Below are 140,241 nucleotides of genomic sequence, written 5' to 3' on the forward strand. Positions count from 1 at the left end.
CTATTTTTAAAATTATCCTGTGCATCAGATCCTTGTATGAGTTTGTGGTTTCTTAAGTGCAATGTATTATATTTTAAAAAGAATGATCCAATTCTGCACTATATATACTTTGATAATAATTTCTGTTGCTTGATTTCTTTGGATTTTTTTCAACATTGGTTTGCCATCCTTCTTAAGAGACAAGATCCTTCTGACGGCTGGTTGTCCAGAGGATGGGGACTAACAGTAAGGCTGGATATCACCGCAGTGTCTTGCTAACAAATGTTCCTGTTTGGCTAAGCATCCAGCAGAAGTGCAGGACCTCATGGTGGTCACCAGATTCTACCCCACTACCCCCGAGAGATCCCCTCTTACCATGCTCCTAGGCCTCTCGGTCCTTGTGCTATCCTCATAGCACAGACGATGTCATCCTTGATGTCACTGGTCAGCAGATCTGTGGGGACAGAGGAAAAGAAGGTATGAGGGGCTGAGGCAACACCCTAGACTGTTGCAGAGGTGACCCATGAGTTACAACATCCCCCCTGAGCCTCTCTCCATCCAGCTCCTTAGCCTGCATCTTGTGCCTTCCTATTGGAAAGATAATATCTCTCTCTGTAGACCAGCACATCCCCCTAGTACAGAAACCCCCCAAAATGTCTGCCAGGGGACATAAACATGCCATGAGATAGACAGCCCTCCATAATTTGCTGGGTTACAACTCCCAACATCCCTGGCATGTTGTACTCCAACAACATCCAAAGGTCCATGGGTTCCCCATTGCTTCTATAAGAGGACGGCAGGGAATCAAAGTCTTGTTTGCCTGTTGCTTCTCTGCATGATACCCAGGTCTGGCTTGGCCAGCTTCTGATGAAGCAGGCTTGGGGCACAGGTAATTCTACCTTGTTGCCACATTGTCTGGGGCTGGATCTTTCAATCGCAGCACCTTGGAGGAGGCTGCTAGTGTCTCTCTCCCTAGGTCCCTGTGCTTACCCTCTTTCAATCAGAAACTGTGTGTCCAAGATCAGTGGCTCATGCAGAAATGCAGGATGCAAGCTCCCCTGAGTGGACTTTAGGTAAAGGTAAAGAGACCCCTGACCGTCCAGTCGCAGACAACTCTGGGGTTGCGGCGCTCATCTCGCGTTATTGGCCGAGGGAGCCAGCGTACAGCTTCCGGGTCATGTGGCCAGCATGACTAAGCCTCTTCTGGCGAACCAGAGCAGTGAACAGAAACGCCGTTTACCTTCCCGCCGGAGTGGTACCTATTTATCTACTTGCACTTTGACGTGATTTCGAACTGCTAGGTTGGCAGGAGCTGGGACCAAGCAATGGGAGCTCACCCCGTTGGGAACCGCCGACCTTCTGATCGGCAAGCCCTAGGCTCAGTGGTTTAGACCACAGCGCCACCCGGATCCCATTAAAAGCAAAGGCAGCAGCAGATGCTGTAGTGTAGTCCCTGCAGGAAACACTGCTGCAACCTGGTCCCATATGGCTGCTGAGCAGCGCCCTCTAATGCCAGGATGTAGAACTGAAGCCAACCCACTTCAGAGCTCACCGCTGCAGTGCATTTTACAGAAGTTCGGCTGAAACTGTTTGTAGTCTTCACACCAAAGGTGGCTGTTGATCTGGAAGATGCCATTGCTGGTGCTGCCGTCAGCTTCGTGGTCCACAATTGCCGTGTCAAAGTGGCTCTCATAGAAGGCCAAGCAGACCCCTATAAGGTGGAGAGGGAGAAGGATCCAGGAATTCTGCGCCAAGATTAACACAAATTCTGCTCCAGGAAATGCTGGGGTTTGGGCCACCTGTATAAATTATGCAAATTAAGCATATTTACATATAGGTCCTTGTTTTGCATAATTTATTTGCTTCTGTCAGTCATGGGGGAGGGACAAGGAGCTAGGCGGGGCACACATGCTTCATAGTGATTCATGCAGCAAGGTGGCTCGGTTATTGCAATGTGCTCCATGCAAAGGCTACGCTTGGGCCTGGCCTGCAGGCTGCCTCTGGTGCAAAAGGCTGCAGCTGCTAGACCAGGCATCCCCAAACTGCAGCCCTCCAGATGTTTTGGACTACAACTCCCATGATCCCTAGCTAACAGGACCAGTGGTCGGGGAAGATGGGAATTGTAGTCCAAAACATCTGGAGGGCCAAAGTTTGGGAATGCCTGTGCTAGACTGTTGACGGGAACAGAGCACATAACTCAAGTGCTTGAAAGCTTCCACTGTCTGCCCACACCTGGGCCAGGCTCAAGGTGTTTGTCTTAATTTACAAGGCTCTTAACAACATGGGCCCAGGTTACCTCAGAAACAGCTTGAATCTTTATATCCTGCCCAAGCCTTGAGGTTTCCAGGGGAGACGCTGGTAACATAGCTGTAGTTTTCCCTTTTCTCGCGAGGAAACCTATTCAGCGTAAGGGAATTTCCCTTTAAAAAAAAAGGGAGAACTTGACAGCTATGCACTGGTAGCGGTCTCCCCACCCCATCCCCCGGCTAAGATGCACAGCTTAAATTTCCCAGGCAGAGTCCACTCAGCAATTTGGGCCCAATTTTATGGAACCGCTTTCCAGATGAGGTCAGACAGTGCCCTCCCTTTTGAACTTCCAGATCCTGTTGAAAATTGCTACGCCACCAGTCATTTTAACTGAATTCTGATTTTATAATTTAAACCAATGTTCATTTTCACTGTCTTCAGTTTCCCGTACACCACCTAGGGACAGATGACTGCAATTAAGCAGTGGATAAATTGTCATAATATATAAATAACTAATTGTACATTTCCAAGTCGTTCTCTTCACTGTCATGAGGTCTAGAAGTACGCCATTTTCTTTTTGGGATTAAAGCTCACACATTCTCAAGACTAAATTTCATGTGACTTTTTTTTTTACTGCACTTGCACATGCTTGTAGATAGAACAGAGCTTTCCAAACTGTGTGTCACGACACATTAGTGTGTTGTCTGCAGTGTGTAGGTCTGTTGCGTGAACGCTCCCTGCACTCCTCCTGGGACTGGAAAGGGGTTAGTTTAACCCAGGCATCCGCAAACTGCGGCCCTTCAGATGTTTTGGCATACAACTCCCATGATCCCTAGCTAACAGAACCAGTGGTCGGGGAAGATGGGAATTGTAGTCCAAAACATCTGGAGGACTGAAGTTTGGGGATGCCTGGTAACCACCGGTTCGCTAGTAAAACTGAATTACTGTGTCGCGAAATGACGCATGTCTAAAGAGTGTGCCACCAACAGGAAGAGTTTGGAAAGCTCTGCTGTAGAATATGCAGCCCTGATTATTACCACCACCCCACCCCAATACCCAGGTCCTGAACAGGAGGGCCAGGGGATCCTGCTCCCCATACATGAGGGCTGACCTCAGTTCAGGTGAGAGGGACAGAGGGAAGAGATGGAGAGGAGCACTCACAGTCAGCTAGACTGTATCCACGGTAACCTTCCAAGCCAGACACCTTCAATAAGTGGGCCAGCTCACAGCGTCCGAAGATCTTTCCCCCAACTCTGGATGTAAAGCACATGAGGAGAGGCAGCAGCAAAAGAAGCTTCTTCCCTAAAAAAAGTGTTGGGAAGGACATGATCCCTGGGGAACGACAGGTGGGGCATGGGACTCCAAGGCAGCCTGTGGAGAAAGAGAAAAACACCATGAGGCCTCTCTTGTGGTGAAAGGGTTCAGTTAGCAAGCAACAGGGGCACTGTGATTTGTCCATACATTTGAGGAATGGGGAGAAAAGCTCACCACTTATTCCTGGTGTGTGAACTATTGGGAAATAATATATATGATAAGAATAATATTGGAGAAAACTGGGTATTGAAACTTGCTGAACCTAAATCATATATCCCAGTTTTACAGTGGCCCTTTAAAGTACGCTTCACGCAGAGTATACGCAGTCAGAAGTTGACCTGGCTAGGAAAACACCACCAAGAGCGTAGGGAATTATCTCCCTTATATGAAACCCCTTACTAGCTGCACCCTTGTAAAAGTATGCAGATGAAAATACAAACGGTTGGGTTTCTTTAACTGAAAAACAAACTGAATCTAAAGAGACTTTAAACTAAAGATAAATGCTTTCTCTCTTAGCAATGTTATCTACCCACTTTCCAAACCTCCCACAAAACTACCCGAGAATTAACAGCAAACTAGCATTATAACTAAGCAACTCTCATACTAAGATTCAACTGGGAATCTCTTAAACTGAGAACAACTGAGAGTGTGATCTACTTAGAGATGAATCAAACTGAAAGATCTAACTAAGAGATGCAGAAGGCTTTCTGGCAGAGCCTTATATACAAAAGGCACCTGTTTCTCTTAAACAGACAGTATTTACATTAGACCGGCTCTAAAGTAACTTGACTATTCAAAAAATCCAACATGAACATCACCGGACCTCATTCAGACCGTCCAATACTTGAGCCCTCAGACAAAATAATTCATCAGCTCACACTTCTGGAAGTGAATATTTAAAACTTTTTGGATGCCGAAGACTACATGTATGATTATGTTTATATCTGATCCTTCCTCTTTGCATGGGGAACTGTGGTCCTCCAGATACAACTGGACTCCAACTCCCATCAGCTCTAGCCAGTATCGAGGACAATGGGAGCTGTAGTCCAGCAACATCTGTAGGACCATCCCAGAAGAGTGAGCTTGTAGGCTTTGTCTTAGCCACACTCCATGTCTTGGCCATAGTGTTGACTAACTTTGTGAAAGGCAACAAAATGTTGGTCCCAGGGTATATGGTCTTAACGCACACGGTAAGACTCGGCACCTGGCTAAGCTAAGGAGGTCTGTGTTTGGTCACTGTCTGGATGGGGAACCACTGGGGAACCTTGGGTTCCATGGTGAAAGAAAAGCTGGATACAAATGTAAGATCAATGAATAAAACTCTGGCACAGCAGTCCAAAATTCTCCAGCCCTTCGACTATGCCCAGATGACTATCTTTCAAGAGTATTCCTAAAGCGATGATTGTCTGCTCCCCCTCCAAACACAGTAAGTGTGCCTCAGCTGACTAAGAGTTTGTAGGACTTTCCTTGTAGGGTTTGAAAGAGAACCCCTCCACAAATACACATTCCAGCCCATCAGAGACATGCAAGTGAAAACGCGAGTCCCCACTTCCCTCGTAGACCAGCTGGAATTCAGGAATCGAGCCTCATGCACCTGTTCCTCTCTGTGTTTCCCATGAGAGCACATGTCCATCCCAAAGCTGTGGCTGAGGTCTACATATCATGACTCCACACCCAGCCTGGCTCTCCTCCCACCCTTCCAGAAAGCCACTTACTGAACAAGCCCTGAGTGAGTGAGAGAAGCACTTGGGTCCCTCTGCAATTGGAGGCAGAAGTTCCCAAGGGGCAGGTGCTTCTGGAATCCGACGGGTTTCCTGTGACATCACAGCAAATGGGCTTCTAGAACATGACCTGCTTCTGCTTCCCCCTGCCAGCAGAGCTACGCTGCTTAGAAAAAGGGTGCACCCAGCTCCGCCATTCTTCAATATTGCGCCCGTTGTGAGTGGTGGAAGCAGGAGTCATGGGATCTTCTGGGTGATTGTCCAATAGGCTCCACAGCTGAGTCAGGATAAGCTAAGCTATATGTAGATAAGCCCCTTCATGGATCAATGCCTTGTCGTGGCGAAGGGGCTTGAATAACTCAGAGAAGCTATGAGCTATGCCATGCAGGGTCACCCAAGATGGACAGGTCATGGTGGAGAGTGCAGAAGTGCAAGCTGGATTTCGAAGGGGCAGAGGAACCAGAGACCAAATAGCAAACATGCGCTGGATTATGGAGAAAGCTAGAGAGTTCCAGAAAAACGTCTACTTCTGCTTCATTGACTATGCAAAAGCCTTTGACTATGTCGACCACAGCAAAGTATGGCAAGTTCTTAAAGAAATGGGAGTGCCTGATCACCTCATCTGTCTCCTGAGAAATCTCTATGTGGGACAAGAAGCTACAGTTAGAACTGGATATGGAACAACTGATTGGTTCAAAATTGGGAAAGGAGTACGACAAGGTTGTATATTGTCTCCCTGCTTATTTAACTTATATGCAGAATTCATCATGTGAAAGGCTGGACTAAATGAATCCCAAGCCGGAATTAAGATTGCTGGAAGAAATATCAACAACCTCAGATATGCAGATGACACAACCTTGATGGCAGAAAGTGAGGAGGAATTAAAGAACCTTTTAATGAGGGTGAAAGAGGAGAGCGCAAAATATGGTCTGAAGCTCAACATCAAAAAAACCAAGATCATGGCCACTGGTCCCATCACCTCCTGGCAAATAGAAGGGGAAGAAATGGAGGCAGTGAGAGATTTTACTTTCTTGGGCTCCTTGATCACTGCAGATGGTGACAGCAGTCACGAAATTAAAAGACTCCTGCTTCTTGGGAGAAAAGCAATGACAAACCTAGACAGCATCTTAAAAAGCAGAGACATCACCTTGCTGACAAAGGTCCGTATAGTTAAAGCTATGGTTTTCCCAGGAGTGATGTATGGAAGTGAGAGCTGGACCATAAAGAAGGCTGATCGCCAAAGAATTGATGCTTTTGAATTATGGTGCTGGAGGAGACTCTTGAGAGTCCCATGGACTGCAAGAAGATCAAACCTATCCATTCTGAAGGAAATCAGCCCTGAGTGCTCACTGGAACGACAGATCGTGAAGCTGAGGCTCCAATACTTTGGCCACCTCATGAGAAGAGAAGAATCCTTGGAAAAGACCCTGATGTTGGGAAAGATTGAGGGCACTAGGAGAAGGGGACGTCAGAGGACAAGATGGTTGGACAGTGTTCTCGAAGCTACGAACATGAGTTTGACCAAACTGCGGGAGGCAGTGGAAGACAGGAGTGCCTGGTGTGCTATGGTCCATGGGGTCACGAAGAGTCAGACACGACTAAACGACTAAACAACAACAACAAATGTAGATAAGAGAGTCCATTCTGTACATTAGCTCTGAAGGGTATTCTTTCTTGGCTTGGGTTTTATGTGAAGGACTGACAAAGAATCCACCACTTTCTATTATTTGGTTGATCTCTTGCATCTATTTGATGGATTAAAGAGCCCCTCTCCCTTCCCTCCCTTTGGCGAATCCTTAAATATGGAGCTGATCTTATCATAATCCAAAAAAGGGGAATCCAAGAACATTCACCTATAGCTGCAACTTAGCTTCGTTAGCTACTGAGGACTGCATGTGCACAGGTCTCAGAGCCATTTTTTGGTCACAGGATAGAACAGAGGATGGCAACATCAGAGCAACGGATTGGCAGACAACATAAAGCCTCTGGATTGGCCAGACTTGGTCTATAAATATACCAGGGTCTTCTTTCCCTTGCCTGTTCAAAAGAACAGCTCCTTCTGTCTGCTGTATTTCAGCAGGAACCATGGGTCCAGCTCCCTGCTTTGATTAGGAATGTGAGAAGAGCACAACTGGATCAAACAAAAGGTCTCTCTCAGGGTTGGGGGATCTTTTTCAGTCCAAGGGCGATGTTTCCTTTATGGGCAACATGCCAGTGGTAGGTGGGGCCAGAGGCAAAAGTGGACGGAACAACAAATGTACATTTTGCTTTTGTAAAATACGCTGTTTTCTACCTGTGCTCCGCACCCCATTTCCAGCTTCCATCCAGGCAAGCAAAAGGCATTGTCAGAGTGCCAGGGCATATTCCAGCCAGGCAGAGATACTCAAGGAGGATGTGAAGCAGGGCTGGTGAGAGGGTGGCCATGGGAGAAGAGGTGTGGGTTTGGGGGAGAATCCTGGGGGCTGGGTAGAGAAGCTTGGAAGGCTGAATTTCCCCACCCTTGCCCTCTCTTGCTTACCATCCTTCTTCCCTGCAGTGGCCAACCAGATACCCCTACAAACTCCCTAAGATATGGTTAGGTAAAGGTAAAGGGACCCCTGACCGTTAGGTCCAGTCGTGACCGACTCTGGGGTTGTGCGCTCATCTCGCTTTATTGGCCGAGGGAGCCGGCATATAGCTTCCAGGTCATGTGGCCAGCATGACAAAGCCGCTTCTGGCAAACCAGAGCAGCACATGGAAACGCCGTTTACCTTCCCACTGTAGCGGTTCCTATTTATATACTTGCATTTTGACGTGCTTTCGAAGTGCTAGGTTGGCAGGAGCTGGGACCAAGCAACGGGAGCTCACCCCGTCACAGGGATTCGAACCGCCAACCTTCTGATCAGCAAGCCCTAGGCTCAGTGGTTTAACCACAGCGCCACCTGGGTCCCTAAAATATGGTTACCAGATTTTTTTCAATGAATCCGGGGACACTTTTTTTTTTTTTTTTTGAAGCTGAGTAGCAACAGGGAGTCAGTAGTGGGGATGGTGAAGCAAAAGACCCTGGGCCCAAGCACATATGCATATTGTATAAAAGTGCAAAGCCCTTCTTTCGCACCCTGTGAAACATAAATGCGCAGGTTTTTTTTAAAAAAAAAAACCTGGGCAACGGCGTGCCGCACACCCATGACTCCCGAGCCTTCCCCAATCTCCTTCCCCCTTCCCCCTTTGTTTTGACAGATCAGGGGAGGTTCGGGAGTCACAGGAGAGTGGCCATTGCCCAGGAGGGGGCAGCCTTGAAGTGCAGTTGACTCTGGCTGGCTTCAGGAGCTGCTCGCTGCTCGCTGCTGTGGCACAGGAAAAATGGTGGGTGCCACGACAGCGAGCAGCGAGCAGCTCCTGAAGCCAGCCAGAGCCAACTGCGCTAACAGGCTGGGTCCGGGCTGCTGAGGCTGCCGCTGCCATGTTTCCCAGGGACAGATTTGCAAATCTGGGGACATTCCACGGATGGAATTTGTCCGGGGACAGATTTGCAAATCCGGGGACTGTCCCCGGGAACTGGGGGCGTCTGGTAACCCTACCCTAAGAGGATAGGAGCACAACAACATTCTCCTGCTGCTGATTGTACAGCGAAACAGTCCCAGCACCATTGTGGGAGGTGGGGGGGGAATCCATCAGCAGTTAGGATTTGGATACTGTTGACCTTGTCCCATGGAAAAGAAAAAGCACAATGCGTCCAAGGCACTTGAAATTTTGCCACTCTGATGCTTGCCTTGATTGCTTTAAAGTCCATAACTCAGGCAACACGACCATTTTGAACTTCTCTCACAGTGATTTTTAGCAGCACAGTGTAGCTATTTCCATTTAGAGGTACACATGCAGGGAATGAGATCTGCTCACACAATGGGTCTTTCCTCTAAACCTGTTCTTGTCAGGAAGCTGTCAGCAGCTCCCGGCTGGTTGCCCAGGAAAGTATAAAGAAAAGGGAAAGTTCCTTACCGTTCTTTTTTATTTCAGTCTTTACAGAGAGAGGCTACAGAACTCAGTCTCTTGGATAATGGTGTTGTCCTGAGTGAATCTCCACCCCCGTCTCTCCCACTTCCTCATTCGTCATCCTCATCACCTCCTCTACGGGTACTGCTATGTGCCCTCTGTCTTTGAGCTCTTTGCTCTCCTACTTTTAAGGCTCGCCAGGTTCTGGGAGATGGAGGGTCTGGAATGCTTTTTAACAACAATGTGTCAGCTAGGTGTCGTTCCGACTCTCCCATGACTTCCCAGCTTCCCCCCTCATCTGCCTCTGAGCTGCGGCTTCCCTCAAACCCCTGTTGTAAATCTATACCAGGCACCCCCAAACTTCGGCCCTCCAGATGTTTTGGACTACAATTCCCAACATCCCTGACCACTGGTCCTGTTAGCTAGGGATCATGGGAGTTGAAGGCCAAAACATCTGGAGGGCCGCAGTTTGGGGATGCCTGATCTATACTGTCTTCCTTTCCCTCCTCCTGGGGATGCAGTCTCCACCATTTCTCCTCTGCCCAGTCCCTGACAGTTCTAGGAGTTCACACACAAAAGAAACCAAGATCACGTATAAATGTACTCAACCACAAAACAGACGTGACCAGCTGATAATTGTCTCAAAATTGCATAATTATTATATATAAACTGTTGTTGTTGTTTAGTTGTTTAGTCGTGTCCGACTCTTCGTGACCCCATGGACCATAGCACGCCAGGCACTCCTGTCTTGCACTGCCTCCCATAGTTTGGTCAAACTCATGTTCGTAGCTTCGAGAACACTGTCCAACCCTCTCGTCCTCTGTCGTCCCCTTCTCCTAGTGCCCTCAATCTTTCCCAGCATCAGGGTATTTTCCAGGGAGTCTTCTCTTCTCATGAGGTGGCCAAAGTATTGGAGCCTCAGCTTCACGACCTGTCCTTCCAGTGAGCACTCAGGGCTGATTTCCTTCAGAATGGATAGTTTTGATCTTCTTGCAGTCCATGGGACTCTCAAGAGTCTCCTCCAGCACCATAATTCACCATATAAACTAAATAAATTATCCAATGATAATGCTTGTAGTATTGCTAGTCCATGAAGTAAGAAAGTAATTATCAAAGGTGTACAGCACATATTGTGGAGTCCGCCAAAAGTTCTGTAATCCTGCCAATCCAACAAATGCAGTTGAAATTCTCACGAAGCTAATTTGGCGAAACAAGGACTATAATCCGGATAACCTTATCCCTGGATTGTGTGCCTCTTCGCGAGAATTTCAACTGCATTTGTTGGATTGGCAGAACTTTCGCTGGACTCCACAATATGTGCTGTACACCTTTGATAATTACTTTCCTATTTCATGGCCTAGCGGACTAGCAATACTACAAGCATTATCGTTGGAATGAACTCTTGCATACCTTTGAACTTCCTACAGTATTCTATGGGAGCAAGGGACCTAATTTGAATTTGGAAATATTGACGTCTTAGTTTTGGTTTAGTTTATATATAATAATTATGCAATTTTGAGACAATTATCAGCTGGCCACGTCTGTTTTGTGGTCGGGTTCTAGGAGTTCCCCATGCCCTCTAGATTTAGGGAGGTGCAAGAAGGGGAGAGAGAGTGGAGGGAAGTCCCGTTGTGCGAGTGGGCCTCATTCTGCACACACAACAACTTAGCTGAATCCCACCCAGTGTCTTGACCATATATGCATGAAATGTGTGCAGATCAACAAAGCAAAATACAATAAAAAGAAGTTGAACTTGGAAACAAATCTGAACAAAGCAGCCACGTCACACATCATGAAAGCAGCATTGTTGATACTTCTAAAAACAGAGGTGGTGAACCTGTCCCAGAAAACCATCTAGGGGTCACCTGCCAGTATTGAGCGTGACCAGAGTGAACGGCAGTGGAGCAACAGGTGTGACCTTTGCACATTAGGCTCCATCCCAGCCAGGAAAACTTCAGCAGTTTGCACACATCCATCTCCATCTCCCGTCCAAGCAAACAAGAAGCATTATTCAAGGCATGTTGCTGCCAGGGAAAAGCAGCAAAGAAGGGTGCAGAGCAGGCCAGGGAGGGGTGTGGCCTGGGAAGAAGAAGAAGAGTTTGGATTTGATATCCCGCTTTATCACTACCCGAAGGAGTCTCAAAGCGGCTAACAATCTCCTTTTCCCCTCCTCCTCCACAACAGACACCCGGTGAGGTGGGTGGGGCTGAGAGACTTCAAAGAAGTGTGACTAGCCCAAGCAAGGTCACCCAGCAGCTGCATGTGGAGGAGCGGAGACGCGAACCCAGTTCCCCAGATTACAAGTCTACCGCTCTTAACCACTACACCACACTGGCTCTCCTAGGAAAGGCCTAGGGGCCAGACAGAGTGGCCTGGAGGGCCGCATTTGGTCCCAAGGTCTCAGGTTCCTCACTCTCCCTTCTAAAACAATGTGCCACAAAGGCATCCATGTGATGCTGCTGTCATGTCAATTTTCTGGGATGAATATTGCCCTTTTCACGTGAAAAGAACTGTTACTGGTTCAGTCTGGGAACAAAGTATATTTGCCAGGCTTGGCTGCTCTCAGACTGGTCATACTGGCTGCTGAAGAACCCTATGGGCCCCTCCAGACGTCCTCTTATTGCACATGGATGGACATTTGTTCTTGGAGTTGCCAGGTCAGGAGCGTCCCACACCCAGAGATTCCAGTGCCCCAACCTGATGTCATGGGGCAGGCCCCAGCGATGTCACTAAGCAAGACACAATAAGCATTAAACACAATTGCTGAGAGCGTATCATTCAGATAAAAAAACGCAGAGCCCAACAAATGAGCAAACAAGTCACTGGTTGGAAATTCAGGTAGAAACTGTAGCTAAAGGATGCTTTCATAGCTCCAGAGGAAGGGAGGGGTCCATTTCTTCTCACATGCTGAGGGAGCCTGGGTAGGGAAAATTTAATCTAGCTTCCTTGTTACTGGCCAGAAGGGTTCAAGTGCCCTCAAGCACTTAAATAACTTGGTTCACCAAGTGGAGAAGTATCCTTGGCACAAGAGGATCAAGACGAATAGCTGTTCATCCCCTAAGCAATGGGTCCCTTCGGAGGAACTGCTTCCCTCTTTCTCAGAGTGATACTCTGCTTCCTTAAGACCGTCATTCTCCCTGATAGCAGCGCAGCTACCGTTCTGGCAGTGGGACACAGCTATAACAACAACAACAATCTTTATTACGGTCCATAGACCCATCAATTCGTTACCAAGCGATACACAGCTGGGACACCCCACCCTCAAACCACTCAGACATCTTACTCAAATTCGGAATAGGAAACATTAGTTCTTGTGACCACCAATAAAAACTTTGCCACTGCTAGTGTTCTGGCATTTGACCGGTCTTCCAATAGGAACCTGATATAGAAATCCTCTGATTTTCCTGGGAGCAAGGCTAGCAGGGGTGAAATCACTTCAGCCCTAGCTTGCTCAAACTTCCCACAGTGCAGCACAATGTGTTTTATAGAATCTACATCATGGGTGCACGAGCACAGTCTTTCCTGGTAGGGTACTCCTCTCATCCTGCCCTCCAGCACTGCAGAGGGGAAAACATTCAGTCTTGCTTTTGTGAACAGCCTTCGGTAGTTTGGCACTGTCAAGTTTTGAATATAGGCTGCTGGCTTAAAGACATGCCCATATTGTACTCCTACTGCCAATGGACTGCAGATCGCAAGTGATTGATGTCGTAGATCACTGTGTGAATTATCCCAAAGTCTTTGCTTTAAGGCAGGCATGTCAAACCTGCGGCCCTCCAGATGTTTTGGCCTACAACTCCCATGATCCCTAGCTAGCAGGACCAGTGGTTGGGGAAGATGGGAATTGTAGTCCAAAACATCTGGAGGGCCGCAGGTTTGACATGCCTGCTTTAAGGTCTTTAGGGCACCTTCATATCCCAGGCAATAGAGTTGGGTGGGTGACAGACCTAAAGCAGTGGCTTTTCTCGCCATGGTTTTCTGCCATTGGCTGATGTATTCCTCATTGTTCAGGTATTTATACAGTCCCTCCCCAAGTTCAAATACTGCAATCTTGAGCCAATGTTTTAGTGCAGCCCACCATGCCTTTGTTGAAATTGGGCATTCACCCGTTTCTAGCAGGAGTATGGAATTTCGAACACAATTGGGCACCCGAAGCAAGGATCGAATAAATTGTGCTTGGAAGCCATCTAGCTTAGGCAGGTCCCCATTCTGCCAGACATTTGCTGCGTACAGGATTTGGGGGACAGTTTTTGCATTGAATACTTTTAGAGCTGCTGGCACATACTTGCCGCCCTTTGTATGGAAGAATCGAAGTATGGCTAGTTTTGTAATCTCCGCCATTTGAAGGGAGGTTTGCCAGTGGTACTTCCATGATCTTGTATGGTGGAATGTTAGTCCTAAATAGCTGAAATGTTTAATCTGTTCAAGTTCATGGCCATCCAGTGACCAGTTTAACCGGGAAAAGCTTCTTTCAAATACTAGGATTTTTGATTTTTCATAATTTATTGTTAAGCCATTTCCAAGACAATAATCAGAAAATTTCATCAACAGGTGTTTCAAACCCGGTCTGGTGCGTGAAATTATGGCCGCGTCATCAGCATAAAGCAGCAAGGGGGTCCTTCTTATACCTATTTTTGGAAGGTGACCAACATCCCTGAAAGTCTCATCCATCAACTGCTCTGCCTCTCTTCGCATTTCTAAATCTGCCACCTTGCCCTCAAGAGAAAAGCTGTTTCCCTAGATAACCTGGAGCTCATTGCACCTCAGACACTTGTCCAACAGAGAGATAGGTATACTTGTGATGGACAGTTCTGTTATGAAAAATGTACCCCAAAATGCGTTGCCTTTTAAGAAGGACAGACGCGGGTCGGAAGCTCCAAAATTTGCACTAAGTTCAGCTCCGCCGGGAAAATGACAGAGACCACACAATGCTGTCAGGAAAAACAAACTGATCCCTTTATTGCAGAATGCAAAGCTACAGCTGTAGGGTCCCTGCCTCTGGAAAGAAGGAAGGAACCCCGGGAAATGGTGAAGTCCCCCTATATACCCTCCTGTTCATGCATGGAAATCTCTGGACTAGGAGGGAGGGGGAGACAAGGGCGACGGGTGGGAGATCGGATTAGCTGGGTGCGGAGATGACTTCTCCTTTCAGATGGAGAGATGTCAATCTCTCTTCTCCTGTCGTTGATGGTGCTCCCTGTTGTTTGGCAGGAAGGGCAATCAGTCGAGATGGGTGCAGAGGTGGGGCAGTTCCTGGCGATTTCCATGGGGTGGAAGTCCGCCCGGCAGTGTTTTCCTCCAGGCCATGGAAGGGTGGGCTACGTTGAGGATGGCAATTTATTTGAATAAAGTTGTTCCAGCTAATCCCTCTATTGTCCGTGTGTCCTTGAATGGGTATAGGGTGGTAGTAGGGCAAAGTTCAGGTGGGTTGGGATCATACAGGGTTCATACAGAAAATATACCTGGAAAACATACCTAATGCAGGGATTTCTAATTAAAAGGTAGCAGTCCTGACATATACAGTTCTAAGATATAAAACAGCAATTCTAATACAGAGGCAGCGGATAGAGATTTCATGGTAAGAGAACATATAATAGGCTGTATTATTAACTTGAGTAGAAAAGTTTAACTTTGGATTTGGGCGGTTTCCCCCCCCCCCCCTTCTTCTGGAAACATTGTTTTGTTCTGGGCGGAGGGGAGGTGGAGAGGGGAAATGTGTGAGTTTATGCTAACTGTTGTGCATATGCAGATCCTTAAGCCTTCCTTCAGGCAGGGTCGAGTCCTAGCTGGAGGGGTGGGGAGACAGGGAAGATGGCATTGAACAGGATTCTGGGTATTGCAGCTGTCAAATTCTGTCACCCCTCTCTGTTCATTAATAATGGTGTCCTGCAAACCCCCCCCAATATGATTTTATAACAATTTTATAACAGCCCCCTCTCTGAGGCAATATTGTTGTGTAACAACCAATCATTGCCTCATATAATCGACAGTGACGTATTCTCCATTTCACTGTATGCAGCAGTATTCTAGCACTTATGGGAAAAACAAGTGGTCTATGCTTTACATTTACCAGAAGATCCACCAATATTGACTGGAAAGTGTAGTTTGTTTGTTTGTTTTTACCTTTTTGTGTGTTGTCAGGTGTCAAAGCTAGCTCTCCTCTGGTCTCACACCTCCATCATGGCACAGCAGCAACAATCCCTGGTGAATCCCCTTAGGGCTTTCATATCGACCATGTCACCTGGCACTCACCATAGCTGCCACAGGTTTGGACATGTCATGAGAGAGATGCCTTTGCCTTGGGCTTTCTATGGGATTTTTTATTATAGGCTCTGGTCTTGCACTGTAGTAGGGAGTTGCTCAGTTACTCTTAAAGGGAGAAAGCTACTTGCACCTTGGATTCACTTGCCCAATTAGAACTGACCCAATTATAATTTATACAGCCCCATAAAAACCATTCTGAAAAGGGCACATGTCCAAATTGGTCAATTTAATTCTATAAGGAATCATTCCAGGTAAATCAAGGCATATACACCTTCTTGTATCTGCTGGTTTCATGAATCCTGAAACTGCTTCTTGGTAAAAAGAAGGCTGGCACACTACAAAGTGCCAGGTGAGATAAGGAAATGTGGTCATAAATTGATCTAAATCTCAATAATGGACTATGCAATAGCCTGATCTTTTAGAAAACATGAGTCCTCCATTGGGCGTATAAGGAATAATACCACCATACAATAACTTACTATACATTAAACATGAAAACAATTACACACAAAAATGCCCCCCCCTTTGTGGAAATAACATATACTTGTCAGGCATAGGTCAACGTTTCTGCATAATATCACGTAACATAAAACATAATTATATATCAGTTGCATATCTTGAGGCCAACTCTTAACAGGGCACAGAGTCCTGAAGTCAAAAGAGAGCATATGTCCTTGCAATTCACTTTCCCCCCTTTGTCAGCCCATATCCTTTTGGAATGAGATAGTTGTGGCCAGTTTGAAAACTCTGGTGTCTGTTGTTGCAGGTAAAAGTCTTGTGGTCCGGAGGATTTGGGTTCAAGGTTTTTTCCATCATTGCGTCTGTAGTAACATCTGTAGAAGGAGTATGCTGTAAGGGGCAGGGTTAGGGTACTTAAGGGCACAGTTAGAAGAAGGAAAGGGCAAAAGCCAAAGGGAAGAAGAGGGAAAAAGGGGAAAAAACATCTCCTGGAGTTTTCTTAGGAAGCTGCAAACAATAAAATCTTGATGCATTAAGTATTTTTTCTATATAATTACTACTGTTGTTAGCTGCTAAGTCTGTTTTCCTTTACCTAGGGGTTTATTATTATCATTATCATTATTATTATTATTATTACTACTACTACTACGGAAAGAATGACTTAGATGTTACATTCACATGTACAGAAATAAAGAGTAGAAATACAAAAAAAGTAGAAGTGCAAAATAAATCAAAAATAAGAACAAAATAATATTTAGATTACCACTCAAACAACAATTTTTTCAGATGGACTTGACACAAAAATCTCAGATTAAAAAAAAGAATTATTATCAAATAATATGAAGACATTATAAAGACCATACAGGTTAATATTGGACTGTAACCTAAAGATTTGAAGGTGAATGGTAAAATAATGGGGAAAAACCTTAAAAGTCATCATGTGCTATCTGATAAAAGAGAACTCTATGGGGAAAAACACAGATGGTACCTGAATAAACATCAGTCTAATAATGAGCATCTCAAATGAAAATAAAGAGTAGCAATCTAAAGTTGTACAAGTATGGTTAGATTAATTTCATAGACATAATGGAAAAACTGATTTAATAAATGAAAGCAGATTATTTGCAACCTAAAGAGAAGCATCAAAGTAAAGGAAATATATAAAACTATAGCGGGAAGTAAACTAATACAGCAGGGATTTAAGCTCGTTTTGCAGACTGTAAGGAAAGAAATTACTGTTTGTATCTCTTCACTACCCCCCCCCTTTTTTTTTTTTTGCTGTGGGAGAAAGGAAAAAATAAACACTTGTTACTGGGGTTTAGTCTTCTTAAAGGTTCACATATCCTTTAGAAATGTTCTTCCTGGGAAAGCTGTGAGAATAATTTTTGCATGTTAGGTTGGAACTTTGCAAGGGGGGAGGTTATGCAGGAGTTAATGCTTGGGGTGAAATGCAAATGCGAGATAAGTATCTGAAGGTGCTTCCTGAATACCCATTGGAAAGGGGGAGCAGACCCTTGGTTTGCATAGTCTGGAGTTTTTTCTAAGCCCTTGACTAAAATCACAATCAGTATCCTGTTGAAAGGGGAAACAAACAACAACAAAAAGTACTCAAGCGATGAAAGTACTCAAGCGATGAACTCAAAGTGGGAGTGCTGAGATATTTACCTCTGGAAAGAATTTTGCATATTAGATTTGGAATGATGGTCCAACACTTGACCCTTTTGTTTTCTCAAGTGACCCCCTGGAGTCAAAGACACATAAGGAAATTTAAACAAATTTTCCCCTGCATGGCACAGGCCCTTCAGCATTTGGTTGCTGTTTTTGTTTTGTTTTGTTTTTAACCTCCTTTTTCTCTCTATTTTTTCTCTTCAAGCTGGCATAGCCTCTGTGCATGTACAAAGTTCATGATTCAGAAATCCATTGTACCATTTGAAAGTGTTGCTGGTGTTGGCTGAATTACCATTTGAATAGAGGAAGGGAAGGGTGAATAGGTTAGATTTTACACAGAAACCCAACAATTTACACTTCCACCAAACCAGCAACAAAAAGTGGTCAAATTAAATTATTTTTGGTCAGTTTAAATCCATTTCTATAGCTTTTGTGTCCTGAGATATTTCTGACACCTCTTACTTCCTGTTCCTTGCTGCTTAGGAAGCAGGCTTATAAATCTTAAACTTTAAATATATAAAACTTCAACATCCAGACAACCCAATATTTTCACAGACAACCCAACCCAATATTTTCACAAGAAAGCTGCAAGAAAAGTTTGGTCAAATTAAACTCCTTAATGAAGTCATGGCACTAATTAGCCATGTTTACTGTACTATATAAACATCTCATACCCCAGGCAAAAGAAATCTAGATTTGCCCCCTTTATCTACAGGGTTTTTGGGGATACCCCAGGCAAAAGAAATCTAGATTTGCCCCCTTTATCTACAGGGTTTTTGGGGTGCAGACTTTTATTCAAAATATTTCACAAATGTGGATTATTATTATTAGTGTGCTTTCCCTCTAGTCATTAGCGGAACAATGACCCGCCCCCTTATGTACGGGTAAATGACCAGTCAGAATTCATAAATTGCAAATGTTTGGGTTTTTTTTAAATAACTTCAGCCATGGGCAGACTAAAATTCCCTGCCCCCTCATATATGGGAAAATGGCTACAGGGTCACAATTCATAAGATATTTTCTGCCATTTATTTACAAGGGAAAATGGTCAAGACTTTCATATGTGCTTAAACTTTAAACCTTAATAGACAAAATGGTAAAAACTTATATAATCACTCCTTAAAAACCAACGACACTCTTGTTCTAACTCTGAAAACCAATAATCTTTCCTTGCCAGAAAGCAGAGCTGGGCTGAATTTCAACCCATCACCACATCAGACACATTGCCTTTCACATAGCTCTAAAATGGAAGTTAGAAGGGACCCTGAGGTCATTTAGTCTAACCCTCTAAGATGCAGGATTCAGAAGATTTGACTGAGAATACCAACCCTATACAGAACCCTTTAGCAGATGAGTTTTTTCCTTAAGAGACTGATATGGGGAGCCCAACAATAACCCTTCTGTCCAACACAATTGAAGTTAAAACTAGACTCAGATAGACAATTCCTGGCTATGGAAGCTCTACTTTTGACAAACAAATCGCCTTTATAGGAATAGCTGTTCAATTTTCCTTTAGTCAATATTCCTCTAGTCACTTGGAGAAAGACTCCCCTTTGTAGCCTCTCTCAATAACAACATTTGCACACCTCATTCTCATATTTATCATGTTTAAGATTGATTGGTTCAACATTGTTTCTTTATACTAGAAATTTAAAACAAGTTGGCAGTTTTAACTATGCACACTTAAGAAGGCAGTCTATGGATGTTGTGGCCAATCTAAACACAACCCCACAACATTTCTAAACATTGAGTACATCTCTTATCCACTTATAGCTGGAGTTTATGAAGTGAATATTTTCAAGTTTCGAAATTTTTTCAAAGCATTGAGCAAGCATTTTCAAAGTTACAACTCTTTATTTTCCTTCATCCTGCCCCTCTTTTCTGTTGAAAAATGGGTAGGTACACACACACACACCTCTTTATACTTTTGGAGAGAGAAAAAAAAAAACCTTCTACAGCCTCTTTAAAACAAACCTTTACACACTACTTCCACTCTTTTTAATATTTGCCATGTTTTTGGGTTGATCAAGCCCTTACATAAAAATTATTTAAGCAAGCTTGCATTTTGTTTTGGTTTTTTCTTTTGTTTTTTTAGACCCTGAAACATTTCTTAAATACAATTGGAGGCGTCTATCAGAGTTCAGACGGGAAGTAAGCTCTCCTTGGGCTTATTTCTCCCCTGAAGCCTGCAGAGTTGTCTCTTTGGACAGGGGTGCACCCATTTTTGCCCTGGTCAGTCTCCGAAGGGGCACTTGCGCAAGTTCTAGCCCTGGGCAGTCTCCGACGGGGCTGTGTGGGGGGGTCTCTCGGGGTTCTGGGGATTCCTGGGGAACCTGGGGCACGTCTAAGGAAAGTGGACAGACTCCGATAGGAAAGTGGACCGACTCCGATAGGAAAGTGGGCTTGGGAAGGTTTGCTAAAGGGCTCTCTAAGGGAAAATGGGGTTTGGAAAGTCTCCTTAGGAAAACGTTCTAGGAAAGTGGACACACTCCGAGGAGGACTCCTATTCCCCCCCACAATTTAATAGTGCCACAGCAATCTCCCTGCCTCTTGCTCTCTAGACTCAGGTCCTACTGAACGCTTGCCTACGCAATGCCAGATCGGACCTGAGGAATGCAAAGTAGGAAAAGGGAACGGGCGCACTTGCAATCTCTGGTCATGGGTCATACCTAACAAAAGGTCGCCATGGCAGAGGGGCGTCTTCACCCGGGATAGCTAAGCGAGAGAAGGAAGAGTTGCCAAGGCTCGCTATCTGGGCAAAACTCCGACGGACAACAAGCCTTGGGGAGGAAAAGGGCAGCCGCAAAACCTCCAGCCTGGGCAGACTCCGACGGGCTTTGGGCTTTTTGGCTATGAAAAATAGGAAAGAGTTTGATTGCTGTGACAATTCCCACCCCGAAAAGCCAATTTCCCTATTGATACTCACGTCGCAGCGCGCTGCCTTCTTTTCCTGAAGCTTGATCACCTCGCGACAACAGGAGAAGAAAATCTTGGAAAACAACCCCCACGGCCGTCTGGATCCTGTTTGTTTTCCCTGTGTGGTCCCGCTAAGGATCCCAGTTAGGCCAGAACTCCAGGGACAGTCGGGGAAGGGGATCCCCCCTGCAAATGGCTGGGTGCGCTTGGGCTCCCCAACCACGGCGCCCCAAGAGTACGGCTAAACGGAGTCTCCTGCCCTGGCTCGCCATATTGTTATGAAAAATGTACCCCAAAATGCGTTGCCTTTTAAGAAGGACAGACGCGGGTCGGAAGCTCCAAAATTTGCACTAAGTTCAGCTCCGCCGGGAAAATGACAGAGACCACACAATGCTGTCAGGAAAAACAAACTGATCCCTTTATTGCAGAATGCAAAGCTACAGCTGTAGGGTCCCTGCCTCTGGAAAGAAGGAAGGAACCCCGGGAAATGGTGAAGTCCCCCTATATACCCTCCTGTTCATGCATGGAAATCTCTGGACTAGGAGGGAGGGGGAGACAAGGGCGACGGGTGGGAGATCGGATTAGCTGGGTGCGGAGATGACTTCTCCTTTCAGATGGAGAGATGTCAATCTCTCTTCTCCTGTCGTTGATGGTGCTCCCTGTTGTTTGGCAGGAAGGGCAATCAGTCGAGATGGGTGCAGAGGTGGGGCAGTTCCTGGCGATTTCCATGGGGTGGAAGTCCGCCCGGCAGTGTTTTCCTCCAGGCCATGGAAGGGTGGGCTACGTTGAGGATGGCAATTTATTTGAATAAAGTTGTTCCAGCTAATCCCTCTATTGTCCGTGTGTCCTTGAATGGGTATAGGGTGGTAGTAGGGCAAAGTTCAGGTGGGTTGGGATCATACAGGGTTCATACAGAAAATATACCTGGAAAACATACCTAATGCAGGGATTTCTAATTAAAAGGTAGCAGTCCTGACATATACAGTTCTAAGATATAAAACAGCAATTCTAATACAGAGGCAGCGGATAGAGATTTCATGGTAAGAGAACATATAATAGGCTGTATTATTAACTTGAGTAGAAAAGTTTAACTTTGGATTTGGGCGGTTTCCCCCCCCCCCTTCTTCTGGAAACATTGTTTTGTTCTGGGCGGAGGGGAGGTGGAGAGGGGAAATGTGTGAGTTTATGCTAACTGTTGTGCATATGCAGATCCTTAAGCCTTCCTTCAGGCAGGGTCGAGTCCTAGCTGGAGGGGTGGGGAGACAGGGAAGATGGCATTGAACAGGATTCTGGGTATTGCAGCTGTCAAATTCTGTCACCCCTCTCTGTTCATTAATAATGGTGTCCTGCAAACCCCCCCCAATATGATTTTATAACAATTTTATAACAGTTCAAAACACTGAAAAGCCTATACTCCCCTCCTGGCTTTCTTCCCACATACTTGTTTTTGTGCTTCTTACTTTATTGAAAGCTTGGGTCAAGGAAAGGAAAGGCAGGGTCGGTTGTCCTGGCCTCCTGGCCCTGCTGCCCATCTCCCACATCTGCTCAACTCACCTGGATGTTTTTTCAGCCAGGGTTCCCATTACCTCATGGACTGGGATCCCTTAGCAGGGTTGTGCCACAAAATATTGGGCCACCAAGACCTGTTTTTGAAGAACTAATATGCAAGAATAGGACTCCTGACTGTTAGGTCCAGTCACGGATGACTCTGGGGCTGCGGCACTCATCTTACTTTACTGGCTGAGGGAGCCAACGTTTGTCCGCAGACAGTTTTTCCAGGTCATGTGGCCAGCATGACTAAGCCGCTTCTGGCAAACCAGAGCAGCGCACGGAAACGCCGTTTACCTTCCTGCCGGAGCGGTCCCTATTTATCTACTTGCACTTTGACGTGCTTTCAAACTGCTAGGTTGGCAGGAGCTGGGACCGAGCAACAGGAGCTCACCCCATTGCAGGGATTCGAACTGCTGACCTTCTGATCGGCAAGCCCTATGCAAGAATACACAGACATGAAAATACTCGGCACCCTTCCCAGGGGTGAAGGAACAGGCTGACTGCCTTTGCAAACAACAAGGTGCCAGATTTTCCACTGGACAAAAACAATAAGCAGGGAACAAATCAGAGGGCATCACGTCCCACTGTTTGCTCTGGGTTCAGGAGGTGGGAAGATAAGATAAGACGGTGAAAGTCAGGGACAGCCACAGGAGAGTCCTTTTGACTAGACCAGGCGACAGCAACGTTGTCTGCCTGTGGGCCAGAGGATTTCCATGGGCCGCACAGTCGCAGATGCGATTTCCGGTGCTGGCTGCCCATTTCCAAAATGTCCGCAGTGCCAGAAATCGCTTCTGCAGCTGCGTAGATGCGATTTCCGGCACCGCTCGACGAGTCCCCGTGCCGCGCCGGTTTACCGCAGCACAAGGGGGACTTGCCGAGCGGGCGGCTCGGTTCATGGGCGGCCCGTGGGCCGGATAAACGGCCTCCATGGGCCGTATCTGGCCCATGGGCCGGAGGTTGCCGATGCCTCCAGATGTTTTGGCCTGCAACTCCCATGATCCCTAGCTAACAGGACCAGTGGTCGGGGAAGATGGAAATTGTAGTCCAAAACATCTGGAGAGCCGAAGTCTGGGGATGCCTGGACTAGACCATGGAAATTGCCAAGAGCAGAGGCAAAGCCAATTGCTATAGTGAAAGAAGAAGGTGTCATGTGATTGACAAGCGGTGCCCCATCACCACCACCACCATTTTATTTATATGCCACCTTTCCACAGTTAAAACAATGCTCAAGGCAGCTTACAAAATGAAAAGATTTACATAATTACAAACATAGCAAAGTAGTCATAAAAATAAATAAAACACATCAAAAACTACATAACCAAACCAAAAATAAAGATACAAAAAATTAATATCAATAACAACAAAAACTCCCGACAAAACTTTCTCCCAAATACTTGCTGGGCAGCAGCAGCAGCAGTTCTTATGAAGCCTGTCAGGCCCCACCCTGAGCCAGGTGGAGCAGGGGCGTAGCCAGGATGAAAATCAGGGGGAGCAAGGGGCAGGGCAAGGGAGGGGCCAAGGGGAGGGGGAGGGGCACAGTGGGGCAAGGAAAGCTCCCTTCTCCCTTGCCAGCTTTCCCTCCTCCCCCTCCGCGATCAGCAGGGGCAAGGGGGAGCCAGGATCAGCCCGAAATCAGGCTGCTCCGACTCCCTCCTCCACCTCCGCGATTGGCAGGGGCGCGGGGGAACCAGGATCAGCCTGAAATCGGGCTGCTCCGACTCCCTCCTCTCCCTCCATGGTCGGCAGGGCAGGTAGAGAGAAAGCCCCAGAGCCGCGCAAAGCGGTTGCCTGGCTTCCCTTCCACCTGCCCCACAGCCAGCCAGGGAGAAGGGAGACGGCACTGGGCGACGGCGGGCAGCGGGGCAGGCTGGCCAGCGGCCCTGCTTTTAGGGGGGGCAATTGCCCCCTCCTGCCCCCCTGCCTACGCCCATGAGGTGGAGAGAGGCAGGAACCTCAGGCTCCCAGCAGGTCAGACTTACCCACTCACCTGCCTTTTCCTTGTGAGGCTGATCCTGATCAGGCTCTGGCCCGTGGAGCCAAAAAGTGTCTACATTTCTGCACTAGTGCAAAAAATTCCTTGAATATGGCCCATTAGGTCCATTAATTTCAGCAGGTCTATGCTGAGTAAAACTTAGCTGAATACCAACCATAGAAAGTTCTCATAAATTACCCTATTTGTACGTTAAAGTAAAAAATTCTAATACAGGAATTAAATTGATTAGATTGTGAATTTATCAAATAGAGTATGGCAATACTTCTTTCTTTAATGAATTAATTAAAATCTAGTAATACAACTTGGAACTTGGAGCTAGGGCTCTCAGCCCTCTGCCACACGGAGTGGAAGCCAAAGAGTCATGTCCCCTTATTCTTGTTGACACACACACACACACACACACACACACATGCTGATTAGCTAAGCAAGGTCAGGGTGAACGTCCTCAAGGGTCTGGCAACATCATGCAGAGCTGGGCTGCTTTCCAGAGGAGTGCCAAAGAGCCTATATAAAAGCAGGCGTGACACCCCTACCAACCATCTTGACCGTCTGCACTACAACGATGAAGGCTCTTTGGCTGCTGCCCTTCCTCGCCGGTCTCCTCACCACAGGAGAAGGCATGGTCTATGGCCGCTGTGAGCTGGCTCAGAGGCTCCAGCAGTTGGGCTTAGATGGTTACGCTGGCTATAGCCTGGCCAACTGTAAGTCCATTGGGGGGACATCTGGGTATTGGCTAGGCAAGCATTATGAAAAGACATGGGGGGCAGCGGTGGAAGGTGGCTGTGCACTACATCTGTGGAGAGAAGCTTCTGGGTCTGACTGACTAGGTGTGTAGCTGTAATTATGAGAGGAAGGTGGCCTCCCTCCACATTTCTATAGCTAACTTTGAACATCCTGCTATAGGGCTGCTATAGGACGCGGGTGGCTCTGTGGTCTAAACCGGAAGGTCGGCGGTTCAAATCCCCGCGATGGGGTGAGTTCCCGTTGCTCTGTCCCAGCTTCTGCCAATCTAGCAGTTCGAAAGCACACCAGTGCAAGTAGATAAATAGGTACCGCTGTGGAAGGAAGGAGGTTTCCTTGTGCTCTGGTTTCTGTCACAGTGTCCCGTTGGGCAGAAGTGGTTTAGTCATGCTGGCCACATGACCCAGGAAGCTGTCTACGGACAAACGCTGGCTCCCTCAGTCTGAAAGCGAGATGAGTGCCGCTCCCTATAGTCACCTTTGACTGGGGTCCTTTACCTTTTTACCTTATAGGGCTGCAGGAATAGGGTGTAAATGATGTGTATGAATGAGTGAGCTGGGGTGAAGAATGTGGTTTGTGCAGCCACATACAGAGAAGTGGAAGGGTGTAGTGTAGGGGTGAATGTGATGAAGCCAGGAACATTTCTTGGAGATGGAATTGTCCAGAGGTGTTGGAAATACCTGAAATAATTACCCCTACCCCTACTACTATTTTGTCTTAAATCTAAAGGTAAAGGGTAAAGGGACCCCTGACCAGACCAGAGCAGCACATGGAAACACCGTTTACCTTCCCGCTGTAGCGGTTCCTATTTATCTATTTGCATTTTGACGTGCTTTCGAACTGCTAGGTTGGCAGGAGCTGGGACCAAGCAACGGGAGCTCACCCCGTCACAGGGATTCGAACCGCCGACCTTCTGATCAGCAAGCCCTAGGCTCAGTGGTTTAACCACAGCGCCACCTGGGTCCATTTTGTCTTAAATCTAGCAGGGTTTTAAATTTGCCCTGCAAGCCTGTCTTCCCAAAACCACACCCACCTGCCTCTCACCTGATACCACCTAAGTGTGGTAGCCAATGCACGGTCGGAAGCTGTGAAATACACTCCTGGTTGTGCAGAGGAAGCCGGCTTCAACTCTTCCATCTATCAGCTGATTGGGGGTGGGGGTGGGGTAAAGCTGAAGTCTGCTGAATGTGCTGCACAGGAGAGTTTCCCACAGGGAACTCACCTGTGCAGCCAGTGCCTTAAAAAACCCAGTCAGCTGATGGGTGGGAGAGTTGAAGCCTGCTGGATCAGCCACGTACCTGCCAGCCGGCTGGCTCAAACCACTTTGAAAGCCCTATGGTCAGCACTTCCCAAAGTTGGACAACACACTTGCCAATCATCTGATGTCATGTTAACATCATGTGATTAATGAGTGAGTAGTCCAACTCTCATGTGTCAAAGTCGGTCTGTGGGGTGGAACCGGAGAAGGAGCCCAAAAGTTTCCCTGCCACCAGAACAGGGTCTCCCCTCTGCCGCACCACCTTTTTGTGGGACAAGTCCAGAACTGGACAAGACCCTGGAGGAAGAGGAGGAATCTGATGTTGGACTTACAGGATTCAGAACAGAGTGACTGGATCCCAGATGCAAAAGAGGAGAAGACTCCTGGCACCTTGAATGGTGGTGCAGAAGAGGGCATTTCAGCAGATGTTAACACAGTTTCTGAATACCCCCCCTTTTTTTTAGTGAACTATGGAAAGGTTTTAGTGAACTATGGAAAGGTAAGGGACCCAGGTGGCGCTGTGGGTTAAACCACTGAGCCTAGGGCTTGCTGATCAGAAGGTCGGCGGTTCGAATCCCTGTGATGGGGTGAGCTACCGTTGCTTGGTCCCAGCTCCTGCCAACCTAGCAGTTCGAAAGCACGTCAAAATGCAAGTAGATAAATAGGAACCGCTACAGCGGGAAGGTAAACGGTGTTTCCATGTGCTGCTCTGGTCTGCCAGAAGCGGCTTTGTCATGCTGGCCACATGACCTGGAAGCTGTATGCCGGCTCCCTCGGCCAATAACGCGAGATGAGCGCTGCAACCCCAGAGTCGGTCACGACTGGACCTAATGGTCAGGGGTCCCTTTACCTTTTATGGAAAGGTGCAGGAGTTCTTTTGCATCTGGCTGCTATACTTAAAGGGGAATCAGTAGATACTCTCTGGAGATCACCACCCTGAAAGATCTCTCAACTATCCCTAGTCCTGCTTGTGGGATCCTTGGTTCTGCCAAGCTCCTCAAGTGTCCTGGAACAGGGCAGAAAAGGGTGGGGCAGCAGCACCCACTATGAATCTGCTCAGTTTGGGCTTTGCCAGTGCTGAAGAAACACTTGAGCTTCCTGTGACTTCTTGTTGGACAGCGGCCCTGCCACCCTCAACGTCCGGCACATTGACTCACTGGACAGGATTTCGAAACACGTGTGGGTGTGAAGAATGGGGCATCCTCCTCAGCATCTGCACACTTAGTTCTGACCTTATCCCGCCTTCTGTCTCAGGGGTCTGCACAGCATGCCACGAGAGCAGCTACAATACCGAGGCCATACACTACGACTCTGACGGCAGTGCTGACTACGGCATCTTCCAGATCAACAGCCGTTATTGGTGCCAGAGTCCCAGCGAGCCAAGTTCCAACATATGCGGAATTCAATGCTCTGGTGAGAATCGGCTCCCCCTGGAGGGAGATTTGCCTCATTCAGAGATGGAGAACCTTTGGCCCACCAGATGTTGCTGGTCTACAGTTCCCACCATCCTTGCCCATTGGTCTTGTCTTGCTGGCTGGGGCTGATGGAAGTTAGAACCAAACAACACCTGGAGGGCCACAGGTTCCCAACCCCAATATAAATTGTGATCAATTGCTTCTGGGAGACAGAACGGATCAGTTGTCCTTCCTCACACTGGATCATTCTGCTTCAGCTCTTTGCAGGTGTGGCGTTTGCACTCCCAAAGATAAAAAGTCAGATAGCTATGGGTCAGCAGTCTAGCTTGACCGAATATTCATATGTTGATGCACCTGCTGGCTGGGAAAGCCTCAGTTTCCTACCTGAAATGCAGCCCTCCTAGCCGGGAGATTTCAAGTTCCACATGTAGTCTTTTTGGACATTAATTTGTGTAGTCAGTTCATAGAAGATACATTTATTTGACTTGGTATTAGTAAGTGTTCCCCATATTTACCCTCTGGATACAAAAGGCCATTTCAAGCTGCATGCTAATAATAATAATAATAATAATAATAATAATAATAATAATAATAATAATAAATTTTTATTTATACCCCGCCCTCCCCAGTCAAAAACCGGGCTCAGGGCAGCTCACACCAACAGAACCACAATAAAACATAAAAACAATTAATTAAAATACAGATTAAAATACAGTATTAAAATTTAAAATGCAGCCTCATTTCAAGTAATCCATAAATCCAAGCCATGAGGGAGGAAAACACAAGGGTCAGGCTGAGTCTAACCCAAAGGCCAGGCGGAACAGCTCTGTCTTGCAGGCCCTGTGGAAAGATGACAAATCCCGCAGGGCCCTGGTCTCCTGGGAAAGAGCGTTCCACCAAGTTGGGGCCAGTACTGAAAAGGCCCTGGCTGTAGTAGTGGCCAATCTAGCCATTTTATGGCTCGGGATCTCCAGAATGTTGTTGTTTGTGGACCTTAAGGTCCTCCGCGGGGCATACCAGGAGAGGCGGTCCCGTAGGTACGAGGGTCCCAAGCCGCATAGGGCTTTAAAGGTCAAAACCAGCACCTTAAACCTGATCCTGTACTCCACCGGGAGCCAGTGCAGCTGGTAAAGCACTGGGTGAATGTGATCCCGCGGTTGGGACCCTGTAAGGAGCCTCGCCACGGCATTCTGCACCCGCTGGAGTTTCTGGGTCAGCTTTAAGGGCAGCCCCACGTAGAGCGAGTTACAATAGTCAAGCCTGGAGGTGATCGTCTATAATGGACAGAGGGTCAGTCTAGGGTGGCTACTTGTTGTTTCTTCCTGGCAGCTCCTGTTTCTTTAGCATTTGCAAAATACTGTAGACAGAAATTCCACATAGCGCTTCATCCCACCATCACAGCTTTCCCATGTTGGAAGATGCTACACCTTTTGTATTTCTGACTGCCTCATAGGAGCCATGCCAGGTGGGAGGGGAGAAATGGTAGCAACTATCGGAGGGTCAGTCAGTATTGTCTGGCCCCGTTTAATCTCTTTGGTCCCTTCAAAACTGCACCAGGCCTATAACATCCCAACATGCTCCTATCGCATCTGCTTTCCTTGTAGAACTGCTGACGGACAACATCGCCGTGGACGTGGCTTGTGCTAAGATTGTAGTTGACAATTCGCCCAATGGACTGGGTGCCTGGTAAGAAGCCCGCGAACTGTTGGGAGAAGGGTCTTCCCTTGTGAGAGGTGGAGGGACACCCTAAACACCACAATGACTGCAGAAGCACATGTTCTCTCTGAGCTGGGGGATATGAGGGTGCCACAATTATGTTAGAAATACTCCTGTTTGATTTGAAAATGGAAGCCACGGTTAAGTTGAGGTATGTCCACTTGAGACAGTCATTGTAAATGTGCAGCTGAATAGAATAGAAGTTGAATAGAAGTCTTTGGGGCGGGTTTGAATGTACAGGGAAACAAATCAGGTAACAAGCCTTGGATGAAGACATCCCCAACCCGCCCCAGGTCTGTACAGCAATGTAAAAATGTGAGTTGGAACACAGCAGGGGGACGACATCACTGTGTTTCTTCCCACTAATGTGCACTAGGTTGCCATGCCTGTGAAATGTGCTGCATTTCAGTTTTTCAAGGGGGGGCCACGGCAATCTGTTAGATCAGGGGTAGTCAACCTTTTTATACCTACCGCCAGGGCAGTCTCGAGCAGGTCGCATGCCCTGGTGCTGAGGGGCGGAGATCGCTCTGGCGCCCCCACCCTCGCAGGGCGCAGCATGGTTTCCGCGCAGCACCCTGCCTACAGGCCCGGCGCCCTGGTGCACCGCGCCACTGGGGGGTCTACCTAGAGCCGGCCCTGCCTACCGCCCACTAATGCATATTTCTTGATGGTAAAATTTCCTTACCGCCCACCAGTGCTCGATGGAAGGATTCAGCTTGTGCCGTAGAACCCCCTAGCGCCTACCTAGAATCCTGAAATGCCCACTAGTGGGCAGTACGGAGCAGGTTGACAACCCCTGTGTTAGATAATATTAATATACAGGTATGTTCATTAACACATCTATTTTAGTTAAGAAAGGTAGAGGGGGAAACAAATCAAGTGATGAAACAAAAGCATTGTGCACACTCATGTTTTCTCTGTATCCAGGGTATTTCCACCACTGGTTTGTGAAGCAGTGCACACACAACCGTAGCCACAAACTAGGTCGATCCAGTTGTGATATAACTGTGTTTTGATGCATTCTCCCCTCAACCCCAGCCAGCTTCAATCCAAATGGAGAAAACAGACAAGCTAGCTGTGTTTGAAGCTGATAACATGCATGCACAGTAGATGTTCTTATCTGTTCATTTTCCTCTCCAGGGTGGCATGGAGATTACATTGCCAAGGTCAGGACCTGTCTCAATATGTTGCAGGATGCGACTTGTAGAAGAAACACAATATCCTGGTGTCGGCAGGGATGCTAGAAAACTGACCTGAGCCTCAGTTATTATTACCTGTCAAGAAATTGTTCTGACTCAGTCGCAGAAATAAATGCACCAAAAAAGCAGTGGAGACCTGTTTTACAATGTCAGTTCAGCACCTATCCTTACATTGTAGGTGGGAGCACCTTGGGAGGAGTTACTACAAGGATGCCCTAGGCAGGTGAAGTCCTGAATTATTCACGCACGTCACAGAAGGCTTGTAGGAACTACCTGGAAGATGACTTGTTTATCGAGCAGTTATTATTGTTGCTGTTATTGTTTGCATTCATTGCCTGCCTTCCACCAGCAGGTCCCATGGCAGGTTACAACAATTTAAAACTCAGAATTAAAAGCACACACACACATTACAGTCACAGGAATAGGGTGGGCCAAATGCCAGGATAAAGAAGTTTGTGTCTTCAGCCCTTGCTGAAACCTATAATGCCACAACTTAGGAGCTGCCGCAGAGTAGGCCTTCCTTCCCCAGGGCCAACAGCTGAGTTTGGGAACAATCTCAAGAGGTTGAATCTATGCCAAAACATGGGTGTAGCCATGCCAAATTGATGTTTCAGTCCTCCATCTTGATTCAAAATAGTGCCCAGCATCCAAACAGTGACAGAGTCCACTGCCCTGACCTTGGTAAGCCTCATGGTGAGTTTTGCAATGATATATTTAGTGGTAGATAAACCTATGCAAAAAAAGGGCTAAGTCATGCCAAAATCATAATATCAGTCTACCATCTTGAATCACAATGGTGCCCAGCACCCAAATATCGACAAAGACAATTTGTCGATGGGAACCTCATGGTGGGAACCTCATGCCAGGTTTGTCGACAATATCTCAAGAGGTTGCCAAATTTATGCCAAAAAGTTTTGAATTTTGAATCTGGATGGTGGACCAAAATGTGAATTTTGTATTACTGCAGCCCTCAGGGTCCCTTCCAACTCTACAATTCTATGAGTCTATGGATGCAGTAATACAAAATTCACATTTTGGTCCACCATCCAGATTCAAAATTGCACCGGTACCTACACATTGATGTAGACCAGGCATCCCCAAACTTTGGCCCTCCAGATGTTTTGGACTACAATTCCCCTCATACCTGACCACTGGTCCTCTTAGCTAGGGATCATGGGAGTTGTAGGCCAAAACATCTGGAGGGCCGCAGTTTGGGGATGCCTGATGTAGACCCTGACCTCAGGTACCTTCATGGCAAGGATATCTCAACAGGTGGGTTAACCTGTGTAAAAAATAATAATGGGCAAAGTCACACCAAAGTGATGTTTTGGGCTGGCATATTGATTCAGAATGGCACCTGGCATCCAAATGGCAATGAAGTCAGCTACCCCCACATCAGGAACCTAGCGTGGCAATGATATATCAAGAGGTGACAGAGCCTATGCCAAAAATTGGACAAAGTCATGTCAAAGTGAGTTTTTGGTCAACCATCTTGATTCAAAATGGTGGCTAGCATCCAAATGTTGACAAAGATTGCTGCCCCCATCTCAAGAACCCTCCTGCAAAGTTGGCTAGATCTTGAGCAACAGCCAAACCCTAAGAGACAACAGTCTCAAGAGCTCCTCTTCTTGGTATGTTGCTCACTTTCCTTTGTAAGGACATAAGAACTCAGCTGGATCAGGCCAAAGACCCATCTAGTCCAGCATCCTGTTCTCATAGTGACCCACCAGGTGCCCCATTTCAATTCAGTTCAGTCTCAGAATTAACCCTTGAATGAGTCAAGGCTGAAGTGAGTTCAGAAGCTGATAGCCCATCACAACAGGCAATTAGATGGAGTGGTTTGTGTAGCTCCACAGGAACAGGGGGCATCATATTGAAGGGTGTGTCATACAACTAATTTTGGGTAGCTGTTGTCAAAAAGGCTACACCAGCTGCATAGGAAAATAAAAGAAGTGAAACCAACAGGCACAGCAAGGGCTCATCCACGCTTTGTTTTGACCCGTATTTTGCTCATATTACAGGCTTCTTCAACCTCAGCCCTCCAGGCTTCTTCAACCTCAGCCCTCCAGACGTTTTGAGACTACAATTCCCAGCATCTCTGACCACTGGTCCTGCTAGCTAGGGATCATGGGAGTTGTAGGCCAAAAATATCTGGAGGGCCGAGGTTGAGGAAGCGTGTCATATTAATTCCCGAGTCCAAGAGCTTTTCTCATTGTTTCTTGTTGCTGTGCCTTGCTAAAATCTGATCTGACCCACAGAACTGAAGCTCAGCTAAGCAAAATCTCTCTTTGGATTTTCCATGCAACTGATAAAATCTGATTCAGTTTGGATTAAGATTGGATTTTCGCAAGGCACAGCCACAGAACAAGGAGGGAAGCTCTCTGGCCCTTGAGAATTAATCAGAACATAATATGGTCAAAATACTGGCTACACAACAGTGTGGATGAGCCCCAAATTCCAACTGACGCCACCTATTTAAGATCTCACCCTTGTACTCTGATTACTTATAGAACAACCCTTATACACATCAACTCAGAAGGAAGTCCCAGTGAGTTCAACAGGACTCACTACCAGCTAAGCATGTATAGGACTTCAGCCTTAATCTGAAATAACAAAACAACAACAACAACAACAACAACAACAACAACATATTATTTATACCCTGCCCATCTGGCTGGGTTTCCCCAGCCACTCTGGGCAGCTTCCAACAGAAAAATAAAACACAGTGATCTATTAAACATTAAAAGCCTCCCTAAACAGGGCTGCCTTCAGATGTCTTCTAAAAGTCTGGTAGTTGTTTTTCTCTTTGACATCTGATGAGAGGGCGTTCCACAGGGCGGGTGCCACTACCGAGAAGGCCCTCTGCCTGGTTCCCTGCAACTTGGCTTCTCGCAATGAGGGAACCGCCAGAAGGCCCTCGGTGTTGGACCTCAGTGTCCGGGCAGAACGATGGAGGTGGAGACGCTCCTTCAAGTATACTGGACCGAGGCCATCACTGGTGGCATGTTCATGTCAAAAGATGGAGTGGGTTCCACGCATCACTCATAAGCATGCTGCAAATGGCCGTGACGGAAAACACCATTTTCCCTTTCTGATGGTCATTAGGAAGGAACAGTGAAATGGGATTGAATGGTTTATGTGGGGCCAAAAACGAGCAGCAAGACTCTAGAAGTGGTGTGGGGAACTATTAGCCCTCATGCTACAGCTCCCATCATCCCTGGCCATTGGCTGATGGGAGTTGCAGTTCAGCAACATCTGTAGGCTCAAAGGTTCCCCATACCTGTTTTAGAAGCTTTTGTCAGTGGAGGCTGATAACTTAGTCGGACTCTGCATAAAAGATCGTGAGATACATAAGTACCTCAGAATCTTGACTGTCTTAGCAAACTCTAGCAGAGCACCCAAAGGCTGCAGTAAATTGCCCTCCAGGGAAGTGGCAGGACTAATGAAGCACAGAGCTTTCAGTTGGCATTTGTGAAGGAGCCTTCCCAGACCTGCTTCTTAAAACCGCTTCTTAAAAAAACCATCTTTGGACCTGACCAATATGACCAACTATCACCCAGTCTCAATTCTTCCATTCTTGGGCAAGGTGATTGAACAGGTGGTTGCTGAACAACTCCAGGCATGCTTGGAGGATGTGGACCACTTGGATCCCTTCAAATTGGGATTCAGGCTTCATCATGGGACTGAGACTGCCTTGGTCGCGCTGGTTGATGATCTCCAGCGGGCTAGCGACAAAGGTGAAAGCTATTTCCTAGTTCTGCTGGATCTCTCAGTGGCCTTTGATACCACTGACCATGACATCCTTCTGGACCGTCTAGAGGAGCTGGGGGCACTGCTATACAGTGGTTCCGCTCCTTCCTCCTGGGCCGTGTTCAGAAAGTGGTGGTGGGGGATGAGTGTTCAGACCCCTGGGCTCTCACTTGTGGGGTGCCTCAGGGTTCTGTCCTCTCCCCGATGCTTTTTAACATCTACATGCAGCCGCTTGGAGAGATCATCAGGGGGTTTGGGCTGGGTGTTCATCAGTATGCGGATGATACCCAGCTCTACCTCTCTTTCAAATCAGAACCAGTGAAGGCGGTGAAGGTCCTATGTGAGTGTCTGGAGGCGGTTGGAGGATGGATGGCAGCTAACAGATTGAGGTTGATCCCGACAAGACAGAAGTACTGTTTGTGGGGGACAGGAGGCGGGCAGGTGTGGAGGATTCCCTGGTCCTGAATGGGGTAACTGTGCCCCTGAAGGACCAGATGCGCAGCCTGGGAGTCATTTTGTACTCACAGCTGTCCATGAAGGCGCAGGTCAATTCTGTGTCCAGGGCAGCTGTCTACCAGTTACATCTGGTACGCAGGCTGAGACACTACCTGCCCGCGGACTGTCTCGCCAGTGTGGTGCATGCTCTAGTTATCTCCCGTTTGGACTACTGCAATGCGCTCTATGTGGCGCCAACTTTGAAGGTGACCTGGAAACTACAACTAACCCAGAATGTGGCAACTAGACTGGTTACTGGGAGTGGCCGCGGAGACTATATAACACCGGTCCTGAAAGACCTGCATTGGCTCCCAGTACGTTTCCGAGCACAATTCAAAGTGTTGGTGCTGACCTTCAAAGCCCTAAATGGCCTTGGCCCAGTATACCTGAAGGAGCATCTCCACCCCCATCATTCAGCCCAGACACTGAGGTCCAGTCCTGAGGGTCTTCTGGCAGTTCCCTCCCTGCAAGAAGTGAGGTTACAGCGAACCAGGGACAGGGCATTCTCGGTGGTGACACCTGCTCTGTGGAACACCCTCCCACCAGATGGCAAGGACTTTTAGAAGACATCTGAAGGAAGCTGTGTTTTGGGAATTTTTAAAATGTGTAATGTTTTACATTTTTTAATGTGCTGCAAGCCGCCTAGAGTGGCTGGGGAAACCCAGTCAGATGGGCAGGGTATAAATAATAAAATTGGTGTTGTTGTTGCTGCTGCTGCTGTTTCCCTTTGTCTTATCAACGGTTGCTCATATGCTTATCCTACTTGCAAAAAGTGACACATAGTAAAGGGACCCTGACCATTAGGTCCAGTCGTGATCGATTCTGGGGTTGCGCACTCATCTCACATTATTGGCCGAGGGAGCTGGCGTACAGCTTCCAGGTCATGTGGCCAGCATGACAAAGCCGCTTCAGGCGAACCAGAGCAGCACATGGAAACGCCGTTTACCTTCCCGCTGGAGCGGTACCTATTTATCTACTTGCACTTTGACATGCTTTCGAACTGCTAGGTTGTGACACATACAATTGGACAAAACCTCCTCTCCCTTCCAATACCCTATGTGTGCTTCATTTGGGGAGGGGGAGAATGTTTAAAATATTGATATGTAAGTTAGAGGGGCAAGAACTGCAGAGAGTGACCAGTAAATGGCCATTCATTCAATCATTCATTCATTCAAGTTCTATACTGTCCTTCATCTGAGGATCACAGGATGGTTTACCACATAAGAACAGAAGAAGCAGCTGACTTTCTTGGTCATGCTACATTCACTTATGTTTCCCTCAGCTTGGCCGGGGAAACAACTAGGCATATGAGTGAGCGTCAGTAAATGGAACTTGCTCTTTTGGAAATTCAAGGTAGTTTACAGAATGCTAACATGGACACCCTTGGGTGGGCCAAGGAGGCTGTGCCAGAATCTTGTTTATCTCCACTCTCCACTGGTTGAGGGAAATCGTGCTTCAGGGAAGTGATGGCCCCCCTGACTAGTGAACCATGATGCCTTCAGTTGACATTTAAATTTTAAGGTGAGGCAGCCCACTTGTTGTGGGGGGAACTAATATGACTAATATGTGAACTTTTGTTTTTATTGCTTTGGAAAGCTTTGTCAACAACTGGAGTAATTTATCTTTTCTCTGCCAGCTCTAGCTTATCCTCCTCCTCCTCCTCCTCCTCCCTCTGTTGACCAGTCAGTACCTCCATTCTGATACCTGCCCTGTTTTGTCACTGCTTAGCAAGAAGATGCCTTTAGGGCTGGGCTGTTCCCTCGTTTAACATCTGAGTGATCCTGAAGGGAACAAAAGGTACACATAGTTCCATTGCTTCCTACAAGACTAGCAGATGAGAAGCAAGATGGGACTTCTTCTCTAAGTTCACCCAGATAGAATTAGGGCTGTAACTGAAAAATGTCCTAGTCTATTGAAGTGCGAGAGAAGGAAATATAGGCCCTTATTGGCATTATACATTTAAAGCAGTACCATGGCACTTTAAACAGTCATGGCTTCCGCTGAAGAGTCTTCGGAACTGTAGTTTGTTAAAGGTAAAGGTAAAGGGACCCCTGACCATTAGGTCCAGTCGTAACCGACTCTGGGGTTGTGCGCTCATCTCGCATTATTGGCCGAGGGAGCCGGCGTATAGCTTCCAGGTCATGTGGCCAGCATGACAAAGCTGCTTCTGGCAAACCAGAGCAGCACATGGAACTGCTAGGTTGGCAGGAGCTGGGACCAAGCAATGGGAGCTCACCCCGTCACAGGGATTCGAACCGCCAACCTTCTGATCAGCAAGCCCTAGGCTCAGTGGTTTAACCACAGCGCCACCTGGGTAGTTTGTTAAAGGTGCCAAGAATTGTTAGGAGACCCTTTCCCCCTCACAGAGCTACAGTTCCCAGACTTCCCTGGGAAGAGGGATTCAGAGTTAAACTACTCTGCAGGGAGCCTGTGGTCCTCCGGTTGATGCCTGTCAAGCCTCTGCTTAAAGACCTCCAAAGAAGGAGACTCCACCACACTCCTTGGTAGCAAATTTCACTGCCAAACAGCTCTTACTGTCAGGAAGTTCTTCCTAATGTTTAGGTGGAATCTTCTTTCTTGAAGTTTGAATCCATTGCTCCGTGTCCACTTCTCTGGAGCAGCAGAAAACAATCTTTCTCCCTCCTCCATATGACATCCTTTCATATATTTGAACATAGCTATCATATCACCCCTTAACCTTCTCTTCTCCAGGCTAAACATACCCAGCTCCCTAAGCCGTTCCTCATAAGGCATCGTTTCCAGGCCTTTGACCATTTTGGTTGCCCTTCTCTGGACACGTTCCAGCTTGTCAGTATCCTTCTTGAACTGTGGTGCCCAGAACTGGACACAGTACTCCAGGTGAGGTCTGACCAGAGCAGAATACAGTGGTACTATTACTTCCCTAGATCTAGATGCTATACTCCTATTGATGCAGCCCAGAATTGCATTGGCTTTTTTAGCTGCTGCATCACACTGCTGACTCATGTCAAGTTTGTGGTCTACCAAGACTCCTAGATCCTTTTCACATGTACTGCTCTCAAGCCAGGTGTCACCCATCCTCATTTTTTTTGCCCAAGTGTAGTACTTTACATTTCTCCCTGTTAAAATTCATCTTGTTTCCTTTGGCCCAGTTGTCTAATCTGTTAAGGTCATTTTGAAATGTGATCCTGTCCTCTGGGGTATTAGCCACCCCTACCAATTTGGTGTCGTCTGCAAACTTGCTCAGGATGCCCTCAAGCCCATCATCCAAGTCATTGATAAAGATGTTGAATAAGACTGGGCCCAAGACAGAACCCTGTGGAGCAGCCTAACTGAGAGATCCCTGCCCCCTCCTGCTTGCCCGCAAGTAGGAGTTAGGAGGCTGCTCCAATAGGCAGCATGAAGCCTCCCTTCGCAGCTTAGTTGCTGGGGTCAGGGAAGGTGGAGGCAGCCCGGAAGCTGCATCTTAGAGCCCTTGCACCACCATCATATGGGGACTTCCGAGCAGCTCCTGAAGCCAGCCAGAGCCAACTGCTCCGGGCTGCAGTGCTGAGACTGTCGCTGCTGCATTTCCCGGGGACATTAAATGAAATCCGGGGACCTTCCAAGGATGGAATTTGCCCAGGGACTTATTCGCACATCCGGGGACTGTCCCCGGGAAACGGGGACATCTGGTAACCCTACCCTAACCGAGAGACTAGCTTCATCAGCTCTATTGGAATAAAGACCATTCATACTGGGTGAAGATCACCCAACATTGTGTTTAAGGGCCAGAAACCATTTATTTAGGTCCTAAAGTAGCTCCACTCCGCTGTTCCCGGAAGACAGAGACATGGTCACAAGCGGTTTGCGGTTAGGTATTTTTAAGCCCTTTAACAAAACAAGTTAAGAAAAACAGTGGACCAGGTGCGTAAAAATCACCCACCGCAGCCTATAATTAGCTGAGATGTGTTCCAGACTAATCTCGATTCATTTGGTTAGAGGAACCGAAAAGCAGCTGAGGTTCCAAAAGAAGGCCTCTTGTCCATCTGTTTGGCCGCTCGGGTTGTCTGTAGCCTCGCCGCTTGGGGGGTTTCAAGACATAAGGCGACGTGTCAATTGATACTTAGGTCTTCAGAGGCCCCACCTCAGCTCCATTGTGCTATGAGCTCAACAAGGTCCTCATTTTCAGGAAACATCAGTCAATCTTCAAGCCATCGTCACCAGACTTGGGGTTGGCTCACCTGTCTAGTTAATTGGGTAAAGCCCTATCTCAAGTAGTCACTTGACTTGCCTGCCCCTAAATCCGGATTTACACAGAAACTTCAGATAATGAACTTGGTTACTTCGTTCAGAAGGCTTTTCCTCAAAGAAGTGATGACAACAACAACCAGCCATTTCTTACTGAGATATAAGGTCCCATGATATTGCAAAATCGCATCTTTCAGGTTACATATTAAAATTACCAAAGTGAGCCTGTAGCAAACAATTGACTCAAGAGAGCAGTGATTAGTGAAGAGTCTTGAGCAATAAATGTAGACACCATGTGTCGACCGAGCAACCTTTGACCAATCTGTGTTGACTAAGTACATTAGAACAGAAGCTGAGAAGCATTATTCCTAACAGTCTGAATTAATCCTGTCAGGAGCAGCTTTGAAACTCCGTAGTTTCCAAGAAACAACCAATGCTATCAACACCTCTCAGCAGGACAACAGTGTTCCTGGAAGCCTTTAACCTGAGACCTTCGGTTATAGGGAAATAAGATAAATAAATCATGTCTCCAACTTAAAGCAAACATGGATTATAACAGATAATGGACTTCACATGCTCAACAGAAACTCCCAACATCCTGGATGCCTTTCAATAAGCAAGACCTGAAAAGGCTGGCATAGGGCATCATACTGAAGACACACAGGCCTTTCAATAAAAAAAATGTAATATGGCTAAATGGGAAATGGATATGAATCCAAATCTACAGTCCACACATATAACAGGCTGAGCATGAGGACTCTGGGAGGCCAGTGTAGCACATTCCTTGAGAATGGGGACAGAAAAAGTGGAGGGGAAGCTTGCTCTGTCTCTTCTGTGTTTCCAACAGCCTGGTTCACATATAAAGCTAAGTCATGGCTTGTTTAACAAACCACGAGTTAAGGCAGCAACAAACCATTGCTTCAAAGCATGGTTTGTTGGCAGTAAAAACAAACAGCAGTTAAGCTACTGGGCAGGGTTCACACATAACACTAAGCCAGGCATCCCCAAACTGCGGCCCTCCAGATGTTTTGGCCTACAACTCCCATGATCCCTAGCTAATAGGACCAGTGGTCAGGGATGATGGGAACTGTAGTCCAAAACATCTGGAGGGCCAAAGTTTGGGGATGCCTGCACTAAGCCATGATATAGCATTATGTGTGAAGCAGGCCATTGTTGTTGCCTTGTCTTATATTCAGGGGACAAATGCAAAAATATGCATTCATGCCTTGAATATGTGTGTATGTTTTGTTTTATTGTTTTAACTGTAAATTTGTAAATGAGCTTGAAAACTATTGTTGCAGGATTGGATGGGAAATTATCGTGCATCCCATTCCATTCTGTGAGTGCCACAGCCTAGATATCCAAAACACTAGAAGGGAGTATTGGCAAACTTGTTTGTAAAACCAAAACTTCTTCTTCTTCATCATCATCATCATCATCATTAGGTGTGTGTACACACAAAAACACACGCAAGAGAGAGGATCTCCCCAAAAGCCCATTAAGGACTCGTGGAATGTAGACTGATAGTTGAGAGGAAAAACTTATTGTTCTTATTTGTTGTTTGACTGGATTTGTTCATGTTGTATTTTTCTAAATGCTCAGTAAGGTAAGGTAAAGGGACCCCTGACCATTAGGTCCAGTCATGACCAACTCTGGGGTTGCAGCGCTCATCTCGCATTATTGGCCGAGGGAGCCGGCGTATAACTTCCAGGTCATGTGGCCAGCATGACAAAGCCGCTTCTGGCAAACCAGAGCAGCGCATGGAAACGCCGTTTACCTTCCCGCTGTAGCGGTTCCTATTTATCTACTTGCATTTTGACGTGCTTTCGAACTGCTAGGTTGGCAGGAGCTGGGACCAAGCAACGGGAGCTCACCCCGTCACAGGGATTCGAACCGCCGACCTTCTGATCAGCAGGCCCTAGGCTCAGTGGTTTAACCACAGTGCCACCTGGGTCCGTAAAATATATAATTAAACCAGAGAGAGGGAAAAGCAGGAGGGGTAACAGAAATCCAGTTTGGAGGGGACATGGAATTAAGTGACTGTGAAACGACTATCGAGAAGGAGGCACACATCCATTCCTTCTCTCTTTTGCCAGCCAGTGCCCAGACCCCATCCTGCCTGTTTATTTGCTCTTGTGCTCTCTTGATAGGCACCTGCCTATCAATTATTCTAAGCCGCCTCCTGACTGAAAAAGGAGGTCTCTGAAGGCTCTCTATGGCCACACACCATTTTGTTTCAGGGCTCCAGTCTGATCGCAACCTCAGTTTTCCAAGTTCTGTACTGTTGCTTCTGAAGTCCAAATGGCACAGCACCTATACACAAAGAGGGAGGTAGCAGCAGATTTGGGGGGGGGGGGCAGAACCAAAGATTTACATAAGTTTCTAAAGGGTGAAATAGCCTGCGGAGGAAATGGAAAACCTTCGTAAACCGTCCAATAAGGGCTGAGGTTAGTAACCATAGGATGCTGGCTGACTGATGAGGAAAACTGGGTCATATCTGCAACTTAATTTGAAAGTACTTTTATACCACGTTAAAAAGCACGGCTTCCGCCAAAGAACCCCAGGGAACTGTCGTTTGTTAAGGGTGCTTAAGCAGACCCCCTATTCCCCTCATAGGTAGCTTTTGGAGGGGAGTAAGGGATCGCAGCACAAACTAGAGTTTCCATAATTCGTAGGGGGAATACATGACCATTTAAAGTGCCTTTAAACGTAGCATGCTGATGGGGTGTCAATTTTGTTGCAGGTTTCACTTGTACAACTCTGTTAATCAGCTAGCCTTGCTAGTTAGCTCAATTGGCTTTAATTCCTGGAGAATGCATGCAATAGTGTATGGGTGTATATGTACAGTATATGTATACTGTGTGTGTGTGTGTGTGTGTGTGTGTGGCTGTAATTGTGTTTTTATATTGTTTTTATGGGATGGCATTCAATTTTGTTGTACTATGTAAAGGTAAAGGTAAAGGTACGCCTGACCATTAGGTCCAGTCGTGACCGACTCTGGGGCTGCGCGCTCATCTCACATTATTGGCCGAGGGAGCCGGCGTATAGCTTCCAGGTCATGTGGCCAGCATGACAAAGCCGCTTCTGGCAAACCAGAGCAGCACATGGAAACGCCGTTTACCTTCCCGCTGTAGCGGTTCCTATTTATCTACTTGCATTTTGATGTGCTTTCGAACTGCTAGGTGGGCAGGAGCTGGGACCAAGCAACGGGAGCTCACCCCGTCACAGGGATTCGAACCGCCGACCTTCTGATCAGCAAGCCCTAGGCTCAGTGGTTTAACCACAGTGCCACCTGGGTCCCCGTTGTACTATGTACAATGACAATAAAGTATCTATTCTATTCTATTCTATTCTATGCTGCAGAGAAACATATTCTTCACTGCTTTAGATTCCCACCCCCCTTTTCTCATTTATGCTACAACTGAAGAATTCCAACAATCCAAAAGAAACCACTTTGAATTTACAGGTGAATATAATGGCCACATTTTCCAATCCCATGGAGTCTAGCTCTGCTTGTGAAGGAACAGAAAACAAATTCACAATGAAACATTGGGATGAAATCCACAGCTCTTCTGTGTGGCCACCACCAGACCCCCTCAATACAATAGTATGAACTTGCCAGACTCTTTCCAATGTCTGCCTCCAGCCAATGACAGAGCTGTACTGCGTGAACCTCAGGGAAACAAGCAGCCTCTAGGCAAATGCTTGCAAATGAGCAGGGTAGCCATAAAGCAGTGTGCATGGCGCATATGCGCTAGAAAGACAAGCAGTTTCATCATCAAACCACCTCCAAGCGGAGAAGGATGGGCTCTCATATCTTGTTGTGTCTCTCTTTGGTTCTCTCCATCCACGGTGAGTACACGCATAGCTGGTTGCCAAGCTAGAGAGTCTAAGAACTTGCAGTAGGCCAGTGGGAATGACGGGGAAATGAGGAATTTGGGCCTTGTGCTAGAATACAGAGAAAAGAGCATAATGTGCTAGAGAAATCTGCACATCTTGTGTCTTTCATTGGAGGTCAGGCAAGGGCCACAGCTATGGTCTAGGAATGGCAGGTAGATGTAAAGGACTTCAAAGGTTGGTGTACGCCTAGAAGGCTGGAGAGGAAAACCCACTCATTCAATCATCCCTCCATCTGCCCGCTAGGCACTTATGAATAGAGATGGTGGGAAAATTCGACTCAGTTCATATTTAAAGGCAATCCTATCTAGTCCCCACTTTCTAAACAATATGCATGCTGAAGTATAGCCACCCATCAGAATGCATACTTCTCCGATTTGTACAGTGTAGTTCTGCAGCCAAGTGATGTGTATAGAAAGGAACACTCTAGGGCAGAGTGTGCATAAAAATGCATATATCCGTGACATTAACATGCACAAATATATTATGTTCTATAACAGTGATGGCGAACCTATGACACGCATGTCAGACGTGACACACAGAGCCCTCACTGCTGGCACACGCCCCATCGGCCCATTCGTGCTGTTGTTGTTGTTGTTGTTGTTGTTGTTGTTGTTGTTTCCCCCATTTGTTCTCCTCACACTACAGCTTGTCCTGTCCCCGTTGTGTCCGCTGTTAAAACCCAGATCCTTTTTTTTTGTTTTTTGTTGCTGGTAGCCAGAGATTGGTTTTTTTAACCCTTTCTGTGCTGCTTTTTCTGGCGCTTTGGCAGACAATGATTGGGTGTAACAACGTCCATTTTTAACCCATTCTGTGCTGGGGGTTTTGGCGCTTTCGCAGACTACCGTATGTCGGTGCTGCGTGTTAGTTCCAGCGAAGGTATTTTTCATCATTTATTTCTGTTCCCTCCCCCCCCAAAAGCACAGAAGCTTTGGGGCACCCCCCAAAAAAGAAAAGCAACTTTTGCACCCCCAAAAAAACCTCCAAAACTTTGGTCAGCAACCCCCCCAAAAAAGCTCAACAACTCTGGGCACTTTGTGATAAATAAGGGGTTTTTGGTTTGGTTTGGTTAAATAATTAGTTTTTGGTTTATTAAATACAGTTATATATTACAATTATACATTTTTGTTATTTAAACTATAAATATCGCGAAATTATGGTTTTTTTCTCAAAGTGACACCCCACCCGAGTTATGCTCGGTTTTTTGGCGAATTTTGACACACCAAGCTCAAAAGGTTGCCCATCACTGTTCTATAATGTACAGGAGAAATTCACAATAAAATGCTGACAAGGTTTTTTAAATAAGAAAAAAATCACAAAATGATATGGAAAACTGAACTTAAGACTAGAAAAGTTAAAAACTGAACTGAAATGGGCAAACTGGCCCACCCCTTACTGAGTAGACTGAAACCATTTTTGAAATGCTGGCTCCGTAAGCGAAATGCACTAAATACAAGTGTGCAGACTGTCAAGCTGTATAAAATTCTTCAGCAGGTGTCACATCATGCTGTTTGATTTGGCACATTTCAGCATTTAGGTAATTAACATTCTAAATATAAGACACGTAAAGGGACTAGTCCTTACTTGTGATTGTAAGGAATCAGTCTTTCCAAGCTTTGTATATGTGCTCTGCTGATTTTGCAAACCGTAAAGTGGGTGTGGTGGAGATGGGGAACTGTGGACTCTGCGAAGGTCTCAGTGGTGAATGATGTGCAAAGGCAGAAACAACCTACTACTGCAGATTTCAGGCTCTGCTCTGCTCATTAGTTAAAGGGTAAAGGGACCCCTGACCATTAGGTCCAGTCGTGACCGACTCTGGGGTTGTGGCACTCATCTTGCTCTACTGGCCGAGGGAGCCGGCGTACAGCTTCCAGGTCATGTGGCCAGCATGACTAAGCCGCTTCTGGCAAACCAGAGCAGCACACGGAAACACCGTTTACCTTCCCTATTTACCTACTTGCACTTTGACATGCTTTCGAACAGCTAGGTTGGCAGGAGCTTTGACCGAGCAACGGGAGCTCACCCCGTCGCGGGGATTCGAACCGCCGACCTTCTGATCAGCAAGCCCTAGGCTCTGTGGTTTAACCCACAGCGCCACCCGCGTCCCACCACATTAGTTACGATCTGCCTAAAAGCTTTGAAGGCTATTTTATTGGGAAAGGCAACTGTTTTCAAGGAGAGTTGAAAATGGCAGGGTGGGTGCACTGGGCAGGATTCTGCTCACATTAGTAGAGCTCTTCACAAGGAACTCTGCTTGGGGGTTCCACCCCTCTCCGCCCTCTGTGCGCCATTGTGAAGTGGTGGACTTTGGGTTTTCTCACTTCAGTGGCGCCCTGTGCCACACCAAAATTCAGTGCCCTCGCCGCCTCTTGCCTTCCATTCTAAGTCATTGTTGCAGCATCACCTGCAGACCCCTCTCGGCTCAGTGCCCAGTTTGGACAAACAGGTTGCGCTCTCCTAAATCTACCTCTGCCTTGTACCCCTGAAATAGGCTTGCATTGACAGAATACAGCGTGACACTGAAGTTGTCCCATTATTTTCACAGAGTTACTGCCCCCTTATAATTTTTCTTTTCTTTATAGTTGAGATTTTGTTGTTTAGTCGTGTCCGACTCTTCGTGACCCCATGGACCATAGCACGCCAGGCACTCCTGTCTTGCACTGCCTCCCACAGTTTGGTCAAACTCATGTTCGTAGCTTCGAGAACACTGTCCAACCATCTCGTCCTCTGTCATCCCCTTCTCCTTGTGCCCTCCATCTTTCCCAACATCAGGGTCTTTTCCAGGGAGTCGAGTCTTCTCATGAGGTGGCCAAAGTATTGGAGCCTCAGCTTCACGATCTGTCCTTCCAGTGAGCACTCAGGGCTGATTTCCTTCAGAATGGATAGGTTTGATCTTCTTGCAGTCCATGGGACTCTCAAGAGTCTCCTAAATCTCAAGAGTTGAGATTTAGGTCCACTGAATTCAACCTACAGGTAGGTAGCCGTGTTGGTCTGAGTCGAAACAAAATAAAAAAAATTCCTTCAGTAGCACCTTAAAGACCAACTAAGTTTTTATTTTGGTATGAGCTTTCGTGTGCATGCACACTTCATCAGATGAATGAAGTTTGCATGCACACAAAAGCTCATACCAAAATAAAAACTTAGTTGGTCTTTAAGGTGCTACTGAAGGAATTTTTTTTATTTTGAATTCAACCTATTTCGGTGAACTGACATGTATGCAGCCATAGTGTGCAATTAATCCAACTCTCAGCTCTTTTGAGATGTGTTTCAGAGTCAATGTTGGATTATGATGATTATTAATATTAACCCCTTCCTAAACTACTTTGGTGCTAGTAATTATCAGGTTAAAAACAGCAAAGCCCTCCTGCAGGCTTACAATAAAAGAATGCCTCGATTGCTTTTTTAATATTGCTATCCACCTATTATATACTGAAGTCAGTTTACGAAACCATAAAATATCTTTTAGTAGCAGAAAACCTCACATTAAAACTTTAAAAAAACACTCATATATTAAAACCAATGTACAGTAATACAGCAAAAGGCAGAATAAGTCACTGGATCACTAGCCCTGAAAGACCATCTTTCAAAGGTGGACTTGACATGGCTCTCTAGCAACTGAAATACTGATATGCTGGCACACACCTTGTTCATACCACAGCTTTGAGGCAGGTACCCAAAAGGCTCTGCTTGAACCCACAGCCCATTGTGCCGCCTCCCTTTCACTTGCAGGAGCAGGGCTCTCATTCTTGATCTCAAGAAGAAGGTGGGGTAGCACACTTCTCAAGAGGGAAGTATCCTGTGATTTACAAACAAGGTTTTGTTTTTTGTTACTGTTACCGTAACATTTTCTCAAAATAAGAAAAAAACCCCTACATTTTCTATATTTTCTACCCCATTTACTATTTGTATAGAACACACATAAGCATATGTGTAAAAAGCATGTGTCAGACAGTGCACTCCCAATATAAGGCTGAAATTTTAGCTTCACAAGAGCCACCTGCTTCCCTCCTCGCAGGTGGAGCGTTGCAGCCTCTGCCCGCTCAGCCTCCGCAGGCCTCCTTTGCAGAGGGGACCACTGCTATCCTGCCGTGCCCTCTGGAGAGGGGCAATATCCAGGAGTACCATGCCTTCTGGTTCCAGCAAAAGCCAGGAAGTGGCCCGGTCTTTATACTGAAGCATCACATCAATGGCCAGGTAGAACGTGCTCCTGCATTTGATGAACGTTTTGTGTCCATCCGGGATGCCAACACCTACACCTTGCAGATTCGGAAGGTGCGAACGGAGGACAGTGCCACCTATTACTGCCTGGCAGAGGCAAATTATTTCAACACCGCTGTCTCAGGGAGTGGAACACAGCTCAGTGTCACAGGAGGTGAGTGAGAATACCATGGTTTAAGAGTGGAGCCCTTGGGCACAGGGAACCCAGCGTATTACGGGAAGCATGCCGGGGGCTTGTGTAGCATGGAAGTTATGAAGTGTGCCCTAGGAAATTCCCAGCTCATGTCTCGCTTCGGGCATGAATTCACAAAGTAGCCTTAGGCAAGCTGCTACGCCTCAGATTCGTGCTTGCAGTGTAGGAACAATAGCACTAGTGACCTTGTAGGGTTACTGTCAGGTGAACTGCTTAATATGAACACTCAGAAAAGTGATATCAGAAAATTGGGATCCAACTTATGCATTCCAATATTGCGAGGATTTCCACTTGTGCAGCAGAACTTTCCTCCTGCCTCTTCTCGCCTGCCTGCGCTCCCCTAATCTGCTCTGGAGAGTTGTGGGGGAACCCAGAGCAGATTTAAGCAGGGGCATGAGGGGGAGTCCTGTTGCACAAGCTGAAATCTTCGCCTTGACAGGAAAGTTACTTAGCACTTTGCTGCATATTGGCAGACTCCAACTCCCATCGTCCCTGGTCAATGGTTACACTGGCTGGGATAACAGGAGAAGCGAGTCCAACAACATTTGGAGAGCTGCAAGTTGCGGTTCGAGGACACCCCCCCCCCCCGCGCGCGCGCGCGCGCGAGAAATGAAGACACAGTGACACATGGATTTGAGTTAATGGGTAAAATAAGGCCACAACTTTATTGGTTAGAACAAGTGAGAGGTATTGGCTTAGGCATTGGACACCCTAGCAAGCATGACCCCACGCCGTTCTGCGGGGGGTCATATCAGGTTAACACCCCGAGGGAGGAGCCTGTTGATGCAAATACAACTGAAAGCTCCCCCTGGTGTCACCGGGGGTCGTGCCATGGCCCTAGCCTCAGTAGGGCATCGGATGGGATCCACGACCGCCGGATCCCTTAAGGGGATACCCCTATAAGAGGAGGGTTGGATGATGGCCACAACCAGTCCTCAAACACACCAGACGCTCCATATTCCAATGCCTAACCGCCAAATACCGAAGGAAGTTGTGACGAATTGCTACGAGGTAGGCGAAAAAACCAAGAGGCCGGTGCCAATTAGCCAAATGGATAAAAAAAAACTCCTACCAGGCCCCTTGGGCAACCAAGACAACCAACCGAAGTCCATAGCAAGGTCAAAGCACACACACAAAGGGAAGACCTAAAGGGAGGGTGGGCGGGAGATCCGTTGGGATGCAGCAGGAGGAGGAGGATTCCCCTGCTGCTGCGCAGATTTAAATGTCCGTAAAGCCCGCCCCCAGGCCGGCCCTATTGGCCAGCCAGCGGCTTGGTGCGGCAGCAGGGATTGGCTGCAGCAGGGGGCCGATACACGCCCCCCTGGTTGCCGCGAGGAGCGTGTCCAGCCTGCAAAGTCTCCCCTCGTGGAGGAGGAAAGATCTTCCCCAACTCTGCCCTATTCTTTTTGTCCTCTAATGCCCTTTCTCTACAGCAGCAGGCTCCATGTACGCAACAGATTGCAACGATGCCTTGCGTGTTCCCCTGAAAAACAGATTTTGGGTGCTGGGTGGAGGGAAGGTGTTAGAAAATAGAATAAGGGTTTAGGCATATTTACCTTTTGTCCCACTCTTTCTAAGCACAGGTCTGTGCTTTAAAGCTCTACATCTGAGCATCAGTTTGTTTGTTTGGCTTTTTTATGCCCTGGAGCATTCCCCATGAAAACCTGCTCTTTAAAGCTGAAGCGCAGCCAACGGCAATTGCCATTTGCTCCAATTCTGCTTTAAAGAGCGGGTTTTGGTGTGGAAAGCTCCGGACCCCCCCCCCCAAAAAAAAGAGTGATGGGATTGTGTCTGAAAAGTATGAAGGAAAGGCAAGTGTGGAGAAGCTCTCAGAGTGGAAGAGGAGCTCAACTACAGAAATGCTTGCAAAATCTCCACAAGAAAATCATCAACTCCAACCCATGCCTCTGGGGCCAAAATGACACATTAAGTTATCCAGGGTGGCTTTTTTTTTGTGTGTGTGGGCTCTGTTAAGTACTGCTGGGGATTCTCAACCAACTGAATGAACTTTGCTTGGAAACCCCCATTTAGCACCACCACCCAAAAATAACCAAGTCACCTGGATTCTGTGACCCACTCATGGTTTCTCTTTTCCCAGGCAAATCAGCAAAGGAACCGGCCTCAGTCACCCTCCTGTCTGATGCTTACCAGACAGCTGACTCGCCCACCGTCCACGCCTTGTGCATAGCTGAGAAATTCTACCCAGGGTTCCTAGAGATCAAGTGGAGTGAGGCTGGAGCCAACATATCAGAGGGGGTGACTACTGGGCCAGTGGTCTTGAACGAGGATGGCTCCTACAGCACCAGCAGCATCCTGAGCATCCCTCGCAGCCGCCTGACCTCTGACATCTCCGTCAAGTGCTCCACGTACCACATCGCCTCCGGAACCAGAGCGGAGCGGAGCCTGGAGCAGTGCCAGGGAAAGTAAAGGCCTGCCGAGATCAGCAGCACCCCTGCCATCTCCTTCTTCATCCCTCACAGCCAGAGGGGCAGCTCCGCTCCTTCTTTTGTGGTCCCCAATAAAGCCGCCTTCACATCCCTATTGTGTATCTCTAACCTCCATTATTGGTTGAACCTTGAACGGGCACAAGCCACCCACCTACCTACACAACCATTTCCGCTGCTGTGTACAGAATCTCACCAACCTCTGCTCATTTCAGAGGCCAGTTCCCAGGAAATCACATTGCCTCGAACCTGGAAGCTGGGCTGGTTGTGCTCATGCAGAGGTGAGGAAGAGGCTCTCAGCATGTGCTCAGAGGCACTCTCCTTTCTTATTATTTCACAGGTTCCAGAGCTGGACCCCAACATACCAAAAATGTCCTCAAACCAAGACATGACTCAAGTCAATATCTGAAGCTTCTTCAGTGAGAAATGTCCAGTCCAGGGCATATGTTTTTACGGTGTAGAGGCAACTATTTGGCTGTTGTTTAAAAACTAGCTGAAAGCCTGTCCTGTGGGACAAGCGGAGGCCGAGGGATGTGCCCATCCTTTATCCACACTCCCCAACAGCTGCAGGGCCGGTGCTGTCATTAGGCCAGGTAGGCAGCTTGCCCAGGGCGCAAGCATCAGAGGACCACAGTTTTATGCAGATTCATTTTTGTTATCTCTTACAAATTTCTAATAATATTTTACTTTTATTTTATATTTTGAAGAATCTTATCATTTAAAAGTAATTCATACATTATTAGAACGGTTAGCAACCGAGGGAGCGCCTTGCCTGGGGCACAAAATAGTCTGGGACTGGCACACACAAACCTTGCTTCCCAAATTTTGCTCTCAACCCATCATTATCACGGCTTCTTTCCCAGCTTCCCTATTCCACCCTGGCATTGACAGCCCCAGCAGCCAACTGGGAAAAAATTCCTCTTCTTCTCCTTCCTCCAAGCTGTATCCATAGGGAATATTTATTGGCTGCAGATCACTTCACACAGCACTGCTGGTCTCTCACCCAAAGCATGACAGCGGCTTTTGCATATGTTGATGTCGTGTGTTGCAGTCTTAGACCACTTTAACTGTCATGGTTTCCCCACAAAGAATCATGGGAACTGTAGTTTGTTAAGGGTGCTGACTGCACCGAGCTACAGTTCCAAGCACCCACAACAACCTACAGTTCCCAGGGTTTTCCATGACTGTCAAAAGGGTGCAATCAATAGTGCTTTAAATGTATGGTGTGGAATATGTGAGCAAAATGTTGGAATAGATTAAGAAAAGGTGTGACACCGTTTCCTGGACCTGCCTCTGTTGGGATAAGAGTTGGCAGACTTTGAAGCGAAGCTGTGCTCTCCCCCCCCCCCCAACAAGGGGAAAAGAAGCGAAATGTGGCTTAGAAACGAAATGTGGGTTAGACAATGCAGCAGGTTGAGAGTGGAAAGTGGAAAGAGAGTGGAAAGAAATATCGCGCACATTCAAAACTCAGGAACATTTCATAATTCAGAATTTGGACTCAAGAAACAGACTGAGGGCACGTGATGCTGTTGGATTAACAGGGGCAGCCCATAATTAGGCAGAGTGAGAGTGTCTCAGGTAATGTCTCAGGTAATAATAATAATAATAATAATAATAATAATAATAATAATAATTTATTTATACCCCGCCCATCTGGCTGGGTTTCCCCAGCCACTCTGGGCGGCTTCCAACAGAAACATTAAAATACACTAATTTCTTAAACATTTAAAGCCTCCCTAAACAGGGCTGCCTTCAGATGTCTTCTAAAAATCTGGTAGCTGTTTTCCTTTTTGACATCTGATGGGAGGGCGTTCCACAGGGCAGGCGCCACCACCGAGAAGGCCCTCTGCCTGGTTCCCTGCAACTTGGCTTCTCGCAATGAGGGAACCGCCAGAAGGCCCTCGGAGCTGGACCTCAATGTCCGGGCAGAACGATGGGGGTGGAGACGCTCCTTTAGGTATACTGGACTGAGGCCGTTTAGGGCTTTAAAGGTCAGCACCAACACTTTGAACTGTGCTCGGAAATGTACTGGGATCCAATGTAGATCGGCGGCCACATAATGCTGCTGGAGCAAGAAATGCTGCTGGAGCAGGAGAGGAGTGACAAGGATTGCATGAAGTGGGGCTTTGGATTCCAACCCCCTACCTAGGCCACAAACTCCACCCCTGCCTATATCATCTTCATCAGTCATCTGTAGTGTTTCCAGATGGATCTGGCCCTCCAAGGACAAGGTTACTGGTACCAGTTACTCACAAGGAAGAAGAATAAAGGAAGCATATGGGAAGCACTGGAATTTGCTTCTGAAGTGCCCCCTGAAGATGCGGCAGAACGATAGCATTTACCTCCCGTGTGGTAAAAATCTTCATCTGGTAATTCATGCATATGAACCATCTGGGGCCGGCTCTACCACTAGGCAGAGTGAGGTGGCTGCCTCAGGTGGCAGATACTGAGGAGACAAGAGTGGTGGCAGGGTGACAAAGCACAGAGAGCTGTGTGTGTTGTGCACAGACTGGTGTGCCCCTCCACAGGTGCAGTGGGGAATGCTTGTCCCTTCATCAGGGTTGAAACAAGATTTAACTGCCAGTCTGGTCAAATCGTGAGAGAGAGAGAGAGAGAGAGAGAGAGAGAGAGAGAGAGAGAGAGAGAGAGAGAGAGAGAGAGAGAGTCAGTCAGTCTGCATGTGCCACCTTGTCCACCTGAGGGAGAAAAGTACCTTGGGTCAAACCTGTGGGAACTGTTTCGAGAACATGTGTAAGCCAAGCTGTCTTGAGGGCTACTAGGAAGAAAACTGCACCCACTGGGGACCCTTGCACACCCAGTGAGAGAGGGAGTGTAGGGAAATCTCTGGGAAAATGGGATGGAAGGAGGGTGTTGGGAAGCAGCAAGAAAAGTGGGAAAACAACAGGCTGGGTTTAAAAAATATTGTTGGAAGTTTGCGGAAAAGGTGGGAGTGGGTTAAAATGTCTAATCACATGATTAAACATATGATTTTAGGCTGGATTGATTGGAAAAGTCCGACACTGGTATGAAATATGGAATTTGCTGAGATATCTGGGTAATCTGGGTCCAGGGGAAGGGGGGAAGAACGAAGTATTAAAATGGAATTTCATTTCTGGTAAAAATTTAAGTTGGGGAAATATAATTAATTAGAATATATGTATATAAAAATTGAGTTTATAGATAAAATTGAAAGGTGATAATTAGAGAGGAAATTTCAATTAATTTAAAAATAATTGGTATTATGTGAAAACTGTTCTATAAGGAATTGTAATAGGGAATCAATGAGGGGGGAACCGGGGAGTCCAAATGTTATGAAGATGATATAAGATTATTAGATTTTTTTTTTGCTGTAGCTGTTCTCTTTTTGTATTCTTGTTTTTGGCTTTTGTTATGGTTTTTTTGTGCTTTTTTCTCTTTTTGCTCTTTGTATTTTGTATGGGTTTTTATGTGTAAAATGAATAAAGATGAATTAAAAAAAGAAAGAAAACTGCACCCATATGTCTCCTGTTTGTGTATAGTTTGTGCCTCCCCTATTCTTAGTATATTGCCCTATACTCACAGGTCTCAAGGCAGCTCACAACAAAAAAAATCACAATATACACAAAATACATAACACAAATAAAAACAAGAACAACTCAATAACCCCCACCCTCCCCAAAACATTTTAAAAGGGCATCAGATGCCAATCAGCTGGAGGCCTGGTTAAAGAGGAACTTTTTTTTGCCTGGCGCCTAAAGGTGTATAATGAAGGTGCCAGCCAAACCTTCCTGGGGAGAGCATTCCACAAATGGGGAGATTCCAATTGCCCTAATCTGCATCAGAGATGGGTAGGGGACCAGTGTAGACGCCATGGATGCAAAGTAATTAAAAATGTGTGTACTTCATACATTTAAGGCACATGACTTCCCACCAAGAATCCTGGGAACTGTGGTTTAGTCCTCTGAGAGCTATGATTCCCCAGCACCATTAATTACAGTTCCCAGGATTTTTTTGGGGGGGGGTGGCTTTGAGTGTATGGTGTGTACACAGCATGAATTGCCTCTTCATTTCATATTTGGATTTTTTTTTAACCATCCAGGGAAATAACAGATATAAGAAGCATTTTACAAGAAAAAAACCCCAAACAGCTCTGTATTGATGACATGAGAGATAGCAAACAGAAGGTAGACAGGTTTTCAGGGCTTACACCCCTTCACCCACTCACTCAGGTCTTGATTTTCACAGTGCTTTTTCCACTCCCTCCTGCAAAAGGCAAATTGGAGAAAGAGGAAGTCTGTTATCACAATGGCTATTCCTAAGGGCAATTTTTCATGCATAGGGATCATAGCATTTTCTCAAACTACAATGCAGTTGCAGAACAAAGGGATTAAACCATAATCCATCATGGAATTAAGCATGGTTCAAACCACTAAATTCAAGAGAATTCTAGATGCAATTCCAGCAAAGCACACTTCCTAAGGGGTAAAAACCTTTGGACTGACTGGGAAAACATTGCTTTCTGAGTAAACATTCATAGGAACTGGTGGCAGGTGCACACACCCACACACCCCTCTTAGCAAGGGCATTTGGTGATTTTCATAATGGATCTTGGACTGCACCATTAATTCATAATGTGCTGTTTACACTGAAGGCTCCTGGCTTCCACCTACTGCTCCGTGTACAAGGGGTGTTCCCAGGATACACTGGAATTATCAGGTGCAAATTAGAGGAAGAGTCCTGGGCATTTAACCATAGCTGCCAAGTTCTCCCTTTTTTAAAGGGAAATTCCCTGATGCTGAATAGGCTTCCTCACGAGAAAAGGGAAAACTTGGCAGCTATGCATTTAACAGTTATGAACAGGAGATAACTTTGGCAAGTGAAGCTTCTTTTGTCACTGCATAACAATACCTGCCAAATTTCACCTACACAGCTATTCAAAAATTGTCTGTGGTTAGGGTTGCCAGACTCAATAGTGGACAGGACTTCTGTGCCTTTCATTGCCCTGATCTTTTTTGAGTCTGGAAACCTTAAAGAGACTGGTTTCTCTTCAAGGTTTCCAGACTCAAAAGAGAGTGGGGCAACAAAGGCACAGAAGTCCTGTCCACTATTGAGTCTGGCAACCCTATCTGTGGTTTGTCCTGTTCTCCTAAACATCCAAGTGAGAAGGCTTCCCCCATTAAGTTGGGTTTGTGCTAACATGACATCCTTACACCAGTGGCATTTTAGCTTGTAATGCCTCAGGAGAGTGATCTGCGCTATTTATCTTATGTTTTGTTCTCTATATGTTGAAAATATTGCACAAGTAAATTCAACCAAACCACTCAAGTACACAAGAATTCCTGCATGTGTTAAGGAGTCCCATCTTTGGTTAACCACCTGCATCTCTATGACACGGTTACCAACTTTTTTCTGTCAGGGCTCCTGTGCCTTTAGCTTCTGTGTAGTAAGTTAGAAATCAGCAGCTGTGGGTTTTTCTGGAACGGCAATTCGGTGATAGAGAAATCTTCAGCTATGGATTCCTGCCTGTTTCCAGGTTGTGAAAGGCACTCACTGGGATGATAAGACTTGGCAACTCTACTAACTGGTTTCCTTTGATGCCTCTGACTTGGGCAGCAAGCAGGAAAACAAAAAGTGAGCTTCTCTACTCCATTAGAGATCCAGCTTGTTTGAAGCTGAATGATTGATCCAGCACTGAAATATGAGAATTTATTAGATCAAGCAGGGGAACCAATGCTGTTGAACTCCAGATCCCATCAACCCCAGCCAGAAAGACCAATGGTCAGGATTATGGGAGTCCCAGCAGCTTCTAGAGGCACACAGGACCCCCATGTCTGACTTGGATTTTTTAGTTAAAAATAAATCAAAGCAGGCCTGGGTCCTGTGCTTTTAACAGCAGCCTGGCACACATAAATTAGGTCTGGGGAGAAGATGTTCCTGTCATAAACTGATAGGAGAAATGTCACCTGCTTGAGACCAGCATGTAAGGCTGTTGTAAAAAGCAGTGGGGGTGTCTGTCCAGACTATTTCAGCAGGAAAGAGAAGTACAGCTCAAAGAGAGAGCAGATCAGTTTTGGTAACACTGGAACAACCAGGCGAGGGAGGTGTTTGCAGAGTTAGCCCCTAGAGCAGGGGTAGGCAACCTAAGGCCCGGGGGCTGGATGTGGCCCCAATTGCCTTCTCAAGCCGGCCTGCAAATGGTCCGGGAATCAGCATGTTTTTACATGAGTAGAATGTGTCCTTTTATTTAAAATTAATCTCTGGGTTATTTGTGAGGCATAGGAATTCGTTCATCCCACCCTCCCAAAAAAAATATATAGTCCGGCCCACAACATGGTCGGGCATTCAGCTGGGGGGGGGGGGAGAGAACCAGAAGATGCTCTCATACCAGGTCCCCATGCCTTGGGGATCTTTCACAATCCTCTTGACACATACGATATCATCGTGAATATCATTATTCAATAAACCTAGAAAAGAGAATGAAAATGTATGAATGGAAGGGAAAGTCGGTGATTATTATCACAGGGTTAGAATAAGAATATTCTTATTATCACAGGGTTAGAATAAGAATAAGACAAGTTTAAGACCCAGGTGGCGCTGTGGTTAAACCACTGAGCCTAGGGCTTGCTGATCAGAAGGTCGGCGGTTTGAATCCCTGCGACGGGGTGAGCTCCCGTTGCTTGGTCCCAGCTCCTGCCAACCTAGCAGTTCGAAAGCACGTCAAAATGCAAGTAGATAAATAGGGACCGCTACAGCGGGAAGGTAAACGGCATTTCCATGTGCTGCTCTGGTTTGCCAGAAGCGGCTTTGTCATGGTGGCCACATGACCTGGAAGCTATACGCCGGCTCCCTCGGCCAATAATGCGAGATGAGCGCGCAAACCCCAGAGTCGGTCACGACTGGACCTAATGGTCAGGGGTCCCTTTACCTTTAAGGCTAATTGCAGAATCAAATCTTCCTAGGATTGCCACCTCTAACGGCATCCTTTCGCAATCCCCATGTAGCAGGAATGGAAGCAGCCCACTTACTCTCTCCCATTCCTCTCATCAACAAGGGTGGGGGTCAGGGGTGCCAACTTGAATAAAATATTGTGGGGCCCTGGTAAACTCCATCCTGCATAATCAATCACATGATGCAACACACGCACACCATTTGAATGGCAATACCCATCAACTTTTGGGGGGGGCCCTCAAATATTTTATTGGGGGGGCCAAAGACCCCTTGGTCCCTCAGAGTTGCCTCCTATAGGTGGGGTGGCCCATGCCATGAAGCAGGGTAAACCGGCCTGCTTTAGGTAGCGCCCAGGAATTGAAATAATTGGAGGTAGGAAATGGTGTCTGAAATGTATGGCAATATTTTTTTATTATTATTTTAAATAAACTTTATTTTGTATCACAACAATTACAGTCGATCACAATAAAAAAAAACAAATTACAGCCATGAAAATGTTGCAGTTGTCTTATTTTTCCCCCTCGACAACCCCCTCCCACCCTCCCACCCTCCCCTTCCCTACGAATTCTCAACCTGGTCTGAACTAATGCCTTTTATCTTCCTTTTTCTTTTTGATCTACATACCTTACTTTAATATTTACAGTAATTTCATATCATTCTTCATATCCATCAAGTTTCCTAATTCAATCTCTCTTATCCTTCTACAGTTGACACTTTATATTTCTAAAATAGAACCTTTAAACATTGGAGTTGAGATTTAAATTCTCTACTTTAGTTTGCATATAGTCTGTAAATACTTTCCAATTATTTTTTGAATCGTCCTCTTTTATTCCTTTAATTTCTTCATATTTTATAGCCAGATTATAGTAATTAAATAATTTCTCTTGCCAATCTTCTTTTGTTGGAACGGTAGCGGCCTTCCAATTTTTTGCAATTAACACTCTTGCGGCAGTTACAGCATAACTTATACAACATCTATCTCTAGGTTTGACATCTTCTGGCAACATTCCTAAGAGGAATAATTTAGGGCATTTCTTAATGGGATATTTCAAAATTTTCTTTAATTCCTTGTAAATTATTTCCCAAAACACCTTGATTTGTTTGCAATTCCACCACATGTGTATGTGTGTTCCAATTTCCTGGTTACACCTCCAACAGATGTTGCTCAGTCCTGGGTATATTTTTGCCAATTGGCAAAAATTGGTATGGCAAGATTTTTAAAGTGTTAGTTATTTGAGGGTTAAGGGAGCAGAGGCAGTTTTAGGGTAGTGCCACTGGCTCCGCCACTCTGGGTGCTGCTGGCATTGCAGGGGGTGTTGCAACAATGATGTAGAACAGAGCACGAGAGGTGGGGGTGCTGGATTTTAGAGTTGCATAGGGTGCCACTGAAATTTGAGAGCCCAAAGTTCACAACTCTAGACCTTTGGAATCTTTTGGACTCCTTTTCAGGTGGCAACATGTCTTGGGCTACCACAGTTCTTCCTCGTCTGATATGTAGCACACCTGGAAATATGCTTGTTGCTGCAGGAGGGGCAAGTAAATAAAGCAAACAGATGAAGAGGAGCCATGGTTGCCTTCTCTCCAACATAATATTTTTTATTAAAAATATATATACTGGGTATACATTGCTTTGGTTTCTAGTATTAAACTGGCATTTGTCGCTGGCCACAACTTTTAATGAATGAACGGCATTATTCTATCCCTGAGTTTCTAGGGTGAAAGGCAGGGTAGCCCCTTATGCACTGCCAATACAACAAAGGAAATGTATCATCAGCAGAGAGACACTGATGCTCTCGTATATGCTAATGTTCATATAGAGATGCAGATTTAGAAACAATTGCAACAATTTAAATAGAAATACATCTCTCCGTGGTATAGCAGGGGAAACTGTTGATCAAGCAGTGCCTGGTCAACCTGCTACCAAGTTGCTACCGGCTGATGGGCATCTTCAAGGCTCCTGTGCTCTGTCACATTTTAGGATTCTCTATCTTTACACTGCGTGGGGACCCAGGTGGCGCTGTGGGTTAAACCACTGAGCCTAGGGCTTGCTGATCAGAAGGTCAGCGGTTCGAATCCCTGCGACGGGGTGAGCTCCCGTTGCTCGGTCCCAGCTCCTGCCAACCTAGCAGTTCGAAAGCACGTCAAAATGCAAGTAGATAAATAGGAACCGCTACAGCGGGAAGGTAAACAGCATTTCCATGCGCTGCTCTGGTTTGCCAGAAGCGGCTTTGTCATGTTGGCCACATGACCTGGAAGCTATACGCCGGCTCCCTCGGCCAATAATGTGAGATGAGCGCGCAACCCCAGAGTTGGTCACGACTGGACCTAATGGTCAGGGGTCCCTTTACCTTTACCCTACACTGCACTTGGACTGGGCCGCCCTTCAAGTTAGAGGACTGTCCTCTGAAAAGTAGGAGAAATGGCCACCCTGTGTTGACATATATACCTATTTCTGCAGGCTCTGCAATATAAAGTATATCATTGAACGCACAAAAATGGGATGTCATATCCAATAAATAGGTACAAATTCAACCAACCTGTGCACAAGTTTTGGAAAAGTCTAATGTGCAGGACTCCAGTCCCTCAAGCACCGCCTCTGCCCACATGACTTGTTCCATACCCTGCATTTTTCATCGGAGGCCCTTCTGCGTGTGCCACATGCAAAGGAGGTGTGGAGGGTGGCAACACGAGAAGCCAGCAGTGAGTGGCTCTCCATTTATAGAATGTTCTCACCAAGAAGGCCCACCTGGTTTTAGGTGCCAGGCAAAACCACTCTTATTCACCCAGGCCTTTGGATTTTAAATTTTCTGCTTTTTCATGGGGAGGGTTTGAATCAGATCACTTTTCTATATATTACTTGTGTATTTTAGATTGTTTTATCATAGTTTTAAATGTAGCTGCTTTTCTGGGAGGATGAGGAGAACAACTAATACAGATACCGGTAATAAATGATAATGGTAAAATAAAAAAAATCCTTCAGTAGCACCTTAAAGACCAACTAAGTTTTTATTTTGGTATGAGCTTTCGTGTGCATGCACACTTCTTCTTCATGCACACGAAAGCTCATACCAAAATAAAAACTTAGTTGGTCTTTAAGGTGCTACTGAAGGATTTTTTTTATTTTGCTTCGACTCAGACCAACACGGCTACCTACCTGTAACTAGAAATGATAATGGTTTTAGCCATTTATTTATTAAAAGTATTTATAAACCATTACACATTTAGGAATGCCCCCAAAGTGCTTACATAAATTAGCAGCAGTAAATCACAATTAAGCTAGACTCTTTTGAAGACTCTTTTTGGAGACTTGATGCAGCCACAGAGTAATAAGCAACAAATTAGGAAGTCTCCAACTGGAATCTATCTCTGTCATGAACCAACTAGATGGCCTTGTGGAAGCCCCTCCCTCTCAGACTCAGTCTCAACCATCTGTAAGGGGCGATCTTCCATGGGAGGGGGGTTGTAAAGGATTACAGATAATACCTGCAAACTGCTTTGAGCACCTGAAAACGCTATAAAAAGATATTGGGCATTTTATCAGCTGCTAAGATGTCAGTAGCCAGCAAGTGGTGCTGTTCCAGCACACTTTCTCTATCTCAGTGTTTCCCAAAGTGGACGATACGGGCCCCTGGTGGGTGCTGGAACGATCCAGGAGGGCAGTAGTAGCCTCGGGTGCAATTGGGGAGTGTTGAATAAAAATAAGGGGGCGGTGGAAGCATAAAGAAGAGAATATATTTTTGAAAAACTGTTTGTACATGTTTCATCTGTTGTGTAATGACGTTTACGACCAGATCAGGCACCGTTGTGGGTAAAGGTAAAGGCAAAGGACCCCTGGGTGGTTAAGTCCAGTCAAACGTGACTATGGGGTGCAGTGCTCATCTCGCTTCAGGCCGAGGGAACCAGCGTTTGTCCACAGACAGCTTTCCGGGTCAGGTGGCCAGCATGACTAAACCGCTTCTGGCGCAATGGAACACCATGACAGAAACCAGAGCGCACAGAAACACTGTTTATCTTCCCACTGCAGTGGTACCTATTTATCTACTTGCACTGGCATGCATGGCAACAACAGCTCCCCTGGATCCAGCGGTTATGCTTAGAGGCAAGGAGTTTTCCTGGACTTGGGTGAACCCTTTCTAGCTTCACCCAGGCCTGGGAAGCGGATCACAGCTGGCCTGCCTATTTGGCCAATTGCAAGTAGACTGCACCCCTTCACTTAAAGAAGGTCAATCTCTGGGGGGGGGGGGTGCTGAGTATTTTATTATTATTTTTCTGAAAAGGGGGCAGTAGGCCAAATAAGTTTGGCAACCTCTACTCTGTCTGAATGGGGGAGCTTGCTTTTAGATAAAATTGCTGAAAAGCTGACTGTGTGGATGTAAAAACCAGGGACAGGACACTTTGCCCAGTTCCATCACAATGGCCAAAATGCTTTGTTACTAAAGATGGACAAATCTGTCCGTTTTCCAAGTGTCTCATTTTTCCAAGCTTAAATTCAGTTCTCCGCATTTCCACAACATTATGCAATCATCACCACCACCATCACCATCCTTGTGAAAATCTGCCAGCATTTTAGTGCTTTAAGGGTTGTTGTTAGGTATTGCAACAACTAGATTATGAAGCACTTGTAATGAGCGCTTGAAAGCACATTACAAAATATTAGGCACTTGATCAGCTGCTAAGGTATTAGCAGCCAGCAGGTGGTGCTGTTGTAACATACCTTCCTTACCTGAACAAGGAAATTGTTGGTAGATGATAACTGCTGAAATGGCAAACCTTACAGTCTGCATGTAAAAATTAGGGACAGGACAGTTTGGCTAGTTCCAATGTAATGGTAAAAACACTTGAATACAAACCAAATAGCCGGGGTGGTGGTGGAGGTGGAATGGCAAAAGCTCAGCATTTGCTCCAGCTGCCAGTCTTTTGCAGCCTATGAACTCTTATGAAATGGGCTTACTGGCATTCTGAATTTGAGTAAGATACCCTTTAAAAAAAGAGAACATCTTCCGCCTACATTTTTGAGCTTGATGATTATGTTTGGATGTGCAGTATTTAGCATTTTAAATAAAGGTAAAGGTAAAGGGACCCCTGACCATTAGGTCCAGTCGTGACCGACTCTGGGGTTGCGCGCTCATCTCGCATTATTGGCCGAGGGAGCCGACGTACAGCTTCCAGGTCATGTGGCCAGCATGACAAAACCGCTTCTGGCAAACCAGAGCAGCACATGGAAACGCCGTTTACCTTCCCGCTACAGTATAGCGGTTCCTATTTATCTACTTGCATTTTGATGTGCTTTCGAACTGCTAGGTTGGCAGGAAGCATTTTAAATATAACAATATTAATTTATATTTTTGAGCTGCATTGTTGTGTTTGGAAGGATCAACATTTTAACATAAAAATACGAATTCAGCAATGTGTTATTACTGACAAGGCTAAACTGTGCTTATTAACCTAAGAGGTATTATGCTATTAAATCAAGCTCTGTTTTAATTTTAAAATATAAAACAAAAAAGTCAGGAAAGGCCAGTAGTATGTATCCCTAGGAATGGGAGGCTGTGACTCTCCAAAGTTTTTGCTTCAATCATCCCTCACCATTGCCCATGTTGGGTTGGGGCTGGTGGTAGCTTGAACAACATCTGGACAGCACCAGGTTCCGCACCTCTAACATAGCATTTAGCAAGCTGTTCCATTTTCTGCAGCACCCCACCATTTTGCCTGTCCCCTCTGGCACAGTGCCACCTGCGGCCGGGGGTGGGGAGGCAGGAAGGAACTCACCTGCGCAAGACATGGAGCAAAGGTTCTCCGAGAGGGTACCTTCATCTTTACACCACCAGCCATTGTTGATATGGAAGATGCCGTAGTCTTTAGTGCCATCCTTGCGCCTGTCAATAGCCTCTGTGTCAAAGCCAGTCTCAAAAAACGACATGCAGATCCCTTCAGGGAGAAGAATGGAAGTTACACTCTGTAGTAGCGGCCAATTTACTCTTCCAAAAAGGCTGGGGATGGGAGCAGTTGGAAAAGGAGGAGCTGCAATCCAGGGGCAAAACTGCTGCAGATTACTAAAATTATAAATCACGTTTCAAAAGACCACCAAATCGGCACAAACTTTAATCAAATTTTCATTGGATTGAAGTTTGCTCTGGTTTAGCACTAAATTTGGAGAGAGTTTTGGGGGGAAAGCGGCGAGGCAAAGCAAAACAGCCTAGAAAGCATGAGACAAGCGGAAAACCGCTCAAACAGAAGTGTGCACAAGCCCACAGCCAAAGTCTGCCCTTTCAGCTCTAAGACATCTTCTGGGATGTGCTCCTGGGTGAATCAATTGATGTGTGCTGTAATCTCACCCCCCCAAAAAAACACCTTTTTTCAGGGTGCAAGAGCACAGCTCCCAAAATGGCCGCCACGATCTCGTGTGAAAAAACAGGATGCCCCATTTTTTCTGAGGCGCTTGGTGGGTATGAAGTCTTAGTTCCTCAAATACATGTAGGGAAGGAGACATTTGCTAGTTTTTCTTTCACTCCAGCACATTTTACAAATCATACAAGAATCCTCCAAATCTGGGGTATGACCACCCTCTTGTGGACGTAGAGACAAGGAAATGATGTCTGGAAAGACCATGGTTGTTATCTCTCTCCTTCCTCCTCCCCACAACATTTGAAGTATGCTCTGTGTTGAGAAGCTGCACTCACAGTTGGCCAGGCTGTACCCCTCATATCCATCCAGTCCGCTAACTTTCAGCGCGTGGAACAACTCGCAGCGACCAAAGATCTTGGCTTGCACAGTGACTGCAAAGCAGGTGAGGAGGAGGGTCTGTAATAAGTGGATCATCGTCTTAGCTGCTTACCTGGGAGGGAGTTGACAAAACCTCTGAAGTTAACTCCTTTAGGGAGAAGCAGAAAAACAGGAAGGTTGGCTCAAACAGGGAACAAGAGACATAGTGTTTTAAGAGTGACAGAGGTTGGAAACACCCCTGCCTTCTCAAAATAATACATTTTTTTCTGTCCTGGGCAATCTCTGGGTGGGTTTTTCAGCATTCAGTTGTACCAGGAAAATGTCAGCTGGAATGAACACTTTTTGGCTAGTACCAGTGTTGTCACCAATCATTCCCAAACCCATTCCTTGGGATATTTATGAGGGATGAACTTATATACTGTATGTATAAATGCCCATTTGAAGCTCTAAAGCAACAGGGATGGGGAAAGTGTTCTTGGACTCCAACTCCCATAATCCCTTCGCATTGGTCATGCTGGCTGAGGCTGATGGGAGCTGGAGTCCAACAGCATCTGCAATAATAATAATAACAATAACAATAACAATAATAACAATAACAATTTATTATTTGTACCACGCCCATCTGGCTGGGTCTCCCCAGCCACTCTGGGTGGCTTCCAACAAAGATTAAAAATACAAGGGCACACGTTCCCCATCCCTACTTTTAAAAAAAGCAGATGGTTGGGCTGAAGTACAAGGCTTTTCATCTATCTTTCCCTGACCCTTCAAATGAGTCTAGCTCTCAGTCTCTTCCTTTGAGGTAGTAGGGAGAGAGCTGCATGTTATGTCAAAGGTAAGCTAAGGCAAGGTGCAGAGAAGCCGCCACCTTTACCAGGTGCGCAATGTGCTCAGCCACCTTGTGATTTTGAGTTGGAAATATGCATCAGTATATAACTGTCCAACTTCCACTCATCCACATCATCTGAACACAAGCAATGCCCTCCGTTGAGGAGCTACATTCACAAATGGCCTGGATATGATCTTAGGCACACAGACTCCCAATCTCATGTTACTTGTATAGTATGAATGTGGATATGAGGTTTCTTTTTGCAGAGGAAAAGCAGCAGGTGGGAGGAGGCCTGCTTCACCCTTCCCCTAGGCCAGGGGTGGCCAACTCCCAAGAGACTGCGATCTACTCACAGAGTTAAAAACTGGCAGTGATCTACCCCCTTTTTGGGGGTTCAGGTCAAAGTTGTTGAGTTTTTTCAGGGAGGAGGTAAAATGTTGAGCTTTTTTTAGGGGAGCCACAGTTGTTCAGCTTCTTTGGGGGAGCCAATGATCTACCAGTGATCTACCGCAGACATCCAGTGATCTACCGGTAGATCACGATCTACCTGTTGGACATGCCTGCCCTAGGCACTACTTTACTCCTACTCCTTCCTCCTACTGCTTTCTTTTCCCAGCTTCATCAAAGGCCAGAAAAAAAGCACAGCTGGAAGAAAAGTCTGAGGGAGAAAGTGGTAGGCAGGATTAGATGTCACCCCTCCCACCTACTGCTTCTCCCCTTTCAGATGCTCCCTCTGTTGGTTAGGATAGAGCCCGGCTTTGCCAATAGAATACGGATTTCTAGAATGAGATAATGTGCTACCTGGTGATAGTGGGATGGTTTCAGAAACTGGGCAGCAGTGAAAGTCAACAGTGAGGAGTCATCTGGCAATAAGGCAAGATCTGAGACTAGGCTGAACCACAGGTGGAGAACTGTCTGTGACAACTAGTCTTCAAGGTACCCATTACTGTCTCAAACACCAATAGCTCATGTGACACCATGAAAAAGGCAGGGGACCGGGCCTAAGATCACAGCCTTTCTAGCGAGTGGCTGCTATGAGTCAATACAAAGCTGCCCAAAACTAAAAGATAAGCAGTGTAAGATGTACATTTGGCAATAAGTTGCCAAGAAATTTAATACCATTTCAAGGAAAGAAATACTTAAGCATCCAGCCTTTGCTGTTCATTTCAGGGCATTTGGATTCTTTGGCCTAGGAGCCCAAATGGTGCCAGATCAGTGGAAGTAGCAGGTGGAAAAGGAGGATGCTGAACCTTCTGCCCCTGCTTTTCCCTTGCAACCCTCCCTGCGCCATGAAACAAATATACCTTTGGAATCCCACCCAGGGTAAAAGCACCTGGCGGAGGAAGTAACCAGGGAAAATCAGAGCATAGGTTGGCAGGGTTAGGCAGCACCTGCCCATCACACCTGTGAGGTGAGTCACAACCTCCCCTGCTGCTTTTCAGCTTGTAGACGACAAGCTGGGTTCCCACACCCAGCCCTACTGCCAGCCACATGTTGCAAGGCCCAGATTGATCAGGCAGAATACTACCTGAACTTTTCTTCCTTAGATCTTTCCACGGGGAAAAGAAGCTAACAAAATGGCTAAGCCTAGCAGGTAACTCTATTTTTTATTTTTGGTTTGAACATTTATTTTATGGAAAAAGACGGGGGATACTTTAAAGAGCTACATACATAATAAATGAAAACAAATACAAACTCTGGGATGGAATGCCCCAAAGGTCTGTGATTCTGAACCACTCTGGAATCCTTTTGCCCCACCCAGTTCCCAGTTTCTGTTTCCAGACCTTGCTCAAGTGATTGCTTCATATTCCACCAGAGGACAGGCATGGCTAGCTCCAGAGGGTAGCAAGGGTGGGCATCTGCTGAGATCCCAAGACCACCAAGGGGCCCATTGCTCCCATTTACATTATGAGCACCCAAAATAGTGGTGGTAGAGTGTGGGAATTCCTGTTCTGTGCAGCTGCTTGTGCAGCTTAAGGGGGTACATTGAAGGTACCTTTCTGGAAGACACACACCCCTTAAATCCTGGGAGAGGAATAGATATAAATAATAATAATAATAATAAATTTTTATTTATACCCCGCCCTCCCCAGTCAAAAACCGGGCTCAGGGCGGCTCACACCAACAAAACCACAATAAAACATAAAAACAATTAATTAAAATACAGATTAAAATACAGTATTAAAATTTAAAATGCAGCCTCATTTCAAGTAGTCCATAAATCCAGGCCATGAGGGAGGAAAACACCGGGGTCAGGCTAAGTCCAACCCAAAGGCCAGGCGAAACAGCTCTGTCTTGCAGGCCCTGCGGAAAGATGACAAATCCCGCAGGGCCCTGGTCTCCTGGGAAAGAGCGTTCCACCAACTTGGGGCCAATACTGAAAAGGCCCTGGTTCTAGTAGCAATATTCCCAACAAGATTTAAAAACCCAAAGCAGTGAATTTTAAGAGCGTTTGTTGGAATTGCTCTCTTTTCTTATGCATTGTAAAAGGAAGACAAATATCACAGATGTAGTTGCGTTTGCCCTCTCTAAATGACGTGCTTCCCCTCGAGCTTCCCAGCAGATGGGGCTGCAGGACAGCTTCCAGAGAGCAAAAGCTAGTTACTGTTCCCAAGTCCCACCTAGGTATCCCCATCACCCAGTTCAGCTCACGGTTTGCAAGATGAGGATGAGATCCTACCAAGCTGGCCAGGGAAGCAAGGATGTCCTTCTTCACAAGGGGAAAAGCAGAGTGGGAGAGGCCAGGGAAGCCACTGTGGCTTTTGCATGGAAGCTGCTGCCATCAGGTTCTGACCCCTCTTCCTCTTCCATTTAGAACTTTCGAGGAATTCCAGAACTTCCTGAAAACTGTCTATGAGATCATTTCATCTGAGGACACAAGAGGCCAACCCAAAGGCACTGTTTACCACAAACAGCGCTTTCAGGTGCAAACGGCAGGCAGGACAGGAGCGTTGGGGGATGGGGGTGCTCCACAGGAAAATACTGTGGGCCCCAATTCAGATCTAGCTGCTTTGTCTTTAAAATTTAGCATGCTGTTAGAAAGAGTCTGAAGACACCGTCAGCTATTAGATTGCAAAGCTAGCTGCCGGTCATATATGTTTATTGCAACAAGGCATGAAAAAAACCCTCAAGAAATGTTTGTGGATGTACGTGAACAAGCGTGACACACCCCACTCCAGAGCTCAGAATATCCAGCCAGCTCTGGTTTGTTCTTTCTGGACAAGTAGCTCCTCTTGCCGTTCTCCCCACAACCCTGCCCTGCCATGATGCCACCCCCACCCCACCCCCCGGCTATCCACATCAGAGACCTGACAAAGTACATGGCAAGGCCTTGTCTGGGAATGGAGTTTATTTATCAAAATAGCATTATGGCTTCAATCAGATTACATTATGGAATTACATCTGAAGGCAAGACGTAGGTAGGCAGGGTGACTTGCAGGACATGAATTCCATGGACGGCGCTATTAATTCACAGATTGCAGGCAGCGACCCAGTAACTCAGATCTCTGCCGCGGCAATGATCTCTCCAGCCATACCTGAGGAGAAAGGGGGAGCAGGGAGAGAAAGAAATGCAGACGGCATGCGAAGCCAGTCATGAGCCAGATGGATCCATGGCCTTACTCTGTATATGGCAGCTTCTTATGTACTTCCATTGTAATGAAATGCAAAAGTGTGACATGACAGTATCAGAGGCTGGGAGCCCACAAGCATCAACCCACTCTTTCCTCCTTAGTTCTACCCTGAATCATGTGCAGAGCTAGGAGTTTTCACTAGAAAGGAGACAGATAAGGAAGCGACCCCAAACTAACCACATTTGGGAGATATATTTAGACCTACTTCGCATGTTGCTGGAATGGCAGAAAGAGCCACTTCGTCACAGACAGACAAGTTCCACAGAATTCAGACATTTGTAGAGAGGAGCATTTCCCCACATCTGCCTCATGTTGCTGGAGGACTGTGGGGAATTTGAACAGTGGCTCACTAAACCAGCCATCTGGTGTGGGGGCCCAGGGTAGTCGTCGGTGTCCGTGGTCCCTGCTAGGATGGGAACGTGGGTGGAAACCAAATGCTGGACCCAGCAGGGTTCTTAACTGCGGGACAAGCAAAGTTTGGAGGTCCTAGTTGTACAACGGTGTGTCCTGAATGCATGCCCTTGTTGAGAACAGCAATCTGAGCACACCATTAGTTAGGAACCCCCCCCCATAGACAATAGGCCAGGATTGGGGAACCTGTGGCCCTCCAGATGTTGCTGCACCACAACTCCAATCATCCCACCCCATTGGCCATGTTGGTTGAGGCTAATGGAAGTTGGGAGTCCAACAATATCCTGGGCAGGGGAGCACAGGTTTCCCAAACTGACACAGACACAGAGGACACGGAGAATGCTTATTTACAGTATCTCGCTGAAACTGCTGAGAGGAGAAATCAGATTCTGTGCTCTCGACTGTGTGGTTATTCTTCCCTTGTGTCTATGACTTGTCTCACTTGCCTTGTGACATCTGGACATCTCCACTACTTTTGGGGTCTCTCTTTGGCCCACTTGTCTTTGGGGTCTCAAACCTGGATCTGGGTCATACCAATTTAGATTGCCAATGGGGATTCACAGGATCACATGCTCCTTCATACAACATAACAAAACTCAATGTCAGATAGCATGTCTATGTAGGGTGTGTTTTGTTTTGTTTTGTTTTGTGTTGTGTTGTGTTTCGTATGAAGAAGCATCCAAGTCTTTGAGTGCAGTCTGAGTGGTGTAGCACAGTCTCAGGTTTACCACCTCAGAAAGAACTAGGCCTCAATCTGCACTTAAATTATCTTTTTGGGGTATCCTTGCCTTGTCTCGTGTGCCTAAAAAATCTGAATCTCTTTGCTCTGTAGATAATTTACTGCAATGCCCTCTCTTTGTGGGTCAGTCTGGTCCAAACTGCAGAGGTGATCTGTGCTGGAGTGATAGTCCTCCTGGCTTTGGGGAAAGGGAATTCAGGGAATGGACCATAACTTTTCAGCATCTTCAGTTTAAAAGGATCAGGGGGCAGATGATGGGAAAGACTCATTTCTGCCTGAGAACCTGGAGAACTACTGCCAAACAGATTAGATAGTACTAGACAGTATTGACTTGCAATGAGTTAGTTTCATATGTCTAGATGACTTTCTACGTGTTCATGAGTATCCAAACCTGAGGTTTAGCCCCAATGCCAGATTTTAGGACCCAGGCTATCGGGGAATACAACTGTGTGTGTGACTACATCTGCAATTCTGTTATTTGAAATATTTCTCCCACTCAAACACTGATCAGGATGGCAAAAAATTATTGTTATTTATTACTATTATTAATTCAAGGTTTCAAACCAGAAATCTCAAGCAACCATTCCTTCCTTGCCCACCCTCCAAAAAGAACTGGAAAATGGAATTATCACAGATGCTTACTGCCAATGGGATTTTAAGGCTAGATGGACAGCTACCAGAAAGAGGAGATAATACAGAATGGGTGGAGCAGATAGACAAGGCTGCTGAAAGACAAACTCATCCCCTTACCAGTCTGCCAAGCCTTCTGGTTCAGCTGTAGCTCGCTTGAGACAGATTATGTCATCAATAATTTCTTCAGTAAGTAGATCTAGGGTGTGAGGAGGAAATGGCAATATTATGTACTGTACAATAATATACTGTTGACATCTGTGTATCTTGAGAGACAATGGAGTATGCCTCTGTGGGTGAAGTCACATTGCTATGTTAGCAGTACCAAAGTGACCTCCCCAGGGTGCAAGACAGGCAGCGTGCATGGAAGTCCTGAGCTGCCCATATGACAAGACCCCCTCTTCGCCTTGCTGATGTGGTCCAAAGGAAAGCAGAGCAATATATTTGGCACTTGGTTGGCTGCAGGAGTTGCCGGAAGGAGGTACACAAGGCACCATCCAACTGCCTTAGAGATTCCATTCCGGATTTATGTAGGGTTTACTCGCTAGCCTATTCTTCTCCTGAAGATATCCCACAAGGCAGCATAAATTTAGGACCAGAGTTTTCCTTCTCCTAGATGAGCTACCTTCCCAGGTTGACGAGCCTCATCTGCCCCTCAATTCCCTCTACAGCACATACAAAACTTCCTTCTTGCCGTTGGACCCTCTAATGGTCTCATTAATACATACTGAGATAAATATTGTTAAATGATTATTTATACTGAGCTATCTGTGTGCAAAAGGTCAGATTGAAACAGGTTGTGTGCAAGTTGGTCCTATCATTAGGCAGAGTGATGCAGTTGCTTCAAGCGGCAAATGCCCAGCAAGGGGGGGTGGACTACGTGGTGGCATTTTGCCTTTTTTTTTGAGAAGATTGAGATCTTCTCAAAGGAAGACTGAGGGGTGTTTAGGGCTTGTGGGGGTGGACCTTGATGCCAGTGACAATTTTCTTTTGAATTCCAAACATGCCCCTGTGTCCCCAAAGGTTGGTGACCCTGGCTTAGTGAAAGGGTAAGCGGAGAAAGGGAAATGAGTGGTTGGTGGTTGGGTGGCTAAAACAAGAGAGTTGTAACAGCCTGTGGTCCAGAGGAAGAGATGGCCAGAGGAAGGAGTCTCGGGGAGGAAGGCAAACGGGGAAATCAAAGGGTTGCAGGGGAAGAGTTGTTAAAGAGAGGAGGAAGGGGAAAGTTCTCATATGGATCTGAAAGCAAAGCCCAGATCTCTAGTTACAGGCCCCTATTAATAATATAACAGTGTTTCTGTGGAAGGTTTCCAAAGCGTACAAAGCACTTTAATTACATTAGCTCAGTAATCATTACAAGAATTCTTTAAAGCAGATTTCATTTACTCAGTTAAACATAGGTGCCCTTATACATGGGACTCGGCTACACTCATCAATTATATTGTTATAACTGCTTTATAAACATGTGACACCAGATGGTGCTGTAGAGCTGTAGATTTGTCGCCAATGGGATTTTCCATTAAGAGTGTTGATAACACCTTTTTTTGCAGTGGGATTTTTTCACCAACTGGTGTTTAGAAACATACTGTCTACACAACAATGGATGTAGAACGTGGTCATCACGGCTAGTAATCATTGACATCCTTACACTCCATGCATTGTTCAACAGTGGAGCAGATTCTCACAAGAGCTGGTGGACTCTCCTTCCTTGGAGGTTTTTAAGCAGAGGTTGGAGGACCATCTGTCATGTACAATCAGGCTTAGATTTCCGCATTGCAGGGGGTTGGGCTAGATGACCCTTGGGGTCCCTTCCAACTCCGTGAGGGACAGGGATCTGCCCTAGATATTCTGTTGTGAAGACATATGCAAAGAATACATTCTGCTTTCCTGAAATCTCTTTCTCCTCTTTTAGCACACCTCTGATTTCCTTAGGTTTATGTTTCTAGCAATGGGCTCATCCAATTGTTTGGGTATCCTTGGTATCTGCTTGCACTTATCTTGCTAAGGTTTATACTCCTTTTGTTCTTTTCAGTTGGACAATACTTCCATTTTCTTTCTTCTTGACTCTAATACTCTCCTTGACTCTGCTCCTTAACCACATGGCATCCCCTTGGGCCTAGTGAACTGCAATATACATTATAGCCCAGCTTCTCTTATGGTGGTTTTGAACAACCCCCAAGCAGGCAGTTCCACACGATACATTTAAAGCATATTCAACACCCATCTAAAGTACATGGCGTCCCCCAAAGAATTCTGTAGTTTGTTACGGTTGCCAAGAACTGTAGTTCTGTGAAGGGGGGACTGCAATTCCGAGGGCCTTCTGGCAGTTCCCACACTGCGAAAAGTGAAGCTACAGGGAACCAGGCAGAGGGCCTTCTCAGTAGTGGCGCCCACCTTGTGGAATGCCCTTTGGTCAGATGTTAAGGAGATGAGTATAATTATATAACATTTAGGAAACATCTGAAAGCAGTCCTGTAAAGGGAAGCTTTAGAAAGGTTAATGTTTTCCTATGTTTTTATATATGCTGGAAGCCGCCCATAGTGGCTGGGGCAACCCAGTCAGAAGGGTGAGGTATTATTATTATTATTAATTATTATTATTATTATTATTCCCAGGATCCTTTGGGGGAAGCCATGTGCAGTGACTGTGGATTTGCCCCTTTTTCGAGAAATTTGACCCTGCTGTTACAGCCTTATTTAATATGCCAGGGATCTTTACACAGGACCTTCAACATGTCATGTCTATGTGTCTCCAGCACTGGACTATGATCCCACCCTAAAAATCCATGCAGTCTCTTAACTGAATGACAACCACTACCCTACCCTGATTTTCAATGGCTGCTGTTGCAGCTGTGGCTATGTGGATTCCAGCAACTTCTCAGAAGACCAAGAGACAACGTCTGCTGGGGACTGGAAAACTGCAGCAGAGCTAGATAGGAGCATTCTCTGCAAAGGCATTTTTGAGCAGCATCATTGGCTTTAAAGAATTTGGAGGTTTCATTTACAATTAAGAGGCATACAAATTCTGTTCAATAGATTTGCCAGGCCAGACTATGGGCTTGCTGTGCCCAGCCTGGAAGTTGCACCAAATAACCCAGGCACTCACCCCTGCCTTCTTGCAATGACACTTACCAAGGCAAGATAAGCTGCACAGGTTCTTTGATAGAGTGTGTCGGTCAGCACACCAGGAGCGACTGTTGATCTGGAAGATGCCGTATTCGGAGCTGCCATCTGAGTTATGCATCACAGTTTCCGTGTTGAAGCCACTTGCAAAGTACGCCAAGCAGATCCCTAAGGTGGACAGGTGGACAGGTTAACCACTTTCCCCCCAGAAAGAAGTTGTTAGGAAACCAGGTTTTATCAGAGATGAAATTTGTCTCAAGGAAAATGTGAGTGGGCTTTCCCTCACTGGAACTCAGTTCTGGCTCCTCTCCGGTGGGCACGAGGGACCTCTTTTTCTAGGAAAATAGCACTGGATATAATTATGATAATTATCCTTCAAAAGTCACACCTTAAAATTTAGAGATGCAGTTTCCCAACCAACCACTGTCTTAAAAATGCACATATTAAGGGAAAGGGTATATAAAAATGAATACATTGGTGAAAATGATACCGTATGTAAAATGCATTATGATGAGGAGAATTGCTTTTAAAATGTGCAAATTAGTCAAAGCTGCATACAAAAATGTGTATATTAGGAGAAATTCAAGCTAAAATAGGGGTGAATCTTTATGAAGATTTTGGTGCAGAAATGTGGAAAGCTGGTGTCAGGGGACCTCCCTACAGGGAACCTCCCCCCATCCTGTTGACCAGCTCTTCGCCCAGTGAGAGCAGCAGCAGTGGGTCAGGTGGGGGGAATGAGGAAGTTAGCGGTATGGAGGAGGCAGGGCTCAGGAATGCGAGAGAGCCCTTATGCCGCCTTGACCAAGAGGTGGAGGGGAACAGGCAGCCCCTTCCGGAGCCCAAATTAAGGCATGCCACTAAACGCAAGGTCAGGAGGAGGTGTTTCGGGCTGCCCAAGCTCTTATGCTGGTCACACAACAGGAAACGTCCACTTCCGGATTCTGCGAGTGACTAGGAGGTCATGTTTTCTGCTATCTCTGCACTGTAAATATTATGCACAATAAAACCATTAAAGAGAAGCACGGACTTGGGCATCTTTACTCGAGAGTAGCCGCAACAACACCATTACAGCTGGATTTTAGGAGTGGAAAGCTGAGTGAAAATGAAATTGACAGATTCACGCATCCCTAGCTGTTCTGCAGGCAAACATGCTAGCGGTAGAGATACATTTTGAAAAGGATCTTGGGATTAGCGGGATGCGTTCTGCACACTCACGGTGTCAACATGCAAGCTCGGAAGGATTTGACTTTCTTTGATACTGATCTTCAATCTGATACTAGGTTTCCAGCCCTCATGAGCTCAGAGAAAAATATAATAATAATAAAATAGTTATCCCCCCAATTTCCTCTTTGTGGACGATTGGAAGAGATAGTACGGTTAAGTGGGTGGATAGAAAATGGTAGTAGGGACAGGAAACAAGAAAGGGCATTAGATTCCTACCCTGTACCCAACAAAAGCTTTTCTCAGCTCCCCACTGCCTTCTAGGCGTTACCAGAAGATGCAAGGCACTTTGAATTTCTGCCAGCCGCCACCCACCCCACAACCTGCAACCAAATTCTGCAGTGTGTGCTACCAGAGTGCACTGGCATTCTCACAGCTTAAAGTAAACTTCGTTCTGTATTTTGCAGTACAGTAGCTTAGTACATTTCACTGTAGTGAAACATCTAATGGGGCATACTGCTGGCATGGGAGACACTGAAGGAATCCCTTCTAATTTGAATCATTTCTTCAATGGACAATAATAACATAGCATCATTACACTACTAGCAATTGCACGGTAGTGTAACAAAAATAATCTTCACCATTTATGTAATGCTGTGAAATCCCTAAAGCTGTGCCAATTACTTGTGCCATATCCTTTTGGTTGGACTATTACCAGCACTAGCAACTTATTGCATACTCTGTAAAAGTGCCCAGGAGACAGAAAATTATGTTGGGGAAGAGAGAAGGAAATTCCTCTTGCTCCTTTTTTTGGGGGGGGGGAGATGCAAGGAGGTGTTAAAGAAAATTAGAAAGGGAAATAAAAGGTTACTATTTATTATTTTGTTAACATATAAATAAACTGGGACTAGAAAGGAAGGAGGACGCTGTTAGAGGAGGAGGAATTGAATGTAAAAAGAGGAGAGGAGGGATGAAAGGTGTGAGAGATAAGGTACAGGTTGAATGTGAAGGGAGAAAGGGAGAGGTAATAACAGGAGGTGGGTAAAAATACAATCTGAGGCATGGTGGGGGGAATATAAAAGAAAGGGGCTCCTCTACAGAAGCCATGAATCTACTAATTCTGCAGAAAATTAGGAGGCTGGTTCATAAGATGCACAGAGCAAATGTCTGATTGAGGTTGGCGAAAACAACACAGCTGTGGAACTTCTTGCCACAGTAAAAATTCTGTGGCAAACAATTCAGCAATTTCCAAAGATAGAATACTCAATTGCCAGTTGATTATGCAAACGCTGCCTCCATCTTCTACCATTTTGTGTCTGCCTCCACCCCAGTGCCACCATTTTGTGACTGGTGGGCCTCAGTAATTTTCAATCATTTTAAGTGTGCCCTGAGGGTAGAAAGTCTGAGAACCTTTCCAAAGCATAATGCCCACTGTTGTTTTCTTCAAGTGGATTTGTTGTATTAGAGCAACAGAGTGCTTTAATCCACTTTTAATGCAGAAACCTGTAATTCCAGTGTGCACTTGAAACCCGTCTGCAAAATATTGAGTCTGGAGGCTAGGGCTGCCATATTTCAAAAAGTAAAAACCAGGACACCACCAAAATTGTTGAGCTTTTTTAAGGGAAACCCTAAAATTCACCCCGGACATCAATTCCACCTTTGAAATCCCAGTAATGTCCAGGAAAATCTGATCATATGGCAGCCAGAGCAAGGTGGGTAACTGGTTGCTTGGGGCCACTTTAATTTCTGCCCACCTGCCCAATGGCTTTCTGCAAACTTCTCCTTGCCCACATACAAGCTGATCCTGCCAGTTTTGATGATGCGCCATGTCTTCACACCCTCCCACAAAACACAGTAAGCAGACTGACAACCGCTCATTGGCTACTCACAGTTAGCTAAGCTGTAGCCCTCATACCCATCCATTCCCCAGCGTTTCAGTGTCTGTGCCAGCTCACAGCGACTGTAGATCTTGCTACGGACCTTCACCACAAGGCAGGCCATAAGGGGCAGCAGCAAAAGAGCCTTCATCTCTTCCCAGCCGCCTGGTCCTGCTGTCCCTGTTGCTAAGCAGGAGGAAGAGGGGACTTTTTCAGGCTGACCAGATCTACCAAAATGAAGTGTAGGGAAGAGAGAGTGACTAGGAGATCATCCAGGGAGGAGGAGGATACATTACTATTGTGGAGAGTTATCTTGATGTAGCAAGAAGAAAAGATGTGCTGTGTGGCATCTCTACCAGGAACAGCTGGAACTGACGTGCAGCTGCCCCATGGGAGTCACTGAATTGCAGGTGGCCGGACTTCTCAGTGAAGAACCTTCTAAATCTAGAGTGACCTCACCCACCCATTGGATCCTTCTGGACAGGAAGGAAGATAGAGGACTTCCTGTCCCAGCTGAGTCTTGCATCATAGTTCATGACCTAGGGCCTGGTCTCCTCTTAGGAGAAGAGACCATGGATACTTGGGAGCATAATGAAAGTATTTTGTCCTTGGAACTTGCCTCCAATGTTCCCACCTGCTTAAAAATTCCAGCACCAGGCACCCGAAAAAGCTACATTACCGTCCAAGGACTTGAGCTTAGAGGGTGAAGTGCAGGACTTGGAAACCAGTTGCTGTTGGACTCCATTTTCCATCAGTTCCAGCCAGTGTGGCTAATGGTTAGGGATGATGGAAGTTATATTCCAGCAGCATCTGCAGCACCTGTTTTCCCAGCCCTGCCATAGTGGGACCCCAGCTACCCTTGTGTTACTGGAGTTAGGAGCTTATAAAGCAAGACGGGCCCCTTTTAAGAATAGAAGTGCCACTCATGAGGGCTGAGGCTAGCTGTCTAGCAGAACCTGTAGCCCCACTTAAGGCTCAGTTTGGGCTTGCTGGCTGTTGGAGCAACACCAAAGTCTGTGTCGTCTGGCTTCCAACCTAGTTTCCAATTGGATCTGTCCAGGGTGCTACCTACCTTGGCCTCTACTTTGCCTAATTTCACTTATCTGGACCCATCCTCTGCTCTGCTTACTTCTGCCCTACTGGTGCTTGACCTCTGCATGAGCTGAATCTGCTTAATGGATCCTGAGCTTGAACTTTGCAACCTTGAATCCCTTGAATCTGTGCTTAGTACATGCCCCCATTTCCCCCTGGTTGGGACCACTAGCTGGGATCAGATATCTTGCTTGAGCATCAAGGGATTCCTGAGCTCTGGCGTGTTCCTGCATCTGTGGTTAGTCTTTCCTTCTGACTTCTCCTAGACTCTATTGCCCCTCTTGTCCTCACTGCTTGTCCCGTGACCCAGCACTGGCAGTCACTGAATGCTGTTACTTGGCAAAAGTAAATGCATGGGAAAGGTTGGGATGGCTTAGTGCAGGGACCACAATACAGAAATTTGAAAATAGCCAGGTACAAATAAACAAACTGCCACCATCTTGATTTATTTGCATGTACATCTTGGGTATAAACACATGGATAAACACATTCATCCACCACCTGTACATGTCCACAGATTGCATCCATATGCACACAATGTAACACCTGGTTGACTAAGTGTTTTATTACCCACAGGGCTTCATGGCGGCAGAAGCCCTGCCTCTCAAATTAAGAGCATTGCTCTGCCTTGATGCCTCACACTGTGTTTTGGCTACTACATTGCCTCAGAGCACAGCCCCTGCCTTTTCCCTGGGGATCCTTTAGAGCAGTGGTCCTCAACCTTGGGCATTCAGATGTTTTTGGCCTACAACTCCCATGATCCCCAGCTAGCAGGACCAGTGGTCAGGGATGATGGGAATTGTAGTCTCAAAACATCTGGAGGCCCAAGATTGAGGACCACTGCTTTAGAGAACAAACTGCCTTGGGGGACTGGTTGCTCTAATTTCAATTCAAAAAGATATGAGCAGTCTCTTCTGGTTCTGAGAGGCTGGTGATTCACTCTCATCTTTGGAGAGTTCCATTCAGAATCCAGGCTTGGTGGATTTAGGTGCCTTGAGACCTCCTGGCAAATGGTCCAGGCTCTTGGTAAAAGGTGTGGCTAACAGAGGAATTAAAAGCTTTCCTCTTGGCAACATCCTCACCTAACTTATTATCCTCATGCCAATTGTTCCCTCAGGGGAAGAAAAGCAGGAAAAATACATGAGAGTGTGAACTGTGCAGCATGCCCTCTTGAATATTGCCTTAGAACAGTGTCTGCCTAACTCAGTGTTCCCCATATTTCTGACACCTGAGGCACACAATTTTTCCAAATGAAAACTGGAAGCATGTGTCCCTCTCAAACCCAAAAGGACCAGAAGGAGATGGGCAGGTTGGACGTCTTATGATTCTGGCACTCAATGGTCTCTACTTTAGGTGTATTTGGATCATTCCATTGCTCCAGATGTAGAGAGACAGTGTGTGTGTGTGTGTGTGTGTGTGTGTGTGTGTGTGTGTGTGTGTGTGTAGCATTTATTGCCATCTCAAAGGATGGTGAGTTGAATGAGACTTCCTGGGAAACTATCGTTATTTTAACAGCATATTATTCATGGTACATTGTGTATCACAACACAAAGATACACATGGTGTATCTCAACACAAAGATTGGGAGAGACTGACCCTACTAACCTAGCATGGTTTGCCTGATGAGGGTAGAGTTCAAATCCATTTCAAATTAGCGTAGGGGGACTTCTAACGTAGGCAAGAATTAGGCCTCAGTTTTTCGTCTTCAAGATGCCGAGTCTATAGCTCCAGAAGCCATACAGTGCTAACTAGCAGAATGAGGAGCCTACCTTTGCCCAAATGCCTGCCTGAACCTCTCCAGGGCCACCACAAAGTTCTTAAACAGCCCAGCAAGTTGCAGCAGGCAATGCACCCCACCCAGTGTTGGCAGTTCATCTGGCTTCTAGAACCTCAGCTCTGAGGTCGCCCTGTGATGTCACAGCCTGTCACCACTGCCCTTGAAGAGTCAGGCCCAGTCTCTCAATTCTGGGCCAAGATGGTTTTTGCTGCCTAAAGCAGAGCACCAAATAGTGCTTCCACGCCACCCTGGGATCTTGCTGCATCTTTCAGACACTATTTTCTGCTTTCATCTGCATTCTTCTAAAAGCCTCCATCTGCTTCACCTGATTGCATGATAGAACTGGTGCTGCAGTCTATAGGTCCTGAAGTACAATTACTACCAGCACTAGAAAACATGGTCAATGGCCAGTGGGACTGTGACCCACTAGCTCTGCTCCTAACCTCTGCATCAGCTGGCCTCACTCCCAACCTCCAAACGTGCAGTAGAAGTGGGGAATGGGCTGTATGCTTGGGCAGTTGTACACATGTAGAGCCTGTTCTTATCTTCTGGTGAATGTACTAAGTCAGGTCAGTGGAAGTGCAGAGGTCAAGAACACAGCCACGAGGCATAATCCTAATCACCCTTCATGTTTTCAGTCTACATGTAAATCTAAGGGGGAGAATACACACTTTCTACACTCCCAACCACACAAATCAAAAGTCACCTTGAAGCAGCAGGGGCTGCTGGCTTTGCTATGTCCTTTCTGGACCATCAAACACTTAAAGGCACACACAGCATGAATGAATCCCATCCCTGTGGTAGAACTATAAATGAGATAAAATTCCTAAGGAGATAATAGCAACAAGAAAAAGTTGGGTTAGGAAAAGGCATCAAAATGGGTCAAGAATGCAGCGTTCTGCATTCTTGACCCATTTTTTTTGCATGCTCAAAGGAAGCATGTGGAAAAAATAGCAATTTGATCCTTTCCTACCTTAGAGGCAGCAAACATGGACATCATTTAGGGAGCTACAAGGAAGACCTCTGTGTGAGTGTTCCTTAGGAACACCTACATTTCTATCCAACTCCCTGGTTCTTCATGCTGAGTTCATGATGGCTAGGTTCTGTCTTTGCTGTTGAAGAAGGCAGAATCACTGGTGGAGACATTACCGTGGCATTCAGTTCCTGCTTGCAGGCTTCCCAGATGCATCTGGTTGGCCACTGCTAAGAACAGGATGCTGGACTACATGGTCCCTTGGTCTGATCTAGCAGGGTTCTTATGTGGAAGGCCAGACTACCACCAGGCAGAGTGAGGCAGCCGCCTTTGGCAGCAAGGCACTGAGTGGTGGACAGCTGCTGCATTCCCTGTGCTGGTTTGCGGCCATCTGATGTGGTGGAAGATGTTGTTCCATCACTAACGTTGGCTTGAAGTCATATTCAAATGCCAGAGATAACCATCTTTTCCTTTGCCTCACCTTGTGTGTGACCTTCGTGAATAACATTTATTTATGAAATATAAAAATATAACAAGTGCTCTTAAGATAAAGGTAAAGGGACCCCTGACCATTAGGTCCAGTCATGGACAACTCTGGGGTTGCGCTGCTCATCTCGCTTTACTGGCCATGGGCGTCATGTGGCCAGCATGACTAAGCTGCTTCTGGCGAACCAGAGCAGCACACGGAAATGTCGTTTACCTATTTATCTACTTGCACTTTGACGTGTTTTCTTAAATACATCCCAGAGTGGGAGTTTAGGATTTCCATTTTGGGAACTCTCCCACCACAGTGTAGCCATATTTAGGGAACAGCCAACACACTTGAGGATGGGGCAAAATTGTCTTCATCTCTGTGCAGGTTCCCTGCAGACATTCTCTTGAACATGCACCCTTCTGGGGCAGAAACTGCCACCACAATGCTACTGCAGCCTGTGCCATACCTCTAGTTCATTGTGCCTCTAATGGATGCCTCTATAGGACTACCCAGACTAAATTCTCCCCCTACTGAAAACTGAAATGTCACCCCAGCTGCACCCTTACTAGTTTGACTAGTGAAGGAGAAGAAAATTTGCAATCAGTACTCCTCCTAGCTGCAAAAGTGGGCTGGAGCCCATCAATTAGACTCATTCATTGGATTCAAAGAATCAACACTGTGGTCAAGACTTAACTATGATTTGTAAAAGCTTATTGACATATAGCGCTATGGGAGGGCTAGAGATTATTCTTTGCTGCCATCTGCCACCACCCCCATACCTTGTGCCATCTCCTGAGGGCACAGCCTCTCCTCGCCACGTACGATTGCCAATTAGTAATAATGAGGAAGGCTGCCCACTGGGACCTAGAGGAAGGCTTAGCAATCACAAGGGCCTAATCACATTAAACTGCAATCGAAGGGCAATCAGCACAGCAGCAACAGTCAATGCACAATTTCAGGGCTCATCCTTCTACTAACTTCCCAGAAGCTTTGGGGAGTTGCGGGGAGCCACACAGGCTGTATAAAGCAGGCATCCCCAAACTTCAGCCCTCCAGATGTTTTGGACTACAATTCCCATCTTCCCCGACTACAGGTCCTGTTAGCTAAGGTTCATGGGAGTTGTAGGCCAAAATATCTGGAGGGCCGCAGTTTGGGGATGCCTGGTATAAAGAAACAATACACAAGAGCACAAAGCATCCCATTGCTGGACGAGACCATCTTCTAGCCCACCGTTACATTTCCGAAAGGGCCATCCAGATATTTCTGGGGTTGGACTAGATGACCCTCACGGTCCTTTCCCAACTCTAATTCTATTTTTCTAAGGCACATGTGCAATGGCCACTCCCTGCTATTACTCCCCTGTACTCCGTGGTAGGGTTTCTGAACATGGAAATATTCTGTTCTATTATATCTATCTATACAGTCTATCCTCTGTACATCATGCTATCTATTCTAGCCCTTAAGTGAACTGCACATTGTGTGGAGGTTTATTTCATTATTCTCAGTCCTGAAGAACCTCTCAGCCATCAGTTTCATTGGGTGATTCCCAGAGAAAAACAGCAAAATGTCCCTCTCTTCCTTTGCAATAGCAACCAAGCAGGTGCAGAATTCTTGGATCACCGCAGGATTTCTAGGTTAGAGATGGTGAAGGTTAGAACTCTTTTGATAACCTACTGGACTTCCCTGTCCAGCCACCACCCACACTTAATGGCAGGCATGGCACTTGCGTGGCACAAAGCAGCCACCGGTGCCAGTGCTGTTATCTTTCATTACAGCGTGTCTGTTTTTAAAAGGGAGAGATTGGCTCCTCAGTGTTGGGGTGGCCTCAAGCAGTGCCCAGCCACACTAATCACACCTTGGGCCCTTTACCACTACCCTGCAAGCAATGGTGAGCTGGAAATGCTGGACTAGCTGCAGCCCTTACCTGCCAGACCAGTTGGCACCTTTGTCCCTCTGGAATTGCTTTTAAGCTCCACAATTGTGTCACAAAGACAAAAGCTTCAGCAGGGAAAACCCAAAGTGATAAGCAGTGGCCTGAAATGACCCCCACCTCACCCCTGTTAGGACAGCAGGGAGGACAGCAGTGGATCTGAGTGTGGAGATGCTTTTGGACTGGCTGGAAGGGCTGCAGACGCTGCAAGTCAATTCCAAGGGGGATGTGGAAAGCAGAGAGCTTTTCAAGGGCCTCTCTGTGGACTGGTTGGTTCCTGCTGTTCCAAGGGATTTGCCTTGACAATAGAAAGTTATGATTGCTGGAACCTTATCCCAGGTGATGGGTTCAGGGCGGGCTGCCACCCACAGAGTGTTGTCAAGGAAGGCATCAATTCAACACACTCACAGAGCAATTGGCATACCTCGGGAAGTCAAGGTGTGCACACCACTCCAAGAGACCTGCAAAACTCTTGTAAACATAAACACACACATACTCACAAGTGCATCGCAGGGAACTGTAACAAAGCAATGCAACAACCCTCCACATGCAGACATATGTGTCCATTCAGCAGCATTTTCACAGAGCATCTAGGCACATTTATAACCTGCACAAATAACTTTTAAAGTAACTCCACTGCACAAATTCACATTCCAGACTGCACATATACCCAGAGTTCCAGTATCCTTCCACTCCACATGCCTTGCCTGGCCTGGCCCCATTCCCTTGATGTGAACATCCCTTCTCTTCCCTACCCCACCCCCCACTCCCTCCTGCTCCTAGCCATCTCCATCCTGGGAGGGGGTGCTCCAGGCCAAGGGGTGGGAGGCGACAAGGCAAAGCCGCACCCTCCACACGTAAGACAGACAACCGGGGGGGGGGGGAGGTGACGTCAGAACTGGCTTAAAAGTTTGGTGGGGGGGACACAGCAAGGATCAAAGGAGATGGAGGGTGGACGAACAGGGAAAAGGAAGAGCGCAGGGCTCACAGATGTATACCCCGAGACTGTCAGCTCCACAGCTGGTGAGTTTGGGGAAGCTTTGGTCTACAGACATGAGGAGGGGCACAGGGAGGCCATCTAGACCAAAGATGGTCCAGATGCTACGGAACATATGGGCGGAGGAAAAGCTGCATGTGAGAATGTGCCACTACCACACCAAGGGTTGTGCAGAGGGGGACTTGCACAGCTCTGAGCAGGATTGGACTTGAAAACTGTGTGGGAAGAAGTCTACAAAAGCCTTCAGGAAATATTTGCAGGGCTTCCTTTCTAGAGCTTTTTATTAAAACCAAAAACCAGGGTCAAGCAGGTCTAGGGTGATCATTGTTTTTGTATGTTGTTTCTGTATTAAATGGGAAGTGATATTTTTGTGGCTTTTCTTCTTCTTACACGATTGTTGAGCTTTGGAGGAAAGATGGACAGTGACATGGGAATATTCCAGGGCGGTATGTCTCTAGCTCTTCTCCTGCTGACCTATGCATTGAGCATCTATCCTTATTTGCTTATGTGTTAGATTATATCCAGTCTCTATTGAGAATTCATTATTTGTAGGCCGGTTACATGGCAATGAGCATTCATCCTGATTTGCTTGCAAAGTTTTTATATCTCTTCCCATTCATCATTTGTACATTCCACACTTCTCAGTGCATCTCCCTGTTCTTTTCCTAATCACAGAAAATCCATCTCTTTCTTACTTTATTATATTTATATGCCCCCTATTCCTCCAAGGAGCTCAATGTGGTTTTCAGAGTTCTCCTGCTCCCAGTTTTCTCCTCACAACAATCCTGCAAAGTAGGTTAGGCTGAGGGACAGTGACTGGCCTAAGATCAGCCAGTAAGCTTGTGGCTGGGTAGGGATGTGAACCAACAGGTACACTACATTGACTTTATTAAAGTGGTCGTTGTGCTAGAATGGAGCACTTTAATCACTTTTAATTGTAAACCTAAATTTCTCAGTATGCGCTTGAACCCCTTCCACAGAATACTGACAGTCTGGAGACACTTTGAGGTTGGGGTTTGGTAGGAGAGAATATCAGGAGAGCTTATTTGAATACTGTCTCTGGCTTTCAGAACTATCTTCTGTGCTCATCACAACACTAATCACAAACTTAATTCTGATCCGAGACCAAATTCCATGAAACCACCAGCAGATGGTGCCTCCTGGCCTTTTTGCAACCCCAAATCAACCCCAAATTTGTGATGGAAGCGGAAAGCAATGTAACTGTGGTTGCATGCACACCATACATTTCAAAGCACATGACTCCTTTAAAAGGAATCCTGGGAACTGGAGTTTGTTAAGGGTGCTGGGAATCATAGTTCTGTGAGAGGTAAGCTACCGTTCTCAAGATGCTTTGAGGAAAGTCATGTGCTTTAAATGTATGCTGCATGTGCAGTTTCGGTCCCTTGGTTTCCTGGAAGGGGCAACCCTTCCATGCATAGTCAAGGAACCATCTGTCCTAGTTCCAGATCTTGTTCAGTGTGATTTTAGCCAGGAGGTCTTTTAGGAGGGGAAGAGTTGCCACAGTCTCCACAAAAGCAGAAAAATTGTCCCAAGGAAAGAGCAAACTCATTTTCCACATGACAGCCTCTAAGGAGCTGTAGAAGATTGCTGAGTAGCAGGAGACTGAAACAGGCTGGAGGGGGGCTTGTAATCCCTTGGGGGCAGCCTCTCCCCAAACACTCGGATGCAAAGACATTAATGAGAAAGCTGTTTGGGCTCAGATCCCTGGGGACTCAAATTCCTCTATGCTGGGGTCCCAAATTAATTAGCTTTTCAGGTGAGCCTATTGTGCTCCCCTCACTCTCACGATCTCGGGTTCTCCCAGGGAGTGGGGGCTGGAGAATCATGTTCCCCACGGTTAATCCTAGGGATTGCAGGAAGGAATTGGGGAAAGGGTGTGGGGAAATAATGTTACCATTCCGGCACTTCATTATCAGTACAAGAGGTAAAGGTTCACAACACCTGATGCTGCCAGGTGCGGCTTCTGAAAAATTATTTGAAACGCTCACAGAACTTACAAAGCAGGAGAAGAGACAGTTGCAACACAGCTTTTTGCAGCTAGCTGAAGCAATATCCAAGTGGTTCTAAGAAATATAAGGTCTGCTTGCTGACACCCACCAGGATCACATACCGGGGTTGGCTCAAGCTACAGTATTCTGTCCTGAGCCAAAAATAACAATTTAAAAAATCATTCTACAGGGTGGGAAGTGTGGGGAGCCCCCACAAAATGCAGGAGGAAGAGGGCTCCCTTTCAAGGGTCGTCCCATTTCCAGCTCTTTCATAGAATCATGGAACTGTAGAGTTGGAAGGGATCCCGAGGGTCATCTAGTCCAACACCCTGCAATGCAGGAATATGCAGGTGGCCCGTATGGGGATCAAACCTTGATGTTCTCAGCACCACACTCTAACCAGCTGAGCAGAAGTATGTAAGGTCCAAACTACACGGGGCATGCAAACATGCATAAATGGAACCCCCAAGAGCATTCCCAAAAGGAAAAGCCGCTTTGGGAGGGAATGATCCAGAGTAAAGAAGCAAGACCAAACAGACCTCACAGCTGCAGAGTTCTTCTTGTAGCAATGTCACATTAAGAGGAGTAAATGTAGGCAGAGGGGAAGGTGGGGGTGAGGGTGGGGTAAAGGAATAGGGGTTGGAATGTGTTCAGTCCTGAGGGGCGCTGGCAAAGTTTTGGATAAAGGTGACTTGTAGGTCAAGACAGAGAGATGCCAGTGGATCCTCTTCTTGCCTTCCAGATGTGGAAGTTCCCCTCTACAAGAAGTTCCCCCATGTACCAGAACTGGCTGGGGTCTCTCCGGCTGCACCTTCCTCCCTTCACACAGCTGCCACCCCTACCAGGAGACGTCACCGAACTACCTTCAGCCAGGACCAGCTAGATCACCTGGAGGCAACTTTTGCAAAAAACCATTACCCTGATATTTACTGCCGAGAGGAGCTGGCCAGGGCTATCAAACTCAATGAGGCTCGCATCCAGGTACCTGCTCAGTACTTAATGGCCCCAAGAACATATGGGCACTGCCATATTGGATGTGTTGAAAGCAGCCTGCAAGGGGCCTTTTGGAAACTGGGTCTCCAAGGCACTTACGTTCTGTGCCTTTCTACAACCATGGGACAAAGAAAGTGTGCTTTTTAAAGTCACATTTAGAACTACTTTTCCCCTTTGGTGTTTTTCATTCTAAGTTAACTGTTTTCCTAATAGTGAGGCAGTATTTTACTAACTGCATTAATGGGTGTATGAACTTGAAGCTCTGAGTTTATGTAAACTTAAACAGTTCTGTTACATGTATTTCTTTATAAAAAATATTTATAGACCACTAATTTATATTAAAAAATCAGAGTGCTTCACGACAGTTGTACATAAAAATACATACAACAAAACCCACAGAAAATAGTTAAAATCAGAAACGAGGTAACTATTGTGGAAAGATGCATTCTTAATTGCCTGAAGGAATGGAAAAGTTTTCAGCAGGCATTTAAAAGTTGAAACAGAAGGCGCAGGGCCAGACCAATGTTACTGGTTACATGTTGTTGTAACATAGATTCTATACGAGAAACTGAGGCATCCCCCTCCCAATACCTACTACTTTTAATTTCAACAACAACCAAAAATATTAACCAGAGAACCAGCTGAGTGTGCAAAGTCCAGAAAGCTGCTAAGAATCTGCTTGGGCCCACAATTCCAATCTGCCGATACCTATGTATAAATGTGCATCGTTCCCCTTTTGCCTATTGTTTTGAAAGTATAACGAGTCCATCCCAAACACACTGCACAAGCTTATCTCATAATTTCCTGCTTCTGGCAGATGTTTACCTTCTGCTGATGTTCCATAACGTTCTTGGTTTTCCAAAGGCTTGCACTGACAAGTTATGAATTTTCAGGAATAATTCTATTCTAAACATCATTGCCGAGATGCCTTGCCCATGGAATACGATTCACAATATGCATTCTCTCTCTCCTTGTGCTGACAGGTTTGGTTCCAGAACCGGCGAGCCAAGCAGCGAAAGCAGGAACGAGCGCTGCCCAAACCAGGCCCCCCTGGTATCCTCTGCCCCCTGCCTACACCCCCACCTCGGCAGTACCAATACCCCCCCACTCTTGGGTCACATCATCACCTGCCTCGCTTTCCCTCCACCTACGCTCTGCCACCCCCACCTCCCCCTGCTACTTCTGCCCAGTTTTCCTGTCCTGCCCCCCACCACCCTCAACCCTCCCATGCTCACGAAGACTGGTACAGCCCTCTGCGCTCCATTGGCTCCCCCACAGCTGCTCCGCCACCTCCTGTGCTCTCTCTGAGTCTCGACCCCAGCACCCACTGGAACTAAGAGCTACTTCTCTGCAGCAGATTGACAAGGGGCAGGAACACAGGGCAGGGGAAATTATCATAAAGATACCCAAAGATGTGCACCATTGTCTTGCTTATTCTGCTGGTAGTGGCTTCCATTAAGCAATTGGGCTGCATGGGTCTGACTGTTCCGGTGATAAACAACAACTGGTCTGGGGGAAGAGCATCTGGGGAAGATGACACCCCCTACACATGGTACATATACATATACATATACATGTACATGTACATATACACACACACCACTGCCAAACAGTGATATGCAGGGTATCTGAAGAACAAACTCAGTGTAACACCCTGTTTAAGCCACGTCAACGTATCTGCTGAAGAAACCCTGCCCCTTTGCTACAAAACGCCTGTGCTTCTCAAAGTCTTCTCGAATGGAGAGAGAGCACTTGGTCCATGTAAGGTGCTGCCCGGGCCAGTCGGGCCTAACCTTCACATGAACAACTTAAGAGAGCAACCTAGAACCCCAAACTTCTCAGTACCTGCAATTTGAAAGTAGGGTGACCCTTTTCGCATTGCCAAAAAAGAGAATTTGCAGCACCAAAAAAAGAGGGCACTGGTTTGCATAAAATTTGCATATGGTAATTTATATGTATAGACACAAATCTAGAAGTAATTATTATAATTTAAATAAAATTATAAAACAACTCACCATAGTGGAGAAGATGCCAGGCAGCAGGTGCTACTAAATGTTGATGGGCAGCTTCAAGGTCCTTCTAGCTCTCCTTGTACAGTGGTGCCTCGCTAGATGAATTTAATTCGTTCCACAGGTCTTTTCTTATAACGAAAAATTTGTCTAGCGAATCCCATAGGAATGCATTGAATTATTTTTTATTTATTTTTTTTGCCCATAGGAACGCATTAATTGAATTTCAATGCATTCCTATGGGAAACCGCGATTTGCTAGACGAATTTTTCATAAAATGAATTCGTCTAGCGAGGCAACCTCTGCTCGGAAAATCCTTTCGTTAAGCGGAAATTTCGTTAGGCAGGGCATTCGTTAAGCGAGGCACCACTGTAGCTCCTTTTTTAATTCGATTTGAATTGGACAACCCTCAAACAGCTTCAGTTAAAGGACTGTCCTTTTCAAAGGACATGTGGCTACCCTAACTGCAGGGGAAGATCAGCAATGGTGAGCAAACTGCCTTTGAGAAAGCCCTGATAAACTGCTGAACACTGGAGGTTTCCATTAGAGAGAGACATGCATATCTGAGCAGAATGAAAAATTGAACTGTTCTATTTTAATTTGTTCTGAAATAAATTGATAGATATGAACTTGTATTAATAGAGCACCAGGAACAGACTCCAGAATCAGTTCAAACAAATAGCAGAACTATGAAGACAAATGTGAATACCTAAACAAATGTAACTGCAACAGACGAAGAGACAGACAAAAGTTACTTGTACAAATCAATAATTAATGAGATCTTAAATAACAAAATGAATGACATTAGGAAATTGGTGGGTGTTGGAGATCTTGCAAATCCCTGTTCCCAAAAATGCAGTCTGAAAACCATGGCTTTATGCTCTTGGAGGACAGATATAGCCCAAGAGATTCCTCACAAGTTCATCAAATATTTGCACCATTGTCTGTTTTTGTGTAATTTCAGGGATGCTATTCAAACCAGGGGGAAAAAACACATTTTAAAAAGGTACATAAAATTTTAATACACCACTGCCACAATTAATCCCATCTAAAAATTTCAGCTCACCCATCAGAAGATCTTACACAGCAGCTGCTGGATGAAGCTTAGATAGTCCACCTCGGCTATCACACAAAATGCCTGTACAGTATATTTTCATATACCCGTTATGCCTTTTAAAACAGTTTAAGTTAATAGGCCTGCTATTTTTCCGCTTCAGCCTCTCTTTCATTACACCCAGGGTGAATAAAAATCAATTATATATATATATATATATATATATATATATATATATATATATATCAGATTTTTTTATTTAAATCAGATTTCTTTTTAAAAAAAATAATAATCAGATTTTTAAAATAAAATGCTTTTGGAGGGAAAATATTTCTAAAGATAGTTTGTTATTTAAGTTACGTTATAGCCCAAAGGCTATTCATCAGGAAATAAGGATTTGTTTTCAGTTTTTCATGTGTGCTAAAACTAAGTCTAAGGTGTTTTGTTTTTATCGTTTAACCACATCAGTTAACAAACATGGATACATATGCTATGTTAGTGTTTTAGTTAAATAAATTGTTATTAAGGAAAGGATTTTTTTCCTTCCGATAAAGTACAGCAGAAAAGTAGTCCAAATATAAACAGTAAACTCATTAAACTTCACAATAATTTCATAATTATCTGTCAATGTATTTCTAATAGTATAACCAAATCAGCAATTTTTGATATAACTGTAAAAACTACTCTGAAAATTTATTATTCCAAAAATGAATCTTCATCTGGTAGTAAATATTAAGATTATACCGGCCAGAATGAGTCTTTCTGTAAAAAAATATATGATTTAAATCAAGTCTTACTGACTAGTGATTTAAATCGTGATTTAAATCAATTTGATTTAAATCAAATCCACCCTGATTACACCCTTGCAAAGTGTTTATGTATTTAGCTTTTAGACCTTGCAGGATCTGAGATGGATGGTGGTGGATGTATTTCAGTGTACCGGTACCTTCAAACCCTCCCACATTTCAGAGATGAAAATTGTATATGTGTGACGTGCCTTGAGTGGCACATCACAAATCAGAATGATTTTGTCCCTCCTCTGCCACCACACATTATGTACTGCTGAAAGTTATTTTTGGCCTACTACTCCAGATTTCATTCATTTGCTCTGAAATGGCCTGTCTAGTCTAGCACTGGCTTCTAAAAGAGTGAAGCAGGATATATTAGTAAACTTAACAGTTTTCAGTTTGTTTGTTTTATTAAAAAGACTTTAATGTTTAATAAAATGCTAAATGCTAAAATGGATCTGCTGGTTTTTGTTACAGAACAGTTGCAACTCAAACATAATTTCCCCCCCACAGTGATATCTACTGTACCGTATATACCGTATCAGCATTGTTTGGAGTGGGAAAAGATGGAAGGAAAGTGGCATCGAGGGATTTTATGTCTGTATAATTTGCATGCTTGTGCCTTAAATAGATGCATGTCCAGATGCATCTACCCACCTATTGGGAGCTTTAATTAATCTAGAGGAGCTGAACCATGAAGAATTCTAGTGCATGTGTGTGCAAATTAATATAATCTTGCAAATGCATTCCCCAAAGACATAACAAGGATGGTACCTTTCAAGAGAATGATACAAGAACAATAAGGACTACCAGTAACTTTTACCAAGTGACTGCTGGAATCTGCTCACCTGGACTCAAATGCATATGCATGTAAACAACTGCACATGGAACACATTATTATTATTATTATTATTATTATTATTATTATTATTACTATTACTATTTTGACTTATTAATCACTTGTTATCTAAGAAGACCTCCAAGAGACTTATAGTATATTTAAAAGCATAAACAAGAGCACATTATTGCATAAAAGATAAATAAAAAGTCATTATTATTATTATTAAACTTTTACATTTTTTACAGTAATTTGAAACAATCCTTCCCAGCTGCAACAGAAAACTTTTACATCACAATAATAATAAAACATAATCAACACAGACCATCAAAAGTCAGGGGGGAGAGGTACATTTTTACCTGGTGCTGAAAATACGTCAGTGAGTGCCAGGCAGACCTCTGGAGAAAGCATTCCACTGTTGGGAAGCCAAAGCTGAAAAGGCCCTCTCCTTTGTCATCACCCTTCAAGTTTCCCTCAGAGGAGACCAGAGGATGGAGCTCAACTCAAGTGAAGATATAACAGTCTAGGTTTATACTGTGAGAGGCATAAAAAGACATAAAGATATTTAAAAGTAAAAAACAGCACTTTGCATTAGGCTTGCAAGCAAATAAATATATATGTAGCCAGTGTGATTGGAGCAGTACTGGTATGCTTGCTTCAAACCTATGAGAAGTTAGGCAGCCGTGTTCTGCACTAATTGAAGCTTCTGCACTATGTTCAAATGCATCCTCACATAAAGCTCATTACAATAATCCAATCTTAAGGTTACCATGTTGTTGGTATTTGTCCGTCTCAAGAGACAATGCAGTGTGCCTGTGGGGGTGAAGTCAAACTGCTGCATTTGCAGCACCAAAGTGACCTCCCCAGGGCACAAGCCTGGGTGGTGTGTATGGAGGTCCTTGGCTATCCAGATGACAAGAACCCCCTCTTGGCCTCACTGATGTGGTCCAAAGGAAAGCAGAGAAGTAGGTATGTTTGGTACCAGCGTAGCTGCAGTTGCTGAAAGGAGGCATACAAGGCACCATCCAACTGTCTTAAGAGTCTCCACTCCGGATTTGTGTAGGGTTTCCTCTTTAGCCTTCTTTTCCTGAAAATAGCCTGCAAGGCAGAGGAGGGTTAGAATCAGTTTTCTTTCCCCCAGATGAACTACCTTCCCAAGCTGATGAGCCCCAACTGCCCCTCACTTCTCTCTACAGCATGTGCAGAAACTGCCTTCTTCACCACTGGATTCACTATTGGTCTCGTTCGTAGTGTTGTAAAAATCCTGCCAATTGCTCAGGCTGCCTCTGTATTCCACAGCTTTACTAGGACTTCAAAATATAAGACAACCATGCCAACTAGAAAAGTCCCCAGAGCTCTCTGGAAACCAAGTGGACCCATGAGCGTACAAACTACCACTTCATATATTTTAGTTGATTGAGATTTATTTTCCACTGTTGATAATCAGATGCTATAATAAGGCAATTGTGATTTTTCTAAAAGGGAAACATTTTCCAAATACAACATGCTACAGCTTGAGAAGACCCTATAGTAATGTGTAACAGTGTGGGCCAAAAGGCTCAAGCATAATACAATTACAGCACACAAAAGCATCCTTATTGTCATTTTGTGACATGTTGCAGGGCAGTTATTTTATTACTAATTCCAGAAAGCTAGCAGTGCCTGTTGCAACAGTCTTCCCATGCAAATTTACTCAGGAGCAAGTATTTCAGTGGTATTTCTTCATTGTGCAAGTTTTTTAAGGATCAGCAACACTGAATTCAGTAGAACTTGTTTCGGGGTAAACATACTTAAAGGTTTGGACTGCAGTTTGAGCACAAGGGAGCAAATTGCAGTCTAATGCGAAGTCCTCCAAGCAAACTGACAGAAAATGGAGCAGAACCCCGCAAGACTACCATGGCAACAGCCTCTTTTAAAAGGCAATGTCATAAATCTTATAGTATCAGGTTTCGTGCGTTAGAAATGAAAAGGTTGATAATGCTTTCTTGAGGTTACGATGCACGAGGTGATGAATCTCAGAAACTATGAGCTATCTGGGTCCCATTTGTAGGTGGTCCGTTTAATTTAATGTCGTGGGCAAAAGCTAGAAATATGTAGGAATTCACTCCCGAAAGCAATAGTTTAAAAATTATGTTTATAAGGAACAGCTAACATGTCCACGGAATAGAGAGCAAGCTGTTATTGTATTGACGGCGACTGTTTCGGTGCTACCGAATATTGCAATTTCTGCTATCGCGTTCTTTACCCATGGCTTTTCATTTTGAATACAGACCGGACCGTTTGGCCTACGTCCACATATGCAGAAGGGCGCTGCTGGCCTCGGAAACGGAGGTATTCCAGAAGCCTGCGGGGGAAGCGTCTCAAGCCTCCTCGGAAAGAGAGCAAAGGGGTTGCGAAGGTAGAACCGCCTACGCGGATCGAGGCCCGAACCAGGGCCAGGCGGGCTACCAGCGCGTGACACACGTCAATCGGCTTCACCAACGTCGGAACGTGCGGCTCCCCTTCGCCTCCCCTAAGCCCTGCGAGGCAGCCCCCGCAAAATTGGGAATAATAATTTTATTAATGATTTATTCCCCGCTCATCTGGCTGGGTTTCTCCAGCCACTCTGGGCGGCTTCCAGGACATAAAACATTGTAAAACGTCAAACATAAAAAATTTCCAGATACTAATAATATTGTCCACGGAGAAACCTGTTTAGGGTCTCACATTATTTTCTCACATTATTTTCAGCTGCTTGAGGTATCTGAAGAAGTGTGCATGCACACGAAAGCTCATACCAAAATAATATTTAAAAAAACTTAGTTGGTCTTTAAGGTGCTGCTGGAATGAATTTTATTATTATTTCCTCGGTTTGTCTTTCAAGGCACCACAAAACCCGCCTTGCTTCAAAAAAAAAAAAAAAGCGCGAATCAAACGTCCCGCCCTTAACGGTTGGCGCTCTTCGTCTTCCTTCTTGTCCTTCTCCCTCCCTGCCCGTAAAAAAGTCTTCCTTCAGAAATGGAGGGAACAAGAATGACCATTTCGCAAAGCACAGCCGTGGAAACAGGCATCCGCCTCAATTAACCCGTCGCTCCCCCGCCCTACAATCCAGCCAGAACCGGAAGTGCAGGTCTCTATTACTGTATGTGGAAAGGATGAGGAGGTGGAAGCCTCGCGCGAGTGAACAAAGGCCCCGGATGCAACTCTCTTTTTGGAGGGAAAAAGTTGAACGGATCCCCGGATGTCGCAGCGACCTCTCCCGCACCACAGGCGCAACGGCCGTGCGTAGTAGGCGCATGCGTAGTTTGCGCACTTAACCCTAGGAAGGCGCGGCGTTCATCACGTGACCTGCCGCGGTGGGCGGGACGCTATAAAAGCGTAGCGCGGGCGGTGCCTCGGCCGCATTTTCAGCTGCTTGAGCCAAGGAAGCTTCTCTTCGGTAAGGCGGAGTGGCGGTCTTGCGGGCTCCCTTTGTTGTTGGTGAAATGCACGGTGCGGGGGGGTGGGGTGTTCCGACGCTTCCGTTCAAACAAGTACGGCAAGTAACGAGGTAACGGTGGCCGTTCCTCAGTAGCGATGACGTGAGGGGGTGGCAGTGGGGGCCGCGGCACTAAAGCGCACGCGCGTTCGGAGCAGCGTTCCGAATGCTGATGATATGCGCATGCGGCAGAGGAGCCCTGTTCCCCTCGCGCCGCGGGAGAGGGAAAACAGCGGTCTGGCGTGGCGCGCGTTGGTTTTGGAACGGGGGGGGCGAGGCGGACATGAGAAGAAGCAGAGCAAGGAAATGGCGGAGGGGGTCCCGGCGGGCGGGTGGGTGGGGCGCATTCGCGAGGCCATGCAGCGGGCTTCGGCGCCTGCCGCCATCTTTGGTCGTCCGGATTGCCCCTCTTTAAGCTGGGGGTGAACAAGATGGCGCTCGAGGCGGGGAAATGGAGGGCGGCCTCGAGGCGGGGAGGGAGAAGTGCCGTTTCCTTCGCTCTCGCGCCACCCCCACCTCTCGCCTTCCGCTAAGTTTCTCTTCGGGAACGGGCAGTTGAAATATAAACTGAGGCGGGGGCGTGGCTTAAGGTTTGTTCCTTTTTATTTGTTTTTTTTAAAGCCCAACAGCAACTCTGAACTCGAAGCTTGTAGGTGCTTGAAGTGGGTCAGATTTAGCAACTGCTTCTGTGACGCGAAGGGCGGGGACGTATTTGCACGGCCATGGGAAGCTTTCATTTTCCGATTGGAAGTAATGCGCAACCACATGGAGTTTGGCTAGGCGAGGATTGGGGTGGGGAGATGGGGACCTGCAACAGGTTTTCTTATTGTGACACCACATGCAGGGTGACTTCTAAAGGAGGGGGAATTAAGCCATATTTGATGAATGAGTGAACAGAGCAAGAGTACTGAAAATATTGGGACTGATACTTAAGTGTGTAGCTTCTCTGGAGAGTTGGGAGTTTAAATTCTTCGCGAACTGGGAAGGGTTGTTTGCAGCTGGATTTTGCTAACTTGCTCTGCAATAAGCTTTGGTGATTCCTCAAATTCTCGTAATGGAATTGTTCCAGTTTTGGACCTCTGATCCACAGTTGTGCACATTTCTCTTCTTTAGACTCCTCCCTACCACCATTATTATGTCTTCTGAAGAAGGAAAGCTGTTTGTTGGGGGGCTGAATTTTGACACTGATGAGCAAGGCCTGGAGCAGCATTTCAGCTCTTTTGGACCCATTTCTGAAGGTAAGCAAGTGTGGTGTTGGGGGTGGAGTTTTCCCCTGGGGTCAACATAAAATTGGATAACTTCAGCTATTTTGTTTTCTGTTCTTAGTTGTTGTGATCAAGGATAAAGAGACCCAGAGATCAAGGGGCTTTGGCTTTATCACCTTTGCCAATCCTGAGCACGCATCAGATGCCATGAGAGCCATGAATGGAGAGGTGAGTATTTCATTGTGGTGTGATCTGTTACCTGTTCTACTGTGTCTCGGCTGCTTTAATTATATGAGACTAAACAAAAAGGTTTCCCAGGAAACGTACTGCTTTGATTTTAGTTTTTGTGAAATGCCTTTAATTAAACTATTTTAGAAAATGGCCTTTTCTTGCTTGCAAGTGTCAACCCAATAGTAGGGAGCTCTTGCAGTGTATGCACGTTACCTAAATGCACATGTGGTGATAATGCTTCTGATTTAGTGTCAAGGTGAGCGGCTATTTATGTCATAAACTGGTGAGAGACAGCTATATTGGTAACAGGCACAGATGCTGCTGGACTTTTGCTTCTTTCAACATTTGACTATTGGCCATACTGTAATGCCTGAGATCTGGCTCTTCTTGGGGAGCTGGATCCTGCATTCTTCCAGATGTATTGAAAGCTCATTGAGTGGCATTGCTAGTTCACGTTTCCACTACCCTTTTTTACTTTCAGACAAGAACAATAATAAGAATTATACCCCACCCCTCTGGCTGAGTTTCCGCAGCCACTCTGAGACAAGCTACTCTCAGATTATTTACCACTCACCTTTACAGTGTTTCCTCCCAACAGGAATCAGCAGCAGGACTGCTTTCTGTGATTCCAGAGGTTTTTCAGAATACTGACTATCTTTGGGAAATTATTTTTAAGTGGTTCAATTTGCTGTGTGAAGTGCAAGTTCCAGAATAGCTGCTTTTGCTTGTAGATCTTGTGTAATGCAGGGGGCAGGTACCCAAACTTACACAGGTGGGGAACTTCAGAACTCAATTTGGAAATAAATCTTCTGAACTCTACAGTATCTTAATAAGAGCAATAGTAATTGGTGAAAAGTCATGTTTTATTAACAATTGGTTATGTGCATATGAAAATTCATGTAAATAGTTGCTTTGTTTGATCAGCTAATTAGTTAAGCAATGGTCATAATTAAAGTACTTGTTCATTATCAGTCTGTAGATGGGCGCCAGATAAGAGTTGATCATGCAGGGAAGTCTTCCCGTGGATCTAGAGGTGGCTACTTTGGAGGCAGGGGGCGAGGCCGTGGTTATTCCAGAGGTGAGTATAAGGAGATTGAAACAAACACTTGCATGCATTGGGGTAATGAGGTGGGTGGGTTGCTGGTGGCTTAGCTGTCACTGAAATGGTTTTCTTTTCCTCCTCGGAGGTGGTGGAGACAGAAGCTATGGTGGGCGATACGACAACAGAAGTGGAGGCTACAGCGGTTCCCGGGACTACGGCAGGTAATTGTACTGATGTGTTCTCCTTTAATGTTCAGTTTTAGGTGAGCAGATATAAAACACAAATGCTTTGTTTTCAGAAGTCAGGGAGGTTATAACGATCGCTACTCTTCAGGAGGCTCTTACAGAGACAACTATGACAACTGAGGTAAGTGGATTTTGGGAAGGGAGTGAAAATGCTGTCTTGCCAAAACGCTTGTGAACTTTCAGTGTTCCGACTTTACACTGAGTAACAGCAGTAACTACAGCTCCCTACTGAGTTGTCAGTATCAAAGATGTTTCTTTTCTTTTTTGTTTATCTGCCATTTGCTCAAATCTAAAACATTGCAGCCCTCAGTTCACATTACTGGTAAATAACTTTAAGTGCATGTTGGACCTTAAAGAACTCTTAAATTCAAATTGCAAAGTTGTCAGTGCTAACTGGGGGAGGGCCTGAGATTCCTAGCATCACTAATCTAAAAAAGTCTAGGAGTGGTGAATTGCTGCAACATGTCCGTATGCTTGTGCCTTTATGATTGTACCTGCTTCTTGTCCTCAGCTCACACCGAGTAAAAATCCTTCCTGAATCAAGATCGTCCTTCCAATGGCCGTATTTATAAAGATTTTTGGAGCTTCGCTGAATCTTGTTTAGTTACCTACTTGTATCTTCCCCCATATAGCTTTTGTCACATGCAGCCCGAAAGCTTCCTCTACAAGATGGCCTGTTTAGACTTTGCTCAAGAGTTGGTTTTTTCAAGAGTGGTTTTTAAGCATTTTTGAAATCGGTTTTATTTGTCTTGCTTTCTCAATCCAAGGTTTCTTTTAACGTGACACATGGGGCCCTACAACTTTAAACAGCTGGAAGCTGAGCAAACCTTTTTTGAAATAGTGCAGTGCAAGAGTTCAACTCCTAGCATAGTAAGGGAGGGCAACAAATGCAAACCACCTTGGTATTAGTAAAAGAATTAAATGATTCACGCTGGTTTAGTAAAAAGCTATTTTACTGTACAAAGTAAATCCAGAAATCAAAACTGAACGCTTTGAGAGGTTCTTGAAAATGTTTGTTTATATTGTCCTTTTTTTACTGGAAGAAACGTGCATAATTCAATTGACATTGTATTTGAAGTGGATAAGGAAGTTCCTGTACTGAGTTTTTGGCTTTACGAAGCCCATTAAAATCCCATCTGAAACAATTCTCTGCTCTTGACGTTTGACATCACATTGCACCGCACAACTTTGATAGCGACAAGGAAGCAGAAGCACGTTGGGCCTCACCTAGGTAAATCCCAGGGTTGGTACCCAAGTAATAAATTTGATACAGTGGTGCCTCGCTAGACGAATTTAATTCGTTCCATGGGTCTTTTCTCATAACAAAAATTTCGTCTAGCGAATCCCATAGGAATGCATTGAATTAATTGAATTTCAATGCATTCCTGTGGGAAACCGCGATTTGCTAGACGAATTTTTCTTAAAACGAATTCGTCTAGCGAGGCAACCTCCACTAGAAAAAACTTTTCATTAAGCAGAAATTTCATTAAGCAGGGCATTTGTTAAGCGAGGCACCACTGTATACACTAATACTTAAGCGGTTGGTGTGAAATGGTGGAAACAGGAAATCTTCAACATGGGGAAGTGGAAACATGTCTGTTCCTTAAACTGGCTATAGGATATTTTAGCATGACTTTAAGCTATAACTGTAGCATCTTGTTAGTCATGTTGTATCTGAATAATTTTGTATCTAAATGTTAATATATTACCCTTCTCTGCATCAACCAACACATGATTCCCTAGAATGTTTATAGCTGTGCCAGTGCTATCCTGGGGCAATGAATCTGGGTAGTGGCTGGTGGCGGTGAAATACCTGTGGAGTCTTGTGTTTCAAACAAGGATCCCAGTGGAGTTCAATACAGTGTTAACTGCAAATCTTGGGCTTTCTTTCTTAGTCTTCAAACAGTGAATTATTTAGCTGAGCCTTTATTAGTGAAGGCAAATCATTATTTTTGGTTTGGGAGTCACTACAGAGGGACCAAAATATGGGATGCCAAGCCAAAACACGTGTGATGCAAAACCCTGTGCCCTATGCTTAAACCTTCATTTAAGTTCAGTGTTAAAACCTAGAATGGGTTGGTTCTCCTTGCTACAATAGTAGTACACAGTATTGCTGTTGCTGGAGAGGAAGACTTTGGAAGGACCTGCCTCCTTATACAAATGCTAAAGTAGGATAATGTGTCCTACTACAATTGGAAAATTTCAGCTGTCAGATGAGCTGGTGGAGAGGGAAGTTTTTGGAACTGGGGGGCCTTGAGGCTTTGTTCAGGGTTAAGGCTGAACTGATATTGGGCCTAGATGGGCCTACCTGTAGTTAGCTCTGTCCTGTTCTTACACTGTGAGAATTCTCTGCTAGCGTGTGGAAGCCAGTGTCCTTGGAGACCCCGAAGTGTGTTGTGCCTCCTTCAGTGCGATCCATGTGAGACGAAAGCTGCTCTTGGCTAGTTCATTTGTGGAAATAGTCCTGTATTTCGAGGTAACTTTTTTGCTCATGTCTGCATCTTCCCTCCCACAGAGCTCCATTCTTGTGGCTACAGCAAATCACTGATTCTTATTTCTTTGACAAACGAACTGGGCAAGTTTGGGGTCTTCTCAGACCCCCCAAGAACTTGGACTGAATCTGCTCCTTTTTTTTTATCTGGGGTGGGAGGGCCTATCTGGCTGTTGCGACTTGAGATTTGCTTTCAAAAACTTAAAGGGAAGGTAGTTGGCCAAACAGTACTTGGGTTCATCCAGCTGCATTTGCTGTTTTGTCCAATATCTTGTAATTGTGCCTTGTGCTGACCTTGGACTGTTAATTGGGAAGACTTCCGATTGCAACATTGTTTGGGTGTGGGAGGCTTCTATTTCCACTTAAAACTTTTCCAATTTTTAGTGCATATGGTGGCTTTTGGACAGGAATCTAAAAGTGGGAGAAAAATCTGAACTTAATAACTTGGGGAATCTCCCAAGGGCTAGGTGAACAGCATCACCTAGGCTTGGAATATCCTGTTAGACATGTATAATCTGAACACAATGAGAATTTGAATGAACTTGTGTTAAGTGACACTGCCTTGTTTTTGACAGGTTAGAAGAGATGATGGTGGCTATTCTATCCTGAAAAAGTGTTGGCCACACTATCTTGAAAGAAGTGATGGAATGGAACAGGGACTACTACTCTTTGGATCCTGAACTTCAGCTACGAAATAAACTTTCTCCCGCATAAAAGTAAACACATATTCTTAAAAGAAAACTCCTTTGCTTTCGTATTCAGTAGTTTAAGCATGGCTATGTGTTCCTGTGCCATTAAATTGCGGCTATGGTACAAATTGATTTTGGCTATGCAAAAGTAAATAGATCAAACTTCCATTGGAGATGATCAGAAGCATGTTACTAGTGAATTGGTACTTCACTAAGCAGTATAGTGTTCTGCTTGTGCAAGAAGTGATGGCAGTGAATAGCTATGGTCACTTGTTCCTTGTAGCACTTGATGAAAGTAACGTGGCCCATACCTTGTATATGATAAACTTGTGACCAACTTGCTCATTTGGATGCCACAGAAGTTACCATTTAAATTTTCTAACTTTAATAAGCAATTGCCAGTAGTTTTTTTCTTCAAAACCAGAAACTTCATGCCTCAATGCTCACACAGTGGTGCCTTGACTTACGAATTTAATCCGTTCCGAAGGCACCTTCGTAGGTCGAAAAATTCACAAGTCGAAAAACACCATTGGAAATGCGATTTCCCATAAGAATGCATTGGAAACGGAAAAATACGCGGTATCTAAAACCGCCACAGTTTCCTTTCGGATGTCGTAAGCGCGCGGCCATTAGTCCCATTCGTAAGTCAAAAAATTAGGTTGTCGAGATGTTCGTAAGTCAAGGTACCACTGTATCTGCTTTTTTCATATCTAGGGCACCATTATATAATGACTGACCCATTCTTTTCTTGCAGGGTTCCTATAGCTACTGGAATATTAAGTGGACAAGAGGAAGATGCCTCTTGCAGAGACTTGTTCAGCCATCCAGTCAGGTTTGTTTATTTTTTAAAACCCATTAAATTAGATTTATCTGACGGGAACAGGAGCAGCAAGTTCAATTGGTTTGAGTTTAGGTTGGATTTCTGTGTTAAAAGGTCTTTGCACAAACTCCTGTAAGAGAGTATTAACTGACTTTATCACATTAAATCTGAGTTCTGTGTGCTAATTTGTTTTCTTGCATTCCGTATTAGGTTAAGTGTCATTACTGGAATGAACTTATCAGCTGGCAGCCCAGTGGAGCAAGTAGATTACTACGGGCCGAGCATTCAATACTGTTGGAATATAAGTGCTTGTCAGGAGGCTGACTGGCTAAGAAGTGGGAAGTGCTCAAACGTGAACTGAATTTAAAGAATTGTGGGTGCTCAATCATGTGAAACAGCACTTTCTGAAATGTTTAATATGATTTGTAAAATATGAAAGCTGTATGTGTGTGTGTGTGTTTTGGGGTAGGCTTGTGCAGCACTTGAGCTAAAATCTTTTAATGAGACATAACTGGAAGAATGTCTTAAATCCTAACACCAAATGATGTAAAATTTAAATAAAACAACTATTCTGCATGTGCTTTGAATTCCAAATATGTTGAACTATGGCTTCTAATAAAAATGAAACAATAACTGACTTTAGTGTTGTGTTCAGCTTGCTTTCTACACATCAGTCTTAACACATCTACAACCTTATAGGGTAAGCAGCTGATTAACATTAAAGTAGGGTGCATTGACTGTACCAACTCCTTGCATATCGGACAAGAGTAGGCAAAGGACTACAAGTGTGGACTTAAATGTGTATATATGATAGGTATTCTATCATACCTCGAAAAATGTGTATAAGAAATGCAGAACATGCCTCAGTAGAAAAGACAGGAACCCTCATGACTTGGATTAACTAGCTATGTGCATGATTTTCTATTTGGGAATTTATTTAGTGATCAGAATGCATAACATCAGTCACTCCTAAATTCGGATCCACAGGGATATGGACTGTTGAGGTACTTGTCAACCAAAGTACACTTGGGGCAAATAAACACATCCCCTCAGAAAACTACATATAGCTACTAAGGCTAGAACTCAAACCCCCTGAAATATTTACATCCTATTCCCAGACTTTGTCCATTAGAAATTCAAATCAAAATGGATACAAGAAAGCAATAGCTATTCACAAGTTCTAGTGAGTTTTTTTTTTCCTATATACTTTTGCTTTGGGTGGTAGCTTGGTTCAATTATTACTGGTCTCAGTAACCTGCAGGAAATGCTGTAGCATGCTTGAAAAGAGGGAATAAAAGGTCTGGAATGGGCAAGTCCACTGTGAGGTTTCATAATGCAAGTAGAAGCAATGTTTAATAAACGTTCAAAATTGCCTTCCATTAGGAACTTGAATTAACCTTGCACCAGAATGTAAATTGTTTTGCTGCATTGCACTAGTTCTGCCTTCAGATTTGCTTTATCTAGTCCTATTGCAATGTGAAATCCTACATGGGAAATTCATTGTTGAATGGAAAACATACAAGTCTAAATCTGAGAGTACTGTGCAAAATTAGCTAGGCACCAGGCACATTTTGCACCTGTCTTTTGACCGCTTGTGACCAAGTGAAGATGTCTGGGCGCAAGGGCGCACCTTATGTTTTCACCATCTGGAGGGGTGTGTCTGGGAATCCTTGGATGTGGACTGTTGTCACACACTAATAGGCTATTCCTGTGGAATTCCGAGTTATACTTTATTTGCACAATCAGAATGAATTTCGGGAACTATAATGCTTTTTCTGTGCATCCTGGAGCCATTAAGAAAAAAGATAGGACTAGGCCAATATATATGTGAATTGTTCCTGGATAAAGTGACTTCTCATAGCTCTTAACCTAGCTCACATTTCATCCAAAAATGCCAACTGAACATTTAATTTTCGCAACTGCAACCTTTGTTCAAAGAGCCATTTGGCACCCAGATTATGTATCTTTAACACTGGGAGTGCTGGATGTTGCTTCATCCTCTAAACCGCCCATGGCAAAGTTAGGACAACTAGCAAGATTTCACTCATGTTCTTGCCTATTGTGATGGGTGTGCTCCTTTTCACCTGTTCTCCATATTGTTTGGTAATATGCTTCCATGGAAGATTTAGTGTCTTTGATTCCATTTGCACATGAAGAGTGTTGTAACATGCCTAGTTTCTAAGCATGTATCCATAACAAAGAATGATACTCATAAAATAGGGATCTGGGCTGTTTCCATTTCTGTACATAAACTTGACAGTTATATTAAGAGCCTTTGTTTTTTACACTGGTTTTCACAAAGCTTACACGTACTGCTCCTTAAGAGAGCTCATGAGCAATGAAAGTCTTCCGTTCCTTTCAGCGGAACACATTTTCCTACTGAGTGATCAAGATTAGTATAAAATCGTAACTTAAGCAAATACCCTCTCTTGTAAAGTGTATGAAACTTGAGAGGAATCTGGGCGATGGCTTAATTTAGCCTTGATCACCATCAACTAGCAACCAGGCGGGCACAAATTTTTCCTTTGTTTTCTTGGCGCTCTCACATGGGAAGGGCCTGGTTCATTGTCACGGCGTCCGCCTCACGGGCTCCAAGCTCCATCCCCAGCAGCATCTCCATGTGGGCTTGGGAGAGCAACCCGGCCCGAAACCCTCCGAGAAAAAGCAGCTGCCAGTCCGTGTAGAGCAGAGGCAGGCAACCTCCGGTCCCTGGAGCCTCACGAGGCAGACCCCTGCCATCATACACGTCCGGCGGGTAAAACTTTGGCTCCATTAGCATCACCCCCTTCATCCAACTCCCTCCTTGAAACCCTGGAGAGCCGCTGCCAGCCAGGGCAGGCAAAGCGGAGCTAAATGGGCCAACGGCCAGAGTTCGGCATAAGGCGGCTTCCCGGCGCGTTCCTGTCTCTCGAGATGGGGGGGGGGCGAAGGTCTCGCGCCCTTGAGCGGGGCCCTCCGGAAGGATTCCTCCTTCCCGCATTGTTTGGGCCGCAGCCTTTTCTCGCCTTCCGAATGAAGACCTGCTGGCGAAGGGCGCGCTTCCTCAGGAGAAAGCGAGGCGAGCTCGAGTAGGCCGCGGCTTTTGTCAGTTATCTTTTGAAAGAGGGGAGGGGTGGGATGCGGAGGGGGAGGGGCAGCGCGCACGCGCACGTGAGGCGAGGAGGCCGCGGATATGAAATGGGGTAGCGGGAAGGAGGGGGAGGCGTGGTCGCCATTGTGATTTGGCCCCGCCTTCCGCGCGCCCAGCCAATCCCGGCTCGGGAGCTGCGTGTCGGGCGTGGCCTAGCCGCAGCCTCACTTTCATTCTCCTCGCTTGCGTCTCTCTCTCTCTCTCTCTCTTTCGGCGCCATCGCGATACCCTCTTGCCTCAGTGGCTAACGGCTCTCTTCGCATCCTGCTCAGAGACCGGCTTCGGTGAGTGCTTTGACGCCGGGGAAGCCCCAGGCCGCTGCAGGAAAGCCGTAGGAGGGGCGCTGCATCGAGCATGGAAGGGGAGCAGGGAGAGTAACGGGGAAGAAAGCTACCTCTTCGCCGTGTGGGGCGGGGGAGGCTGAAGGGAGAGACGCTACACAAAATGGCGGCGGCTGCTCATAAAGAACGAGAGGGCCCCTCTGCGCACACTTGTGTTTGAAACGCCGTTCTCTCAGTCTCCTTCGCAAGGAGTAAAGTGCGTTGCTGAAGACCACCAGGAAGGGAGGAAATTGTTCCAGGGGGATGGAGAGCATTAGACGTGGCCAAGTCCGCTGTAGCAGCGGGTTTAACGCGGGGGCGGGAGAGGAGGAGCCCTTGGCTTACTGCGCCTGCGCGAAGGCTGTTCGCGGAGCGCGGGACAGCAGCGGGGTAGTCTTTGCGCATGCCTGCTGGGGTCTCAGTCCGTAGAACGTGAAACGCGCTGAGCTCGCCTTCCCGCATTCTGTTCAGACCACGTGTTCGCGGCCATTTTAGCAGGGGGGAGGGGTGGACTGGTTGGGGCAAAGAATGGAAGCCCATTCTCTCTGCAGGTCTGCGTTGATAAGCCGTCGGGAGCCACTGCAACACTCACATCGAACCTTCCTTCGATGACTTGCTCCTGATATTGATGCACTAAGATTTCAGGATCTTACCATACGCACCTGATAGATGAAAGCTGCCTCAGGTCGTCAGCCGCATGTTACCAAAATTATTGACCACAGCATTCTAGTAGTTGCTGCTCAAGGTGGAGTCAATACCAGGCTTCATAAGATGGTTCGAGAAGCCCTGATCTTACATATTTTTTGCTTGAAAGCAAGATCCACCTGTATGGCTGAGGACTTAATCCAAGCAGATACTCATTTTCCCGTAAACTAGAAAACGCGCTGAACGATTGTTGGGGTTCATCATTGCACATGGGTGTAAAACATGTCAAGCCGGAAGGGTGGTAAATAAGCTATAACAACAATTAGCCCTCATAAAATACTAGTTACAATGAGGTTGCCATAATAATAATATTTTATTTATACCCTGCCCATCTGGCTGGGTTTCCCCAGCCACTCTGGGTGGCTTCCAACAAAATATTAAAAATAAAAAAACAACTTGATTCAAAGTGTGTTCACCCTAATGCACTTTAATCATAAATAGTATTAAAGGTAGGGAAGTGGCTTAACACTGCCACCTCCTTTTCATATGTGAAAAAGACTGCCTGCATGCTTACTTCATTTAGCCATCCATTTTTCTGAAGCAGGCATTGATGAAAATTGAGAAGTGCTTATTAGCATTTGGCCTTGGCATGTCCAAACCTCAACGTCTGCCTGATAGCTTATCTGACGCTCTGGACTGGAGAAAGCAATTCAGATAGGCACTTCGAGTGGGGGAAATAAGCATCTTCCATCTCTGTTTGGCAATTAACACAGTTATATCACTGGGAAAACAAATTAACTGCTCATTTGTAGCTAATTCACTCCTGCCTGCTTATAGCTAACCCCAGTCACCTGTATCTTAATTACCTCTAGAATAATGAAGAACTGTTAACAGCTAGGCTCATTCTGTGTCCAGTAAAATGTACTTTTATGCACTCATAAGACTGTCCTTTACTGTAGAAGGCACAAGATATAAACACTTCTAACATTAAAAGTAATGGCACAAGAACACCTTGTCTGGTATTAAGATGAAGCACCAAAAGAACAAGAGGGCAACATTAGCAGTCCTACCTTTGAGTAAACTTTTTAGAAAATTCTTTACTCCTGCAAATGGCCACACACATATATCCACTTTTTGACCACAGTATATGCTGCCTTATTGCATGTTTATTTGAGAGTCAGTCACATTGTTTTCAGTGATGCTTATTCCCAGATAAGTTTGCACAGGATTACAGTTAAGACTAGTTCTGTGCACAATCGCTTGGGAGTAAGATCTACTGGAAATAAAAAATAGGCAACATTGATTTTTCAGTTTGTTGCTTCCAGATAAATAAATGGCTGCAAATAAAAACAGAAGAAGTAATTTTTCAGCTTCACCATGTCTCTGCCTCAGGGCATTCAGGGGAAAGTAAACATGTTAAGTTTACAATGCTCAGTTGACAAAGATAATTATGGGTCTCAGTTCAGTGGTAAACAGATAGTAAAACAAAGTTAAGAGGCACCCGGCCTGGAAGTGAGACTGCTACTGGAAGTCAGGCAACTAATGAAGATAAGCTACAAAAGGAAGGTGTTACCCTGGTCAATATGCGCAACCTATACATCAGTGGTGATGATCATACAGCAGATTAAGAAGAAGCCTGGCTTTGTACCATATTATTCATTGGTTTAATGAATATTAATTTGCCCCAGTCCAGCAGAAGGAAGGAAACTGGTTTACAAAAGAGCAGCAGGCCTTGGATGTTTTGCTGACAGGCAAATTAATGATAATTTGTTTTCCTGGAAAATGAAAACGGGATGTTAGTTGTTGGTGAGCAGCTACTTGTAAATTGCTAGTGTAGCCTGTTACCTTTTGTCCTTATTCCCACATATGTTTGCCATATCTAAACACATTTCTTCCCTACAGATCACTTCAACAATGGCATCAGATGAAGGAAAACTCTTCATTGGAGGGCTCAGTTTTGACACCAATGAGCAGAATCTGGAGCAGTTGTTCTCCCCCTATGGAGACATTGCAGAAGGTGAGGAAGGGTGTCGCACCTGATTTTATTCTGTCATTACAGAAGTTCTGAATCTGTTAATGTTTCTGCACCAGGAAACCAATTGGTAGGGATTTGGAGTTTGCAAGTGCATACACTCAAACAATGATAGCAACTATACTACCGGTATGATAAGTTAAAAGACTTGTCACATCTGGCATTCAAGGCATGACAACTCTTTGGATGAGGCAGAAAATCACCATTCATTCTTGTGGCAAGCAAGAGCCACCATCCCTGATAGAGAGCCCTCAATGACCACATTTGGCCTCACCCCTGTGTTAATGTCAGCAACCTTGAACGATTTACTAGCAATTCCTGTGCTGTATCACTTCAGATCACAGCTGGAGTTTGCCTGCTTATTCATGTAAAATCCTTTTTTCTGAACATTCAAAATCAGTGTGTGACGAAGACTGTCCAACTATGTTCATATTGAACAAATGGGGTTTTGTTAACATGAGAGAGCACTTGATACATATCTGCATTCTGAAGTGATACTCCTGGCAATATAAAGTTAATGATGTGCATCTTGCTTTCTCCAAATTGTGTTGTCATTAATACTATGGCTTGCTCATTTGATTTGTTTCAATATTAATCTAATTAAACTGAAATAGCAAAGCTTGCCATTCAGTCCCATGGCTTGCTTTAGTCATTACCAAACACATCCAGCCTTTCCCCCAATCCTCTCTAAAACAGTTCTGTAAATACAATAGTTTCCTAGCCCTGTTTAATTTCCTCATCCCTTCCTCTCAACTCTATTTACACTCTTGTGATGTGAGAAAACCATGAATCATAGAATCCTAGAGTTGGAAGAGAACACAAGGGCCATCCAGTCCAACCCCCTGCGCCAAGCAAGAAACACCATCAAAGCATTCCTGACAGATGGCTGTCAAGCCTCCGCTTAAAGTCCTCCAAAGAAGGAGACTCCACCACACTCCTTGGAAGCAAATTCCACTGTTGAATAGCTCTTACTGTCGGGAAGTTCTTCCTAATGTCAGGAAGTTCTTCCTAATGAAGTCAGCCTGCTTCCTTCCCCTACCCCACAGGTTATGAAAGCATCCTTTACTATATGTTTTAGCACAGGCTTCCTCAACCTCAGCCCTCCAGATGTTTTTGAGACTACAATTCCCATCATCCCTGACCACTGGTCCTGCTAGCTAGGGATCATGGGAGTTGTAGGCCAAAAACGTCTGGAAGGCCAAGGTTGAGGAAGCCTGTTTTAGCACAATGTTTCAATATAGCCTTAATTTTATAAAACCTTGATCCAAAGTGGTCTTGATTATTTATAGCTGGCAAAGTGGGATGAGGGGCATGTATAGGTTATATTTGAAGAATGCCAATGATACATGGCTGGATCTTCCTAATTTTCAAAGTGATAAATTGTATTGAAAAAATACAAAGGTATCAAGATGTCTAGTTGGGAAGGATTGTGCGTCGATATTACAGACCTCTTGATGTATAGATTTGAGCTTTCCTGGAAGCAAGCCCTTGTAATTGAGAGATTGGTTAATAAATTACATGAGCTCATTAATAACAGCATCTTATTTCCCCAGTAAGATAGACAGCAGGGTTTTTCTTATTCTTCAGCATCCAATTCTTGAAGCTTATTTCCCAGATGCCCCCGTGTGGCTATAATGTCCTTCCAAGCAGTCTTTGAGTCTGAAGTGGGGCTAAAGACGGAACCTGGCAAGGGACACTGGCTGTCAACTACATGCAGAAAAAGAGCCAGGAAAATAATCTGTTAAAATTTTTCTCTCTCCAGTGGTTGTGGTGAAAGACAGGGAGACGCAGCGGTCCAGGGGTTTTGGTTTTATTACCTATTGCCGTCCTGAAGATGCCAAGGATGCCATGAGGGCTATGAATGGAGAGGTAAGTGTCGCCCGCATAGATTGTTCACCATTTCTTATTCATTCTCTATTGCAGGCATCCCCAAACTTCGGCCCTCCAGATGTTTTGGACTGCAGTTCCCATCATCCCTGACCGCTGGTCCTGTTAGCTAGGGATCATGGGAGTTGTAGGCCAAAACATCTGGAGGGCCGCAGTTTGGGGATGCCTGCTCTATTGCATCCACTTTCTTTGCAACTTCCTAGAATATGGAAGGCTATTAGATGTGATCTGTCATGATTGTATTGCAAAATGTTGTAACTACCTACTCTTACTTTGGTGGGTGTGCAGCACAGTGAGCAGCAATAATTTTTAGTCCTGAATTACAGCTCCAGGATTGCTTAATTCACCTTTTGTTACAGCAACTTCATGATGCTCTTCTAAACTCGGGTGGGGAACCTGTGGCTTGTCAGCCCAGAATCCACATTTGGCCCATGATGCCATTTCACTCCCAAGTTACACTCAACTGATGTCATAAGTGATGTCAGTTGTGTGGAAAAGTCAGGTCTGTTTGGTTGGGGTGCACCAACCAATGAGATACACAAAACTGGTTGTCCTGAATTCAGCTTTAAAAAAAAATTCAATAATAAAATTTATTTAAATATTTAATTTAATTAAATATATATTCTGTGGGTATTCCATAGCATTCAGCAGAACAGGGATTTGTTCTGCTTCCCAGTGGCAGAGGATGCAAATCATTCAAAACAAAATTTTAATCCAAGCTTTGATTATATTGGACTCCTGCCTCCTTGTTAGCAGGTTGGAAGAGTAGCATAAAAAGGTAAAGGGACCCCTGACCATTAGGTCCAGTCATGACCGAGTTGGGGGTTGCGGCGCTCATCTTGCCGGCGTACAGCTTCCATGTGGCCAGCATGACAAAGCCGCTTCTGGCAAACCAGACAAACTGAAACACTGTTTACCTTCCCGCTGTAGCGGTACCTATTTATCTACTTGCACTTTGACGGGCTTTCGAACTGCTAGGTTGGCAGGAGCTGGGACCAAACAACGGGAGCTCACCCTGTTGCGGGGATTCAAACCGCCGACCTTCGGATTGGCAAGCCCTAGGCTCTGTGGCTTAACTCACAGCACCACCCGCGTCCCTTTGGAAGAGTAGCATACATCTTGGTTAAAAGCTCTGGCTCTGATTTGTTCTCTTGCTTCTCCCCAAGTCTGTGGATGGGCGTCAGATCAGAGTGGACCAGGCTGGAAAATCCTCCCGTGGCTCTTCTGGAGGCAGAGGGCGTGGACGTGGATTCTCCAGAGGTGAGTGGCTTGTGCCCTTCAGTGCTAACTGCTTAGTGGTGTGGGAGCAAATAGGCTTGATAAACATTCATATCTTTGCTGCAGGCGGTGGAGGATATGGAGGTGGCCGTTATGATAACAGAAGCGGTGGCTATGGTGGATCTAGAGACTATTATGGCAGCAGGTAAGACCAACACACGCACCTAAGAGATACTTGGTTGCAGCAGATTGTGGTACCTACAAATATGATGTTGAGATCATGATCCTTTGTGTTCTGTATTAGAATAACAGTTTGAGAGTTCCTTCTGAACCATTAAACTTTTCCTTAGAGGTAGCAAAAGAGAGCTGTTGAAGTGCTCCTGATTATTTTAGCATTTGGAAATAGGCTTAGCCCGCTGTATGCTGCTATGGCATGGAAGCTGCAGGTATTGCATGCTGTTTTAGTAACAACAGGCTATCATGTAGAAAGGAAGATTCGTCCTGCCATGCCTCAGTTTTTACTCAGTTTTTATAACCTCCTTACTAAATTGGTCCTCTCTTAATGACCAATTTATATACAGCACTTAAATAAGAATGAGGTTTATAAATGAGCATTTCCGTAAAGGTTCTTTTTGTAATTTTGTCATAATATTGATATTTTAATATGCCTACCTGTACAATGGGACAGCAGCCCCAAAATAAGTTCTGGGTGGTTCTTCAGGTCCCCAGAGCAGATTTTTTTTCATGGGCGGGAGGAGGCAAAGAAGAATCCCCACTGCATGAGTGGATGGATGCCTGCTCATACTACACTGAATCTCACTCAATGTATAGCATCTAGCAGCAGCTCAGCAGTGACATATCAGTCTTCTGTTCTTTTTCCCTCAAGGAATCAAGGAGGCTATGGAGACCGTTACTCTGGGAGCTCCTACAGAGACAACTACGATAACTAGGTAAGTGTATGTCTAAGCACCATCTGCTTCTTATATCAGGATAGCTACTAAAGCATAGGACTTAGTTCTCTCACGTCACAGACTAACTTTGTCAGCAAAACTCCTTTCCTCATCAGCAAGTCTAGCATAATTGCGTATGCAGAATTGGCCTGTTGCTGGAGTAAAGCAAAAAATAAAAATGGGACAGTTAAACCCATCCACACACTTTGTTTTTAAGGGACACTGTTGAGCCAGCCTATAAAAACCATGACTACAGCCTTTTACACACGGAAACTTTCTCCGAACCGTAAGTTTATGGGAATTAAACCTCTACATTCCTAATACGGTCTTGCTTTTGTTGAAAAACAAAAAAGGTGTATGCGAATACTCTTTATTGGCAGATAATTTCCCCCCTGCATCATCTCCAAGGCTGCGAACAGTTGCCCTGGGCTGGGAGGAGGGAATCTAGGTTAGCATCAAGCACCAATGTTCTTCAGTGTACTTTATGATCTGTACCTGCTTCTTGTCCTCAGCTTGCACCGAGCATAAATCCTTCCTGAATCAAGATCGTCCTTCCAATGGCCGTATTTATAAAGATTTTTGGAGCTTCGCTGAATCTTGTTTAGTTCTCTACCTGTATCTTCCCTTTTTGTAGTCTTACCACAAGCAGCCCAACAGCTTCTGCTACAGGATGGCCTGTTAGAGCTTTCTGAAGGAAAACATTTTAATTTGCCTTTTTTTTTTACAGGTGTGTTTAAGCATTTTTGAATACATACTTTTATTGCTTTCCCCCACCTCCACCCCCTGGATTTCTTTTAACACACCAAGATGGGGGTTCTGACCTATTCTTCACCTAAAATTCCCCAGAGTCTGAGCAAGGTGTGAGGATCCTCCTTGTTTTTATAAATGCATTAATACCTTGTAGTTTTGTAAAAGTCCTATGGTGTAGCAAGCAAGGGGTATGGTGGAAGGCAAAACCCCCTTGATTATAAAGGGAGACGTGTGTTTGATCTTCAGAAATCAGAATTTATACTGTATGATGTACCTAGAACCGAAGCTTGCAGAACTTGCAAGTTGTTCTTGAAAAACCGTTTGTTTATATTTTTTTTTAAACTGGAAGACACACATGTAACTCGATATTGTACTAAAAGTGGTTAAGGAATTCCTGTATTCAGTTCTTTGGCTTCACGAAGCCTATTAAATGCCCTTCTGAAAATGAAATTTGTTCTTGACGTTTTAACACTTCAACTATGCCCAATTTAAAGCCATAATACATGGCACATATTTTAAACTGCTGTGTATTTGTTAAACGGATACCTTGGAGAGGAGATGCCAAGGAATTTCAGTACTTAGTTCAGTGGGCTAAAGCCTACAAGCATTTGTATTTGGGTGCTTTGTATATTGTCAGTTTGAAAGATTGTGCCTTGTGTTTGGGATTCTTTCTATATTGGCTTGTGTGCCACAGAACCTCTGCCGTTGAGGTATTCTGGGGTAAGCATGTAAGATACCAGCCTGGCCTGTGGAGCCTGAACTGGATGTATCCATGAATATAGGCTATCATCCCTTGGGTGGTACAGTGGCACCCTGGGTTGCGGACCCGATCTGTTCCGGGGTGCCGTTCGCACAACGAAAAGTCCACACCCCGAGCGGCGCTTTTGCGCATGCGCGATAGAGCGCTTCTGCACGCAGTGCCCAGAACGCTTCTGCGCATGCGCACGCGGTGAAACCCAGAAGTAAACACTTTCGGGTCCGCCGCGTTCGTAACACAAAAAAATGCAACCCTCAGTGGACACAACACGAGGTATGACTGTATTCGGGTTGAGTTTTACCAAAAAGTATACCCATTGATAACAAAGTTTGCCCTTTAATTTCAGTAAGTTTTCTCTGAGTAAACTTTGTTGGATACCACTCCTTGTTTGACTACATCACAGAGGAATATCTGTAACAGTGGGCAATCTGTCTTAATAGGGCAGGTTATCTGCTGTTGCCAATATTTCCACTCAGGTAGCTAAGAAAAGGGTCCCAAAGCAGTGTGTGAAAACCACTGAGCTAACGTGTAGGTGGGGCTCTATGCCATGAGCTCATGGGAGTTAAGACACCACCACCTTTCCTTCCAAATTTGTGACTTGCAGAAAATACCAGACTTTGATTTTTAAAAATAAGAGAAAAACATGTTTTAGCATTGACAATATGCCTGAATATATTTGGGGAGAGGGGAGTTTACCTACTAAAATCTCAGAAGTTGCTATCTCATCGTGGGCCCAGGACTTGAAGTGCTTTGCACGCCTTCTTGCTTTTCCCTGTGGCTAGCAAAACTAGATCAAGTCATGCAGTGTAAACATTCATTGCACAATTGAAATAAGTGCATATGCAAATTTGCTTCTTTTGCATTGTGTGTCCTAGATATAGAATGCAGCTGTTTTGCACAGACTGTGCAAGGGTACACAGACCTTTGCATAGGCCGTATTTTCATAGCCAACCTGCTTTTTGTCACATATACATCAAGGCTTGTTTTGTGATAAATCTCAGGGAACTATTGTGAGACACTGAAAAGGGCTGGGGCAACAAATACATGGGCTTCAGAACAGTCAATACTTCATTGGAAGGGATTCTTGTTGTGGCTTCTGGTGTCCTGTCCTTTCCTGCTGGAAGAGTTTGCTGCTGCTGCTGCTGCTGCTGCTGCTGCTGCTGCTGCTGCTGCTGCTGAGCACTTACTGATCTTGGTGGTGCCTGAGGTAGTGCCTCCTGCTTCACTGCTTTTTCTGTTCTTTATTTCTTTATAATTTACTGGAGCTACCACAAGCCTGGTTCCTTGGTTGGGTACGGTTTTGAGGCAGATACAAGAGAGTTTCCACTGTTGGCTTTTTAAGCCATTTATATACACCAGGCATCCCCAAACTTCGGCCCTCCAGATGTTTTGGAATACAATCCCCATCATCCCTGACCACTGGTCTGCTTAGCTAGGGATCATGGGAGTTGTAGGCCAAAACATCTGGAGGGCTGCAGTTTGGGGGTGCCTGATATACACCCTTCATAAACACGTATGCCAGTATGATTTTCAGTACAATTTAACATCTTAGCGACAATGAAAATACACAATAAGACATTAAAAATCAAGAGTAATTAAATGACAGTGGAAAAAATAAAATTGGCAGTAGTTTCAAAATATGGACTGTTTTAGTAGGCAAGCTCCACCAATGGTATTTTGGCATCTTAATGAGTGGGAGACAGCTTTCTGACCACAGTAAACTGGTTTCTTTGCTTTGTTTAGATGGGGCAGAAAGCAAACTCCACAAAGCGAAAAGTCTTGAGTGGGGTGGTTGGTTGATTGGTTGTGTTTCAAAGAAAGTATTTTTGAATCTGAAATTATAGTACTGTAAAACCATTCCCATAAAATAAAACCTGGGGTGTGGGTGGGTGTGACAGACACCTTGTAGGTATTTTGATGGGAATGGTAAGCACACATTGCCATGACTTTAAAATCTTAGGAAATCACTCTGGACTTGTTTGATGATACTGTAGATGAAAACTAATGGGTGTCTGCCACTTTACCTGCATCTGATGAAACCAGATTTAAATACATCTTGTTTTAGTCGTAGTGAGAGGAGCTAATGGTACAAGAGTCGAGAACATTCTATAAATTGCTGCATCAAGTGTAGGATTGTTGATAATGCTTATAGATTATCAAACTTGTGCAATCCTCGTGTAGCCAGGTTGTTTCAGTGGCCCATTGGCTTAGTTAGGCAATGGTTTCTTGTGGTTGCTTTTAAAACCATGGTGATCCCAACCTTTTGCTCCGATCCCGTTTTGTGAGTAGAGGATAAAAATACCCTGTCTTCAAGAAGGAAGATGGAATGCCTGTAAAATATTTAATGTGGATTAAACCCAAGACACCGGAATTCAGAAGGCAAGGATCCATTGACAAGATAGTCATGGTATTGAGCCAGAATTGTAACATGGCTTTATTTGGCAGGTGGAAGGGGCACCCCTGGATCCGGAAGTGAGTTTACCTCAAGGCTGGAGTTGAGAAAAGACTTTCCCTTTGGGTACCTCTCTGGAGCTCCTGTCTTGTGCGTATATTAATGTGGTCATTCTAAAATATGAGGGGCAAACCTTCCAATAAAATGAAGTTAGGCTGTGGGGGGGTGGGATGAGTACTAATAAAGTAATGCAAGTACACTTGCACACAGACACATCAACAGTGGCATCTGCACCATCTTAAAAGTGCTCCCCCCCCATCAAAACTAGTCAAATTTTTACTCAGTTTTTATTAAAACTTAACTCCATGAGGAGTAAAAACCAGTGTTTTCCCCTTGTCCCCACATCGGCATCTTCCATCCAGTGAGAGAGCATTCTCTGTAAATTGCTGCTTGAGTTGGTCCATGAGTGTTCATTGAGAATGCCTAGAATGTCTTGTGACTCGTGCAGTTTTTGTGTGTTGAGGTTATTTTGGTGGCCCCTCCAGTCTTGGGCACTGGCTTCTTGTGGGTGCAGCCTACTTAAGAGCAGGACAGTTTACCCATCTCTGCTCCTTGTGTATAAAGTTTCCTCTCCCTACTGCTTTTCATTGTGCAGCCAAAATAGTGCAACTTCTGTCAAATCTTTTAGAGCCTCCTTCATTTTGGCTCGTAAGCTGGAAGCAGGAACGCTGCTACTGCTTGATAGCATTACTCTCCCATTCCTCTCGCCAACGGCCAGGATGGGAAGCTCATTTTCCTTCCGAGCCCAAGAGCTGAACACACTTCTTAGCTGTAGTTTGTTAGAAAGCTGCAGAACCTGATCCACGTACACATGAAAGGCCTGGGTGACGCCAGAAAATGAATGGGGCATAGTTACCTCATCCCCATCCTGTTCTAGAGCTTTGGGTCTCTGGCTAAGAGTAGGCTGTAACAAGATTTGTCTCCTCTCTTGTCCTAAGTGGCCACCACTCCATTTAAAATTCAACCCACTGACCTCAGGACCTTAAACTGCTGGGGTTTTCATGAGAGCACCCTCAGTTCTTGTTGAGTTTAGTTTTGAATTTCTTGTTGGTGTTTCTAGCCCTCCCCTAAGTGTGTGGGGGGTGTAGTGTTGCTGAGAGCACCCTTTAATTCTCTACTGTGGGAGCTTGCTTTTGGCCCTCACGAAGTGATTTTGTGGCCTAGCACTTTTGCTTGATTTATGGTGTTTTCTTGTACTTTAGTGTATATTTTGTGTTTAAAGAGTACACCACTTCAAGGCTCCTCTAGGATGAAAAGCAGTATATAAATATACGATAACAATGGGATCAGGACAGGCATGGAGAGGAACTTAATCCTTTCCTCCCCTTCTGTGGTCCGGGGGGGGGGGATTCCTCTTCTGAAGAGGAAGTCTCATCTGTTGGTGCTGAGGAAATCCTTCCCCCACCCCAAATGCAAATCGCATCTTTGGAGAAGGGATTTTCCTCAGGATGAGTAGAAATGAATGAGAAAAGGGGTTACATTCCCTCTCTGATCCCACCAGCTGATTCAATATCCATTTTTGTAAAAAAAGATGCTGGTTAAATGCTAAGGTGCATTTGTCCTGAGACTAGGTTGTGAATTTTTAAAATCTTCACGCTTAGAAGGCTTCCAAAAGCTGTAAAGCGTCGATAAATAAATTATTTTCCTTTCTTTTCTTTTAAAAAGGCACATGCCCTGTTGCAGACCAGCTTAGATTTTCCTGTTGGAAGTCAGTTATGTGGTGCACACATTTAATTGAAGTGGAGCACACAATGCAGTTGCAATTGGAATTTCAGCTCAGGGATGGGGAGATAAGGAAGGCTCCTTACTCTTCGGAGGAACAGAATCCTGCTGGATGTCTCTTTGTAGCTTTGGTATCCCTCTGCATTGCACAGTGGCACTTGAGAACTCTCCGCTGACAGGCTAACTCAGAAACTGATGCTGTTCCTACACCTTCAACCACTGATGGTGCCCCACCTCAAAGCAGCCTGGAAGAAAGTCCTCCCTTAAATCATTAGTAGGGTGGCAGAAAGGTAAAGAGCCTGACTGAGTTCTGCTGTGAAGGGACGGGGCAATGCAAGGTGGGTGTAATTGCGTGTGTGGTCTTCCCCTCCCCCCAGGAGGCGATCTGTTCCAGAGGTGAGTAGATGTTTGAAGACCAAAAGTATTGTGCTTCCTTTCTTTGTCTTTCAGAGTGAGCCAGTGAGAGATCCTGAGAAGGACTGCCGCTACCACGCAAGTCCTGAAGAAGCAGCCTTAGCAAATGCTGCTTTTCAGAGAAAAGGCAGGCTGTATTAGTGCTTAGAATCAGATGAAATACTGGGGAGCATTGAAGGAAGGTGCCCTTTACCTTCATGCCCTAACTTTCCTTTTTGTCCCCTGTTCCCCCACCCCGTCATTCCAGGGGCAATTTGGCAAGCAGGGTTGTGAAGCCCCATCAAAGTAGCGGGGACTTACTCTTGGAGATTATGATTCTCAGCCAAACCACTTAAAATCCTGGCGTGCCACTATCAGCGTAAGATGAAGTCTTCAAGCATTTTGCCAGAAATGTTATTTTTTTTTACAATAAACATCTTCCAGAAATCATTAGGTACCTTGTTTTGAAGAATTTATTTTATATTGCTCAACTCAAGCAATATAAAGGTGCTGAAGCCTGTGGCAACATCTCAGCTCCAGAGGGTTTTGAACGATCTGGATTATTCTATTCCAGGCACGTCCAACAGGTAGATCGTGATCTACCGGTAGATCACTGGACGTCTGTGGTAGATCACTGGCTCCCCCCAAAGAAGCTCAACAACTTTGGCTCCCCTAAAAAACGCTCAACATTTTAGCCATTCACCCCCAAAAAACAGGGCTCAACAACTCTGACCTGAACCCCTAAAAATGGGCCTTCCTAAAAAAAAATCTCAACAACTTTGATCTGAACTCCCCAAGAGGGGGTAGATCACTGCCAGTTTTTAATTCTGTGAGTAGATCACAATCTCTTCAGACTTTGCTACCCCTGTTCCAATCTGGCTACTAGCCCAAATCTAGGACCAAGACATCCTCCAACCCTCAGATAATCTACACCAGGGACTAGTAGGGTGGGGCGAGTCTATCCCTGTTCAGTCTGGTTATTATCCTCAACCATAGTATCCTTCCACAACGCCTGGCTGGGGAGAGTAGACCCTTTTGTGGCAGAAGTCTATCTAGATGTGAAATGGGATATTTGCAATTAGGATACCCTGTGGCTTTAAAAAAAAGCAGAGTGGTATTTCCTAAAATTTATGCATGATGATGATGATAATAATTTTTTATTATTTTACTATTTATACCCCACCCATCTTGCTGGGTTTCCCCAGCCACTTTGGGTGGCTTACAGCACATATAAAACATAGTAAAATATCAAACATTTTAAAAAGGGGGAACCATCTAAGCAGTTTACAAAAAAGCAAGAAAATCAATTTTAAAATTACAACAACAATATAAATCAGGTTAAAATACTAGGATACATTATAGACTAGTTTGAGCATTCTGTGTCACTCAACAATTAGATCTAAGGAACCAAATAATGACTCCTTATTTCTACCTGATTATTTCAGGTATCTTTGATATGCATGGAGTCAGATTGAAATCAACAGGCAGAAAACTAGGTCTTGGGTTAGAAATAGATACCTTACCTTCTGCCTCACTAGCAAGTTCCTGATCTGGATTGGGGGCTCCCACCTCCAATCTACAGTTTTTCTATTTATTTTTTATAGAACTAATTGTGGAAGGGTTGTATTGTTTACTTTTGCCTCCTAAATGTTTCCTGTCAGCAAGAAACTGGTGAAGAGCAAATTGAGGTAGTTTAGATTCAGTCAAGATAGCTTTTTTCCAACTGAAAACAGCAATCTAACTGCCCTAACTGAAACAGCAATCTAAAACACTATATTTTTTGTGTCACAAGGGAGCTTAGAGTTGGCAACTTGACCAGGAAGAAAATGAATTCTCTGGAACCAGAAACGTTTAAAAAAAAAATTTAGAAGTAGGGCGTGCCTGAAAGATGCCAACTCCATTTCCTGTTGAGAAGCAGTGTCAATAGTCTTATATTTCCTCATAGGAAAAAAAATTCTGAAGATCTGAAGAGCTCAGAATTTTTTTTATTATTTTAACTGCTTTTGCAAATTGTGCAGTTCCTTTGATAGCAATACATTTTTTCAGTATTGTGCATTTGACTTGTGCTCAGAGATACTCTTGTCAAAGGTACAGCCCCTATTTTCTGGTACTTGTTGCTGGTAATTACTGTGCCCCCCACTTTTTTTGCCTTTTGGGAATGTCCTATTAAATTTTTGTTGAGTGGTGACATTCTCAAGGTTTCAGCTTCTTTCAAGAACACACAATTCTCTTGAGAAGAGGGGCAGCTGCAACTTTTTAAATGCACAAGCAACTAAAAGCACAGATGTTAAACTGCAAGGTGCTGTGTACTGCACAACTGGCCATTTCACACTGCTAGAAGTGTTGCTTCAAAAAATAGAGAACAGGCTCTTTTTCTACTATTACTTGTACCAAGAGAACAATTGCCCCCTTACAGCAGCCGCAGAAAGGAGGGGAGTTGAGGGAGGCATTTTAAATGAGAAATTATATTCTAGAGTTCAACTCTGCTGTAGAGACACAAAGTTCCAAAGTCTGGGAGCAGCCACCAAGAAGGCCCTGTCCCATGGCCCTGCCAGTTGTGAGGGTGGTGGGACCTAAAGAGGGCCCTCCCCCAAAGATCTCAGAACAAAGATCTCAGAACCTGGCCGGGTTCATAGGAGGTAATAGTATCTTGAAGGTGTAGATTGAATGCAGATGGGGAAGGACAGCACTGGTCAGTCCAGCCCCAAGCTGCAGGGGTTAAACTGACCACCTGTGTAATCTTTACATAGGGACAAGCTTTATGCATGTAGGCTGTGTACAAGGGCTTGGGAGCTGTGCACAAAAACATGAACATACACAGATTCAGATGTGTATACAGGGGCTTGTCATCTCTACCTCCCCCCTTCCGGGCACATGCCCCCCCCCCCGGGACACCCCTGCAGCTATCAGCTCATGTGGTGTTAACCTCTTTGCCTCATTCCTAAAGATTTATTCCCCTTTTATGAATTCACAGTCGTGCCTCGGAAGTCGAACGGAGTCCATTACCGAAGTCCGTTAGACTTCCAAAACTTTTTGAAACCAAGGTGCGTCTTCCAATTGGCTGCAGGAAGCTCCTGCAGCCAATCGGAAGCAGCATCAGACGTTCGGGTTCCAAAGAATGTTCACAAACCGGAACACTCCCAGGTTTGCGGCATTCGGGAGCCAAAACATTTGACTCGCAAGGCATTTGACTTACACCAGGGGTCGGCAAGGCTTACCAGGCATGGGCTGGATTACTCTGTGCATGTCTGTGGTGCTGAAAATGGCTTCTGCGCAGGCGCAATTTTCAGTGTCTGGGCATGCGCATAAGTGATTTCCGGAGCCGCAGAAGAGTGTCCCCGTGCTGCACTGCGCCGGTTTAGAGCAGCGTGCAGGGACTTGCCGAGCGGGTGGCTTGGTTCAGGGGCGGCTCGTGGGCCCGTTAAACGGAGTGCTCCTCTTCAGGGTTCCAGCCACCAGCAGCTTCTGTGGTGCTCCATTCCCCCTTTCCTTTGCTCAAGTCAGTCCATATTGAGCTGCTTCTGGGTTTTCCCTTTTGAGATTCCTCCCTCCCGTAATAATTTGGGGAACCTTGGGGTTCCTGTAAGCCTTGCTGCTATTTCCCTCTTCTGTGGGGAGGGGCAGTTTTGTCTGGGTAAAGGTAAAGGGACCCCTGACCATTAGGTCCAGTCGTGACCGACTCTGGGGTTGCGGCGCTCATCTCGCATTATTGGCCGAGGGAGCCGGCGTACAGCTTCCAGGTCATGTGGGCAGCATGACTAAGCCGCTTCTGGTGAACCAGAGCAGCACATGGAAACGCTGTTTACCTTCCCACTGTGGCGGTACCTATTTATCTACTTGCACTTTGACGTGCTTTCGAACTGCTAGGTTGGCAGGAGCTGGGATTGAGGAAAGGGAGCTCACCCCCCCCCCCCGTCGCAGGGATTCGAACTGCCTCCCTTCTGATCAGCAAGCCCTAGGCTCTGTGGTTTTTCCACAATTGGAAAAATGTGTTTGCTGCTTTGCACAGCAGGAGTGCGAACAATGTTTCTGAGTTCAAGAACAGGAACCTATAGTAAGAGGAGCTTTATTTAGAGGAGCCTCTTAAGACCTGCTGCTAAAACTGAAAGGCCTAAGGAGCTGGCTCAAGTTGTGCGATTCCAGGGCAAGTCCTCAGGCTGCCCCTTCCAGAGCATTAAAGGGGGACCAACAAATCGCAAAAACTCATTGCCCTCTGGGCAGTCTGCAGCTCACATTCCCTGCTGCTGCCTCCCCTGAGTGCTTTTCACCTGGATGGAATGTAGCTTGAAACACAAAAATAAAAGCCAGTTTTGTTTCTCTGCCAACTTTTGGCTTTGCGCCTGTCCACTACTGGCATTTGGCCCCCAGAAGGTTGCCCAAGAGCAGGCATCCCCAAACTGCGGCCCTCCAGATGTTTTGGCCTACAACTCCCATGATCCCTAGCTAACAGGACCAGTGGTCAGGGATGATGGGAATTGTAGTCCAGAACATCTAGAGGGCCGAAGTTTGGGGATGCCTGCCCAAGAGAGAGAATGCAGCCCTCCAGCTTTAAAAGTGTCCCTGCCTCTGGTATAGAAGTTTGTGCATACTCTGCCTCCCCCTTGTGGCAATACCTTGCCATTGCAATGCAGCCAAAAGCACATCTTTTGTCCCCAAAGCCTCCTTTTGGATGGAAATGAAATGCACCCCACAACATGGTGGCCTCTGCAATGAGGTTCTGGCCCACAAAACAGCCTCAGTGAGGGACTGTTAAGAGTTTGCTTTGGAGTTGCTGAAGATGCATCTCTACATGGTCTTTGACCCCCGAGACATGTTTTAGGATTCTCCCTATTTTGACTATTTTGTTTTAATACAGTATTTTTAAATTGCTGTAACCCAACCTGGGGCTTTGTGGTCAAGATCACCAGAAATAGAATTTTTTAAAAATGAAGATGATGATGCCTAGTGGTGCACTTATAAACCTGCTAACACATTTGCAAAACTAAGCAAGGTCCAGTGTGGTTTCAAATGGGATGGGAAACTGTATGCAGATTTCTACATTGTAGGGCAGAGCTTTCCAAACTTTTCATGTTGGTGAAACGCTTTTTAGACATGCATCATTTGGCAACACAGTAATTTAGTTTTACTAGCAAACCAGAGGTTAAAACTGACCCTTTTCCAGCCCTTTGAGGAGAGTGGGGAGTGCTTGCGCAACACACACACAAACTGCAGCCGACACTAATGTGTCATGGCACAGTTTTCTATGATGCAAACCAACCACAAGCCTTTCTATTTCTAAAATGGAAATGCAACAATTTTTCTTGATGTTCTTTTTATCTTTTTGTAAACCACTTTGAAAAAAATAAATAGGGTCTCAGCTGGCATACTAAACAGAGCTGATAGGCAGCCACCCTGGACACAGAATTGACTTGTACCTCCATGGACAGCTGAGAGTCCAAAATGACTCCCAGACTGCGCACCTGGTCCTTCCGGGGCACAGTTACCCCATTCAGGATCAGGGATTCCTCACACCTGCCCCGCCCCCCCCCAAAAAAACAATGTTTCTGTCTTGTCAGGACTCAACCTCAATCCATTAACTGCCATCCATCTTCCAACCACCTCCAGACACACAGGACGCTCACCACCTTTACTGGTTCCAATTTTTAAAAAGGTAGAGCTGGGTATCATCCACATACTTATCCCAAACCCCGATGATCTGTCCCAGAGGCTTCATATAGATGTTAAAAAACATGGAGAGGACAGAGCCCTGAGGCACCCCACAAGTGACTTCCCAGAGGTCTGAACACTCGCCCCCACAACACTACTTTTCTGGATACAGCCCAGGAGGAGGGATAAGAATCACTGGTATGGTACCAAAGGCTACTGAGAAATCCAGCAGGACTAGGAGGCAGCTTTCACCTCTTTCCATAGCCTGCTGCAGATCATAAACCAGTGCAAAACCAAGGCAGTTTCAGTCCTGCGATGGGGCAATAAAGACAGAGGTTAAATCATTAATTTAGGACAACACAAATGGGATACAAATAGGTCAGTTTTGAAGGGAAAGTTAAGGGTGTAGAGATAGGAGGAGAAATTCTCAAAGCCTTTCAGAGCTTGTCAAATTGCTTTTATTTTTATGCCTGCCTTCTCCCATCAGTACAGCAGGAACCTCTCCATCTTTCACTTAGAGGCAGAGAATGAATTTCACTTCATATGTAAACTCAACGTTCATCGTTATACCACCTTATTTCTATGCCTTCCCATATCTCCCTCCTCTGGAGGCAAGATTCAGAAGCCATATTGCAGAACTCAAACACATCCTATTCCAGCAGAGAAAAGACATTTGGATGGAAAGGTGGAAGCTTTTCTCAGGATTTCTGGGCTCCAAGAACCAGACACAATTCCAACTCCTCGAGATCGTGGACCCGCAAAGCTGTATTCTGTTTCAAGCTTTTCCTGCATAATGAAGTTGTATGTCACATTTAGCATATGGCTTACCAGAGAAATGTTGAGCATTTCAAACCAGAGCTACAATAAACCAACTCTTCTTTTACCTAAACATGGAATCAGATGCTACTTTAGAACACTTCCCACTTCATGTACCACATACTGTGGTTGAAGAACAGACAACCAGTGCTTCAAAATGATTTTTTTATTTACCAGTTGGTACCTGCTTTCTCTCACACACACATACATTAAAAATGGAAATAATTCATAATGTAGGTGGAATCTGCTTAGGCTTAAGTTCTATTGTTGAAACATTGTAAAATGCAAAAAATAAAATAAAATAAATGGAAACAATTCCAGTAGTAACAGACCATATTTTTTGGACAAGATATGAAAATGATAAAGCAACCCCAAACCCAATTCAATACTTTTTGGGAAAATAACATTTTTAGCCTCACAGTATTCATGGGGTCTGTACGTTTATTGCTGTTTTAGCCCCAGATGTTGGTTTCAAATATCCGCTGCATATTGACTTAACAGTATTATCACCTTACTGTCACCAAAATACGTAGAGTCCCCATTTGACGCTTCTCATTCCAAAGTATCTTGGATGATCAGCGGCAGAGAACTGAAATGTCTATAAAATCCACAAAGGCGGAGCTTGGCCTGTTCCTTTATTCCCCCTTGATTTCTGAATGAAGACCAAGGTTCCTATTAGCAACTGGACTCTAGCTAGTTTCAGCTCCCCTCCCCAACAGCATCATCCGATCTAGAACAGCGCACTCTTCCGCTGGATCAACTTCGGAACTTGATTCAGGACTGGGCAAGGTGGGACAGCCAGTGCCAATCTCAAGTCACCAAGAGGACCACCAAAAGGGCAAACCTTTGCCAAATCCCCACAGGGGAAAGCTTTAATGCTGCTCAGGCAAAGCCAGACAGCTCCCTTAAAGAGAGGCTTCGTACAGCAGAAAGATCAACAAGTTTTACATCCACAGCGTATGTATAAAATGTGCGGTGCACCTTTCAACAACAACGAATGAACTTTCCCTGCCTGCTTTGGTAGGTTTAAGAATAGACTGAGTCTGCTTGGCTTAGCAGCTAAACCAGGATCAGCAGCAAGTCTGACTTTCCAGAGGACAAGCACTACTGTTGGATATTGAAGATCTTGGATAGCAGAGAGCTGTTTGACTGGGATTTCTGTTGGATCTCAGCAGCCCGGGCCAACTGCTTCTTCAGGCGCTTGTTCCCTTTGCTGGTCTGGATTTCTTCCTCCGTCTGGCGCTGGACAAAGCCCCAGCTCTTCTCCTCCTGTCCTCCCCGACTGCCCTTTTCCGAAAAGCGCTTGCTCTTCTCCACATTCTGCAGGTAGAAATTGGTCTCGCGCTTGGCCAGTGAAACTTCGGCCCGCATGCGCTGCTGCCGCACCTGACGCTCGTAGGCCAGTCGCTCACTCAGGTGAGTCCACTTGAAGCGGTGCAGATACTGGGGACAAAAGAGAAGGGAACTTAAGGCCAAAGGCCCACCGAGTCCAGCACCCTGCTTCTCACCGTGGCCAACCAGAAGCCCCTATGGGAAGCTTGAAAGAGGGATCTGAACCCAAGACCACGTCCTCCACTGGCCACTCTCAGCAACAGCATTTAAAGGCATGCTGCCTCCAGCAGCAGAGGTACAGCATCTTCTTAACACTTTCTAAAAGTGATACTTTATACGGTGCATAGAGTCCTGTGGTCTCTTTTCCTTCCCTTTATTAAAAACGTAGGCTTAAAAGATTTGACAATCGTGCAACCAGGAATGGCCAATGTCTGAATGATCAAGAAGCACCTCTGTTCTCCAGACATTAGTCCGGGGCACATCACGCAGCATTAAACATTGTAGTGATATGGAGAACTTTTACTTGGATGATCTGACATCCTTAAAAGGAGCTGGAATGGGAGCAGAGAAATGAATATACTCCCCCAAAAGGATCCCCTCATGACGTACATTTGGAAGCAGCCCATTGCTATTCCAGAATGTAGCTGATTTGCCAATGCAACGCTGTTCGCATATGAAAAGATACCCATATGGATTCATTGTTTCTTCTCCTTGGAAGTGAAATATTACTTTGAGGGTCAACTCTGGATTTGACCATCCCTGTTTCCCCACCCCAGCTCACTGGGCTTTTGGGTGCAAGAAGCATTGTGATATTTGTGCCCGCTCATCCAAGCATAGTTTTGCAAAGCAGTTTGTTTTGCACCACATTAATGAATAGAAGGTGGATGAGAGAGAGGCTTTTGCAAACTCATGACTCCATCCAATGAGAGTGCGAGAGGGAGAGGGGAAGGCCCGGTAACTTCAGAAGGCCACTTTACACCTCATTCCTTCAACTGAGAGTTTTAAGTCACAAGATCAGCGTTTCTCAACCGCTGTTCCGCGGCACACTAGTGTGCCGCGAGACACTGGCTGGTGTGCCGCGACGTGCGGCGACGAGAAGGGTGATTTGCATTGTCACGTGCCTGGCGGCCGCCAATATAAAAAAACTGACCCACCGGAAAGGAAGCCGGCCGGGTCACGACGCGGGGCGAGCGCAGCTCTCAACAGCCACCACCACAGGAGGGTGGTTTTAGACAAACTTAAAGAAGCTGGCTGGATGAGCTCAACCTGAAACTTGCTGAGCAAAGGATTGTGCTGGCAGAGAAATCAGCGGCTTGTGAAGCCTTATTACAGGAGATTGCAACCAACACAGCAATTGGCAAGTGTTTCTTACAGTCATAATTATATAGTCAATATAGGGCGGCACAGAGTTAATTTTTTTAATTTTTTTAATGGTGGTGTGCCTCGTGATTTTTTTCATGGAACAAGTGTGCTTTGGCCCAAAAAAGGTTGAGAAACACTGCACAAGATCAACAAGATGCGAAGGGAGTAATCCTTATTTACTGGTGCAGCCCTCAGCACCCGCTTACCTTCATATTCCAGAGGTCATAATGGAATCGGCTCCTCCTGCGGACACCCATGGGCGTATTGTGCAAACTGGCAGCTACCACCTTTGCCACACGCTTATCCCTGAATTCTACCCAGCCTTCAGTGAAGTTCTTGGCATTGCTACCCGCTTTCTTCTTTTTCTTTCGTATAAATCGCTCTGCAGGAACACAGAGAGGAGGGTTACAGGTTTGTACAGAATGTGACAATGGCCTAGTTTTAAATGCAACCTCAGTCCACACATCCACTGGCTTCTAGATTTCTCGCTCAACTGTAGTTTCTTCATACCCTTTGAAAAAGTAAGAATTGTACAACACTTCAATTAACGTGGCATACAGATCATAAATCAAATAACACACTGAAATCAGCTTCTCTACACAAATCTCCCCGTCTTTCATACGCTTCCCATACCAGATGCTGACAGCAGTTCTAAGACACCTGCATCCAAATGGTATTTTGCTTTGTTTATTCTGCCTGACCCTATTCAGACGACTGGCAGACCCACCCACCCCTGTCCACTGCTCCCCAATACACATAAAGGCTCTCACCTTCAGGCTGCAGGAAAATACGTCCTACTTCACCATGCACACTAAGCAAGTTACGAACGTGTCGTGGCCGGAAGCGAGGAGGGATGTGACCAAGGTAAATTATGCCTGGCACAACTTTTTTGCCGCCATCTTCAGTGGAGAGATCCAACTGAGCCTCACTTCCTTCTTCCTTCTGGTCAGTCACTGCCTCTTCCTCTTCACTGTCCATTACCAAGTCTTCAGCTCTTGGTGTCTCCTGACACTTCTCTACACCTTGATCAGCCATCCAAGCGTTGCTCTAACCGCTATTATTATTACTATTATTACTATTATTATTATTTTACTGGGTGGCGTCGGGGAAAGAAGGGAAGGTTGCGCTGGAAAGTTGCTTTCTTCCTGCAAGGATAAAAGACATTTCAAAAAATAACAACACTCAGGAATCTGCAAGGGAGAGAAAGCCTCTTGTTAACACCCAGACCCGCACTGCCACCCATGGGGATCCCTCAGTGTCTCAGTCCATAACATTTATTGACACTTGACATTTATACTGCTCCTTATCCCATAAGCCCCAGGTGGCAGCAGACATCTGCGCCACTCCTGGGCAGGATGATGGGAGTCTGCTTCTTGGGCTCTATACTGTGGCCTGGCAGACTCATAGCTGCCAAGTTTTCCCTTTTCTCGCGAGGAAGCCTATTCAGCATAAGGGAAAATCCCTTTAAAAAAGGGATAACTTGGCAGCTATGGGCAGACTGAACACAATGCTAACAATACAGCATAAAGCAGTGGTTCTCAAAGGGTGTGGCAGGTACAATCAAGGGCGCTTACACGTGCTGCTGCCCTGCATGATGTTGCGCGCACGCCTTCACACGTGTACATGCCAGGCAGGTCTAAGCCTTAAACCTCCATGCCCCTCCGCTGCCCTGCCTCGCCCGTGTCCCGTCCCCCGCCCCTCGCTCCCTTCCGTACCCACGAAGAACTCGCACGCCCGACGCCCTCGTGGAATCTGCGCGGAGCACTTCCGGTGCTCACTTACGGCAGCTGTCGCAAAAGGAAGGCGGTCAAAGGCAGTTTAAGCCCCGCCTCCCCACCCCGTAGAGATAGGAAAAGGGAAGAGTGGCACGCATGCGCAGCTACTCCGGCTCCATTCAAAAGGAGAAGCCGCCTGTGGTCTGGCAGGACTCAGCCAGAAGATTTTTTAGGCCCGCCTGAAGATGTATTTTTATTGATGTATTTACTTATTTATTTTTCCTTTATTTGCACAAAGCAGCTAAACAACCGCTTTAAAAACAAGCACCTCCGAGCGGTGATGCAAGCTGCCGCAATTCCTGCCAAAGCGCAAAAGCAGCAGGAGTCCGATTCTCTGATTTGCAGGATCGAGCAATGCAGCCCCTTGATCCGCTATTGACACGAGCAGGGCGCAGCTCCCCTGGGCGGACATATGGCAAACGGAGGGAAAGGCATGATTTTTGCAGAATTGCTCTGATATACAGTATTTTAATGCCTCCCCCTCCGCGCTCATTTCCAGCTTCCCTCTTCTATTATTGTATCCCTTCTGCGAAGCCCACGACACCTCCCGGTCACCTACATTGTTCCCATCCGCTGTCCACCAAAATGCGGTTCCCCATTTCTCTCCTGTTGCGTTTTATTCTTTTCCTAAACTATGTGCAAAATTAATAGTTGGGTTTTTTAAATAAAAAAATTAAATTAAATAAAAAAGGCCGGCTTTGAGGTTGCAAGGTACGGGTGAGGGCCAGGAGGGCCAGCTTGGCTCCGTGACTGTGGGTACCCAGGGCCATGGGTGCCACAGTGCCGGATTTACGTATAAACTAAACAAGTTATAGCTTAGGGAGCCACTCCCTTGGGGGGGGCCAAAAAAAATTTAAAGGGAAAAAAAACACTGGATGCACATTTCCAAAATATAAGTTCAACAATTACTTTCATAAAATACATATTTTGTTATGTGCAAATGGCTTTAGATACCTATTAGGTCCATCAATTACCATATAGGTAAAGGTAAATGGGCCCCTGACCATCAGGTCCAGTCGTGTCCGACTCTGGGGTTGCGGCGCTCATCTCGCTCTATAGGCCAAGAGAGCCGGCGTTTGTCCGCAGACAGCTTCCGGGTCATGTGGCCAGCATGACAAAGCTGCTTCTGGAGAACCAGAGCAGTGCACGGAAACGCCGTTTATCTACTTGCACTTTGATGTGCTTTCGAACTGCTAGGTTGGCAGGAGCTGGGACCGAACAACAGGAGCTCACCCCGTTGCAGGGATTCCAACCGTCAACCTTCTGATCAGCAAGCTCTAGACTCTGTAGTTTAACCCACAGCGACACCTGGGTCCCTATAATCAATTACCATATAGCATACTGTATATTCAACACAAAAACAGCAACAATTTGTTGTTGACAAAGGACAGATGGACATATTAAGGGCCCCATTACCTTCAGTAGCTTAGGGCCTCATCAAACCTAAATCCGGCCTTGGTGCCATGCAGCGTAAATGGCCCTGGCACTGAAATTTGTGGGTGCCTGGCCCCTTCAAAGGGAATTTGGCACACACGGCCCCAGGGGGTTGGCACCTATGGTGGGGGCGCTCCAAGCCCTTATCCTATCAATGGCAAAACCTCTTGCACTTTGCTGATGCACTTGTGGTCCAATCCATGTTCCAGAAGTGCCTGGTAGCACAGTGACAACGCATTCTCCCGATTGGATTTGTTCATAAGTCTATGACTTTTCTGTGTCTCCGCCAGTGTGGTGTAGTGGTTAAGAGCGGCAGACTCGTAATCTGGGGAACCGGGTTCGTGTCTCTGCTCCTCCACATGCAGCTGCTGGGTGACCTTGGGCTAGTCACACTTCTCTGAAGTCTCTCTGTCCCACTCACCTCACAGAGTGTTTGTTGTGGGGGAGGAAGGGAAAGGAGATTGTTAGCTGCTTTGAGACTCCTTCGGGTAGTGATAAAGCGGGATATCAAATCCAAAAAACTCTCCCTGGGAAGGAAGGCGTGTGTCCTGTTTTGAATACAGAACCTGGACAGAAGGAAGGAGCTCGCGAGGCCAAGCATGCAAAAAGGGGCCTCGGAAATGATCTTGAAAAGCTGGGTGCAAAAAGGGCCTTGGGAAATATGAAGGGGGGGACAAAGTTATGACTTCATGGGGGGCTTAGTTTGGGGGGGGAACGTGGGGGAAGCTAGAAAGAGGAGACGTGATCAGAGGAGCATAAAATTAATCATGGGGTGTGGAGAAAGTGGATAGTGATAAAAGGAAAGGAAAGGAAAGCCTCTTCAAAAAGAGTCCCAGAACCACTTCTTGATCTTTGGAGGAAGGGTGGTATATAAACTTAATAAATAAGTAAGACTCAGGACAGGCAAAATAATTTCACCCTGTGGAACGCAGATGTCAACAAAATGAATACAACCTTTAGAACAGGCATAGGTAAACTCGGCCCTCCAGATGTTTTGGGACTACAACTCCCATCATCCCTGACCACGAGTCTTGTTAGCTAGGGATGATGGGAGTTGTAGTCCCAAAACATCTGGAGGGCCGAGTTTGCCTATGCCTGCTTTAGAAGACATCTATCGGCAGCCCCATATAGGGAAGCCTTTTAATGTGTGATGTTCTATTATGTTTTCATATGTGTTAGAAGTCTCCCAGAGTGGCTGGGGCAACCCAGTCAGATGGGCGGGGTACAAATACATTATTATCATTGTTAATTGTTATTTGAATTGGCTCCAGCAAGAGGCAGGGATGGCCACCAACCCAGATAGCTTTAAAAGGGGATTAAAGGCAGGTTTGCAGAGGAGCCAGCTACCAACATGGCTACAAGCCACACCATGGCTGTTCCACCTCCATGGTCGAGGCAGCACACCTCTAAATACCACTTGCTGGGGAGTGTGCTATTGCTCCCTTGTGGGCTTCCTAGATAAGTCATCCTTGTAAGTGTAGGGTGTAGTTCTGCCCTGGGTTAAGCTATGCAAACCCCTCGAGTAGCCACTTAGGTAAAGGTAAAGGACCCCTGACAGTTAAGTCCAGTCGCAGACGACTCTCGGGTTGCAGCACTCATCTCACTTTATAGGCTGAGGGAGCCGGCGTTTGTCCGCAGACAGGTTTTCCGGGTCATGTGGCCAGCATGACTAAGCTGCTTCTGGTGAACAAGAGCAGCACAAAGAAATGTCGTTTACCTTCCCGCCGAAGCGGTACCTATTTATTTACTTGCACTTCGAGCTTTCGAACTGCTAGGTTGGCAGGAGCTGAGACCGAGCAACGGGAGCTCACCTCGTCACAGGGATTCGAACCGCCAACCTTCTTTTTTTAAAATAATTTTTTATTGATTTTACACATTACAAAACAATACATACATAACATATTCTCCACCTTCTTCCCACCCCCCCTCCACGGTCCCTCTCCTGCCACGAGAGAATCCCGTGCAAGTAGGCAGTCAAAGGTGGTCCATTTTATAGTTGGATTTGTGCCCTCCTCCCTCTCCCCCGCCCCAGTGCCCCCTTCTGCCACCAGAGAGCTCCAGGATAACAAGGCAGAAAGAAGGAGAGTGTCCACCCAACTATTTATCCATATGCACTTTTTAAATTCATACTAAAAAAGAATAACAAAAGAAGAAGAAAGGAAAAACGACTAAAAAGAAAAACCCCCCAACCCCCCCTAAAAAAAAGAAAAAGAAGAAAATTTATAATCATTCATTTTCAATAAACATTGTAAGGGCTTCCCCGATCTCCCCCCACTCTGATTTTCATTTCCATGTCACATTTAACAGTTTTCTTATCATTATTCCCATTCTATTTATCAAAATCACATTCTAAATTTGATATTCTTATTTCCAGATATTATCATAATTCCATCTAGTCAATCTTTCTTTTCTTCCCTTGCCTAAATTTTTATCCTCCAAGTACTTCCATTCTTTTTAAACCATTTAATCATTCCAAATTTTAATTTACTATATATCTATTTGGTAACACCTGTATACCTGTTCTTCCCCTGGCCCCAGCCAACCAACCACCCCCCCCCAGTCCAGCAAGTTCCATAGTCATCAGTCCAGTTTTCAATCCTTTTAATCTGTCCTGCTAACAAATTGTCCATTCTTACTTCACCCCACCCCCTTTTTCCAATGTTTTACAGTCCAACCTTTCTTATGGCCCCCCTGAATTTTCCCACTTCTTTGCACCACCATTTCCTTGCGTGTCTTCTGTACTCCAAAAAGTTCCATCACTTTGGTCAGTCCGAGAATTTCTTGTCCTTCCCCCAGTGTAGGAGGAATAAATTCCAATCCTTCTTGTTGAGCGTGCTCCTCATTTCTTTCCTCTATCTCTTCCTGTTGAACTTCATCTTGTTTTTCGATATCACTGTCATTTGATGCATTGTATCTACTGTCTTCCTCTGCTATTACAATGTTCATGTCCTTTGACTGTAAAGATTGTCTCCATTCTTGCAATAATAATTCCTCATGGTAGATTCCGATTCTCAGTTCCCACAAGCATCTCAAAACATCTTGCTGGAACACAGATGGGTATACTTTTGTTGACATTCTCAGGCCCTTTCAAGGTCACTTGTCTTGGGAGTCAGGCAATGTTTACTCCTTATTTCACCAACCACATTTTACAAAACTGGCTGCCATATTTATCACAGCGAACCGCCAACCTTCTGACCGGCAAGCCCGAGAGGCTTAGCGGTTTAGACCACAGCGCCACCCGTGTGAGTAGCCACTTGCCGGTACATAGCACTAAAAAAAAGAGGAAATGTGTCACACCAAAAAAGGGCCACATACAGATTTGTATTTAAAAGAAAAGCATGGTAAATTTTATATGTGCATAGCGGCAAATATAGATATGATCACTATCTGTAATAATGAAACACAAGGGTTGGACTTCAGTGTTGCACTACTGCAAATGTTCAATCTGTACAAATGTATCAGCCTGTCAAATGTAACCATCTTCCCTCTCCCTATATGCTGTTTTGGGGACTCCGCAAGTCAATTTCAGGGGGAAGGCGAGGAAAGTCGCATTGCAAGGAGAAGCTCTTGTGCAGGGCTTCTGCTGACAGAGTTTCTAGGTGAAATCCTGCCCAAGACGTCTCAGCAGGTGACCTTTATGGCAGCTCAGGTGCTTATAATTGTTGATAGGTAACTTCAGAGCCTCTCCAACCTTCTTTTCTTAAGATTCTTCATTTTGAAACTGTATTTGGACCAGGCAGACCGCCCTTCAAATGGAGAACTGCCTTCTGTCAAGAAGGCCAGACGAATTAACCACAAAGGTCCGAAACATCATGCGAAAATGTCCCCATTCAATAATAATATTGTTACATATCACCCCAGTCTCTGCCGAGTAGTGCGCAATACTTCAAGAATGCCTGGTGTTCACCCGGGGTTTAAGCTTCCTTTGGAAAATTAAGAACCACAGAGGCTGTAGAGTGTCTTTGTCATGGGTAGGCAAACTAAGGCCCGGGGGCCGGATGTGGCCTGGTCGCCTTCTAAATCCAGCCCGCAGACGGTCCGGGAATCAATGTGTTTTTACATGAGTAGAATGTGTCCTTTTATTTAAAATACACCTCTGGGTTGTTTGCGGGGCATAGGAATTCGTTCATTCCCCCCCCCCCAAAAAAAATAGTCCGGCCCCCCACCAGGTGTGAGGGACAGTGGACTGGCCCCTGCTGAAAAAGTTTGTTGACCCCTGGTCTTTATGGTAAAGGTAAAGGGACCCCTGACATTAGGTCCAGTCGTGACCGACTCTGGGGTTGCGCGCTCATCTCGCATTATTGGCCGAGGGAGCCAGCGTATAGCTTCCAGGTCATGTGGCCAGCATGACAAAGCCGCTTCTGGCAAACCAGAGCAGCACATGGAAACGCCGTTTACATTCCCGCTGTAGCGGTTCCTATTTATCTACTTGCATTTTGACGTGCTTTCGAACTGCTAGGTTGGCAGGAGCTGGGACCAAGCAACGGGAGCTCACCCCGTCACAGGGATTCGAACTGCTGACCTTCTGATCAGCAAGCCCTAGGCTCAGTGGTTTAACCCACAGCGCCACCTGGGTCCCATCTGGTCTTTATGATATATGGTTTATTTACACAAATGTACTACCTGAGCCTGCTTACAGTGGGGCTCTCAGTCACAGCAGCAGCAGCATAAAAAGCACCAGCTCATGTCCTACTAAGAGCATCAGTATCCCTTACCTTACACTGCGTGGTGCATCCCAACTAAACTCCATCTGGTACGCAGGCTGAGACCCTACCTGCCTGCAGACTGTCTCGCCAGAGTGGTGCATGCTCCAGTTATCTCCCGCTTGGACTATTGCAATGCGTTCTACGTGGGGCTACCATTGAAGGTGACCCGGAAACTGCAATTAATCCAGAATGTGGCAGCTAGACTAGTGACTGGGAGTGGCCGCCAGGACCACATAACACCGGTCTTGAAAGATCTACATTGGCTCCCAGTACGTTTCCGAGCACAATTCAAAGTGTTGGTGCTGACCTTTAAAGCCCTAAATGGCCTCAGTCCAGTATACCTGAAGGAGCGTCTCCACCCCCATCGTTCTGCCCGGACACTGAGGTCCAGTGCCGAGGGCCTTCTGGCAGTTCCCTTGTTGCGAGAAGCCAAGTTGCAGGGAACCAGGCAGAGGGCCTTCTCGGTAGTGGCGCCCACCCTGTGGAACGCCCTCCCATCAGATGTCAAAGAGAAAAACAGCAACCAGATTTTTAGAAGACCTCTGAAGGCAGAGGCTTTTAATGTTTAATAGATTGTTTTATTTCATTTTTCTGTTGGAAGCCGCCCAGAGTAGCTGGGGAAACCCAGCCAGATGGGCGGGGTATAAATAATAAATTATTATTATTATATTATTAAACTCCAAGCCCATTGCTTCTCCCCTGGCATAAATTCTGGTCTCTTTTATAACCCAGGGGAAGGTCCCTCCTTCAATGGGCTAAAGCTCCTTATCTCAAAGGGGATTAGCTTTTCACACCTATTCATACTTTTCCCTTTCAATGCTTTGAACCTCAAATCCCCCCAGGTGGTCACCTCACAAGGAAACTGGTCTTTTCAATTAACACTTGTCATTTGGTGAAGATTACTGTCCTAGTACACAACCCAGGAAGTGTGCCTGCTTCAGTAGCTTTTACATGTGATAATTGCAGAGGCTTATCATTGGGACCACTTACTACCTCCAATACACACTTGGGTCTGCCCCCCCCTCCTAACATACCAGTTCTAATTAAATCCTAACACTGACTGAACCCAAGCATTTTGCACCCACAGATCTACAGCAACATATAAAAACCTCTACAGCTCCCAAACAGGTGGGCAGGGCCGTCTTAAGCCCATCCAGCGCCCTGGTGCTAGGTCCCTCCAGCGCCCCCCTCCAGAGCCTCTCCAAGGGCCCAGGAGTGCTTAGCGGACCGCGGCAGCAGCGGGAGGCCACCTCTGAGGACTCCGCGCTGCGCCTCCTTCTCGTTTCCCCAGCGCTGGGTTCCGCTCAGTCAAGCTTCGCCACCAGCGCTTGGGCGCTGTGCGCGCGCTGGTGGTGAAGCTTGACTGAGCGGAACCCAGCGCTGGGGAAACGAGAAGGAGGCGCAGCGCGGAGTCCTCGGAGAAGGAGCGCAGTCCTGGCCAGATCGCCGGAACCCTGCGCTCACTTGGCGCCTTTCCAGCGCCCTCCAGCGCGCGGCGCCGTGGTTCTCCGTGCCACTAGCGTCTATGGCTAGGACGGGCCTGCAGGTGGGGACAAGCAGATTCCCACCTCAACGTAAGGGAAAGATGACATCTACACTAACTCAACACCCTCCAGCTTCATAATGGGTTGGTCCACACTTCTGCTTGCCCCATGTTTTGTAGCCACGAGTCCAAACAGTTTTGCCCTTCCACTGCTGCATTTCCCCAGAAAACCTGCTCTTTAGCGCTAATCAGAACAAACAGCAATTCACAGAATACCCAGCTGGTGTTAGTTCCTAATTTAGCACTAAACTCTGGGTTTCCCCAGGGGAAAGCGGCAAGGCAAACCAAGTGTGGATAAGCCCTACGTTTCAGGAATTTTGATCTGCCACTGCAGCCTTTTATGAGCCCACAAAAGGCTCATCATCAGGACCCCCAGAATAATCTGCTTTGTGTGATCATGAAATAGGATGAGCTGGCACGTAAGATCCAGTGAGTTAAAAAAGGGTAAGCAATACAAATAATTGAGAAATAAATGGATGCCCAGATGCAAGATCAGAAAGCCTTGGATGCCAAGTGCTTAGAGATCTATGGCAACTTTCTTCTTCTTTAATTAAGAAAGTGAGTATGTGGCACATAAAAGAGCATCTTTGAAGCAGCGTCATGCAACTTAACAGAGGTCCTCATTAAATGCAGCCCTGGTGTGATGCTCTTAGAAAAGGCAAGCCTATAAATAGCACCAGTCAAGTGGTAATGTGGAAACAGTTTCGGGGGTGGGAATTACTCGGGTATCTGAAGCAGAAATTGGACCAGCACACACAAAAAGATTTTGCAGAAGCTTTGGGCAATTAATTGGCCTTAGGATAATCTCTATGGTATTTCTCTGTGTACAGGGCAATTAAATTTGCATTTTAATGAAATCGTACCAGTCAAAATGATAATGCCGTCGAGATCTCCCAGGTTCCTGGTGATAAGCAAAGTGTAGCAAGTGACTCAACTGGCATGCAAATGAGTCATGGAGGAGAGTGACAACTGGTTCATTCGCTTCTGAGGTCATAGAAGTGATCCCCTTGGTCCAATACTGGAGACAGTGAAGCCGGCAACAGGAGAAAGTTTGGGCAGGGTGGGAAAATCCATGGCAAATGGCAATGAATAGGAATGTCAGAGGCAACAGTAAGAAGAATTCATGCAAAGTACAATCGCTCCTACTTGCATCTACTGAATACTGTGTTCAGTAGTATCCATAAAGTGTTGTTGTTTAGTCGTTTAGTCGTGTCCGACTCTTCGTGACCCCATGGACCAGAGCACGCCAGGCACTCCTGTCTTGCACTGCCTCCCGCAGTTTGGTCAAACTCATGTTTGTAGCTTCGAGAACACTGTCCAACCATCTCGTCCTCTGTCGTCCCCTTCCCCTAGTGCCCTGAATCTTTCCCAACATCAGGGTCTTTTCCAAGGATTCTTCTCTTCTCATGAGGTGGCCAAAGTATTGGAGCCTCAGCTTCACGATCTGTCCTTCCAGTGAGCACTCAGGGCTGATTTCCTTCAGAATGGATAGGTTTGATCTTCTTGCAGTCCATGGGACCATAATTCAAAAGCATCAATTCTTCAGCGATCAGCCTTCTTTATGGACCAGCTCTCACTTCCATACATCACTACTGGGGAAACCATAGCTTTAACTATACGGACCTTTGTAGGCAAGGCGATATCTCTGCTTTTTAATATGCTGTCTAGGTTTGTCATTGCTTTTCTCCCAAGCAGCAGGTGTCTTTTAATTTCGTGACTGCCGTCACCATCTGCAGTGATCAAGGAGCCCAAGAAAGTAAAATCTCTCACTGCCTCCATTTCTTCCCCTTCTATTTGCCAGGAGGTGATGGGACCAGTGGCCATGATCTTGGTTTTTTTGATGTTGAGCTTCAGACCATATTTTGCGCTCTCCTCTTTCACCCTCATTAAAAAGTAAAGTGTAGAATTGTTAAAATTTAGTAAGCCATAATATATTATGGAATAATTCCCACAGTCAGGACCTCCTATTCATTTCCCCCTCACTAGGTGGAGCTGGTCCATCAGCTTTCCAACCTCATTGTCTGCGAAACATTTCTAGATGCTAAAATAGGAGAGAAGTCCCCACTGAGCTGCATATTAAAAGCACCACATACTCCTTCCAGGCTCAGGCCGAGACTCTCCTAGGCAAGGACAATTAGCAGGGAACCAAAAAGAATGTAAATGCTCTGCATGCTTTCACTACCCATGAGCAATGATGGTCTCTCTCATGTTGTAAGTGTTTTCTGTGCCTTTAGAGAGGGCCCAGGCAAGGGCAAGTGAAAGGAGAAACATCACTCAGGCTGAAAGTCTCAATCTCAATATACTTTATTCGACCGATAGTCAGAAACAAAAAACATTTCTCAATACAAAGATAAACATATAAAACTGAAGGCATCAGAGGGATACATAAAAATATAAAAATATAAAACTGAAGGCATCGGAGGGATACATAAATGGGGTATGACCGCGCTACTAAACCTCCTACAGATAACCCACATCAAGACATTCGATTATACGTTTCCGACACTTGAGCGCCAGGAAGAGGAATTTAGCCACTGAGAAGGTTATTTTCCCAGTGGGCTTGTTGAGCAAATATGCTGCCTGCCGTTCTCTTGGTCGGGAACTAAACTGAGATAAATACGGGTCTATAAGATATTGCCTTAAATCATTATAAAAGGGACAACTCAGTAGAATGTGTTCTGTCGATTCTACCTCACCCAAGGCACAATGGCACATTCTCTGACCGTATGGGAAAGTCCAGGAGCTACAAGTTTGTGACGGAGGGAAACTGATGCTTGATTATGTTTGTGCCAGCTTCTTTCCCTGCATTTATACGGAAAATCCTGAACTTGCGAGGTTTGCTGAAGCAGTTTTAGAACAGAGCAGGCAACATTCTGTTTTTTTGGGGTGTGTGTGTTGTTTTGTTTGTTTTTTGTTTTGGTAAGCAATTTATTATTTTTATAATAACAAAAGAAGAAAAGAAAAAAACACCATAAACAACATTTCAAACCACAATTATTTGCTTGATTTCCCTCCATTTCCCCTCTTGGTTCCATAAAACCTTATATTCTTAACAGTTCAATTTTAAGACATTCTTCATCTTATTACAAGTGACTTTTAAAAGTTCTACTAATGTAAAAATCTACACACAAAGCTTTAAAAAATATGCATTAAACAGTTCCCTTTTTAAAAATAAAATAAAATAAAGTCCTCTTTCTTGAGTTACCGATTATCTAATTTGTTCTGCATAGTTCGCTAATTTGTTTTGCCAATCTTCTTTATCTCCTTCCTTCTGTAGGTCTTGGCCTGGCATCCCCTCTCAAATACAGGGACAAAGTCTTTCACTCTATAGGAACAGGCAACATTCTGAACTGTCAGCTGCTGATTCAGAGTGAGCCAGAGACTTTCTGGAGAAAGTGTGCGTGTGTCTATGTTTGCTTGTGTGTGCGTGCAAGAAACTCAAACCTGTCACTCAAGAGAGAGGAGCATACCTCCCTGTGTGAAATGCTCTCTCGATAACCATTAAGTCCCAGAGTCCTGCTGATATTTCCTGTGAGCAGGCAGATAGAGCCAGCAAGGTATGGCAACAGGTGGAGGCAAGACAAGCACCCCAAGAACTAAGGACCCTGAGAACCTAGGACTGTGCAACTTAACAGCTGGTACCTGCTCTGATAGGTTACACAAGCCTGTGAATATATGAGTGTAGCCACTGATATCCTGAGCGTACCAAATAATTAACTGTAGGGACCGTGTCTAATGGACATTTGTCATTTGTGTACAGTTAAGATGCAACCAAGCCACACTGGCCTATAAATATACAGTGGTACCTCGGTTTATGAACACAATTGGTTCCGGAAGTCTGTTCATAAACTGAAGCGTTCATAAACTGAAGCGAACTTTCCCATTGAAAGTAATGTTGTTGCTGCTGCTGCTGCTGCTGGGGGAAACTAGCTTCATGGTAAGGGGATTCATGGTGTGCAAAGCCACTGCTTGCCAGGGAATGGGGTTTCTTGCTTCCAACTGTCCAGGAAAGAGAGCATAAATCATTGCCACTGTCCAGGAAGACACAAGGCAAGAGGAGCCCATGGAATCATGGAGTCGTAAGGGACCGCGAGGGCAATCTAGTCCAACTCTTTGCAATGCAAGAACCTTTTGGGGTTGAACCCACAACCCTGAGATTAAGAGGCTCTTGCCAAACTGGACCTTGCCAAATCGGGCACCAGCCTGAGTGTTTGTGTGGCCTAACCAGCTTAGCCAAGTGCTCACATGAGCTGTCATTCCAGAACAAGGCTGGTCAACATGACCCCCCTCCCCTTATGTTGCTGGCTTGGGCTGCTGGAAGTTGCAGTCCAAAACCTCCGGAGAGCACCAGGTTGGCTACCACTGCACATGGTCCGGAACCCTCTGCAATGTGCCGGTATTGTTCGCCGTTCCTCATCAGGCAAGAGAATGTGAACAAAGGGTGATATTTAACTGAGAACAAGGTCCTAACACAGCAGCGGAACTTCTCCCCCTGTCCTCCAAATTCTTCTCTGGGGGGTTTGGATGACGAGGTGACCGTAATAGGTTTGGCAGGCATGCAGGTTAGCAGTGGGGGAAGAGTCTCATTGTGC

At 45.6% G+C, this 140,241-nt stretch overlaps 9 protein-coding genes across 15 annotated transcripts in view; 5 read left to right on the forward strand and 4 right to left on the reverse strand.

Moving 5' to 3' along the window:
* LOC118089136 (sperm acrosome membrane-associated protein 3-like) overlaps positions 1 to 3,496 on the reverse strand; it is a 6,399-nt gene extending 2,903 nt beyond the window's left edge. The window contains exons 1-3 of the mRNA XM_035123553.2: positions 3,388 to 3,496; positions 1,532 to 1,690; positions 355 to 433 (exon numbers count right to left, since the gene is read on the reverse strand). Of these exons, the coding sequence (XP_034979444.1) occupies positions 355 to 433; positions 1,532 to 1,690; positions 3,388 to 3,496 (347 nt within the window). The remainder of the gene's footprint in view (positions 1 to 354; positions 434 to 1,531; positions 1,691 to 3,387) is intronic.
* A 21,135-nt stretch (positions 3,497 to 24,631) lies between these two features.
* LOC118088929 (lysozyme C, milk isozyme-like) lies at positions 24,632 to 30,550 on the forward strand. The gene is made up of 4 exons (XM_035123155.2): positions 24,632 to 24,782; positions 27,335 to 27,493; positions 29,100 to 29,181; positions 30,352 to 30,550. The coding sequence occupies exons 1-4, from the start codon at positions 24,644 to 24,646 to the stop codon at positions 30,416 to 30,418; spliced, it is 447 nt and encodes a 148-aa protein (XP_034979046.1). The 5' UTR covers positions 24,632 to 24,643; the 3' UTR covers positions 30,419 to 30,550.
* A 12,085-nt stretch (positions 30,551 to 42,635) lies between these two features.
* Positions 42,636 to 49,706, forward strand: LOC118089548 (immunoglobulin alpha-2 heavy chain-like). Its single transcript, XM_035124330.2, has 3 exons — positions 42,636 to 42,716; positions 46,777 to 47,133; positions 49,271 to 49,706. Exons 1-3 carry the CDS (start codon positions 42,668 to 42,670, stop codon positions 49,597 to 49,599), a joined length of 735 nt encoding a protein of 244 aa, XP_034980221.2. The 5' UTR covers positions 42,636 to 42,667; the 3' UTR covers positions 49,600 to 49,706.
* Positions 49,707 to 53,167: 3,461 nt separating this feature from the next.
* Positions 53,168 to 67,334, reverse strand: LOC118088882 (lysozyme C, milk isozyme-like). 2 transcript variants are annotated; one of them, XM_035123033.2, is made up of 4 exons: positions 63,224 to 67,334; positions 62,313 to 62,471; positions 55,981 to 56,059; positions 53,168 to 53,858 (listed from the first exon to the last, which is right to left on the reverse strand). In XM_035123033.2, exons 1-4 carry the CDS (start codon positions 63,360 to 63,362, stop codon positions 53,792 to 53,794), a joined length of 444 nt encoding a protein of 147 aa, XP_034978924.1. In that variant the 5' UTR covers positions 63,363 to 67,334; the 3' UTR covers positions 53,168 to 53,791. The 2 variants fall into 2 exon arrangements, with proteins under 2 accessions (XP_034978924.1, XP_034978923.1); XM_035123032.2 differs by lacking the exons at positions 53,168 to 53,858; positions 55,981 to 56,059 and having other exon boundaries at positions 62,110 to 62,471.
* A 100-nt stretch (positions 67,335 to 67,434) lies between these two features.
* On the reverse strand, positions 67,435 to 88,004 carry LOC118088808 (sperm acrosome membrane-associated protein 3). Of its 2 annotated transcripts, none has more exons than XM_060268741.1 (5): positions 87,926 to 88,004; positions 75,677 to 75,891; positions 72,636 to 72,794; positions 69,625 to 69,703; positions 67,435 to 67,628 (listed from the first exon to the last, which is right to left on the reverse strand). In XM_060268741.1, the coding sequence occupies exons 2-5, from the start codon at positions 75,813 to 75,815 to the stop codon at positions 67,562 to 67,564; spliced, it is 444 nt and encodes a 147-aa protein (XP_060124724.1). In that variant the 5' UTR covers positions 75,816 to 75,891; positions 87,926 to 88,004; the 3' UTR covers positions 67,435 to 67,561. The 2 variants fall into 2 exon arrangements, with proteins under 2 accessions (XP_060124724.1, XP_060124726.1); XM_060268743.1 differs by lacking the exon at positions 87,926 to 88,004 and adding an exon at positions 79,240 to 81,374.
* Positions 82,856 to 87,247, forward strand: LOC118075346 (homeobox protein prophet of Pit-1-like). The gene is made up of 3 exons (XM_060269129.1): positions 82,856 to 82,934; positions 85,660 to 85,898; positions 86,894 to 87,247. Exons 1-3 carry the CDS (start codon positions 82,856 to 82,858, stop codon positions 87,245 to 87,247), a joined length of 672 nt encoding a protein of 223 aa, XP_060125112.1.
* Positions 88,005 to 93,954: 5,950 nt separating the features above from the next.
* LOC118097575 (RNA-binding protein 3) lies at positions 93,955 to 101,355 on the forward strand. Of its 3 annotated transcripts, XR_004694068.2 has the most exons (9): positions 93,955 to 94,017; positions 95,170 to 95,294; positions 95,383 to 95,489; positions 96,465 to 96,570; positions 96,680 to 96,755; positions 96,833 to 96,900; positions 99,846 to 99,986; positions 100,714 to 100,791; positions 100,990 to 101,355. XR_004694068.2 is itself a non-coding variant. In XM_035140547.2 (7 exons), exons 2-6 carry the CDS (start codon positions 95,192 to 95,194, stop codon positions 96,897 to 96,899), a joined length of 459 nt encoding a protein of 152 aa, XP_034996438.1. In that variant the 5' UTR covers positions 93,955 to 94,017; positions 95,170 to 95,191; the 3' UTR covers position 96,900; positions 97,291 to 97,924. The 3 variants fall into 3 exon arrangements, 2 of the variants coding, with proteins under 2 accessions (XP_034996438.1, XP_034996440.1); XM_035140547.2 differs by lacking the exons at positions 99,846 to 99,986; positions 100,714 to 100,791; positions 100,990 to 101,355 and adding an exon at positions 97,291 to 97,924; XM_035140549.2 differs by lacking the exons at positions 99,846 to 99,986; positions 100,714 to 100,791; positions 100,990 to 101,355 and adding an exon at positions 97,291 to 97,924 and having other exon boundaries at positions 96,836 to 96,900.
* Positions 101,356 to 104,044: 2,689 nt separating this feature from the next.
* Positions 104,045 to 117,488, forward strand: LOC118097576 (cold-inducible RNA-binding protein). Of its 3 annotated transcripts, none has more exons than XM_035140551.2 (7): positions 104,045 to 104,193; positions 106,777 to 106,891; positions 108,669 to 108,775; positions 109,960 to 110,053; positions 110,138 to 110,216; positions 110,898 to 110,961; positions 117,093 to 117,488. In XM_035140551.2, exons 2-6 carry the CDS (start codon positions 106,789 to 106,791, stop codon positions 110,959 to 110,961), a joined length of 447 nt encoding a protein of 148 aa, XP_034996442.1. In that variant the 5' UTR covers positions 104,045 to 104,193; positions 106,777 to 106,788; the 3' UTR covers positions 117,093 to 117,488. The 3 variants fall into 3 exon arrangements, with proteins under 3 accessions (XP_034996442.1, XP_034996441.1, XP_060124964.1); XM_035140550.2 differs by lacking the exon at positions 117,093 to 117,488 and adding an exon at positions 111,474 to 112,161; XM_060268981.1 differs by lacking the exon at positions 117,093 to 117,488 and adding an exon at positions 111,179 to 111,490.
* A 5,103-nt stretch (positions 117,489 to 122,591) lies between these two features.
* ABT1 (activator of basal transcription 1) lies at positions 122,592 to 127,976 on the reverse strand. The gene is made up of 4 exons (XM_035097196.2): positions 127,907 to 127,976; positions 126,962 to 127,336; positions 126,398 to 126,573; positions 122,592 to 124,940 (listed from the first exon to the last, which is right to left on the reverse strand). Exons 2-4 carry the CDS (start codon positions 127,224 to 127,226, stop codon positions 124,602 to 124,604), a joined length of 780 nt encoding a protein of 259 aa, XP_034953087.1. The 5' UTR covers positions 127,227 to 127,336; positions 127,907 to 127,976; the 3' UTR covers positions 122,592 to 124,601.
* Positions 127,977 to 140,241: the final 12,265 nt, after the last annotated feature.

The sequence above is a fragment of the Zootoca vivipara genome, chromosome 16 (genome assembly GCF_963506605.1).
Source record: "Zootoca vivipara chromosome 16, rZooViv1.1, whole genome shotgun sequence".
NCBI lineage: Eukaryota > Metazoa > Chordata > Lepidosauria > Squamata > Lacertidae > Zootoca > Zootoca vivipara.

Coding starts and splice junctions, on each gene's coding strand:
- LOC118088929 (XM_035123155.2), top strand. CDS start 24,644: ATGAAGGCTCTTTGGCTGCTGCCCTTCCTCGCCGGTCTCCTCACCACA. Junction 27,494..29,099: donor ATGCGGAATTCAATGCTCTG/GTGAGAATCGGC, acceptor CTTTCCTTGTAG/AACTGCTGACGGACAACATC. Junction 29,182..30,351: donor CCCAATGGACTGGGTGCCTG/GTAAGAAGCCCG, acceptor TTTCCTCTCCAG/GGTGGCATGGAGATTACATT.
- LOC118089548 (XM_035124330.2), top strand. CDS start 42,668: ATGGGCTCTCATATCTTGTTGTGTCTCTCTTTGGTTCTCTCCATCCAC. Junction 42,717..46,776: donor TTTGGTTCTCTCCATCCACG/GTGAGTACACGC, acceptor CCCTCCTCGCAG/GTGGAGCGTTGCAGCCTCTG. Junction 47,134..49,270: donor ACAGCTCAGTGTCACAGGAG/GTGAGTGAGAAT, acceptor CTCTTTTCCCAG/GCAAATCAGCAAAGGAACCG.
- LOC118088882 (XM_035123032.2), bottom strand. CDS start 63,362: ATGATCCACTTATTACAGACCCTCCTCCTCACCTGCTTTGCAGTCACT. Junction 62,472..63,223: donor GGGGTACAGCCTGGCCAACT/GTGAGTGCAGCT, acceptor TTCTCCCTGAAG/GGATCTGCATGTCGTTTTTT.
- LOC118088808 (XM_060268741.1), bottom strand. CDS start 75,815: ATGAAGGCTCTTTTGCTGCTGCCCCTTATGGCCTGCCTTGTGGTGAAG. Junction 69,704..72,635: donor GTGCAGCTTATCTTGCCTTG/GTAAGTGTCATT, acceptor CTCACACCCTAG/ATCTACTTACTGAAGAAATT. Junction 67,629..69,624: donor CCAGAAGGCTTGGCAGACTG/GTAAGGGGATGA, acceptor CTTTCTCCTCAG/GTATGGCTGGAGAGATCATT.
- LOC118075346 (XM_060269129.1), top strand. CDS start 82,856: ATGGAGGGTGGACGAACAGGGAAAAGGAAGAGCGCAGGGCTCACAGAT. Junction 82,935..85,659: donor GACTGTCAGCTCCACAGCTG/GTGAGTTTGGGG, acceptor CTTGCCTTCCAG/ATGTGGAAGTTCCCCTCTAC. Junction 85,899..86,893: donor TCAATGAGGCTCGCATCCAG/GTACCTGCTCAG, acceptor TTGTGCTGACAG/GTTTGGTTCCAGAACCGGCG.
- LOC118097575 (XM_035140547.2), top strand. CDS start 95,192: ATGTCTTCTGAAGAAGGAAAGCTGTTTGTTGGGGGGCTGAATTTTGAC. Junction 95,295..95,382: donor TTTTGGACCCATTTCTGAAG/GTAAGCAAGTGT, acceptor TTCTGTTCTTAG/TTGTTGTGATCAAGGATAAA. Junction 96,571..96,679: donor AGGCCGTGGTTATTCCAGAG/GTGAGTATAAGG, acceptor TCCTCCTCGGAG/GTGGTGGAGACAGAAGCTAT.
- LOC118097576 (XM_035140551.2), top strand. CDS start 106,789: ATGGCATCAGATGAAGGAAAACTCTTCATTGGAGGGCTCAGTTTTGAC. Junction 110,054..110,137: donor TGGACGTGGATTCTCCAGAG/GTGAGTGGCTTG, acceptor TCTTTGCTGCAG/GCGGTGGAGGATATGGAGGT. Junction 110,217..110,897: donor AGAGACTATTATGGCAGCAG/GTAAGACCAACA, acceptor TTTTCCCTCAAG/GAATCAAGGAGGCTATGGAG.
- ABT1 (XM_035097196.2), bottom strand. CDS start 127,226: ATGGCTGATCAAGGTGTAGAGAAGTGTCAGGAGACACCAAGAGCTGAA. Junction 126,574..126,961: donor TATTTTCCTGCAGCCTGAAG/GTGAGAGCCTTT, acceptor GTGTTCCTGCAG/AGCGATTTATACGAAAGAAA. Junction 124,941..126,397: donor ATGACCTCTGGAATATGAAG/GTAAGCGGGTGC, acceptor TTTTGTCCCCAG/TATCTGCACCGCTTCAAGTG.